The sequence below is a fragment of the Folsomia candida genome, unplaced genomic scaffold (assembly GCF_002217175.1).
Source record: "Folsomia candida strain VU population unplaced genomic scaffold, ASM221717v1 Fcan01_Sc049, whole genome shotgun sequence".
NCBI classification, from domain to species: Eukaryota; Metazoa; Arthropoda; class Collembola; order Entomobryomorpha; family Isotomidae; genus Folsomia; species Folsomia candida.
In genome coordinates, this window is record NW_019091241.1 from 7992 (window position 1) to 133205 (window position 125214).

The 125214-nt window shown below is 43.4% G+C and overlaps 34 protein-coding genes and 3 long non-coding RNA genes across 49 annotated transcripts in view; 15 read left to right on the plus strand and 22 right to left on the minus strand.

Annotated features, from left to right (window-relative positions):
• Positions 1 to 4810: 4810 nt before the first annotated feature.
• LOC118433378 (piggyBac transposable element-derived protein 4-like) lies at positions 4811 to 6872 on the plus strand. The gene is made up of 3 exons (XM_035845280.1): positions 4811 to 5388; positions 5460 to 6030; positions 6108 to 6872. Exons 1-2 carry the CDS (start codon positions 4811 to 4813, stop codon positions 5836 to 5838), a joined length of 957 nt encoding a protein of 318 aa, XP_035701173.1. The 3' UTR covers positions 5839 to 6030; positions 6108 to 6872.
• An 892-nt stretch (positions 6873 to 7764) lies between these two features.
• On the minus strand, positions 7765 to 10311 carry LOC110862079 (pancreatic alpha-amylase). The gene is made up of 11 exons (XM_022111234.2): positions 10059 to 10311; positions 9527 to 9987; positions 9308 to 9438; positions 9149 to 9239; positions 9044 to 9075; positions 8750 to 8979; positions 8580 to 8654; positions 8449 to 8509; positions 8272 to 8390; positions 8056 to 8211; positions 7765 to 7970 (listed from the first exon to the last, which is right to left on the minus strand). The coding sequence occupies exons 1-11, from the start codon at positions 10251 to 10253 to the stop codon at positions 7959 to 7961; spliced, it is 1563 nt and encodes a 520-aa protein (XP_021966926.2). The 5' UTR covers positions 10254 to 10311; the 3' UTR covers positions 7765 to 7958.
• A 635-nt stretch (positions 10312 to 10946) lies between these two features.
• LOC110862168 (alpha-amylase 1) lies at positions 10947 to 13434 on the minus strand. The gene is made up of 9 exons (XM_022111345.2): positions 13024 to 13434; positions 12607 to 12951; positions 12419 to 12534; positions 12100 to 12353; positions 11816 to 12027; positions 11672 to 11746; positions 11424 to 11600; positions 11179 to 11334; positions 10947 to 11108 (listed from the first exon to the last, which is right to left on the minus strand). Exons 1-9 carry the CDS (start codon positions 13201 to 13203, stop codon positions 11097 to 11099), a joined length of 1527 nt encoding a protein of 508 aa, XP_021967037.1. The 5' UTR covers positions 13204 to 13434; the 3' UTR covers positions 10947 to 11096.
• Positions 13196 to 14019, plus strand: LOC118433371. The gene is made up of 2 exons (XR_004833346.1): positions 13196 to 13316; positions 13434 to 14019. It is a non-coding gene; the product is annotated as an uncharacterized LOC118433371 (long non-coding RNA).
• LOC110862118 lies at positions 13695 to 19606 on the minus strand. The gene is made up of 7 exons (XM_022111273.2): positions 19132 to 19606; positions 15566 to 15686; positions 15353 to 15500; positions 15069 to 15276; positions 14921 to 14995; positions 14553 to 14844; positions 13695 to 14477 (listed from the first exon to the last, which is right to left on the minus strand). Exons 1-7 carry the CDS (start codon positions 19229 to 19231, stop codon positions 14348 to 14350), a joined length of 1074 nt encoding a protein of 357 aa, XP_021966965.1. The 5' UTR covers positions 19232 to 19606; the 3' UTR covers positions 13695 to 14347.
• Positions 19607 to 20493: 887 nt separating this feature from the next.
• LOC118433380 lies at positions 20494 to 21624 on the minus strand. The gene is made up of 2 exons (XM_035845281.1): positions 21159 to 21624; positions 20494 to 21089 (listed from the first exon to the last, which is right to left on the minus strand). Exons 1-2 carry the CDS (start codon positions 21431 to 21433, stop codon positions 20801 to 20803), a joined length of 564 nt encoding a protein of 187 aa, XP_035701174.1. The 5' UTR covers positions 21434 to 21624; the 3' UTR covers positions 20494 to 20800.
• A 158-nt stretch (positions 21625 to 21782) lies between these two features.
• On the minus strand, positions 21783 to 25606 carry LOC110862080. The gene is made up of 6 exons (XM_035845258.1): positions 25157 to 25606; positions 24708 to 25093; positions 23955 to 24165; positions 23494 to 23878; positions 22284 to 23421; positions 21783 to 22152 (listed from the first exon to the last, which is right to left on the minus strand). Exons 1-5 carry the CDS (start codon positions 25434 to 25436, stop codon positions 23109 to 23111), a joined length of 1575 nt encoding a protein of 524 aa, XP_035701151.1. The 5' UTR covers positions 25437 to 25606; the 3' UTR covers positions 21783 to 22152; positions 22284 to 23108.
• LOC110862142 (SEC14-like protein 4) lies at positions 24405 to 28937 on the plus strand. 2 transcript variants are annotated; one of them, XM_022111310.2, is made up of 6 exons: positions 24405 to 24605; positions 27715 to 27771; positions 27856 to 28078; positions 28140 to 28331; positions 28422 to 28502; positions 28591 to 28937. In XM_022111310.2, exons 1-6 carry the CDS (start codon positions 24420 to 24422, stop codon positions 28779 to 28781), a joined length of 930 nt encoding a protein of 309 aa, XP_021967002.2. In that variant the 5' UTR covers positions 24405 to 24419; the 3' UTR covers positions 28782 to 28937. The 2 variants fall into 2 exon arrangements, with proteins under 2 accessions (XP_021967002.2, XP_035701153.1); XM_035845260.1 differs by lacking the exon at positions 24405 to 24605 and having other exon boundaries at positions 27318 to 27771.
• On the minus strand, positions 28726 to 31323 carry LOC110862081 (growth hormone-inducible transmembrane protein). Its single transcript, XM_022111236.2, has 5 exons — positions 30198 to 31323; positions 29900 to 30116; positions 29486 to 29835; positions 29242 to 29398; positions 28726 to 29174 (listed from the first exon to the last, which is right to left on the minus strand). The coding sequence occupies exons 1-5, from the start codon at positions 30442 to 30444 to the stop codon at positions 29042 to 29044; spliced, it is 1104 nt and encodes a 367-aa protein (XP_021966928.1). The 5' UTR covers positions 30445 to 31323; the 3' UTR covers positions 28726 to 29041.
• Positions 31324 to 32873: 1550 nt separating this feature from the next.
• On the minus strand, positions 32874 to 34917 carry LOC118433370. Its single transcript, XM_035845261.1, has 3 exons — positions 34786 to 34917; positions 34181 to 34340; positions 32874 to 33971 (listed from the first exon to the last, which is right to left on the minus strand). Exons 2-3 carry the CDS (start codon positions 34338 to 34340, stop codon positions 33307 to 33309), a joined length of 825 nt encoding a protein of 274 aa, XP_035701154.1. The 5' UTR covers positions 34786 to 34917; the 3' UTR covers positions 32874 to 33306.
• On the minus strand, positions 34626 to 36673 carry LOC110862082 (protein starmaker). The gene is made up of 2 exons (XM_022111237.2): positions 36357 to 36673; positions 34626 to 36291 (listed from the first exon to the last, which is right to left on the minus strand). Exons 1-2 carry the CDS (start codon positions 36514 to 36516, stop codon positions 35336 to 35338), a joined length of 1116 nt encoding a protein of 371 aa, XP_021966929.1. The 5' UTR covers positions 36517 to 36673; the 3' UTR covers positions 34626 to 35335.
• Positions 36674 to 37105: 432 nt separating this feature from the next.
• On the minus strand, positions 37106 to 38397 carry LOC118433376 (integumentary mucin C.1-like). Its single transcript, XM_035845278.1, has 3 exons — positions 37723 to 38397; positions 37455 to 37646; positions 37106 to 37392 (listed from the first exon to the last, which is right to left on the minus strand). Exons 1-3 carry the CDS (start codon positions 37952 to 37954, stop codon positions 37187 to 37189), a joined length of 630 nt encoding a protein of 209 aa, XP_035701171.1. The 5' UTR covers positions 37955 to 38397; the 3' UTR covers positions 37106 to 37186.
• A 194-nt stretch (positions 38398 to 38591) lies between these two features.
• On the plus strand, positions 38592 to 40240 carry LOC110862153 (D-erythrulose reductase). Its single transcript, XM_022111326.2, has 4 exons — positions 38592 to 39184; positions 39243 to 39498; positions 39560 to 39908; positions 39998 to 40240. The coding sequence occupies exons 1-4, from the start codon at positions 39127 to 39129 to the stop codon at positions 40088 to 40090; spliced, it is 756 nt and encodes a 251-aa protein (XP_021967018.1). The 5' UTR covers positions 38592 to 39126; the 3' UTR covers positions 40091 to 40240.
• Positions 40241 to 40299: 59 nt separating this feature from the next.
• Positions 40300 to 41575, plus strand: LOC110862158. Its single transcript, XM_022111332.2, has 6 exons — positions 40300 to 40630; positions 40695 to 40779; positions 40847 to 40943; positions 41000 to 41171; positions 41225 to 41321; positions 41397 to 41575. The coding sequence occupies exons 1-6, from the start codon at positions 40439 to 40441 to the stop codon at positions 41459 to 41461; spliced, it is 708 nt and encodes a 235-aa protein (XP_021967024.2). The 5' UTR covers positions 40300 to 40438; the 3' UTR covers positions 41462 to 41575.
• LOC110862084 (caveolin-2) lies at positions 41476 to 43056 on the minus strand. The gene is made up of 3 exons (XM_022111238.2): positions 42538 to 43056; positions 42291 to 42470; positions 41476 to 42225 (listed from the first exon to the last, which is right to left on the minus strand). The coding sequence occupies exons 1-3, from the start codon at positions 42658 to 42660 to the stop codon at positions 42028 to 42030; spliced, it is 501 nt and encodes a 166-aa protein (XP_021966930.2). The 5' UTR covers positions 42661 to 43056; the 3' UTR covers positions 41476 to 42027.
• A 136-nt stretch (positions 43057 to 43192) lies between these two features.
• On the minus strand, positions 43193 to 45898 carry LOC110862117. The gene is made up of 7 exons (XM_022111272.2): positions 45442 to 45898; positions 45309 to 45378; positions 45035 to 45196; positions 44834 to 44968; positions 44443 to 44767; positions 43745 to 44351; positions 43193 to 43662 (listed from the first exon to the last, which is right to left on the minus strand). Exons 1-7 carry the CDS (start codon positions 45546 to 45548, stop codon positions 43416 to 43418), a joined length of 1653 nt encoding a protein of 550 aa, XP_021966964.1. The 5' UTR covers positions 45549 to 45898; the 3' UTR covers positions 43193 to 43415.
• An 870-nt stretch (positions 45899 to 46768) lies between these two features.
• On the minus strand, positions 46769 to 51260 carry LOC110862085 (probable ubiquitin carboxyl-terminal hydrolase MINDY-4). Of its 3 annotated transcripts, none has more exons than XM_035845272.1 (7): positions 50465 to 51260; positions 49795 to 50365; positions 48247 to 48917; positions 47731 to 48152; positions 47428 to 47638; positions 47166 to 47358; positions 46769 to 47102 (listed from the first exon to the last, which is right to left on the minus strand). In XM_035845272.1, exons 2-7 carry the CDS (start codon positions 49817 to 49819, stop codon positions 46912 to 46914), a joined length of 1713 nt encoding a protein of 570 aa, XP_035701165.1. In that variant the 5' UTR covers positions 49820 to 50365; positions 50465 to 51260; the 3' UTR covers positions 46769 to 46911. The 3 variants fall into 3 exon arrangements, with proteins under 3 accessions (XP_035701165.1, XP_035701164.1, XP_035701163.1); XM_035845271.1 differs by having other exon boundaries at positions 49795 to 50373; XM_035845270.1 differs by lacking the exons at positions 49795 to 50365; positions 50465 to 51260 and adding an exon at positions 48985 to 49692.
• A 128-nt stretch (positions 51261 to 51388) lies between these two features.
• LOC110862134 (39S ribosomal protein L12, mitochondrial) lies at positions 51389 to 52586 on the plus strand. The gene is made up of 4 exons (XM_022111297.2): positions 51389 to 51580; positions 51691 to 52030; positions 52121 to 52249; positions 52334 to 52586. Exons 1-4 carry the CDS (start codon positions 51519 to 51521, stop codon positions 52448 to 52450), a joined length of 648 nt encoding a protein of 215 aa, XP_021966989.1. The 5' UTR covers positions 51389 to 51518; the 3' UTR covers positions 52451 to 52586.
• On the minus strand, positions 52351 to 53308 carry LOC118433374. Its single transcript, XM_035845273.1, has 2 exons — positions 53066 to 53308; positions 52351 to 52982 (listed from the first exon to the last, which is right to left on the minus strand). The coding sequence occupies exons 1-2, from the start codon at positions 53188 to 53190 to the stop codon at positions 52613 to 52615; spliced, it is 495 nt and encodes a 164-aa protein (XP_035701166.1). The 5' UTR covers positions 53191 to 53308; the 3' UTR covers positions 52351 to 52612.
• An 812-nt stretch (positions 53309 to 54120) lies between these two features.
• LOC110862159 (matrilin-2) lies at positions 54121 to 56118 on the plus strand. Its single transcript, XM_022111333.2, has 4 exons — positions 54121 to 54237; positions 54313 to 55541; positions 55623 to 55718; positions 55801 to 56118. The coding sequence occupies exons 1-4, from the start codon at positions 54136 to 54138 to the stop codon at positions 55850 to 55852; spliced, it is 1479 nt and encodes a 492-aa protein (XP_021967025.2). The 5' UTR covers positions 54121 to 54135; the 3' UTR covers positions 55853 to 56118.
• A 274-nt stretch (positions 56119 to 56392) lies between these two features.
• Positions 56393 to 58760, plus strand: LOC110862141 (transmembrane matrix receptor MUP-4). The gene is made up of 9 exons (XM_022111309.2): positions 56393 to 56808; positions 56867 to 57093; positions 57161 to 57475; positions 57576 to 57640; positions 57730 to 57908; positions 57999 to 58050; positions 58134 to 58196; positions 58264 to 58360; positions 58442 to 58760. The coding sequence occupies exons 1-9, from the start codon at positions 56395 to 56397 to the stop codon at positions 58485 to 58487; spliced, it is 1458 nt and encodes a 485-aa protein (XP_021967001.2). The 5' UTR covers positions 56393 to 56394; the 3' UTR covers positions 58488 to 58760.
• Positions 58761 to 61516: 2756 nt separating this feature from the next.
• LOC110862113 (peroxiredoxin-1) lies at positions 61517 to 63015 on the plus strand. Its single transcript, XM_022111269.2, has 5 exons — positions 61517 to 61825; positions 61909 to 62026; positions 62107 to 62179; positions 62258 to 62424; positions 62499 to 63015. The coding sequence occupies exons 1-5, from the start codon at positions 61666 to 61668 to the stop codon at positions 62731 to 62733; spliced, it is 753 nt and encodes a 250-aa protein (XP_021966961.1). The 5' UTR covers positions 61517 to 61665; the 3' UTR covers positions 62734 to 63015.
• Positions 62923 to 65127, minus strand: LOC110862112 (proline-rich protein PRCC). Its single transcript, XM_022111268.2, has 6 exons — positions 64929 to 65127; positions 64338 to 64806; positions 64217 to 64279; positions 63547 to 64137; positions 63334 to 63459; positions 62923 to 63243 (listed from the first exon to the last, which is right to left on the minus strand). Exons 2-6 carry the CDS (start codon positions 64785 to 64787, stop codon positions 63076 to 63078), a joined length of 1398 nt encoding a protein of 465 aa, XP_021966960.1. The 5' UTR covers positions 64788 to 64806; positions 64929 to 65127; the 3' UTR covers positions 62923 to 63075.
• A 484-nt stretch (positions 65128 to 65611) lies between these two features.
• On the plus strand, positions 65612 to 66251 carry LOC118433372. Its single transcript, XR_004833347.1, has 3 exons — positions 65612 to 65626; positions 65697 to 66006; positions 66088 to 66251. It is a non-coding gene; the product is annotated as an uncharacterized LOC118433372 (long non-coding RNA).
• A 65-nt stretch (positions 66252 to 66316) lies between these two features.
• On the minus strand, positions 66317 to 67837 carry LOC110862086 (nucleolin). The gene has a single exon (XM_035845242.1). The coding sequence runs from the start codon at positions 67835 to 67837 to the stop codon at positions 66317 to 66319; it is 1521 nt and encodes a 506-aa protein (XP_035701135.1).
• A 5851-nt stretch (positions 67838 to 73688) lies between these two features.
• Positions 73689 to 84455, minus strand: LOC110862166. Of its 3 annotated transcripts, none has more exons than XM_035845277.1 (5): positions 83435 to 84455; positions 83229 to 83330; positions 76237 to 76421; positions 75977 to 76140; positions 73689 to 75303 (listed from the first exon to the last, which is right to left on the minus strand). In XM_035845277.1, exons 3-5 carry the CDS (start codon positions 76391 to 76393, stop codon positions 74842 to 74844), a joined length of 783 nt encoding a protein of 260 aa, XP_035701170.1. In that variant the 5' UTR covers positions 76394 to 76421; positions 83229 to 83330; positions 83435 to 84455; the 3' UTR covers positions 73689 to 74841. The 3 variants fall into 3 exon arrangements, with proteins under 3 accessions (XP_035701170.1, XP_035701169.1, XP_021967035.1); XM_035845276.1 differs by lacking the exons at positions 83229 to 83330; positions 83435 to 84455 and adding exons at positions 76869 to 77169; positions 78119 to 78261; XM_022111343.2 differs by having other exon boundaries at positions 83229 to 84455.
• Positions 84456 to 88444: 3989 nt separating this feature from the next.
• Positions 88445 to 96895, plus strand: LOC110862087. 2 transcript variants are annotated; one of them, XM_035845268.1, is made up of 8 exons: positions 88445 to 88684; positions 92796 to 93067; positions 93147 to 93336; positions 93427 to 93572; positions 93655 to 93846; positions 93905 to 94002; positions 95019 to 95192; positions 96480 to 96895. In XM_035845268.1, exons 2-8 carry the CDS (start codon positions 92980 to 92982, stop codon positions 96618 to 96620), a joined length of 1029 nt encoding a protein of 342 aa, XP_035701161.1. In that variant the 5' UTR covers positions 88445 to 88684; positions 92796 to 92979; the 3' UTR covers positions 96621 to 96895. The 2 variants fall into 2 exon arrangements, with proteins under 2 accessions (XP_035701161.1, XP_021966934.2); XM_022111242.2 differs by lacking the exon at positions 88445 to 88684 and having other exon boundaries at positions 92477 to 93067.
• Positions 96886 to 106113, minus strand: LOC110862171 (cyclin-dependent kinase 12). 4 transcript variants are annotated; one of them, XR_004833350.1, is made up of 13 exons: positions 105814 to 106113; positions 105067 to 105697; positions 104457 to 104960; positions 103841 to 104317; positions 103119 to 103750; positions 102634 to 102807; positions 102392 to 102555; positions 102127 to 102323; positions 101482 to 101862; positions 100689 to 101334; positions 99790 to 100083; positions 98138 to 98193; positions 96886 to 97313 (listed from the first exon to the last, which is right to left on the minus strand). XR_004833350.1 is itself a non-coding variant. In XM_035845266.1 (10 exons), exons 2-10 carry the CDS (start codon positions 105678 to 105680, stop codon positions 101022 to 101024), a joined length of 3456 nt encoding a protein of 1151 aa, XP_035701159.1. In that variant the 5' UTR covers positions 105681 to 105697; positions 105814 to 106113; the 3' UTR covers positions 100685 to 101021. The 4 variants fall into 4 exon arrangements, 1 of the variants encoding a protein (XP_035701159.1); XR_004833349.1 differs by having other exon boundaries at positions 98100 to 98193; XR_004833348.1 differs by lacking the exon at positions 96886 to 97313 and having other exon boundaries at positions 98099 to 98193.
• Positions 98384 to 99572, plus strand: LOC110862172. 2 transcript variants are annotated; one of them, XM_022111348.2, is made up of 3 exons: positions 98384 to 98520; positions 98593 to 98927; positions 99001 to 99572. In XM_022111348.2, the coding sequence occupies exons 2-3, from the start codon at positions 98646 to 98648 to the stop codon at positions 99427 to 99429; spliced, it is 711 nt and encodes a 236-aa protein (XP_021967040.1). In that variant the 5' UTR covers positions 98384 to 98520; positions 98593 to 98645; the 3' UTR covers positions 99430 to 99572. The 2 variants fall into 2 exon arrangements, with proteins under 2 accessions (XP_021967040.1, XP_035701162.1); XM_035845269.1 differs by having other exon boundaries at positions 98394 to 98520; positions 98598 to 98927.
• Positions 106114 to 106668: 555 nt separating the features above from the next.
• Positions 106669 to 108951, plus strand: LOC110862111 (putative SEC14-like protein 6). The gene is made up of 6 exons (XM_022111266.2): positions 106669 to 107253; positions 107329 to 107404; positions 107471 to 107514; positions 107641 to 107758; positions 107832 to 108065; positions 108163 to 108951. Exons 1-6 carry the CDS (start codon positions 107212 to 107214, stop codon positions 108432 to 108434), a joined length of 786 nt encoding a protein of 261 aa, XP_021966958.1. The 5' UTR covers positions 106669 to 107211; the 3' UTR covers positions 108435 to 108951.
• A 49-nt stretch (positions 108952 to 109000) lies between these two features.
• On the plus strand, positions 109001 to 111079 carry LOC110862088. Of its 2 annotated transcripts, none has more exons than XM_022111243.2 (7): positions 109001 to 109261; positions 109339 to 109527; positions 109591 to 109815; positions 109919 to 110172; positions 110261 to 110411; positions 110493 to 110776; positions 110859 to 111079. In XM_022111243.2, the coding sequence occupies exons 1-7, from the start codon at positions 109136 to 109138 to the stop codon at positions 110941 to 110943; spliced, it is 1314 nt and encodes a 437-aa protein (XP_021966935.1). In that variant the 5' UTR covers positions 109001 to 109135; the 3' UTR covers positions 110944 to 111079. The 2 variants fall into 2 exon arrangements, with proteins under 2 accessions (XP_021966935.1, XP_035701160.1); XM_035845267.1 differs by having other exon boundaries at positions 109001 to 109252.
• Positions 111080 to 111086: 7 nt separating this feature from the next.
• On the minus strand, positions 111087 to 113038 carry LOC110862114 (alternative oxidase, mitochondrial-like). The gene is made up of 4 exons (XM_022111270.2): positions 112897 to 113038; positions 112406 to 112811; positions 111827 to 112338; positions 111087 to 111722 (listed from the first exon to the last, which is right to left on the minus strand). Exons 3-4 carry the CDS (start codon positions 112327 to 112329, stop codon positions 111212 to 111214), a joined length of 1014 nt encoding a protein of 337 aa, XP_021966962.1. The 5' UTR covers positions 112330 to 112338; positions 112406 to 112811; positions 112897 to 113038; the 3' UTR covers positions 111087 to 111211.
• LOC118433373 lies at positions 112959 to 113664 on the plus strand. The gene is made up of 2 exons (XR_004833351.1): positions 112959 to 113098; positions 113166 to 113664. It is a non-coding gene; the product is annotated as an uncharacterized LOC118433373 (long non-coding RNA).
• LOC110862116 lies at positions 113524 to 114937 on the minus strand. Of its 2 annotated transcripts, none has more exons than XM_022111271.2 (4): positions 114531 to 114842; positions 114256 to 114448; positions 114115 to 114182; positions 113524 to 114042 (listed from the first exon to the last, which is right to left on the minus strand). In XM_022111271.2, the coding sequence occupies exons 1-4, from the start codon at positions 114591 to 114593 to the stop codon at positions 113719 to 113721; spliced, it is 648 nt and encodes a 215-aa protein (XP_021966963.1). In that variant the 5' UTR covers positions 114594 to 114842; the 3' UTR covers positions 113524 to 113718. The 2 variants fall into 2 exon arrangements, 1 of the variants encoding a protein (XP_021966963.1); XR_002549131.2 differs by having other exon boundaries at positions 113529 to 114042; positions 114527 to 114937.
• A 1160-nt stretch (positions 114938 to 116097) lies between these two features.
• Positions 116098 to 121185, minus strand: LOC110862143 (insulin-degrading enzyme). Its single transcript, XM_022111311.2, has 22 exons — positions 120836 to 121185; positions 120631 to 120765; positions 120467 to 120576; positions 120197 to 120404; positions 120019 to 120114; positions 119885 to 119958; positions 119492 to 119817; positions 119205 to 119405; positions 119030 to 119103; positions 118910 to 118973; positions 118738 to 118841; positions 118568 to 118670; positions 118385 to 118486; positions 118201 to 118310; positions 117985 to 118129; positions 117686 to 117917; positions 117518 to 117609; positions 117053 to 117454; positions 116913 to 116975; positions 116698 to 116844; positions 116503 to 116625; positions 116098 to 116428 (listed from the first exon to the last, which is right to left on the minus strand). Exons 1-22 carry the CDS (start codon positions 120877 to 120879, stop codon positions 116321 to 116323), a joined length of 3063 nt encoding a protein of 1020 aa, XP_021967003.1. The 5' UTR covers positions 120880 to 121185; the 3' UTR covers positions 116098 to 116320.
• Positions 121186 to 122882: 1697 nt separating this feature from the next.
• Positions 122883 to 125053, minus strand: LOC110862089. The gene is made up of 6 exons (XM_035845243.1): positions 124806 to 125053; positions 124649 to 124722; positions 124402 to 124579; positions 124266 to 124335; positions 123933 to 124202; positions 122883 to 123869 (listed from the first exon to the last, which is right to left on the minus strand). The coding sequence occupies exons 1-6, from the start codon at positions 124958 to 124960 to the stop codon at positions 122883 to 122885; spliced, it is 1734 nt and encodes a 577-aa protein (XP_035701136.1). The 5' UTR covers positions 124961 to 125053.
• Positions 125054 to 125142: 89 nt separating this feature from the next.
• The window catches only part of LOC118433357, a 2418-nt gene continuing 2346 nt past the window's right edge, over positions 125143 to 125214 (minus strand). Inside the window, exon 2 of the mRNA XM_035845227.1 lies at positions 125143 to 125214. This exon is cut by the window's right edge and continues 2173 nt beyond it. The gene's annotated coding sequence lies outside the window, so the exon portion shown is untranslated.

Genomic DNA, 125214 nt, shown 5'->3' on the forward strand with positions numbered 1-125214 from the left:
AAATCCAAACGGCGAATACAAAATTTCAACGGTTAGGAAGAAATCTAAACGGTGAAAACAAAATTTAAACGGTCAGGAAGAAATCTAAACGGTGAAAACAAAATTTAAACGGTCAGGAAGAAATCTAGACGGTTAGGAAGAAATCTAAACGGTGAAAACAAAATTTGAACGGTCAGGAAGAAATCTAGACGGTTAGGAAGAAATCCAAACGGCGAAAACAAAATTTAAATGGTCAGGAAGAAATCTAAACGGTGAAAACAAAATTTAAACGGTCAGGAAGAAATCTAGGCGGTTAGGAAGAAACCTAAACAGTGAAAACAAAATTTAAATGGTCAGGAAGAAATCCAGACGGTCAGGAAGAAACCCAAACGGTTAGGAAGAAATCGAAACGGTGAAAACAAAATTTAAACGGTCAGGAAGAAATCTAGACGGTTAAGAAGAAATCTAAACGGTGAAAACAAAATTTAAACGGTCAGGAAGAAATCTAGACGGTTAGGAAGAAATCTAAACGGTGAAAACAAAATTTAAACGGTCAGGAAGAAATCTAGACGGTTAGGAAGAAATCCAAACGGCGAATACAAAATTTCAACGGTTAGGAAGAAATCTAAACGGTGAAAACAAAATTTAAACGGTCAGGAAGAAATCTAGACGGTTAGGAAGAAATCTAAACGGTGAAAACAAAATTTAAACGGTCAGGAAGAAATCTAGACGGTTAGGAAGAAATCTAAACGGTGAAAACAAAATTTAAACGGTCAGGAAGAAATCTAGACGGTTAGGAAGAAATCTAAACGGTGAAAACAAAATTTAAACGGTCAGGAACAAATCAAGACGGTTAGGAAGAAATCTAAACGGTGAAAACAAACTGTAAACGGTCAGGAACAAATCTAGACGGTTAGGAAGAAATGTAAACGGTGAAAACAAAATTTCAAAGGTTAGGAAGAAATCTAAACGGTGAAAACAAAATTTAAACGGTCAGGAAGAAATCTAGACGGTTAGGATAAAATCCAAACGGCGAATACAAAATTTCAACGGTTAGGAAGAAATCTAAACGGTGAAAACAAAATTTAAACGGCCAGGAACAAATCTAAACGGTTAGGAAGAAATCTAAACGGTGAAACAAAATTTAAACGGTCAGGAAGAAATCTAGGCGGTTAGGAAGAAACCTAAACAGTGAAAACAAAATTTAAATGGTCAGGAAGAAATCCAGACGGTCAGGAAGAAACCCAAACGGTTAGGAAGAAATCGAAACGGTGAAAACAAAATTTAAACGGTCAGGAAGAAATCTAGACGGTTAGGAAGAAATCTAAACGGTGAAAACAAAATTTAAACGGTCAGGAAGAAATCTAGACGGTTAGGAAGAAATCTAAACGGTGAAAACAAAATTTAAACGGTCAGGAAGAAATCTAGACGGTTAGGAAGAAATCCAAACGGCGAATACAAAATTTCAACGGTTAGGAAGAAATCTAAACGGTGAAAACAAAATTTAAACGGTCAGGAACAAATCTAGACGGTTAGGAAGAAACCTAAACAGTGAAAACAAAATTTAAATGGTCAGGAAGAAATCTAGACGGTTAGGAAGAAATGTAAACGGTGAAAACAAAATTTAAACGGTCAGGAACAAATCTAGACGGTTAGGAAGAAATCTAAACGGTGAAAACAAAATTTAAACGGTCAGGAAGAAATCTAAACGGTTAGGAAGAAATCTAAACGGTTAGGAAGAAATCTAAACGGTGAAAACAAAATTTAAACGGTCAGGAAGAAATCTAGACGGTTAGGAAGAAATCTAAACGGTGAAAACAAAATTTAAACGGTCAGGAAGAAATCTAGACGGTTAGGAAGAAATCTAAACGGTGAAAACCAAATTTAAACGGTCAGGAAGAAATCTAGACGGTTAGGAAGAAATCTAATCGGTGAAAACCAAATTTAAACGGTCAGGAAGAAATCTAGACGGTTAGGAAGAAATCCAAACGGCGAATACAAAATTTCAACGGTTAGGAAGAAATCTAAACGGTGAAAACAAAATTTAAACGGTCAGGACGAAATCTAGACGGTTAGGAAGAAATCTAAACGGTGAAAACAAAATTTAAACGGCCAGGAAGAAATCTAAACGGTTAGGAAGAAATCTAAACGGTGAAAACAAAATTTAAACGGTCAGGAAGAAATCTAGGCGGTTAGGAAGAAACCTAAACAGTGAAAACAAAATTTAAATGGTCAGGAAGAAATCCAGACGGTCAGGAAGAAACCCAAACGGTTAGGAAGAAATCGAAACGGTGAAAACAAAATATAAACGGTCAGGAAGAAATCTAGACGGTTAGGAAGAAATCTAAACGGTGAAAACAAAATTTAAACGGTCAGGAAGAAATCTAGACGGTTAGGAAGAAATCTAAACGGTGAAAACAAAATTTAAACGGTCAGGAAGAAATCTAGACGGTTAGGAAGAAATCCAAACGGCGAATACAAAATTTCAACGGTTAGGAAGAAATCTAAACGGTGAAAACAAAATTTAAACGGTCAGGAACAAATCTAGACGGTTAGGAAGAAACCTAAACAGTGAAAACAAAATTTAAATGGTCAGGAAGAAATCTAGACGGTTAGGAAGAAATGTAAACGGTGAAAACAAAATTTAAACGGTCAGGAACAAATCTAGACGGTTAGGAAGAAATCTAAACGGTGAAAACAAAATTTAAACGGTCAGGAAGAAATCTAAACGGTTAGGAAGAAATCTAAACGGTTAGGAAGAAATCTAAACGGTGAAAACAAAATTTAAACGGTCAGGAAGAAATCTAGACGGTTAGGAAGAAATCTAAACGGTGAAAACAAAATTTAAACGGTCAGGAAGAAATCTAGACGGTTAGGAAGAAATCTAATCGGTGAAAACCAAATTTAAACGGTCAGGAAGAAATCTAGACGGTTAGGAAGAAATCTAATCGGTGAAAACCAAATTTAAACGGTCAGGAAGAAATCTAGACGGTTAGGAAGAAATCCAAACGGCGAATACAAAATTTCAACGGTTAGGAAGAAATCTAAACGGTGAAAACAAAATTTAAACGGTCAGGACGAAATCTAGACGGTTAGGAAGAAATCTAAACGGTGAAAACAAAATTTAAACGGTCAGGAACAAATCAAGACGGTTAGGAAGAAATCTAAACGGTGAAAACAAAATTTAAACGGTCAGGAAGAAATCTAGACGGTTAGGAAGAAATCTAAACGGTGAAAACAAAATTTAAACGGTCAGGAAGAAATCTAGACGGTTAGGAAGAAATCTAAACGGTGAAAACAAAATTTAAACGGTCAGGAAGAAATCTAGACGGTTAGGAAGAAATCTAAACGGTGAAAACAAAATTTAAACGGTCAGGAAGAAATCTAGACGGTTAGGAAGAAATCTAAACGGTGAAAACAAAATTTAAACGGTCAGGAAGAAATCTAGACGGTTAGGAAGAAATCTAAAATGTGAAAAGAAAATTTAAACGGTCAGGAAGAAATCTAGACGGTTAGGAAGAAATCTAAACGGTGAAAACAAAATTTAAACGGTCAGGAAGAAATCCAGACGGTTAGGAAGAAATCTAAACGGTGAAAACAAAATTTAAACGGTCAGGAAGACCGTCAACTAGGTCATTTATCGGCCGATTTCCATCAAATTGCGACAGACCTTTCTTATTGGTGTTGTCGACATGTCGCAATGTCCCATCCGCTGCCACTTAGTTGTTTTCGACCAATTTCGTCGCCATACCATAACTAGGTCATTTATCGGCCGATTTTCAACAAATTGCGAAAATCCCTGAGAGATGACATGCTACTATTGTCGACTTTTAAAATTGTCCCATGGAGACTAAAGGCGACTTTTGTCTCTAAATTAAAACATCCCCGTGAGACGACGGTCGACTATAGTCGATTCCTCAAAAAATGTCCTTAAGACGACGATCGACTTTTGTTGCATCACCATATTTTCAATCGCAAATTGAAAATAATATTTTTTTTCCTGCTTCTTACTTTGTTTTGGCGAAAATTCCAAACATATTGCTATTTCATCCTTAATCAGCGACCCAATTTAACGAATGTATAACCCATATTTGGACGCAAGTTGCATGTGAAAAACACATAATAACGTCGTCGTGTAATGGTTGCGTGAGGGAGAGCTCTCCAGCCCTCCAGTTATAACATGAGTTATTTAAGACGAGATGGTTTTGTGCTGAGGCAGCATTTTTAGTTATCTTTAAATGATCACCACTAGTACCTAAGTAGTGTGCATAATTAAATAACAGTGCTTCATTCAATGAGTGCTTAATTAAATGTCTTAATCTTAAAGTCCATTGAATTGTGTACAATCGTTTTGCCAAATTGGCACTTTAGGTTAATCATCATTTTTAGACTTACCCATCCTGTGTGGACAGGAATAGTTTAGTCGTTCTGTGGAGCGTGTGTGTGTGAGATCCTTTCAAATAAACCTTGATCAACCCCAAAACTTAAGAGGCAGTTTGCGACACTTTATTTTGCACAAGTCTCCTCGCCGTAAACTTACCGTGCATATTTTTAACATAACAATATTTTATTGTAAACAAAAGTTGGCAATACTTTTGGGAAATATTCAGTGAAATATCCCATCTCTTGCACTCGGGGACCGAAAAATTGTTGATCATGAGCAATATGGGTAAGTTGTACATCATATACACGTATGTATGTACATCTATAATTTATATTACTTATCCAAATCTGTTTGGATTTTATAATCCGCGAGTACTCTGACAAAAAGGAGGTCTCAGACGACGAGGAGGAGGAACTAGACCATGACGTAGTTGATCATAAAGCAGGAATGGCTGTGTTTACTGATGATGATGATGATGATGACCAGCGCTCAGGAGATAATGCTGCAAATGTATTTGAATATTTTAAATGTATTATTCTGATCATGCATAGCAAGCATTATATTTTACAGCAAGAGTCCCCAATCTCAAGAATTCGGCGACGCACAACATCGCGGTCACAAGTCGTTCCAACTCCAGTGGTTATCCATTCCACGATAAATTCGACGTGGGGAGATGGAACCAATTTCCACCCTAGACCAACGCAGTTTGTGCCCCCACTAGGGAGGTTTCATCGATCATTCAATGCTGACTCAGATTCTACACCATTTCAACTGCTTCGAATGTGTATCGACGACGACATGGTGGATACAATTTGTCTCGAATCGAACGATTATACGCCCGTCATCAAAGCCAAATTCCCAAAAGCATTGAAGAGGTGGACACCACTAAGCCGTCAGGAGTTTTGGAAATTCATGGGTCTATCAACACTGATGGGAATTGTGAAAAAAGGAGATGTGAAGGATTATTGGAGCACGGATGAACTAATATCAACCCCAATTTTTGGTAAAACCATGAGCAGAGATCGGTTAGTAGATGCATACATTTTATGCATACGTGGTGTCAGACAATGATAATTATTGCATTTGATAATTTTAGTTTCACAGATATAATGAGGGTACTTCACTTCCAAAACGATGGAAATATACCCACGGGAAATATTGATCGATTTATCAAGCTCGGCTCGTTCTTCCCATCGTTGATGTCGAAGTTCAAAAATTTTGTGATTCCGGGGGAATATCTCTGCATAGATGAGAGTTTGATGCCGTTCAAGGGACGACTGAGTTTCAAACAGTACGTACCCTCCAAGAGGGCAAGATTCGGCGTCAAGTTCTACATCTTGGTGGATTGTGCAACAAAGGCAGTCCTAGCTCTGCTTCCATATCAGGGCAAAAAAAACAATATTTGCTGCACCGAAGGATATCTTTGGAGTAGGTGGTGCTGTAGTGCTCACTTTGCTGCAGGATGGATATCTTAATAAATCCCACCGTGTTGTGGCTGACAATTGGTTTTCCACTCCCAAGCTAGTTGCAGAATTGTTGAAAAATGATACATATTACCTTGGGACTGTTCAGAAAAGGCGATGTGAAGATGCAAAGAAACAGATGCGAACGAAACTTAGGAAAGGAAATGTTGAGAGCTGGACTAACGGTGATATTCTTATTGAACGGTAATACAAACCTCCGTAAAGATTTATTTTTTATTTCTAATAAAGAAAAATTAGTAATAAAATAATTATATTTCTAGGTGGGAAGACAGACGAGAGGTTTGTATGATAAATTCATTCATGGGACATGCAATGACTGAGAAGCTTTCAACTAATCCATTCAACACACGGAATAAACCTAACACCGTTCTGCTCTACAATTCGAAAATGGGAGGAGTTGACGACGTGGACAAGGTGACGAAGCCGAACAAGTCCATTAGGAAGACCATTAAGTGGTACAAAAAAGTGTTCTTCCATCTCTGGGACCATGCGGTGTATAATAGTTTCAGAGCGTACAAAATTATTCACCCAAATTCCAAGCGAAGATACAAGCAATTTGTGGAGTCACTCGTAAAAGAAATTCTTCAACAGTTCCTAACTTATCCGTCTCATGTCGGACGACCCCTTTTACGCCTCTCCGAAGAGTTAAGACTTCAGGGTTCACACTTTTCGGAACAAACTCTAAAAGGTTCCAGGAAAATGTGCGTATTGTGCTGCTGAATGTGTTCAGAAGACAACATCGTATCGTTGTGAAACATGTGAAAATTGGCTGTGTGTTACAGGAAAGCTTTCTTGCTTCAAAAAATATCACACTGAACGACATCTTCCAAAGAAAAATTCACAAGCACGGGCTGATCCTCTATTGCCCTCCCTTCCGCCATACGAATTAGATACACCCGATTTTCTAACGTTGCATGATGTTGATTTGAATTCGTCTCAATTTCGCGTTAATCAAAATAATTAGATGTTTGCAATATTTGTTCATTTGTTTGCTGATTTGTGTTTGAAACAAAATTGTTAGTCAATTTGCGAGGAAAAAGGAAACTGAATAATTATAGAAATATTTAAACTCTTTAAGATTTTGCTCATTCATCACCACTGCATACATAAAAACACTGCATTTATGTTAATGTATTTTTTTTAAAAAAAACGTCGTCTCTTAGGACTTTATCATATTTTTAATTATGCCCCTCAAAATTATCAGCAATTATCACTGGCGCCCCCGTAGTAACGCCAATGAATAGCTTCGCAGTCTCTGGGAAAAGTTAGGGACAATAAATGTAGCCCTAAAGAGGTTAAGGTACCTTGAAAATTTTGGGGTAATTTGAGAATTTTGGGGGTACCGTGAAAATTTTGGGATAATTTGAGAATTTTGGGGTAATATGAAAATTTTGAGGGTGGACGGCTAAGGGTTGCCGACGGGACGGCTGGACGGCTAACTAAGTGATGCAATGGACGGCTGGACGGCTAAGTGATGCAATGGACGGCTGGACGGTTAGGGGTGGTCGGCTGGACGGCTAGGTGACACCTCATAATGAACTTCATACAGAAATCAGCGAAATACAACGAAATGTGCGACGTTGGACTAAAGTTATCCGCTAGATCCGAGGGGTGTGAGTGCGGCGTATCTGGAAGCAGGCTGAGCTGGAGCTCGTCGGAGGGGGCCGCAATATCGGCTCCGATTAGTGGGGGTGTCGGCAGGTGATCACTGCAACACAATAAAGACACATTTCACTTTGCCTGTTCTGGAGTGCATGCAGTTTAATCTCTGTGCAGAAATAGCCCTTCCTATTCTCAGGGGAACTTCCTCTCTTTCGGCGAAGACGAGTCTCACAAATGTGAGCAAATGTACCACCACTTTCCAGTCCAACCCGGTCCAATCTCGTTCGATTAATAGCAATAATTATATAACACACGTTCTGCTGAATTATTTATTCAGATTGAGCTCGAATCATATTCATGCGAGAATAGAAAAATGAATGGAACAACTTGTGTAATTTTTGCATATAGTAAAAGTGTGGTATAATATTCTTAACTAGTTAAAATATGTTGTAAACTGTCACGCTGATCTGTCGTCTTTGTCTCGTCCAGGTTTTGGCTGATGAAATCCTTTACAACTTGGACTAGAATAGAACAGAGAGTCGAATTGAAGTCCCATCGATAGTCATCATCACATTTGTGAGTCTAATAAGGGCAAAATCTACTCACCAGAGCATGGATTGCGATCACAGGGTCAGAGTCATAATTAGAAATGGCCACTCGCACTTTCCCGGCCGAGTCGACAGTGATTACTTTTCCAGTGCATTTGCCATTTTCCTTATTTCCAGAAATTACGTCGCAATACTGACCTGGTGCCATTCCAGTCTGATAGCAAGAGCAGAAAAACTAAGTAATTATATTTACTAAAGTGTGAGTTTGACTGACCATGATTTCGGCGTAGACTGAGAAGAAGGCTTCATTGCTGATGACGATGAAGCCCTTGTCTCCTCTGCTGAAGGCGATCGCATTGTTCCCATTGTCCCACCAATTGTTCAGACCAGTCCCTGAGATGCAGAAAATATTCAAATGACAATACAATGAACTGGATGTTATGACGCATACCAGCGACCACATTTCTGAATCTGGCCATGTTATAAATCTGTCTCCAACGATGTTCGCATATCTGCGATCGAAATGTAGACGTTACATATGAATTTCAATGGATGATCGACCAATGACGTTGACATACATACCCAGCCACCGCTGCAGGTCATGTCGGAATTGACCGTCACTGTGTTAATCGATCCATTCGTACTCGGTGGCCCAACCTGACATTTTACACGAATAATTTCGTTATTTCTCCTTAAATTCCCAATTCCATGCGATATTTTATGCAGGTAGAGTTAGCTTATTTATTGTGCACCCAATCGTTCTTGTCGGAGCCGAGGACAAAGTTCTGTTCCCAGAAGTAGGAGGACATCACTCTGGCGAACCCATACGGGTGAGCAAGTGTAAAAGCCTGAGCCATTTTGTACAGTTTAGCGTCTCTGAAAGTGAGAATGTTTCTTCCTCCGGCTCCGTGACCTCGCTGGTTGTCGTGGTTGTCCACGAAAACGAGGGCATTTTCCGACGGGTACATCCCCCAACCCGGTCCTGTAATTACCAATCGTTTCATCCCATGCAGGTCGCACTGGAAAGTTCACAGTTCTTAACTTACCCCAATTTACAAGCCATCTGAGCTGATTGAAACTGTTAACATACATTTAATTTTATGGTTAATTTGTTAATTTGCATAGGATTAGAGGTAAAACATGCGTGTTACCCTCGCAGAGCTTCTCCCAAATATTTTCCATATTTGAACTCTGTTACACAACCATTATCAAAGTATTCGGAACCTTTGATTGGCTCATTTCCTGTGCGATTCACATAAAAAGACATGATTCGACATGAAAGCATATGCGAATAATTGGTTTGCTCGTACCCAAATCGATTACTTCTTGGAAGATGAATGGTCTCGAATTTTCATCAAATCCGTGCGCGGTGGAGAGATTTTTTAGCAGTTTGACAATAACGTTCAAGTCTTGAGGCCACATGTGCTTAGATGCGTCAAACCTACGTGGACATGTCCGGAAGGCCAAATTATTTCAAAATAGTTATAATAACTGAGTGAGCGTCTTTTCGTTAAAAGTCGTATTCCTACCGAAATCCTGCGACACCATAGTCGATCAGTCTGTTGAGAAACTCGACGAGTTTATCTCGCACAAAGGCATTGTCTTGTTTCAAGTCTCTGAGGCCGGAGAGGGCGCAGTCTCGCACTTCGTAGGAGTCGACGTAGTTGACAATGCTGCCCGACGGATTGGGACAGTCCTCCGGGTACTTGTTAAAATGGCTGGAATTATACCCCACCCCCGGGTAGTAGTACGAGTCCCCACGAAATGGGCTGCCCCCAGTTCCCACCCCAGAATTCCCGCTCCCCGTGCAGTGATTGATAACGGCGTCCACATAGATTCTGACCCCCACCTTGTTGCACCTGCTGACCATGGACGCGAACTCGGCCTCGGTTCCCGAGCGAGTCTCCAGCTTGTAGGAAACTGGTTGATACCTTTCCCACCAGGGCCGATTGGGCGACGTGATCACCGCGTTCTCATTGGGTGGAGAAACCTGCAGGTTAAAGCAATGGATATTTCGATCAAGACAATTGTCGAGCGGAAAGAACTTTTCATGGAGTCAACCTGAACGCCTGCGTATCCAATCGGAGCCAGAAATCGTTCGCACTCGTCCGCAATGTCGTTCCACTTCCACTCGAAGAGATGAACCATGGTCTGTCTTCCGCCCACGTAGTTGGGGTCCCATTGTCCCTCCACCACCTCCGCCACTCCACCCCCACCAAACACCACCACGGCCAAGATCAAATTGTTGAGCAGCATTTCCCACTTTATTTGCTCCTTGAGTAAGACGGGTGCGGAGGCAGGCTGCAGCTTTATATATTCCGCAAATGCTAACAAAATTATGCTGATGCACATTTAGAATCATCGCAGTTTTATTAATATTTAAATTTGCACATGTGTCTATTGATTGTGGTCCCTTTCATGACTTGTTTGAAAATGGCAGCACATGGCAAATAATGGTAAAGTTTGCAGTGTTTGGCTATAGGTGTACAACGTACTGAGTAAAGTATTTGCGAGTGGAATGATGTCCACATTTTTGCAAGTTATATAACGAGAATATTTAATCGTTGATGGTGGGTGTATGATAATGAATGTAGGGTTGCCGTCCGATCTGATAGGATAAAAACTATTCATATCCACATTCACCACCCGGATTTGGATAAATTTAAGATGATTGGTCGAATAGGATCGGATAACAAGTTTATCCCAATTTTAAGGTGCTATACGATGACGCGTTGATGCGTCATACTTCAATACTCCAAAACTATTTGATCAATCCAATTTATTCTATCGGATTTTATCCGACGCTAATTTAACCTATCCAATCGGATAGGATACGACAGCCCTAAACGAATATGTGCATGTAGATACATACACATGTGGGTATAACAAATACTATGCTAATCCAACATAATAACCGGATTAGCACAGCACGAAACAAGCAAACATCAATGATAAATAAGACAACAATTTATTAAGGCCAAATAAGTAAAGAGGGCGAACAACTTTACTCGAGATCATAAATTAGTAAATCTTTTACACGTGAACATGTCAGGTTAACAAGGTTTTCTTATTTTTGTGCCGGTACACCCATTCACGTCTTCAAAGCTTGGACTGCGAAAGAAATCATGAAATGAAGCATTTTCCAAGTTCTCACGAATGAATGCCTTAATGGTGTGCATACCTCTGCGTGAATCGCCACCATGGGATCTTCGTCACTGTTGTTGATGCTGATACTCGCCATCCCATCGTTTCCCACAGTGATCGTCTTCCCAGTGCACTGACCACCCTCCACATTCCCCGAAATGACGTCACAGTATTGACCAGCAGGGAGACAAGTCTGCAATCAAGCTTACAATTAGTTCAGCCATGGACCTCGGTCGTTGTTTATAATACCCCCTCGCTCATGAAAAGTACGAATGCACTGACCTGAAGGCTGAGAATGAGGGGCGAGCTGTCGTTGTTAATCGCAATGAAGCCCTTGTCCCCACGACAAAAAGCGATCTGATTGTTCCCGTTGTCCACCCAGTTGTTGAGCGTGGTCCCAGAAACCACATTTCGGAATTTCACCATATTGTAAATCTGCCTCCACCTGTGTTCGCACACCTGCGCAAATCATAAGCTCATCATCAGGTACGTTGATTTCTAATACGCAATCAAGGCTGCGGTGTGCATACCCAGTCACCACCGCAGGACAAGTCGTCATTGATTGGAACGTCGTCAATATTTCCGTTCGTGTTGGGTGGACCCGTCTAAAGAAATCAGAGGTTGGGTCAGTTTAAAAAGTGTGAATTTGTCCACGAGTGGGGTAAATTTCTCACCCAGTCGTTCTCGTAGGGTGTCCAGTCGTAGGACGACATGACTCTGGTGACGCCATAGGGATGGGCGAGCATGAAGGCGACGGCCATTTTGTAGAGACGAGCCACGCGATAGGTCAGAATGTTCTCTCCGCCAGCTCCATGACCTCGCTGGTTGTCGTGGTTGTCGACGAAGACCAGGGCGTTGTTATTGGGATACATTCCCCACCCCTCGCCTGCCCAACATTGGTCATTTATATGTCAATTTACATTTAAGCAGCCATGCATGCGGATAGTGCAAGAAGTACCCCAATTGACGAGATTTTTTAGTTGACCAAATCCGCGGAAGGTTTCCCCCAGGAATTTCCCGTACTTGAATTCTGTGACTCGCCCCATGCCAAAGTATTCGTCGCCCTTGATGGGCTCACCACCCAAGTCGATGACCTCTTGGAAGAGGAATGCTCTCGAGTTTGGAGGGAAGCCGTGGTCCGTGGAAAGGTTGCTTAGTTGCGACAAAACGGCCTCCATGTCGCCTGGCCACATGTGCTTGCTCGCGTCCACCCTGAAGTCAAGGACAAAATACTCCAGTGGCCAAATATATTTGCGTGCAATTTTTAAAGATTATACCTGAAACCAGCTACACCGTAACCAATGAGTTTGTTGAGATAGGCCACAAGCATCCCTCGAACGTAGTCTGTCCCCAGTTTCAAGTCTCGAAGACCAACAAGCTCGCAATTTCGGACCTGAGAATAATTTGTGCAAAAATTGTAGCTGTTGGTCTGTTATGAGTAAAATTTGGAGATAATCTAGCATACCTCGATCGGGTTATTGTAGTCGCCAATGGATCCTGACGGGTTTGGGCACTCGTTGGGATAGCTGTTGAAGTCGTTGGGCCCGAATGGGACGCCTGGGTAGTCCTTCGTCCCCCCATTGTAAGAACTGCCCCCTGTCCCTGTCCCGGATGACCCGCCTCCCGTCATGTGATTCACCACAGCGTCGACGTAGATTCGAACACCCGCCGTATTGCACCTTCTGACCATGGACGCGAACTCGGCCTCCGTGCCAGAGCGCGTCTCCAGCTTGTACGAAACTGGTTGGTACCTCTCCCACCAAGGGCGGTAGGGCTCGCTGATGACTGCATTCTCATTGGGTGGAGAAACCTGCATGAGGCGCAGGACTTCGTAATTTCAACCAAATGCACAAAAGTGAAGCGCGCATTTCTGTGCAGTTACCTGAACTCCACCGTAGCCCATCGGTCCAAGAAATCGCTCACACTCGTCCGCAATGTTGTTCCATTTCCACTCGAAGAGATGAACGACGGTGGTGCGGCCAGGGGCGAAGTTTGGTTCCCATTGACCCCGCACTACTGCCAGCCAAGCAATTGCCAAAATTGAGAGCGTGGTAGAAAACATTTTTGAGAGAAAGTCAAGTACACGTCTGCACTCCGAAGTGGTCAACGGCAGCCTTGCTCTCACCACCACGTTGTCCGTCTGTTTTTATACCAAACGCCCGACTTGAAGTGAAGGTATGAACACAATGCAGCCGAACCCATGATCCGTGCATGGATTGCAATGTATAAACTGTTGATAAGTGCCAAGTTTTGATTGATGAGCCAACTTTTGATGCTATTTGATATTTTTAGCCTGCATGAGATGACCACGAGTTGTAAACCTGGACAACCACACATACGCATACCGAGGCATGCACATTATGTGTCCAGTCCGTCTTATCCCCCTGTTGAGATCACACTCATTTCAAGGATCGTGATTATTTGTGATATGCAAGCGCTGCTGCGTAAATACATGGTTATGACGCGCTTGCTCAACTTTCCTCTACGCAGGTGGTCATGATTTTACAAAACGTGACCACGAAGATCTGAACTTGAGAGTCGGTGAAACGAGGCTAAGATTTTTGAAATTTTAATTACGTTACATTGTGACCTCCAAACTTTACACCTCAACAAATGTACAAACAAGGATTGCTTAAATAGTAGATTAATACATAAATAAAACTGATTGGGTGGGAAGCGTACAAATGTACCAAGACAATTAAAATCTATAACAATCCTTAAATTTGATCATTGTAAATTTTAATTGTGTAATAATATATTTCAGCGGAATATTTTCATATATAAATTATTACCTCTCGAAAGCTCTACGACCTACATAAGTATTTCTACCTGCATATTTCCAAACAGTAACAAAAACAACAAAAAACGGTACAAACAGTAGTGAACAAGGGCGAAAAATGTGACTAAAAAACTCTACCGTCGACAACCCATAACTTTTGCGGAAGGTCGACTACACAGTTATACATACTTGTATCGCAGAAATAGCTATCTATTATTTCGCTAATTAATTGATTATCTCGTTTTGGCCAATCTCAACTCATGCGTATTACGCCTGAGGGCATAGTACTTGTCCAAAGTAGTCTTACACGGTATGTACAGAATTCGTAATCTTAATGCAAATCGATGGATGGGGAGTGTGAAGTAGGCACGTGTGGATAAGTTCGCGACGCTATGTAAATTTGTCTGTCGTCTTCGAATGGTTCCATTCAGTGCTTCGCGTTGGTCTTGGTTGTCGTTGGTTCTGAGCAGTGTGGGAACAGATCGTCATAAGCTGGGGGGCAATCTTCAGGCTTCTTTTCGTTGATTTCTGACGTTACCAAAGTTGACATGGGCGTTCTGAGAGGGAGAAATTCACGCAGTTTTGCATTATTTTGGATCATAGAGTATGAAATTGTAGGAATTAAACTGTACCCCGACGATCCCATGTGAAACTCGAGGTGATCCTGGAAGGGGGCCAAGTGGCCAAGATGGCTTGGAGGCTGGTGTCTCGTCCCATACTTTCGAACACAGCAACAGGCCAAGAACATGAGCAGAATGACCAACACGAGGGTCGCAATGCAGGTGACGGCAAACACGTACAGCGACGCAGGGCGATCTTTGCCTCCACTCCCGTGTCGCACGGAGCCATCACACTTTTGCTCGTCTGACCCGAAATCAGAGTCGTTGAAGCCACAGTTTATTTCCCCGTCACAAAATAAATCAGCTGCAAAAAACAAAGAGTAGAGTTTTATCCACCATTCATCATAAAATGTGTTTCGTTGCTGTGTCATATTTTGTACCTGGGATACAGGAATGGCTGCGAAGGGACGAACATCTTTTGGTCTTCCCTTGACTTATGCTCATGTCGGAACACTCTGGTAACGAAGAAAGCATTATTACGGCTCAGTTCCACGCGTATAAATTTACTACACAATTTTCCACAATTACCGTGATACGCTGTAAAAACCATCTTGAGGAAGACTGGCTTTTTCTCTTCGTCCGTGTCCTGGTCGTCGGTGGAGAAGGAGACGTCCATCTGCCCCTTGTTGTCGTAAAAGAATCGTGGACCAGTCACTTGCTGAGGAGCTTTCGAGTGATCATTCTCACTCAATTCACCGCAAATTTGCCCCGTTTTGAACCCATCGTCTTGCTCGAACTGGGCACAGTCAGTCAAACCATGTCAGTCAGTTTAAACTCAATCAGTTAAATAACGAGTATGAGGAAAAGTGTACCTTGATCCAATCCCGACATCCGACACCACTGCCCTTCTTTGTACGAAGATGCATCCCCTGAATAACTACCATCACGCCGAATTTCTTGGGGGCAGTGACTTGGAATTTGCAGCGAAAGTTGAGAAAACTTGGCCAAAACTCGTCCCAGCTACAAAAACGCATGGATTGGGTTAAAGGCATGTGCATAATGGAGGAAATTAGTCGTTCTGTTACCGCGTCATTTTGACCATGACCGTGTTGTTCGGATAGTTCTGAAGGCGAATCTTCTTTTTTGCCAGGTTGGAAAATGGTCCTACCGCAGCACTGGTGCACACCTCCACGCTTTCAAGAAATTCTGAAAATTCAACCATTTTTTTTACATTGCGTTCTTGTTGTGTAATTCAACATGTAACGGATTATTAAGGAGCGAGTATAGAAAGTAAAAGGGCAGCAGAAATTCGTAACAAATTGATTTGGGCTGCAACAAAGTGGGCGAAGTGGCAAAACGTGATATTTGCCACTAGTTCTTGTAATAGGAATCACACATTTTCTCAAAAGCATGTATTTTCCACATGTGCAACTTCAAGTGCAAAAAATGGAATCTGCCTTTCAAAATTTTCTGATTCATAAAAAAACATATTATGAACATGTTTCTAATGGATGTACAACATCTGCAAATTTTTTGAATTTGGATGGGTATTGAATTACGAATAAATACAATTTTTTATGAATTAGTATAGTGCAAGAATTGTGCATGTCGACCATGATCAGCATCTATCATCTGTTTCCAATCCCATGATGCGTGATCAAGTTGCATGAAAACCGAGAACGTTGACACTGAAAGATTTTAATATCACTGAACCGAGAATTGAGTTAACCGGTTATCTTTTCTACAACTTAATGAAATGAAGTGACGCTCCAGCATATTTTTCAGATTAAATTATTGTCAACATGCATATGCTAGCCGATTTGTTTTGTCGAGTTGAATTGTTTAGATTTGTCTGGTTTTTATGTAATTTGCAGAACTGAATAATGTTGACTAAATAATACACATGGTGCACAAAAGTCTTGGTGCAAACAGGTTTAGGAAGAAGATTCCAGATGAACCTGTTCCAAATACAGCAGCAAGATTCAAATTTCTGCATAAAAAATAGCCAGAGAGTTAGTTACACATGGAAATCGGCATGCTCAAGAAAAAGTCCGTCGGTGACAGACCGACTTTTCCAAACTCTCAGTCAGTCAAGATGCATGAAAAAATGGTGCAATCGATTATGCAGATTGGGTGACCTATGTAACGGGTAAAAATATTTAGCCAGGATGAGGTTCGTGGGATTTCTAATATTCTTGTCATGCGGTTTTTACTATGTCTGCAGGAATTTGTGGAGCATTTGAAACTGGGATGAAGGCAGGCACCTTCATTTTTATAAAGAAACTGACACCGTGACTAATTATATTTTTCCACTCTGTTACCCACACCCACCAACCACCACCTCCAACGAGACTGACTGCTCTCCAATTCGAAATCACAATTGGCGTCACTTTCATCTTCTCAGCATTCCAACGTTGTTATGCTTCAATGGATTCCTCATGCAAATCAATAACGAGTGCAACACATTGACACACTAAATATGTAAATATAGACTGGATTCAACAACAATGGTTCAGCCTCCGAAAAAGTGCGCATTTTACAATCCGGTCTAATTTGCTTTGCCCACATGATGTTAAGTTGGTGGCGGCGGATGGCTTACTCATTGTGAATTTCTGACCAAGATAAATATCCCGATATCCGCCAAGCAGTGATACAACAAACCACAAGAGCTGATAATTATGGAGTAACAGATGGTTACTTTATCTCTTGAAACAATGGCTGGGAACGGATTTGACATGCTCAAAAGTGGAGTAACAGCGCGTGCTTGAACTAATAATACTTAAGTGAGACGTGAGAAGTTATCGGGTTTTATTTGCGACTGCATAAACGAGTTGCATGAGCTGATTATGTATCAAGAGACGGTTGATTTTAAAAATAAACGTTCGGATGAATAACTTCCTGCAGGAAGTGGGAAAAGTAAAATATGAGCGCATTTCTAGGTGATGACTTTCATACATACGTAGAAAACATGTGGGGTATGTAAAATGAATGCGGATGCGTTCCTCGCAGGCATCCAGCATGACCTGCATCCCATCCTCAGTAAATGCATCTCATCTCCCCAATAAGTGGAATTTAGGAGTTTAGGTTGCATTGTTGGAGAGGTGAGCTGAAGGTGAAGGTCAAAAGTGGTGAAATTAGGTGCACCTGACTGAGGCTGAGGACCCTTTTACCTTAGCATCTTCCAGCAAACCATACATTTTCATTTCCATTTCTACCGTATCTAACGGAGCATTGTTCTTCGTTACCTGAGGTCAGGCTTCAGTGAGGAACCATACTTCATCATTGGGATAAAGGTGCCTTACTTACTGTTCTAACATTTGGTTAGCATCAACGAAATGGGCCTGCTTCGTAAATACAGCCAAGAAATAAAAATGTTGAGGAAATGCGATGAAACTTCTTCCTCTGCTCTCGTTTACTTTATTCCACTGCTCTACCTTTCCCAATACTTTCGTATGCACGTAGTATACGATGTGCGATGAGACAATAATCCCGTTATTCGTGCAAGGAAGAACCCACGACATGATTGAAAGTAAAGTAAACCGTTAATGGTCACGATTACGATTAGCTTAATGTCTCTCCTCGCCTGTGGGAAATATCATCAATCAATCGCGAGGAGGAGGGTTTATGGAAATTTTTCGTACTTTACATCATTAGAGGACAATTTATAGTCGTTGAGGAGACAATTATCGAACCATCGAACCAAGTCAAAATTATTCATTTACATGAACCTCGATTTTATGCCAAGTAAAGTTTGGGTTAAAATTCTGACACACATTTTACGTAAGATAATAATGGCGAGGTGGTGAAAAAGGTCACATCTGTGCGAACTATACACAAACGTTTCATGGGTCCATTTCTGTAATGTGAGCCCAAACCGAAATTCGTAACAGCTCCCTTGCCATCACACACTTGTCAATATGTACGTAGAATTTCTATCTGGAAATCTTTTCATGGTTTAAATTTGAACCAAATCAACAACAAAACTATAAAAGCATCAAATGAGCATTTTGACTCGCAGTGGTGGACAAAGGCATAATAATATGACATCATTTTCATTACGTTACGAGAGGCAGAGATCCGGGACGTATTAGAAGCGGAATAATGGTCGCTAATTTCGCATCCTAACCAAATAATGCCATCCACACACACCTGGTGCTGTCGTGGGGCTGGGGAACAGTATGAGTGAGACTAATTGGAAACTAACAAAGCAGAGACATTTTCACATTCGGCGACGACGACGACGATGAATCAATGGATGTGAATATGGCGAATGCAAAATGGTAATGAAAAGAGAAACTTCTATTCTCAGTTCCGTTTGTGCAAAGTGAAGGATGCGAATCATTCTCGTTTTCTACTCCCAGCCTTTCTCATCGGCGAGGAGGAGTAATAATTGCAAAAATCAACAGCACGTCGAATTGTTCTTAGCTAATGCGCATTACCAATAAAAATGTGTGACTCATATTTTATTTCAGAACGACTAAATTCACAGAATTAAAAAAAAATGTTTCCCTTAATTCACATTAGTTTGGTTAGCCATCATGGTTAAAGAAGAGCGTTATTGTTTGCTCTTTGGGCATAAAAATGTGCATCACAGCAAAACCCACGAGCGAGATGAGATAGCAGAAGAGGCGAGTAAATTTATGATACTTACGTTCTACATATTCCCCACTCGTAATTTGCAATAGGAAGACACACACACTGAGCAAATGGAGAACAAGAACTGGGAGCCACGGTCTCTTTGCTTTCGACATTTCGCTAAAGTATTCCTTCCCCCAGAATAAATTTCACTTTTTTTTTCGGGCAAAATTACTGGAAGACTTTGAGAGATCGCGGAATGACGCTGTTTCGCAGTTCTTACTTGGACGATAAAGATAACAACGTCCTCTTATGACTCATCCCAGTCGACACTCGTTTCGCAATCTTTCTCTTGCTTATCACGATTTACACTGAAAACTAAATGTCAGAATCACATCTTTTTTTTACATGTTTATTTATGAATTAGTGTCGATAAGACTGCAGGAATATTATAAAACCAACACGTCCAAGTCAGCCGTGCTCAAACTGTAAACTTTCCACAAGCAGCCTGGCAGCCTCTCTGTAGCTCGAATAATAATAATATGAAGCAAAAACTTTAAAACTCTCGACTATACCAGTCGTACCACCATCAACGCAATGTGATGCGAGTACATGCAAAAGGTTCTGGCTGTGTATTTATTATATGGGAGCTACATAGATAGTTGTTGTCAGAGGGAGAATCTCCTACGTATCCTCCTGATGATGGTTATGGTTGGGAACGAAGGGGATGAAAATTGGAGGACGCATCTTTGCTTCCTTTGACTGGTCGGAGGGTAGGGAAACAGGCAACGGATGGGACACGGATCAAATGGCACATGAAATGAAGCAGGGAGTTTGCAGTGCGTATACCCGTGCAACAAGTAGAAATGTGAATTATTGAATTATTGTGAATAGGGAGCGATAGTGAAACCTTGTAAAGTGCATAAAATTCAGATTTAATGTGCATGCAAATTGCCCAGCGAGCAAATCCTAACGATTTCCCATGTTGTTGTGTGCACGGCAGTGATGTCAGCACGGGAACAGTCGTTCAGTCGACGCGATTTGGAGTGAATTGACAATTTGAGACAATTGCCAATTCAGACTGGTTAACAATGTGCCTTTCGAATGAGCCAAGGAATAATTTGCGACCCGTGTTGTTTTCATTTCGTTTTCCTTCACTCGCAGAGGAGAGAAGGATGACAATGCATCCTGATGAAGATGAGAGTGATCTTGAGTGCGTATGCTTCTGGTGGCCAACCAACTGTTGCATTGTTAAAATTGGCGTTGCAATGTAGGCTACCGGGTTGTGTATACTTGCACTCGTTGTAAATGTGTACTCTCTTGTGCTGTTCTACATCAAAGAGATTCTCATGAGTAAATTTGACAGCTCTCAAGCAAGAGCAGAATTGAACTTTTATTATTCATTTATGTAAAAAAAAGAGTACCATTCTAAAATCCGCTCAACTTTTACTTTCTACATTTTCTTCGTCTAGAAACCTTCATTTGCGCAGGCAGGAAACGCATAATTTGTGGTGGACACACAAATAATAGGCACGAGATATACAGTAGAAAGGGAATTTTGTATGCATGCACAAGTCGCCGATGATGGTGAGAATAAATAACCCGTAAAATATTGCTGCTCTAAATTAGCAAAACCATTACTCGAAATTGACGCTAATTATTGGAGGATAATTAGTGAATAATAAACCATTTTAATATAATCACTGAGCGAGATTGTTGAGGTGGCTTTTGAACTTGGGAACGAATTAAGCTTTCACCTGGAAGCTTAACGGTTCTTCTTCATTCTGGTCTTCTTCTGGTTCTCGAATCGTTTCCAGCTCAATGAAGAGCGGTGTCCCGTCCGCCCTGGTCGTCACGTGCTGCTGCTGATGGTGCGGGTGAACGTAGTGCAAATTTAGGTGACTTCCCCCACACGACGACGACGAGGCCTGACCGACCTGAGTGGACGAGTTGTTCCGTGAGAGCACCGTCGTGGACACGGTGCTGAAAGTGCTCATACGTCTCGGACGAGAAGTCAGGTCACTGCGGCGTTGTCTGCGAAAATCCCACCTCTCTTGAACTTATGAATAGTTACTATATTCGTCTCTATCAAATAAAACTCACCCTGGGGGACAAACTCTGGCACAAATCTTGAAGGAGACGATGATGAGGATGAGGACGATGATGGGGACGGACGCCACGGCCAAAGCGATGACACTGCCATTGGTTGAGGGCGGTGGAGAGTCCGAGTCCGAGTACTCCTGAGCCTCCAATTCCGCCGCTCGGGTGGGGTTCTTGCTCGAGTAATTTGCAGGCGTCAACTCCATGACCAGATAAATTCGACTGTTGATAAATTCGAGTCCCAGGTTTATTGGTTTAGCGAATGTGTCGGCTTCCATGTAGTTTCGCACCTTACGACCAAGGTTCGAGCAGATGTGTGTATGTACGAAGCAGCAACAGCGTATGCACGTTTAAACTAATATCTTCCTGTCTTGGATGAAATTAGTGTCATTATCATCATCCATAATTTCATACTCTCCTATTCAGTGGGAGGTGATGTTTGCATTAGTGCAAATTATTACGTATTGTCTTTAATGTCTATTCTGGGCGCATGCAGGCGCTCTTGAGCCACGTATGAGATACGATATGCACGTTGCAGAATGACTGACGAAGACACGTTGAAAAAGCTGTTATATAATCGAAACTATTGAGATTATGACCAAATGGTGCAAAATAAAAATGTAAAGTGCTCTCAATGCTAATCTTATTGTATTGAGTACATAATAAAATATTGTGCATTTACAATCGTGCTTGGTTCTTGTAAGAAGAGTTTTTTTTTAAATTTTAGACTTCCAAATTTTCAAAGATCTCTTTACGTAGACTTGACAAAATTTAAGGAAGTAAGTCGTCGTTAAATTCGTCCGTGTTTTCGTCGTCCATTTCCACGGAATATATTTGACATTCGGCCATGAAGGAGCTGCTGATAAGTGGATGCTGGTTTTGTCCTCTGACCGAATTATTGGCCATTTTATTGTCATTCAGGGTTGGTCGAGTAGCGTAACAGCGTCGAATCATTCGTCTCCGGGTAAGCAGCAGTTTCGAGTGCGCCGAGTTTTTTCTGAAAATTTTACAAAGCTTAAGTTAAGATGCCCTTGGATGACGCGTTGATTTTTCATCTCGCGAGATGAAACCGGATTACAATTTATATGTAACGCCAAGTTAATAATCCAAAGTTGAAATGTCACTTACTTGAAGTATGGTTTGAATGACTGTCTCAAAACACAAATTCCCACATAAACCAATGTTACGAAGAACATAAAAAATATTCCCGTCTCGATAAGGTCCTTCCACTTGGGCAACCGGTGCTTATCCGCAGTGTGCGTCCCATTCTGTGAGACCAAAGAACTCGAATATGCATGGAAAACAGTCGAGTTGGAAATCTCTGGATAGTTTACTGCATTATTCTGCATAATAAAAAATAGAAAAGAAAGATGCCCCAAAAATTGGTGGCGACGACAAGTGCAGAATTTTGTGGGATTTGGATTTCACATGCTGAAATTGGGGTGAGATTTCGGATAGCAAGCAGATGACGACGACTGAATGCACCTGAATTCCTGAACGAGAGAGAGAGAAGTGTTTAGAAAATGTGGAGAGTCTGATTTTTTGCAGGATTTGGTTGTTTATGACTGAAACGTCAGCCTCCGTTTTCACTTCACTTCAATTATGTTTGTTTATACAACCTCATCCTCGGAAGGTTAATGGAATTCACCACAAATGTCAACACGAATTTGCTTCTCGCTGACGAACGGAACATTTGGTTGTTCTCCTGAAAGGAAAGCCAACAAATGCTCCAGCAGGAACTCAAAATCTCCCTTCCCATAATGATCCAATATTTGTGGAAACTAAAATTATGCCAGTGATATTTCTTTTCGACTTTTGAAATAATTTTTGGCCCAGTGAAAAGTAGTTGTAATAGTTTGAAATCTTTATTGCGAGTCTTTTGAATTAATGCTTGATTTGTATCGCTGAGGTAAAACGGATGAGTTATTTTGGAGACATGTTAGGGAGGTGTGGTTAGTGCTTCATGGCTTCGACGTAGGTGGGCGGGTATTCTCTCTCCATTTCGAAGAAGGACGCGGGTGGGGGTGGCAGATGTTCCGTCGACTTTTTGAGGGCAGACTTGAGCACGCGACGTGGCGTGGTGTTGGGATCGGGCAGCGGAGACTCCGACCCCACCGCCCGATTCGGGTCAATGTTGGTCGTCACGGGGGAGAAGGACACCGTTCTGGCTTCCGGCCGGTTGGGAATCGATTCCCACAAGTTGAGCGAGTTTTGGAGTATTTGTTGTGAGCGGGCGTCCCTTCCGGACTCGTTGGAACTGGAACGTCTGTCAGGTCGCGCAAATAATTAATTATGCATTGCAAAATGGTAGTGACCAAATATTTCTGATCCTCAATACCTCATGCAAGTAATGTAAATGATGATTTCCAGGGAAAAGACGAGCATTCCAAAGATGACGATGGGTAGGATTGTTAAGAAGACGACGAAGCGAACGTCGAGGCGTCCCTTGAAGTAGAAGAAGGACCTGGACTCGTTCCTCTCGACGTTGGTGGTGGTGCTGGGGTAGTCTGGCGGGTAGAGGAGCACCGGCTTCCCGTCCTCCCTCATCTCACCCGACTTCCAGATCAACTTGACCCGCTTCCCGTCCCCGTAGAAGGGGAAGATGAGGTCCTTGCAGCTGAACTCACCGCAAACATGCTCGATTCGTGGAGGTCGTCGCGAGTTACAGCCCAGACTGGACAGGTTCAGCTCGTACTGTTGCAAGGTACACTTCTTACTGTGACCTGACAGCCATGGAAAAGTGTTTACATATTGGTTCCTATTAAATCTTATGTGCAACGTAATGAGTAATTTATGTACCACTTTCGGAAGTAAAGTAAATTTGAAAGTAGAAATTTTTCCTAAATTTTTCCTCGTTTTTGAGAAATCTTTCCAGGTTTCTGAAAATGGAGAAGGATTTCTTCCTCCTCCGCTCATCTCTAGGCCAGTAGATATGGTTCGCGACGGTGTCCAGGTCGACCGAAGTTTCGTCGCAGGACAACTCCACACCCTCCTCCTCGTCAAATTGGAGCTAAATACAAGGGCAAACATTTTAACTCACGTTTTGCACTTGTTAGTAAAACGATAATTGGCTACAAAATTCAAGCAAATATTGATCAGATTGGGGGATTGACGTGTGTAATTAGCAAATCAACATAGCTCCAACTATGATGATGATGGTTTCACAAACATGACTTTTGGATACGCATATTTATTAGGCCTGCCGTAACCACAATGTCTCAACCTTCGCCTACTGCACACCATACATTGCACAACTCGTCAATAATGCCTAAACATTTTGTCAGGGCTGACTTATTACTCATATTTGGTTTTCGTATCAAGTTCCATTACAGTTTTATTAGGAGTCAGGATACGAAAAGCAGAACAACGTTCTCTGAATTATTCATTCCCAGTGTGTGCCACTCATCAGCAATTTTACTGGAAAATTTAGCAATTTTTTTGCAAACTCTCGTAAGAAAATATTTAATTTGCTTTACGTCAAAATTTCATGCATCCAACGCTGTTTGATTTTGTAACAAAATTCGAATTAAAGAAGCTTATGTGGAGTAGTACCTTGATAAATTTTGTGCAAATTTTGGCATTAGCAGCTTCAAAGTCAAGTGGAAGAAAGCTGAGATTCATGAAGAGTATTTTATTGACGACTCGCGAACTTGTAGCGTTTGTCCTCCCACCGCCCCCACCAGCGTGGTGCTGGTTACTGTTTGGGGGGAAGTTGATGGCGGAGGGTCTGAGGTCGCAGGGGAGAAAGGTCATGGGGGAGAAAGTCTTCAGCGCCCAAATGTCGTTCGGAACGGGCGTGTTTGGGTTGATCCCGTCCCCGCGGAGGATCAGCGCCCCTGAGGAAGAGTTGAACTTTGAGGAGGACGACGAGCTGATGATGCGATTCTCGTTCCCTCCAATCATCGGGTTTGGGCAGAGTTGGTCGCTGAATATGTCATCTGTGGGTGGAGACAAGATTGGAGATGAGTTGTTGCGTGGTCGGAAGAATTAAGTATACTCACCATTGCCAAGGAAGGACCAACGATTGAGTCCCTCTGTGTGCCGATTATTTGCATACACGTCTCGCACCATGAGCGACGACAATATTGCCAGCAGCACGGGCACCATTATCACAACTTGTGCAGATTTTGTATATACACCTCCACTACTACGACCGCTACAATTAACGGAAGAGCGCCTTATCACTATTGTCTTCTTTTTCACGACTCGTCCAGAAAAGTTGGTTGGTTTTAGTCGGGTTCGGATCGTCCACCTGGGACAAGACCCGTTCCTACTGGACATTAAAAACGAGATTGGAAATGAAAAGGGTGAATTATGGAGAACAATGGAGCCCAATATTTTTGGTGTCACATGACGATAAAGTGTTACGAGTGAGGAAGTGAGGGATGGACAATTGAGGTTTGGGCGAGAGTGAAAGTGGGATTATTTGTGGAGCGGAGGAGTCTATTGAACTCTCTTCCCTGCATCCCAAATAGCTCTGGGAGAGTGAAAGTGGGTGAAAGCAGAGGAGAGGAGAAAGCTGGCTACACCGAAATTGGGGTCTCCTCCGAATCCGGGTCGTTCTCCAACTCATTCACCCGCGGACGCTCTCCTCCTTTTCGTATACATATACAGTCGTACCTACGCAGAGAGGGCATAAAACTATAGGGCGGTTGGAACACTGGGTCGTCGTCGTAAGATGCAAAATGCATGACTTTTTCTCCTTCTTCCCCGCCCGCTATGCCCCTTCCTCTCCATTCACAATAACACACACGTTCGGACGGACGGACTTTCTCTCCCACTGCAGATTCGCCACCAGGATATTCCCAAGTCCTACTCTTTCTCCTCCATTGAAGGCAATGGGATTCATTTGCAGAGGAAACTGCCAGTCCCATTTCATTCCTGATGAAGCGTACGCCACTCTCTCTGACCGCTTTCTCCTTCCTGCATTAATGAAATACATAGCACACGGCGCGTGTACGGCTACGTAAATAAATTGCCTAATCAAAACACTGCCTCTCGCAGGACAGAACTATCTCGTGGCCAAATTAAATATACATGATTCTCACTTTTCTCGCAGCTTGGACGATGCCTTGCATCAGTTGTGAAGAGGATTAGACCGTTTCTTATGCTCATACGGCGTAAGAGATCTCCTGGGATTTTTCCCTTTCCTGGTCCTATGTACGTACGTACGTATGGGGACCGGTGGCTGGTGAACACGCGAGGTTCCGAGTTATTAGACGAAGAGAGGAGCAATAAATCTTATTCCGCCGGAAGCCACGACCTTAAGGGTTCGCATGCGGAGAAAATTATCCGCTCAACCTAGGTCACCGCATACACGCTTTCTTTCTGCCGTGCTCGTGAGAGGACGAGCTCATGAATTATATGAATAAAGAGAGAGTTAAAGAAACGTTAAAGAGAGAGTTGGTTCTGGTCGGTCGGATGTGTAGGCAGGCAGCAGGGTTTGGAATTGCACAAGATATTTGTGTCACTCTGTCCTAATCGTAATGGACGAAATACGACCCGTCCTTCCACCGGGAGCCATTATTCCGTCAACACTTCCGGATAACATGTCTAGTTGTGCACCATACCGCTAATAACGCCCTCATGGAATACGCAACCAAAAAAAATTACAACGAGACCGGGATGGGAACAAGCTTTTATTAAGAACGTAGCATGTCTGTCCCACGTAGAGTAACATTTTGATGACTTTTTACTCATGGTTCAGCGGATTATTTATGGTGACTGGTTATGCTCCCTCATGAAAAAAACGTCAAAAGAGCTACATAATTTAATTATGGTTCATCATTTTGCACATATTTATTTATTTATCGCGAGATATGGCGACCACTCGGAATGATCAGATCAGGTCGTATATGCATACATAAAATCAATAAAAATGTCCACAAATGTTGTACACATTAAAGAAGGGCCAATTACTGCGTGATTATTGTATGTTTTGCTATAAAACAACGATCAAGCTGGATATTATATGCATATTCCGCAATTTGGGTAACAAAGAGATCATCTTGCAGCACGCACGTGTGAAGAAATGTATCAAGAAATGCACAACAACTTATCGCTGTTGACATTGAACAACAAATGAACAGGTTTGTGTTTGTGTGTGAATGCACCAGAGTAGCGGATGTCCACTTTTTTGTGTGCGAATCCTCGAGTCTTGCGAACTATCATCCACATTGTGCAGTAATAGTTAGGATTATGTGTAAGTAAGATAATTTGTGTTGATGCGATTAGTGAGGGGTCAGCATTTCTGTTATTTGTATTGGGTCTGGTTAGTTCCATGCACGTCGGAAATGACATGAGGCACAAATGCAGGAACTCATTAAAGCGATTGGGATGGAGTAGAACAGTTAGTTGTGGCAATGGAATTGGTGGTTTGGCTAATAGGTCGTCTCAATCCGGAAGATCTTTTTTTGAGGAAAATGTGAACAAGTTAATAATAATTGGAATAAGAGAGAAGCCTTATCTCAAATTGCTTGCCATTCTCGCTCCTCAGAACGAAACGTCAACACTGTGCTCGTCGATTTGGTCCGAATTGATTGAATTTGCAAATTTGCAGATCTTGTCGACAATGACGTTGGTCCTGCTCGATGAGGAGGTCTCCGTTTTCGAAGAGGTAAATTTTTTCTCCTTCTGGTTGATCTCGTGAGTGAGTGGCATTTTGTCCGAAATGAGCAGCGAATAATTTGGCTGGTTCCAGTTCCGCACGCTCACCGTGGACCTCAACGTGGACGAAACGACGCGTCTCAGATTTTTGCGAGCTCGAGACCTGAACGTGAAAAGGGGGGAAGAAATGCTGCGTCGATCAGTCGAGTGGCGAGAATCCAATGAGATTGAGACAATCAGTAAATGGGAAATTCCGTCTGAAATTCTGAAAGAGTTCCGCATGTATTTCACGGGATTGGATGAGCAGGGTTATCCAGGTGAGACCTTATCAACCGCTGAGAGTAATAAGTAGCAACATGGTAATAATGAATGTGCTAGTTTACTTGATTCCACTGGGTCGATGGGATGGTCGGAAAATTCTGGGGAAGGGGTTGAAGGAGGAGAGCATCAAGTTCATGTACCGCACATTGGAAACAATCATGGCTGCGTGCAGGGACCTGGGCGTCACCAAGTTTTCCGTTATCGTGGACAACGACGGCCTCACCTTGTGGAAATGTGCTCACTGGGATTGTAAGACATTTGCCTACCATTTTCTCACTTGTTATGTGCCAATGACACGGATGACGAGGGCCTCATAATTGTTCTTCTTAATTCGTGCAGCTATTGAATCCAGCATCCGAGTTATTAAAGACTTTGAGTCGAATTATCCGGAAACTTTGGTGAACGCCTACTTGGTCAACAGTACGTGGCTACATAAATATTTCCTCTTTCGTCTGTTTGGCTAATTAGCAAGTCTGATTTTGTAAATTTCTAAATTGACTAAATTCAGCCCCCACTGTGTTTTGGCAAGCTTTCAAATTCATCAAACCAGTCCTGGCTGGGAACACGCTGGCGAAAATCAACATTTTTGACTCTGATAAGAAAAAGTGGAGTGCGGCTTTGCTGGAGAGAATTCCGAAGGATGCTCTTCCCAACGAGTACGGAGGTGACGCCAAGGCCTTCGACATCCATTTAGCATAAAGCAAATATACATACGCATCGACATATTTATTGCCCCACACTCTCCAAGGTTCCTAAGTATTCTCCTCTCTTCAGCTTAAATATATACGTAAATCGCGCATCTTATTTTTGTGTCAGAATAATTAATTTCGAAAAATAAAACAAAATCAGCTCAGATCGACTAGGAATTTAGGTTTATTTTTGATTGGATGTATTGCGTAAGTTAATATTTTGCACTATAAATTTTGTCCGGGGTAAAAATGTGGCGTGGGTTTTGCCAGTCACTTTTTGAACTCTTCTGGTCGAGTGGTGCAACCCATCTTTCCAGCGTCCCCTGAAATGAGGTAGTGTGGAGGCAGAAGAAATGCAAGTCTGCCGTAAATGTTCAGGACGTCCGTGTACAAGGACATGGACCTATTTGAAGATCACAAAAGTGCAATTAATTACACCCGCTGACATAATTCAGAGTCCAGTAACTTACGAATTAATGGGATCGAAATGAGGTGAGTAGGTGGCACTGCGCACCATGGCTTTGGTGTTGAAGAGGTAATAGGCTGGAAACACGACGAGTCCTCCGTGCATGGCCACCCTGTACAGCCAAGTGTACGAAAAGTGACGTCGGGGAAGGAACCAGAGTGCTGCAAACAGTAAAATATGTACGCGTTCTTAAAAATCTCCATCCACACAAGCCAATTCCGACAAGTACTTATCTATGTATTTATTACCCATGAATGACAACAAGACGGTGTACATTCCTATGCGAAGGGGGATTTCCCACTTGGCGAAAGCGTCGTGTGGGAGGATGGTGCTGACCCCGGTGAGACCTCCGACCAGCCCGGCCGTCACGAAGCCAGCGCGGATGATGGACTGCGCCCCGAGGAGATAGAGCGGAGCGGCGGAAAGGCCGACAAGTAGCGCCTGCGCGATCGAGCCAGCCTGCTTCGCACCAAATCCTTCCCGATACGGCAACGACCTCACCAACATGGTCACCGCGAACTGAGAAGCCATTGCTAGGCCGATGGCGAGCAAGGGCTGTGCCGAGATGGCGTTCAGAAAGATCGGATTCCGAAAAAAGCTACAAGATTTCAGCACGATTTTATTTCCGGCGTATGAAGAAATCAAGAGCTTGTTTGACCAACCGGAACGATGCGGCGGCGCCCAAGGTTGATATTCCTAAGGAGTTGAACATGTACATGTACGCCGTGTTGATTCGGTCGCTAATAAATTCGGGGGCGTAGAGACCTCCTCCACTTGACGACACGAGTGTCGACACTTCTCCATCATCTTGGTCAAAGAGGGTGTAGTACAAGAGGGAGCCTGACCCAAAGACGAGTCCCGCAGTGACAATTCCTTGGCCTGAAAAGGGTCACGTAGCAATTAAATCAAGTAATTGCTGTGCGTTGTGGTTCAACGAACTAGTTGGTGGATGAGACGAACCGATGCCCGCGACCGTCTTTCCCACCGGTCCTTGTTTCGCCTCGAGGACGAGAACGGTGTCCCGAAGTTTTTGATGCAGTCGAACCTTGTGCTGCTCGGGTTTGGATTTTTGCTTGGCCTGCTGAAAAAATGTTCTCACAAGTTTCCGAGATCTGTGCGGAAGGGGCGATGAGTGGCATAGCGTTCTACTCGTCAAGTCGGCAGCAATTCGGGACACATTTTTCAGCGAAGTCGGACCTAGAAGCATTTTACCCCGGCGACAAGACCATGAAATTATTGGTTGCTCTCGTTGAAGCAACGTGCATTATTACCTAATTGTTACTATTTCGTACATATTTCGTACTATTTCATCCACCTATTTCTGCTCCCTACGAAATCCGTGTTACATGGTTACGGCATTTATTCATCGCGAATGTACAAAACCAGTTTTCCAGAGGCGGACTGGCATAATTTTAGGAGAATGGAAATCGGCCTAATAATTGGCCTTATGCAATTCAAGCCAGGAGCATGTTCAAGGACGTTCACTTACTATCCTTATTCTCGCAAGAGATGACTTCTTTCTGATCTTCAATCACGACTCGCGAGAGAGAAATTGAGAATAATTTGGCGAGATAGTTATTCTTCAGACCTCTTCTGCTTTTGCCAGTTAAGATTAATCGCAAATTAATTAAATACAGATCTCCTAAAGGATTAAATAAAGTAGTTTTGGCTGAGTGTTTGTTCTTCTGAAGAGCATACACACAGAGATAAAATGAGCCATGTATGGGTTTAGGGTGGCAAATATTTGTGCGTGAATTGAGAAGAGTAGAATTCGCGAATGGAAGGAATGCTTGCAAAAAAGGGGGCAAGAAGTTGTGTGGTATTTGCTTAGCTTGGGAGCGATCTTTCAATCAATGCCAATCCAAGACGCCACTTAAGCATTGGTCGCACACCCGGATTTCTTGTTGTGCCATTATTCCTTTGTGGCTGGGAGAGAATGGATGGACCAGACCACCACGCCCAGCCACCACCACCACACAAAGCCATCCAGGCGTATTTACTTAGGCGTGTGTACCTCCACACCGTGTGTACTACTAACCTAGTGCAAAAATGCTTATTTAGCCAGCCAGCTCTTTCATGTAATGCAACACGTATCGAAGTGATGCAATCCCTACCTTTTAGAAGCCTGATTGTGAAATAAATTGTGTTTTAAAGTTTAAAAAAAACTAACTGCTGAGCGGAGCATGCATACATCGACTTGTTATTGACTGGATAATATCAGATTGCGAGATTTATTATGCAGCACTGATTGCACTGTCGTCTTCCGTATTAAGTAAGTGAGTAGGTAATAACCACTCGTGAAATGATTTAATGGATGCATGAACCATGTTCTAACGTGCTTATGACTTGGGTGGGTTCATTATAATGAGCACTATGAGGCAACTTAAGGGTTAGTGAGGCGTCTCTGGACAAAATCATGCGGGGTATAAAAGCCCAGGAAAGCATGGTTTGGGATCAGTAACGCCTTTGTAGCCAACTAATTCAATCACTTCATCCTCACCAAAAACCAAAACCTACTCCAAAATGTTCAAGTACTTGGTAAGTGGCTCACAACACAAAGCTAAATTAATTTCCTGTGGCCAGAGGAGTGATTTTTCTGGAATTTAATAAGTAATTTCAGTCTCAGATTTGAAATATGCCTAATTTTGTCTCAGGTTGTTCTTGCCCTCGCCTTGGCCTACGTTGCCGCCGCTCCCCAACTCCTCCTCCGATCTGCCGCCGTCCTCGACAACGAGGGTGCCAAGCAAATTGGACTCCCATTCTCAAACGGATGGACCGACGGACCCAACAACGGTATCGGCCCAGTCGTCCACGCCTATGCCGCCCCCGTCCTCCACTCTTCCGTCGTCCACACCCCATGGATCGGAGGAGCTCACCACGTCGTCCTGTAAATTAGTCCCCAAATTATTCCACCTTCAACTGTCTTCTTTTTTAGCGGCCCATCAAAATAAATTGGCAATCATCAGCAGAAAATAAATTGCAAAACTTTGCTTAAATTCCGAGTCTTTGTCACGATTTCATTTATTTCCTTCTGTGAAAATTCCGCGTTGGTTGAAACTTCCCAAGTTGTTCGGAAATATTTGCGGAGTTCCTTTCCCAAAAAGATCTTCAAACGTAAACAAGTTTTACAAGATGAGTTTTCAGGGGGATTCGTACCAGGGGAGCGTGGGATGGTTCGGGACGAACCGGTTCGGGAATCCCAAAGTGCTCGAGAGAATCCAACCCTTGGTCGAGTCAGGATTGTTCGACATGTGGAAAAGTCTTTGTCAGTTTGGAAATATTTACAAGAATCTGCAGTTTTCATCAGAAAATGAGTTCCAGCCTCAGAATATTGTCTCAAATATTGCAACGTTGTTCATACTTTTTTCAGGGGGGTATTATTCTTGAGATTTTATGTGATTTTGTGGTTCGCTATTTCGAAAAAGAAGGGAGAACCGACTCGGGGGTAGAAATATATGAAATAATAATAAATAGAAAGAAAAAATAAAAGACGAAATACCAAGAGGGATGCACTTGTTTGATGGATGAGTACATTATTACAAAAATAAGTATAAGTAATCTCAATATGGAGAAACAGTTTTCCAGAAACCAATCGACATTATTTTTACGAGAATGAAAATCGTTCTCGTTTTGTAAACTTCCCAAGGTCCTACAACTCTTTGCTTTGTTCTTGGACAGTGTCGTAATATTTGTACACATTTTCTTTCATTATGCGTACCTCTCTTATGGTGTATGCATAGCACTTACACTGACCAACAATGAATAGAATGACGTATTTACTATATATAGGATGTTGGATTAATATTTGCAATGTCAATAAATAATCATGTTCAATTGACTATTTAATCAGCCGTGTTTAATATTTAAATAAGGAGGATTGGACAAAAAATGGTTAACAAGAAATTTTGACAATGACTGAAAAATGACATTTTTCTATAAATAGATAAATATACTATAGACGACTTGAAGGAATATTTACTTAGTTGGAAGAAGTTAAACCGAAATGGATGCAAACTTTGGTTTGCTGATTGTTTTAATCGAACGAATCTTAATTTTAACCTTTAACTCATCAATCGAATTTAGCCTTTTTTGGGTTTTCCTCACTGTTGGTATCCAGCCACATTCGGTTCTTGAAATACTCTTTATTTCGTTGTGGCATTTCATCCAACGATGCTTCTATTGATGACAAGAATATTTCTTGGCATCCTTCTATTTGTCTTAGTGAATTTTTAGATTTATTATGACACGCTGCATCTGTCACCAGCCTTGTCGCATATTTGATTGTCACTGCGGTAGAAAAACCGACAGAGACGTGTCCTATTTTCTTGACTTCTTTGGGATTGAATGTCCAGCCCTTTAGAAACTGGCTTACGTAACTGCATCCAATGTAGGGAAGGCCTAATCTCGATTTTTCCGTTCCAGTAACGTTCATGTCGTAAATAAGTTGAGCTCCGTAAGTCAGGTCAACAGCGGAAGTAAAATCGACGCTCATATCCATGACCTTTCCTGATGCGATCTCGGTCCAGTTGAATATGTAGCACTGGTATCCTCTATCTAAATTTTCCTCCCGGGTATTCTTGGCATATTCTCCACATTTGATATTTTTGTTTTCATCCTCATCATAGAAAACCGAACCCTCAGATATTTCAATATGGTAATTGTTAAGGTGGCGCTTCAGACCATCAGCGTTGACAAAAGGAATTCTGCATTCATCGCATCTGTACTGACTCACAACTGAAATTTTATAAATATTTTGGCTTGTTTATATTTTACTCTCAAATTTTCACTAAAGAAGGATATAGTGACATTTTCGAAAGCTTGCATTAAATTTAAGAGAACATTTTTATAAAAATAACTTCCGCCCATTTGACTCCTTTTATCTCTGCTTGAGCAGTAATAAGATTTGTGTTGATAAACAATACTTAATTTTTAAAATATCTTACACATGTGCTTCGCTTTTATGTGGTCCGCCAATCGTGACGGACGCTGGGCTCTTGTTCCACATACTTTGCATTCGTATGAGTCAGCATTATGGCGAATGGTGGAATTTTCGACCGAGATAGCCTCATAAAGTGGACCCGGTGATTTTTCATAATATTCCATCTAATCAAATAAAGAACAATAAAAGGATAAATAAACAGACGACATGGATGATGATTGTTAAAACAGTTATCGGTTTTGTTATTGAGTCAAAAGCACCATAATAATAGAAATATGTACATAAATTAAATCAATACATTTGGTTTGATTAATTCCTGGATTACGGAATTTGTAGTCCTCTTATAAACGGTACTGGTGTCGGATGTCATGTCCAATACAGCGATTAAAATATTTTTATACATGTCCTTCAAAAAGTCATTTTTATTGGTGTATACGTCGGTTGGGGGGTCCATGTTTAGTTTTAACAATAGTTTTTAATTTTTCTAAACTATATCTTGTACAGCTTTATTAACTGAATTGATGTGTCTATGTGGTCATCACAATTATACACACAATTTGAATTATTTTGTGATATCGTCAATTAATATAAAATACTTTCAAACCTAACCTTATTTAATTGTGTAGCAGAGTTCCAGAATTAAGCACGGTGAGATATAGGAGCAGAGTAGAGATGTAAACAAAGGGCTAAACCGAGTTTTAACACGATATTGTGTGCACAAACAGCACACAACCAGATAGGACACAACCTGATTCTTTAATATGGTGTCTTAGTTAAAAGTGTTAAATGTTTTGGTCGGGTTGTTGATAATCTCGCCAACGGATGGACTGACGGACCCAACAACGGAATTGGACCAGTCGTCGCCTACTCCGCCCCAGTTGTCCACTCATCCGTCGTCCACGCCCCACTCGTCCATGGCGCTCACCACTTTGTCCTTTAAATTAGTCCCCAACTTATTCAAGTCCCTGTTTTTTCACTCTCCCAGAACAAGATAATTGGCAAATCATCATTCAAATGATCAGTAAAAAATAAAATGCACAACTCTGCTAAATTCTGATTCGTCCTTGTTACGCACGTTTTACTTATTTAATTGTCTAATAATTTGTATAAAAAGTACGTCATAAATTTCATGCATATTAATTAATCAGTTAATTAAATATTACACGGTGGATGAAATATACTTTGGACTTTTGTCCTTCCGATGGTCTCCAGCGTTCTCCTCGCCGAAGGGATCGCTCGCATTGAACTCAAAGTCAAAGTCCGAGTCGTCCGCGGGTCCACGTCTCTGCGAACTACTTTTCGGTCTCGTGGAACTCCCTCGTCTGTAGTTGTCCCCTTCGCCATCGTCGTCATTGTCACGTCGCTCAACCTCGTCGTCATCCCTGTTGGACCGTTCTCTGCTGTTCTTCTTACCTCGTTTTCCTCCCCTTTGGCGAGTCTGCCCGTACGAGTCCACTTCGTCATACCCTTTGTAAAAGTCCTCCTCATTGTCGTCACTGCTGCGACTTTTCCCGTTGTCACTGGAGGCATCGCTGTGTTGGTAATCGTCACTGTCACGGTCTCGGTTCGAGGAGCGGTATTTCTTCTGACCTCCTCCCCGACGACCTCCTCCTCTGTTGGAACCACTGCGACTCGTGCCATAGTCGTCGTCATTGTCCGTGTCGAAGTCAATCTCACCAGACTTTTTGTAGTCGTCGTTCTTCTCCCTGTTGTACTTGGAGCTTCTCTCGTAGCCCTTGGTGCCAGAGTCGTAGATGTCGGAGCTGTCGGCGTCGTCCTCGTCCTCCGACCTGTACCGTTTCTTCTTCTTCTCCGGCTCTCGCTCCCGGTGCGAGGCACGGTCGTCGTCGTAGTCGTAGTCGTCGTCGTTGTCGCGACTCTTTTGTCGCTCGTCACGCGTGTCTGTCCCATGTTTGCTGCGCTTGGTGTTGCTGTAAGCTTTGGTGGGTTGTTCGCTCGAGTGGTGGTAGGAGGTGGAGTAGCTCTGCGGCTCGGATTCGATGACTTGGAGGTACCCGTTCGGACCCGAGTAGTTCTTCACTTTGGGCTTTGAGGACTTGGATCCTCGACCACTTTGGCGCTTCGCTTTGCGGTTGGAGGACGAGCTGGACAAGTCTGATTGGAAAATATTCAAGGACATTTAGCATACAATCACCCAAACCTAGAGCAGAAGAACGAACCTTTGGGAGAATGGATCTCAGTGAAATTCTGAGTTAACGGTGCCCCAAGTGACGGCGTAGGCGACCCGCTGGTTTTGTGAACCCCACTTTGTCCATCTGCGGAATGAATGGGGACGGTCCCGTGCAGAATCCCGAGCACTATTAGCGAATAAATATTCATCTTTTCCCTGTTTCACTGCGAAATGCTTGGCAAACTTTGGATGCTGCTCTCCATTTATTTTTTACTGGGGTGTACTTCACAAGTGGCTGAGTGGGTTAATTACGAGAGGAAAGGATCGGAACGAGAGTGAGATGAGCGATGAACTGAACTCGAGTTTTGAGTGGTTTACTTGCTACAGAGGAAACTGATCAAGTGTGACCTCGCAGAGAGACGTACAGCTTCTTGGGTTGGAAATGAATGTGGGGCAAATTGGGCGAAAAATGAAAGCGTTCACAATCAATTTTTCCATGCGGTCGGCTTCCTCCTTTTGCTCATGCTCCTCAGTCTGCAGTTTGCCCAATATTTCTTACGTAACAAACTCATATTGCGTGCGAAATGGATGCTCTGATGGGTTTGAGTCCTATGTAACAAAATGAGCGTCCTTATAAAATTTCGACGCGAGTCACAACCAGGACAAGGAATTTATCACGAGCGACGATATTTATACATATCCGTGTAAATGTATTTACAATGTACAAATGGGTGCATATTATTTGCAGATCTCGTTCTCTCATGCATCAATTTGTCGTCAACCGACGTCGAGTTTTCGTAAAAAAAAATAATGAGAATAGTTTTTATTGACACGAAAATATACGATTTGACCTTGATACAATTTTGCTATAATTTGTATTTATTTAGTATTCGATGGAGTCTGCATCCCCGTGATCGTTTTCGTACTCATTGTCATAGTTGCTCGCACCGTACTCGTCGTCATTGGAGTCCCCGTAGCCGTCTCCCGTCGAGTCGCCGGAGTGGTACTCGTTCCCGTCCTGGTTGTTGTACGACGTCCGATGGGAACTCTGCTGTGGGGCGACTGGTGGCTGTAGCCTTGCGGACCTGCGTATGAATTGTGCATTACATGAAAGAGGAAAGCACTGAATGAATACTTGTTGACTTGCCAGTGTTGTAGGAGTGGCTGTAGCTCTGCGGAGGGGAGTTGTACTCACGGTAGTAGCGGACTGGTTTGGAGGTGGACTCGTAGTACTGGGGGCCGCTGTCGTACGAGTACGAGTACGACTTGGGCTTCGCATCCGTCTGAGAGTGGGACGAGCTTTGACGAGTATTCCGTCCGGAGGAGGCTGCCACTTGGTCTGCAAATGTGAAATGCACAAATTGAGTTCAAATTACGCGGCATGTGGTATAAAGCTAGTGTGGAAAGTGGCGTGCCTTTTCCCTTCGGTGTTTGCCTCTTCCGCTTGTTCGTCGAGGAAGCAGCAGCGACAATGTTCCCACCACCAGACGCCTTGTGGTACACGACACTGCTTTTCTTGGCAAGTTGTTGCGGTGGTGGGTGGGTTTTTGAAGAGGTTTCTGTCGTTTCTGCGGAGGACAGGCCATTCTGGTTCGTGGCAAGAAAGCAGAGGAGAACGAAAACCGCGGAGAAAATGCAAAACCGCATTTTCAATAAAACGACTGTAACAATTTGCTTAACGATGAGTTGAAGATGAGACTCTTGTAAATAATTGGTGCTTGTTTGGCAGTTGTGTCGAAACCAGAACAAACGACTGTTATCCTGTTGCGCACACTTTTTGTCAAGTGATCCTCAAAGAGACGTCGATATTGACTAAGCCCATTTTTCGACACAAAATGGTGCATAGATTAAATATTTAAACCTTTTGCATGGCACGAATTGGCCAAACCACAGAGTCAAATTGGAGCATACAGCAAGAAGGAATAAAGGCGACAAGGTGTGACGGAGTTGAGGATACGTCTCAATTTGCGAGAATGATGGATTTTTTATTTGATGGAAACAGCTAATAATTCAAAAAGACAGTTTTTACTCTTAAGCAGTTTATAAATATGCATGTAGAACATTTTGTCTCATTTGCTTGACTCATCCATTTGTAAAAAAGGACGGTGCGGCGTCAAGAATTTTGCACACCTGAAAAAGAAGAAGGCGAGCAGATGAGGATTGATGGGTGTGGTGACTCTTGATAATCGGGACCTCGCTTTTGCATAATTTGGTGACTGCATACGACTGACTGAGGCAGTTTCGCTAGAATAGCCATGCAGAATTACGTGCAAGCGTGGTGGCAGACGAGTCGTGCTCATTGATCCAATTGGAATTTGATACGTTCAAAGCTCACAATTGTCAGTCTCAATTCGACACTTTGGAGAAAATGAAGACGTCGCAATTTTGCATCCCTTGTCATACGCGTTACACTGCTCTTTGTACCTATTTGTGTATACCCATTAACCCAATATTAGTCCTTTGACATTGGTCAACATGCAATGCAATCATTAACATTATTAAAGTCTTTTGGTCAAAAAAAGTGGAATCGAGTAAACCGTTCAAACTTTTTGTGTACTTTTGCATAAGTTTTATTATAACCTTAATTTTTATTACCTAGCAAGAGATGGATGGATAGATGCAACATCATAAGTACGATATAGCGAGATTTCTTGTAAAAGTTGTCAACCTTGATCAAGGTTCCTTTCGCGACAAATGAAATGGGCACCCACTCCTGGATGAGCTCCATCAAGTAAATAGTCGTACTTTTAGTCAGCACAATTTCATCAGAAGAGTAAAACAGTTGTCACAATTTCACACCTGAGAAACTCGTTGGAACAATGTCCATGAAAGCATCTTTCGAAGGAAGGAGTGTTTTGGTCACGGGAGGTGCTCGAGGTACAAAATCCACTATATTGTCGTGTCGATCGATATTTATATGCACATATTATTACAGGGATCGGATTGGCCATCGCCAAAAAATTTTGCGAGGCCGGCGCCACAGTCACCGTTCTAGATCAGGACGAATCTCAACTGGAAATAGTGAGCAAAACTCTTGACGGAATCAGGACCATTTCGTGCAATCTTGGCGACTGGGAGGGCACTCGGAGCAAGATAGCGTCACTTGGACCGTTTCACCATCTCGTCAATAACGCTGGAGTTGCCAGACCCGCAGAAACGTTACTGAACATCAAGCCGGCATCTATTGACGAGTAGAAAACCTTAATTACAGGCCATCGTTGGACTCAAAATGAGACCTTTCTGTTTTTGCAGTGTTTTTGGCATAAATTTCAAGTCGATGGTGAACGTGACTCAAGTTGTGGCTGAAGGAATGATCGAGTCGAAGGTGGAGAATGGGACGATTGTGAACATGTCTTCCATTTCGGACTCTGTGGCGGTGCCTGGCATGGCGTTGTACTCCGCCTCCAAGGCTGCCGTGACCATGCTGACCAAATCCTGCGCCCTGGAACTTGCCCCCCACTCGATTCGGGTCAACTGCGTCCGACCTGCAATGGTTCGCACGGAGCAGGTGGGTCGGCTGGCTGGGAGCAATGCCGTTTTGGAACAGGCCATCAAAATCAACGAGCGACGCGTCATCCCGCGAATGGTGGAGATGGACGAGGTCAGCATATTAATTAAAGAGTTGCCAATTTATTTGCTACCATTTCATGTTGATGCACGCGGAATGATGACAAATGACTAAAATTGCAGGTGGCCGACTCCGTCCTTTTCCTTTCCTCCACGGCATCCAGCATGACGACTGGCTCAGACATTTTGCTGGACGGAGGAATCTTCACACGTTGACAAATGTGTCTTTTTTGACAGCGAGAATAATGGTTATTTGTCCAGTGAAAATCAGCGAATTTGTGTGACTAATCTACTTGTAGCGATGTAAAAGTTTTTAGAATCCGATATGATTACGTGATAAACGTCACCCAGTTTTCTCTCATGAAATGAGACTTTGATTTAATTATTACACTCATCGATTGCCTACATCTTTTCTAATTACTCATGCAGCTCGCTGGATGTGCAGACGTGAGGCATGTTGGAGTGGTAATTAGATGCATGTGGTGCGTGGCTGGGTTACTATTTAGAATCGCCTACTGATTGGTCAGAGTGGACGATTAATATGTATTGGTGACACCGGTTGAGATGGACGACTCTATAAATATCAGGATCAAAGCATCCCGTTATCTCGCCGTTCTGCACCCCGTTTCATTTGGTTTCTCAAAAACGCTACTCCTTTTCGCAAAGATGTACCATCCAGCGAAACTTGTGGCAATTTTCCTGTTTGTGCAAAAAATGGCGAGTGCACAGGTGGATTTAGGGTCGATGGAAAGTTGGGTTAGTGTGGCGATTTTAATTATCTCGAGTGACACCCCAGTCTCACATGTCGAATAAACTATAGGGATTCAACGGCGTCAGCTCCGACGATATTACTCTCATGAGTGAGAAGAAGATGATGATAAAGAACCTGGAGTACACTGGAGAAGGTGCGTGTACATATAAGCACAACCTGATAGATTCCATGCAGAGTAATTAATCGATTGGGGTGTGCAGGGCCCGCGGCGTGGTTCATGGTGGGCAAGGAGGAGGATGACTACACCAAGGAATTCACCGACTTGGACGGCGTCATCATTCCGGACGAGAATGGAGGGCAAGTTAAATTAATTACATTGCTGCTGTTACTCATGATTTGTTACGACGCCACAGGTGTGACCGTCTTGGGCGCTATCGAGGCGACGACATTGAGCTGACGCTGCCTGGAAATATGAAGTTCACCGACTACGACTACCTCTCGATTTACTGCATTCGGTTCAGCCACAATTTCGGCTACGTTCCCATCAAGAAGGGAATCACCTTCGCTCAACCCGTCGTTGCAAACGTGAGCACATCACTCTTTTCCTTGGTCGTTCTTTACGTTGACAATTTTTGTAGGCAACTGTACCTGCTGGCAATGCTGCTGCTGCTGTTGGAGCTGCGGTCACTGCCGCCCCACAAGCAGACAACGTGGAAGACGACGTTCCTGCAGAATGTGGGCAGCCATTTAGTTACTCAGCTTACGCTTATTCCATACAAAATATCTAATTGCGCATGATTATTTATGCAGGTGACCAAGAACCAGAACGACGCGGAGGAAGTCCCGGAGTGGAGGAGGAAGAGGAGGACGAATGATCAATCATGACTCAACAACATTGCTTAAACTTTTATTTATTTGAGATTGTAGCATTTTTACTCTAAACAAAAGTATTCCAATAAACAAAACTTGACAACTTGTTCCAAATGAGAGTGGAATTGAGGCTGAGAAGCCATCACGCAAAATAAATGAGACCCATGTGAACCAGTGTACGCATTGGAGGAGAGGAGCAGGACTGGATCGTATCGAATATGTGACACCAATTTTGATTGATGTAACAACCCGTGCCATCCCGACCTTTGCACGGAGGGAGAGAGTCACTCTCGCTCGCTCTCACCACCTCTCTCCTACCTAATGCAACGACACAATGTCCTCCTTGGCAAAACGGAATCAAGGACAACTTAAATAGAACCATTTATTCTCCGGGAGCTGCTCCCATTCTTTCACTCGCCCCATTCGTTATGGAAAATCCTACGTTTTACTCTTCAATGAAATCCAACATGCACATATTTAGTTGCTATTATTTTATCTGATCAATTAAAAAATAAAAATTTTGTCTGTTTGGAAAGTTTGTACTTTTTGACATGGAGGGATTTCCTCATGATTAAATGATGAATGGGTAGGCAGGCTCATCCTTGGCGTCGTACACGCGCTGATGTCGAACTCTGAATCTGGAGCAGAAGAGTCCGGCCGTTTCGACGAATGGACCCACCGTTCCGTTCAGAGTGATCTCGATGAAGGACCTCGTGAAGGCGAAGACCACGTGGAAAAACTTGAGGATCGGGCGCAGAAACCAGATTTGCTGGAAAATCAGAGAGAGCGTGGTCCAACAGTGGCCATGTCTAAAATACACGTTAGTTGTCTCACCAAGAAGTGGAGAATTCCGAAATGAATGGCTGCCAAGAAGGAGAGGAGTGGACCCAGGATGATGACGAAAAAACGATATGTCGCCGCTTGGATGAAGGAGAAAACTTCTCCGGAGAATTTCCAGGCCCACTCCGGAGAACGCAACCCCTCCGGCTCACCCACCACGCTGCTCCAAGTCGCCTAAGTACAAAGGCTTTTAATTAATTAATCTGGCTCGATCTGGGATTACGCCTTTGGGTAAACATACCTGGATGTGTCCATTAATTTGGAGAGGGTCTCTCGAGTCGGGGACAATGGTTGTTGGGAGGGTGGAGTGGTGGAGGCCTAGGGCGTCCGCAGGTATGCTCACCTTGTTCATTTGTATGACCATAATATGCAAATATTTGCACGAGCCGTGTGGCGATGGAATTTGAGGTGAGAGTCGTTGTGTCGGGAATCAAGACGCGACTGGCTGAGATTTCTGCCTCGACTGGAGACTTTGAGAGATGGAAATCCATTGCTTTGTGCTCCTGCCTGGTACGACAACCCAATTTTCCCCAATTTATGACACCCCATCATCCCAAGAAAGGACTTGTTGCCTCATGTTGAGACGTTGGACAAAAGTGTCATTGTGCTGTCCACCTCGTCGAAAATGTGGCGTGTTGCGTACGTACGTAATGCATAATCTATTCTTTCACCACCTCGTTATTTGATCGATACGATTTGCACAAGTTTTCCCGAGACTTTTTTGAAGGGCCTTGATCCATTATGTTTAGCAACTGGACAATGTGATAAAATTAATTTATGTAATAATACCCACGCCATGCTGCACATTCTCACGGTCAGCTCAGAACTCCTCGGGGGGAACTTCCAAGACAATGCAAAATGTAATTAATCATGCGATCGTAATTTCACGACTACGATTACTTTTACTATTTTACTCATTACGAGTGATTTATTAAGCAGATTGTCTGTACGATACAAAAACGCGTCAAGTCCAACCCATAGAATGATTACTGACGCTGGGCGCAGATGGAAATAAACTCAGTGCTTACAACTTACATTATTAAGAGTCATTATTTTAGAAGAGATTGATTAGTCGTCATACATAATTGCTAAGTCGTGTCCTTGGCGGACTGGTGCTCACTACAAAGTGTTGACTTCGTTCTCCCTGCTGCTCTCCCCACCACTCGCGGTCTTGGGGCCTCCGTCCACAGAGTCTGGTGCCGTGGTCCCTTCCAGCTCCCCGATCTCAGCGAAGGATTCCTTCAAGCTCACCAGCGCGTCGCCCAAGCCGCCCTTGATCATGTTGAACTCTTGCACGACGAGGGACATTCGGCCCAAGAGGTAGTTCAGGTTGTCGTCCACCCCCGCCATCTGACTCGTGATCTGCCTGAGGAATACAAAAACAAGTGACACAATTACACCAATTCACTGCATTTTCTGGGGAGAATAATTTCGAATGCGCGTCTTACCCCACTTTCCCATCCATCGAGGACATGGTGTCCAAACTGTTGTTCACGTATTGCGAGGTTTGGCTGTGAATTTCATCCAGCAAGTTGGCAGAGCGGCTCATTTGATGGTACAGGATTCCAATTTGTCGCCAAACCTGGCTGATCTCCTCTTCCATTCGGGACGTGAGGTTGGTGAGGGCGATGGATTGGTTCCCCAAAACGGCCGTCGCCAAACCATCGAAGCGTTGTTGGAGCGACGTGTTCAGGTTCCCCGTGTACGTGGACAACTGGTGATTAATTTCGCCCATGATTTGCTGGACGCCATATTCGAGGCGACGCTTGGTGTCCAACACGCTGTCGCCCGTGTCGAGGAGAACGCTCTCCACGTTGGCAATTCCCTTCAGCTCGCCAGAAAGGTGTTGATATTCCTGCTCCACTTTGTCCGAGAGGGAGTTGATGGCGGTCGAGGTGAAGAGGATTTTCTCGGACAGGGAGCTCTGTCCAGTGGCGATGGCTTGTTGAATGGCGGACAGAGTGTCGCCCAAACCGGAGGACGAGTTGGAGTCAAATTGAGATCCCAAGGATTGGAAACCTCGCTTCGTGTCTTCATCCAGAGTGGTCAACAAACCTTTTGACACAAAATATTTCATACTTATTTAGTGCTGATGCTCAAGAGAAAGAGACCTCACTGAGAACTCTGTATGTAAATCTGCACGCACCTGACATTGACGTGGCGGAAGTGGTCACGTTGCCCAAGAGTCCGATGGCTTTGCCGATCTCTTCCTCCAGCACGGCGAGCTGTCTTCGCTGAGAGTCGAGCGTCTCCACAATTTCCGTTTGCCAAGCCTGTCCACCAGTCTGGCCTTTGTTCTCCCCTGAGTCGAACGCTCGTCCGATCGACTCTTTGATCTCGGTCAGTTCGGCCATGATGGAGTCGCTCATGTCGCCTCCACCCCCGCCCGTCCCTCCCCCGCCTCTCCACAGCTCCATCAGACTGTCAAACTTGGCAGAGTTGCTTTCTCCCGTGAGCTTGAGTTGGTTCACCTGTTCGCAATAACGTGGAGCTAACAATTTGATTACAAACGCGTCTAACTTTGACCATTAGAATACCTTGTCCGTGAGCAGGTCCAACTTCTTCTCCAAATTGGGATTGCCACCACCACCACCACCTTGCGTAATTAGTGCCCGTAGTTGGTCCCAGTCGCCCTTGTTTCGTTCCACGTCCGTTCGTCTCTCCTCGTTGTTCTATGCAGGTGGAAGAAAGTCAGAGTTGTTGTTTCGTGGTAATTCCACACAATTGGGTTTACTTACTCTGTCGATCGTTTGCTGAGCAAATTTAATTTTCTCGTCAATGCGGGCGATGTAGGAAGCAATGTTTTCGATATTCTTCTCCTCCCCACGACCCCGCTTCTCCAAAGTGGCGAGGGAACGAGTCAGCTGCTCGCCCAGTTGTCGCTCCCGAACCTCGTGACGCTTTATTCAAGAGGAGTCAATGATCACCAGCTATTCTGATATTTTTTAGAGCACATCCCATGCCCAGTAAATAGAGCAGTAAAAGAGAATGGGAATGATAAACACGACTTGCCTCCAATTTGTCCATTTGGTCGCGAAGAACGCTGACCAAAGACAGGATGGCATCACGGATGTCTAAATGGCTGTAAGAAAGCGGAAATAATTAGGAACCATTTAGTCCAAATTAATTCCCCGTGATGGCTTACGTCACCGAGTAGTCGGGCGAATTTCGAGACGACGCTTGTGGGGCAGGCTGAACCAAAGTACACGACAAACTCACCAAGAGGACCACAAATAACCAAAAGTTTCCCATTTTTCGTGGAAATTTATTTTTTAGGATTTGAGTAAAAAGATGAGTCCAGCTTCCAGAGTGGAAGTGAGACTGGGACTGGGCGAGGAGGCGACGCTTGGTGGTCAGAGGAGACAAGGACCTCAGTCACGGAAGCAGAGTTGCGGATGGGGGAATGACTTTGAACGTTGAACTTGTGACGACGTGGTGCGAGTGAAGGAGTGTTGTTGAAAATGTGTACAATTTATTTATGTACTTTTGTGACGGCCTGTTCCCAATCCGAGGCCAAATTCGCAGAAAGTGTGGGCATTAATTCGATGCAAGCAAAGCAGAGAAAACACAAGTTTATGAGCAGTTGAAGGATGGATGGACTCGAGAGACGACGACGACGACGACGATGTTGTTGTTGAACTGATGGGAACCAGATCTTTTAAACTTTTCTATTTTTTCTAGATTATTTTTAACGTGTATCTCATTTCATTTCACACGCTAATGCTCCTGTCACTCATAAACTGGGGAGTTCGTTCGTTGCATAAGCCTCCTCGTTCCATGCTCTCTCCGCTCCTCCTTTGTGCCAGGGGAAAGACAAAGGACGGACAAATGGTGGCCAGAATTCGTGGAATAATGTGTTGACCTCGGAGCTCTTGGGGTTCTTGTCCTCCCGACTTTTGTGCATTTGAGGCTGGGTTGGATGGGAACTTGAAACTGGAGCAGCGAGCATCTTGGAGTTGTCAAGTGCCATGAGAGAGATGATTATGTAATCGATACTTGACTTTTCAAGCAGTAAAATGAAGACCACATGGGTCCATCCACCACCAGAAACTAACACTTGCTCGCTTTTTTACCCCTTCTCTTATTTAAGACGTACATATTCCTGCCTTTGTGCTGCAATGCAACTCCCAACTGCGCCTCACTCATCAGCAAACCGAGGACGACGACGACGAGACTAAAGGATCATCCCTTTTCTACAGAGGCATCAATAGCGTAATTCCGTTTCGTAGGCATACATAAGTGGCATGTCGTGCCAAAGAGCAAAGATGTGCATTCGCCTGAGTGACATGTGTTTATTGGGCGAAGAGAGATTTGGATGGGAACTGAAACGATGAAAAGTGAGACATTATTATTATTATGAGTATGAAATGTCTCACTCAAGTAGTGAAACCGTGGGTTAAATGCAGTCTTCTGAACCAAAACACATGTGGCTGGAAATCATGCAAGAGGCAAGAAACTCAATAATACTCCTCTCATTTCTCAAACTTTTGTATTCTTCGTCTTCTTCTTTTAGCAGTAACCACAACCAAATTATTAGAACTCATATTATTAGAGAACAAAGCCACTTTAGCACGAAGTTAAAAAATGCGTCGTCGAGATATGTAAATGTGTATGCTTAGAGGAGAGGTTCGGTCCCGTTCCAAAATACTTTTGCGTTTTTCCACTTGGTCCGGATGCACTTTTCCAAGGGAGGAACCAAGTGGTCAGACCCCACCCCGTCCATGGTGGACGTTGAGATTCGGCTAAAATTGGATGGCAGCGTCAGGTGGAGCGTCCCCCGCTCTTGGTCCGAGGCTGTTGGGAAACCTGGGGTGCAAGATGGACGAATGTTGTTAATAGTGAAACGAAATGGGAACAATTGTGTCTTACAAATGGTGAGGCGAATGACTTGTTGTTGTCGGGCGAGACCGTCGTAGTAAAAGATGTCGAAGCCGTTGCTCAAAATTCTGTGCTCCTCACTTCTGCTCACAATGTCCATGCTGGGCGAGAAGAAGATGGAGAAGTGAGACTCGCTGCACACGATCCACACGGGATACTTGGGACTCTTCATGAACGACCCCACCTGTTTCAAGCAGAAAAATGGGTCAAATGTTAGCAATTATGAAGGCAAATACAGGTGTGACAGGATTACCTCACAAGAACCGTAGTGCTCAAAGAGAGAGAGGAATCCGATGTCCGACTGGGTTTGCACACCTCGTAAGGTTTTCCCCTCCAGCGCCACTTCGTGGTCAAAGACGTTCGAAATGCATTTTCCAAAGAGGAGGAGGTTGATGAGTTCTAAGGAACAGTAGCCATGCTGCCCGATCAACGGGCTGTCCCCAAAGTCCATGTCCATCTGCAATCTTGAGTGATTTTCATAGAAATTTACACCTCAATTGACGAATGGCAAGTGCATATGTAGATTATACAGATTGATGGGCGTAAAAAAGCTTACCTGTCAGGGGAGCGTGTGAGGACGCAGGAGTAAACCAGTCCCAGACAATCAAATCGGTCCCAATTCTCCCTCACAAAACTCTCCAAGTCTTGAAAAGTATGAATTTCTGCTACTTCCGACCCCGGCTCGTTTCCCTTCAGGCAGATTTGGACACAGGGTTTCTCCACGTCTTTGACCCCCTCAGCCTCGTCTTCGTCGGGGAGGCATCGCCACAAGATTTCGACCAGCGTGGAACAAAGCGCATCGCATCGCTTGGTGATGAGGGAGGAATGTGTGTGGGTGGAATGCGTGGCGTTGTTGGCTTCAAGTGTGGACAACATTTCGTTCCTCGCGATGGGAACGTCCCTAGAAAACTTGGAACCAAACATCAAATTCCGGAGCAGAAGGGCCTGAACGACGGCAAGAACGCCGCATGGGCCACCCTGCAAGGAACCATTTTATGTAATTAGCAATTGAACTAGAGCTTGTTCATAAGTGACAGCGATATGGTTTTATTGTAGCGTTTTATGTGCGAACCTTATTTTGGACGAGGCCAAATGGGACGTCGTGGTTGAAGGAGAAGCCCTGTCCTATCCAGCCATCCTGCACGAAACCACCCACACCCACCGTGGCCACCTTCAACTTTCTCCACATCCCCAAATCCAACTGACTCCTCGTAGTTTGGCTCTGTGATTTTGGCACGTTGCGAATATGTATCAGACCACCATCGCTAAATCCCAAGTCTTCGTACTCAATGTCGCACAACTCCATCGTCTCCACTTTGGCCGAGTCCTGCTGCTGGGAGCCGCCAAGTCGGGGTGGACGTGTGACCCTGTGCATGAGGTGACTTTCCTCACTCAAGGAGCGTCTCTGAGCTCGGTTCTGCTTATGGATTTCCTCCCGAGAGAGACACCCCTGCGCCAAAATGTTTTGCTTCGACTGCAGCAAACTTTCCGCGAGACTCAGACCACCACTTGACCCCACGTTGTTCAGATTCGCATCTGCCTGGCTGCTGCTGCTGACGATGCGTTTGAGCTGAAATTCGTTGTCGAAGGATGCTTTCTGACCGGGTTGTTCCGGACTCATGTCGAAGGAAGGGTCGCCGTCGTCGTTACTGTCCTGCTCACCCCTGGACTCTCTGGTCGGAGACTTGCTGGCGGATAGACTCCTTCCCACGGGGGAGCGGGGACTCGTCGCCCGTCTTGGACCTGGGAAAGAACAGGGTAAAAAGTGAGACTCGATTTCACCTGCATGTAAAGTAAATGGTACCATCACCACTGGTTGAGGCAGCATTAGCCGCTTTGTACCGCCGTTGAAAAATTGGGTTCATGCTCGATTGGATTGGTTAAGAAAACTATTATTATTATTTGCTCGTCTGTCCAGTATCTACTGAATATCTATCTCGTCAATCGTTGCAGTCACGGGGAGGGAGGAAAAATGGTATGAATTACGGGGTGGACAACACCTTGAATAATTCAGGAGCAGCCAGGAGGTGAATAATTGCACCGATCAAACTCAGTCCTCGGGACAAGCTGCCTTTCTCTAGCTTCCTGTTGCCCATCGTCCTCGCCGTGTGTGCTGCTTGACATTCGTATAATAATCCAACCCAGTTTGTTAGTGGGACGTTCATAAAGCAAGCTTATGGGTTGGAAGAACACACACAAACCCACACACATGTCCCTCTGTCATATCTCTATATCCCGGTGAAAGTGCTCACTCTGGTTTCTCGGAATTTCCCCGATTTCTCCGACCGACATGGTCTCAAAAGCCAAAGAAAGTTGACAGAGTGGAATATATGCGATGAGGGTTTGAGTGCTGCATGAACATGATGCATACGTGCATGAGCTTGTTGTTGTTTCGTCCTGGCGTGGGTTTCATTGTTCTCAGGAACATGTTATTGTCATGCTTGGCCAAATAAATTAGGTATGTGTACAGTTGTATCTCGTCAACAAGCTCTCACCACCGTTTCCAATACCCAATAATAAGTGACGAGTGTGCTGTTTTATGTATGTGTGCACACGCCCACGTTGCGTGAAATGCCCTTTATTCGTTGAGAGTTAAGAACAATAAGAGAGCAATTAGAACCTGAATTGATATCCTGCTGTGCCATGACTATTATCTCGCCCGCTGCTGATGACTGCGTGAGGGAGCTGAGAGGTGGGCTGGCAACTTGTTCCGGGTCGATGAGGAAGTCTGAGGTTGCGTATGTGACATCCGTGAGGGGAGAGGAGGGCGAGGACACCTTGGCCGACGGACCGTCCTCCCCGTCGACCTCTTCTTGTCCTTCTTCGTCTGCTGCAGGTTCTGAAGGCTCGGTTTGGACTTCCACGCTCGACCTGAGTGACGCCTCTGTTTGGATAAGTCTGTGTTGCTTGGTATTTTCTTTTGGCGGCGGATCGACCTGAGTGCTCACGGATCTTGGGAACTTGTTTTTAGCTGGTCTGTCGAAATTGTCGTCCTTCTCGAGATACGCTTCACCAAGATTTCCAGCATGGAATTAAAGGTTGGGGTGCGTTCGCCATGACTCCGACCCGTCCTCTTCCGCTTGTTCTCCTTCAGGAGAGATTCTAATCGGAGTACTTCCGCCAGTGGACCACGCCGGTTGGAAAATCCTGCAAAGGAACCTGGCTCCACGTACAAACTTTTAAGCGTCGTTCTGAAATTCTCAAATATTCCAAATTTATTTGTATGGATTCGCTTTATACATAGTTTTGTACGCAGTTTGTGATTTCAAATATGGAAAAAGAGTGCGTACTTTTTTGAAGAGATATTCTCGAACGAGAGCAATTGACACTTTCTCCACAAAGTTTGGGTTTGGCTTCTTTGCGGAATCCGTGTTCTCGACACCTTTCTCCAAAGACGAGTAGACGAGGTCTTCACTCATCTCGTATGAATAAGTGAATTGCAAAAGTGCACGTAAGAAGAAACCCGTGAAATGTTCACACACGGTGCACAATGCAATATCATGAATGAGATTGGTGTGTGCAATCTATAAGTCGTGATGAAATAGGACTGGGAGCTTGTGTTGGTGGCACGGCTGTCAAGGTGACCACCCAAATGCATACATAACCACCACTACTGACTGACACTGACCAACTTGTGTCCATAGATCGACTATATTATTGCTGTGTGTCCCATTTTAAGTGTTCATGATTATGCGGGATGTTTATGCCCAAAAAAGCATGCATGTAGGACCTGATTTTTAATACCCGACGAAGGAAGGGGGGCGGCAACGATAACATGTCCATTGCCCGTTCCACTACCAGGAAAAAGCCAAATCTAGTTAATTTTTGCCGTTACAACTACTCAGGTCACTTCGTCTACCAATTTTGACATATTTTAAGTTTTTTTTTCTAACTCAAAACACCACGGTTAGAGTAGAATTTGACACCAGAATAATACGAAATAAAGTGTAATAAATCAAATCAAGATGTTGGGTTTCACGAAAAAATTCATTTGCATAAAAATGTAAAGTGTCGAGCCACAAAGCACATAGGTATTCAAAATATACGTAGCTATTCATAAAATAAAATTCACAACTTATCTCACATTTCTCACCTCAAGTGTATATCAAATGCAAATGTGTCTCAATTTTGTCTCACTTTTGGCCATTTCTGGCTTGGCCAATTTTGTCTCACTTGGGCACTGGTGGGACTGGTGGGGCACATTGAGCAGCCGCCCTTCTCAACTCTCCGGCTTTTACTCTTCACGAGGAAAGTTTTGCAAGAACGAGTTCCTCTTCTCTCGAACGGAGAAAGTGCTTTGAAATCCCAACTTCTGATTGTCCTATTAGTTGTCCTTCCGTCAAGATGAACTCCATCCGAGTCTGCTTATCCAAGGCCAGGGTCTTCTCCAACCATGCGCTCATCAGGTACGTTTTATCAGCAGCGAATCTTAATTCTAAAATTATGACTTTATATTACTTTATATGTCGGCAATAAAATTAAGTTTAAGTCGTGTAATGTTTAATTGTTTGATCAGATATTCGACCACGCCCAAGGTGGCGACAGATAGTGCTGCGAAGGAGGCTGCACCTTCTTCTCCGTCCACACCCGTGGTCGACACGATCCCCAAACCGATAAAGAAGCGACCATCCCCTCTGGAACCCCTGCAGGAAGCTCCCATGCAAATGTCAACCCCGATTGGACAAGAGAAAAGCTACGACCCAAGGATATCCAAGCTGGTGGATGACATTTCTCGCCTCACGCTCTTGGAGGTGGCTGATCTTAACGAGCTGCTCAAAAAAAGACTCAACATCCCCGACACTCCGATGATGGGACCCATGAGCTTTGCTGCCGCAGGACCAGCTGCACCGGCAGAGGTTCGCTTCGCCATTTATTAATCAACATTGTTATTACGGCGACACCAAGGTGTATAAACTTGTATTTTATGACTGTGTTTATAATTTTAGGAAGAAGTCGTCGCTCCGCAAAAAGTACAGACCAGTTTCACCCTCAAGTTGGTAAAGTTTGACGAAGGGAAAAAGGTGGCCTTAATTAAGGAATGTAAAAGTCAACTGGAGGGAATGAATCTCGTCCAGGTAATTATTAGCTCTCTAATTAATTAATTAATTCCATTGTCACCCCTTGCAATTTGTACTATAATTTTGCATTATATTGCACAGGCCAAAAAGTTTGTGGAGTCGTCCCCTTGCGTTATCAAAGCCGACATTGGTAAAGACGAGGCTGAGAAATTAAAAGCTGCATTGGAAGCAGCAGGTGCTACTTGTGAAATATCTTAACCATCTGCCAAACCACAACAATAACGATACTTTTATACTAAATTAACGACTGAACCTGTTCAACAATTTATTTATAGAACTGTAGTTGATGAAGAAGATATAGAACTTGTAATAAAATATTACCCAATCGTTATGATAAATGAGGGCAAGTTTTTTATCATATCAGATTTGTACGGGCTGGACCAGGAAAATTGACCGGTACGACGGAGGTCTCACTGATGGAGGTCTTATTTCTAAACCTGGGGTGGCTGCAAGCCGTTCCTTGTGAGGGGTGGGTGTATCGAAGGAGAGCGAAGCGTAGGATGGGGGCGGATCGTTCGTGTTGTATGGAAAGTAATGCATATTTCCAGTGTCGAAGGGGGAGTGATAGATGGGGTCGCCTTGAACCGTGGCTCGTCTCGTCCTCGTCATCATCATGGAACTGGAGATTTGCAGCGGTGGCTGGAGTTGGTTTCCGGCACCCGACGCTCTCAAATAGTGGTGATCACCCAGCTGTTGAAGAAGTTGTCCTGCCGTCGTTACTCGAGTTTCACTACAAGACAGGAACAAAAACACCATGAAATACCAGGTTAGTCCCGCAACATCGTGATCTCGTATTATTACGTGTACGGTTACTTTAGAATAAGGTTGCGGAATTTTGCCCTCAAATACCAGATTGTGCCAAATACCAGCAAGGCGAGTAAAATTAATGCCGTGTAGGACACCAAGTCTCGAATGAAGGTACGAGTGTCCGAATTCATGCCATGCAGTTTTTCTACATAAATATTCTACGCAATAAAGAAGTGAGAAACTGTATTACATTTCAGTCTTATGAATGATAATGAAAACAGCGTCGTCTTTGCAGCAGGATAACGCTTGTCAAACTGGCGTGAAAATGGTAAAAAATCCAAGAAATTAAAAATTCATAAGAAGCAAGAAATGTCAACTTAACATGGTTATTTTCTATACTGAAAGTACTTGCATGTCATTAGAGCAATTTCTCCACACTTGTCTTAAAAAGTAGGAGCGGTTGAAAGAAGAAGAGAACGCATTAAATAAATTGTCACGAACTATTTCTTGGAGCTTTCTATGAAATTGAACTCGTGTATCGATCCTTTCTTCCCCATCATTCGCCCTCCCAATTTTTGCCCCAAATTCTTTTGTTTTGTTGGCTCAACTGTCCGACGTGGCTTACTTATTTGTGTGTACTTGTTGTGGCATCAAACAAAATGGGAATATTCGTGGTGAAAATGTTTAATAAGCATATATATTCCGCATTTTCATAGTCGGTTGATACTTAAATTCACGACAATTCATACACCATTTTATACTACTATTTAACTCTATGTCATACACCGAGAAGTTTTTCAATCTCTTCTGGACGGTTGCTGTCCTCGTGCTTGTCTCACTTGGTGAGGTGCATGAGCTGCTAAATTAATAATGAAAGCTAAATAACTAAATACTGCTAATGACCATCCATCACTTGACATGTCGGAAATCAAATTATGCCACAATTATGTCTCACCAAACTCTCGCGTGTTTGATCTGCTCATAAAACAGGGCCATTTATATTGGTCTCAATTGCATAATGATATGGCAGCAGCACACATATTTAAACCCAAGCCTTGAAACCTTATTAAGATTAACAACCGTCGGGCGGAGCAGCTCCTCAGTTGATGCTTCTTCTGGGCACGAAATAATAATAAATGACAGTTTTTGGCTATGTGGTCCACTGTCTGACACAGACTGCCAAACTGGACGATTCCCATCCCATTTTCCTGGACAAGAAGCCTGCCAAGCGCAAAATGGTAGGTTGCAAACCTTTAAACAATTACTCGCACTCTGATCTCACCATTATTTGCTATGTTGTGTACACGGTGTAGGATCGCACCTTAATTCGTGCTCTGACGACGACGGCATTTTGCATCCCTTTGATGTGGGGGTCAGTGGCGTCGAGTGATCTTGGTCGGAACTACAAGGAGCCCTGCAGCGCGGACGATCCCTGCAACCCCATCAAGTTTTTGGAGTGCACAAAAGGCCTCTGCGAGTGCACGTCCCCCAAAGAAATCGTCTTCGACTCCTCGTCATCCTCCTGCGTCGCCAAGGTCGGGTTTTCCTGCCTCCGAGAAATTCCTGGCCAGAAGAAAGCCAAGCGCAGTTCCGACATCGGGCACAATGAGACGGAGAGAACGGAAATCACGCCGATCGGACCGTATCAAATAATTTGCGTCCCCAACGCCAAATGTCAATACCCTTCCGATATTTGCGAATGTGATTTTCGCCACTACAAATCCCCCACGGATGGGACCTGTCTCCGTCAGAAGGGTTTGGGCGAAAAGTGTTCGGGCCAAGATCAGTGTGATCAGTATGAATTTCTGACCTGCAGCGGAGGGACCTGCTCTTGCGACCGAGATCAGTGGTACGACCATAAGAACCGGAAATGTGTCGTGTCCGTCGGGTCTCGGTGCAAGACCATTGATTACCGCACCGTGAATGAGGAACACTACGTGCAGCACCAATGCCCAGAAATGTCACACTGCAACCCGGATCCTCTCCACGCCAACGACAACTTTGGGTTTGGCGTGTGTCAGTGTGACCCAGGGCTGAAGGTGACGTTGGACAGGAAGACGTGTGCGAAGGATTACGGGGACGCGTGCAGTGGACAACGGAAGTGCTCCGATGTGCAGTTCATCTGTCGGAGTGGAACCTGCCAATGCAAATACCCGCTCCATCAGTTCTACGACGAGGTGACCAAGAGCTGCATTTCTTTCTCGGGTGGTCCCTGCGATGTTCCCAACCACAACGCCAGCAGCAACAGGAACGGTTCCGCAGCAGCAACAACGACGACATCCATCGACGATCCAGGAATGGGTTGCACCGAGAACTCGGTGTGTGCTGAAAATCCGCCCTTCAATTACTGTCGGTGTTCACCTGGTTTCATTGAGGGGAATGATGGCAAGTGTGTGAAAGCGTTCGGATCCAGTTGTGAGGTGGACGAAGAATGTGACCCACTCCCACAATTGGCCTGCATCAACAACGTCTGCAATTGTCCAGATACACTCCAGGTTTACGAGGAGAAGCACCGGACCTGCGTCAGTCTGGCGGGGGGCAGGTGAGACTACAACTTTCTCCACGATGATCAAGTTCAGTACTTTGATTTAATTGAAATGTTATGGCACACGAAATGTGGCAGATGTCGGAAAGAGTTCAACGGAACGATCCCTTCCTGCACGAGCAACGCCTACTGCGTGAAGGCCAGTGGGCGCTTGGAATATGGGCGCTGCATTTGGTACGATTGGATTAGTTATCCAAGTGTTCTACTAGTTAGTTAATTACTGGTTAATTACTCAACGTATTATAATTTGACGCAGTGCTCGTGGGACGTATACCACGGCCAATCGCACGTGCTCCAAGGGACCTTGACTCGTCGTCACGACCTCATCGAAGCCTCACCAGGACGAGGTTTCGCTTCTACTGCCAGCGTCGATTGTGGCACTTTTTTTGGTGCTTCTTCTCGTTTCGTGTCCCTATATTTTTTGCTCTCATTTTAAGTCGTCTCTTTGTCGGCTTTGCAATTTTAATATTCGACCTGTTGACAGGACGTATGCAGACTTTTGTAATCCTACGAATGCTCAATCAGTTCATTATTAAGCTACAAAATAAAAGCTGAGTTTTGCCAAAAAATTCAATATTTTCGTCAGTCTCACATTTCTTCCTTGCATAAGTATGCATGGCACGTATGGTTTCATGGACTTGGTGCATGGCGTGTGTGTGAAAGTGGTTCATCCACAGGTGAAAGTGGAGAAAGTCTGTCCTCTTTCTCTCTCATCCTGTGTGCGTGTCTGTATTTTTTCCTCTCCGGGGAAAAGTCGTGGAGGAAATACAATTGGATGGATCGATAAACTGCAACGTGATCTGCGCCTGGATTGGATGCAGAATCCCACAAGTCCTTCCACTCGCTTCGTATGTATGAACATGGCCAGACTGACCTTACTCCTCCGTTTCAAGGAGACTTTCACCATTTTATTCTAGAACTCGGTCCGTCCTTGACTTCCGCGCAACCAAGACTCCACTCCAAACTTGCACTATTTCCAAACCATCAATTTGGCGAAATGTGCACCAAGAAAAGGTTGACTTGTCTCCTCCTGAGCATGGTGCTGGCTACCCTCGAAATCAACGCGGTTCAAGCCAACGGTCACAAACAGAAGTTTGGAGACGGTTGCTCCAAGAACAAAAAGTGCGACTTTACCAAATGGCTGCGTTGCGAAGATGGAAAATGCGTCTGCTTTCAGAACAACAAGGAAGGAAGGGTGAACTTGTACTATGACCCTGTTTCGGAACGTTGCGTGGGTCGAAGTGGGACTAACTGCTCGCAAAAGGTGAGAAATCAAGCCGAATTAAAAAAATGATAGTACGAATTAATAATTGGAATTCCAGTTTTATCCGTTCGACGATGAGGACACGCATCATTTCCACATGCGCGGGACGACGACGAACCACTGGAGGTACGGGAACGGGTCCTTGAGATGTGGGGCAAACGCCTTTTGCGACTATGACGGTTCCAGTTCCACGCACATTTGCAACTGTCGCAAAAACTACTATGAGACGGAAAATGGGCGATGTCACAAGCTCAAGGGACACGGCGACTCTTGCACCAGCAGCAAGTACGCAAAATCCGCATAAATTCACAACTTTTGTAATTATTACTCAGTAACATGTTTTGTTGAGCAGTGAATGCGACCCGGACGTGTTTCTCCACTGCGAGTCGGGGGAGTGCAAATGTGCGAAAGACGAGCACCTCTTCGACTCCAACTCCAACAAGTGCGTGGTGTCCGCAGGGCGTCCGTGTGACACGCGAGTGAACCGTTTGGATAAGCGCGTCGTGGATGACTGCACTTCAGAAGCATTTTGTGAGACGGTGGGACTCCCGAACGTTTGTCGGTGCAACATGGGGACGCAGATTCATTCGGACAGAACGTGCCAAAACGGGTTTGGACAACATTGTGATCATGACCATCCTTGTGGCGACTCGAAACTGAGCTGTAGGTGAGTACATTATGCAGCGGAATTGCATATTGCACAAGATTAAATTAATCTATTGAGTTACAATTGGGGATAATTTTGATGAATTAATAATGGGAAAAAGGTCAAAAGTGTGCCAGTGCAAATCTCCTCTGCACATGAAATATGATGAAGCGACGGGTCAGTGTGGTCAGTAGTCCATCAATTTAACCTCATTGAATACGTGTTTCTTTAATTGAATGCCACTCTGTCTCATTAACTCTTGTTCTCGACCACAGTTGGGATTGCATCTGGTCCTTGTGTTTTCAACGACACGTCCGAGCTGGCAATCCAGTGCACCAGAAATGCGGAGTGCATCACCTCCAAGCGCGGACTATTCAGCGAGTGCAGATGCAAGGATGGATTCTTGCAAACCATTGATGGAGATTGTGTCAAAGTTCACGGGTCGGATTGTGAGGTATTCCTTTCACGTGCTAAAATATGCTACTCTTAATTCAATGCAGTGCAAACTGTTGCAAATGACTTGTTGAATGATACGTATGCCTAGATTGACAGTGAATGCGACACAGTTGCACCATTGGCATGCATAAATGCCCATTGTGAGTGCCTTGATAATAAACATTGTCTGTATTTTGTGAGGATTGTCTCATGTGGTACGCACTAATTGTATGCATGCCATTAGGCGAGTGTCCAGATATCCTTCTACGCTACGACCCCAAAACAAGACGGTGCAGAGGAATCGTGGGTAAAGGGAACAATTCGCGATTCGAAAAGCCACGATTTTATGATAAATGAATTTGGGAATATTTTAGGTTCGCGATGCAACTTGCAGGAGGACTCGTGCGTCGAACACGCCACATGCAACAAATTTCAAGACGTGGTGGGAGGGAGCATTGGGAGGTGCCTCTGGTAAAGCCAAATATGTAGATGAGCATCGTCATTGTGCATGATTGCGAAGGATACGTTTCATTCCTGAATTTATTTGTGCAGCAATCGAGGTTATCAAGAAACTCTGAACCGTACCTGCTCCAACTGAGGTGTCGCAACTGTGGGTCGAACGTCGACGAAAGACAATTTACTACTGGCCGTGAATCTATTATTCATCGCCGCTCATTCTATTTAATTAACTCCTTGTGTAATCCTAAAACTATTCGTAATAAGGGACGAGAACTTTATCAGGAACTCCACGTCTAGAAATAGGTTGGCCAGGTAGAACTTGAGTACGATGAGATTGTGTAATGCGAAATAAATTGCTCTGTTACGCAACCAAACCGAGTTCTCAGAAATATAAGTGTATAGAAATTGATTACGTGTCTGTATTTTGTGCACAACTTTTATTCTTGTCCGCTAATTTCACTCTGATTTCCTCCTGCGACCAATTCTGTCGCCAGGGCTGAAGGGACGCTGCTGCTGGGGTGGAGGTTTTCTTGGGGCGAACTAAACTTGAATTGGAGCAGCACGATGAGATAAGTCGCGATTGTTCCCATCACCTGAATTCGCACAGTGCAAATTAAGACCTAATCAGGTGACTATATGCATGGTTTTAAAGATACCGTTGTAAAGAGACCCATCCGGATGGCGAAATACCCTTTGGCCGTGACCTCGTGGGGCTGCTCGATCAATGCCCACTCCTAAATGTCATGTAGAAATTGTCATAAATTTTAGACACCAACTTTTACTGCCTGATTTGATCATATTTATGATTTACCTGATTTCCGGAAACGTCTTTGCTGGCCAACCGCTTGACCACCAGGCAACACTGCTTTCCCTGAGCATACGCAAGAACACACAATATTATAAATATGCATAAGTTATTCATAAGCTGGGACGAGTAAATGATGAATGATCCACGCGCCTCGTTGAGTAAAGACTCGCCAATCCTGCAGACCCAATGAAACCAGACGACGTAGGTCACGATGATGGTCCCATAAATCAACGACTCGCTCACCCCGTTGAATTTCGAAACTAGAAAGAACGCATTCATCGTGGTGCAAATGATCATGATGACGACCTGGATGGCGACGTAGATCCCTTCGACACGCGAAACCTCGGTGATCAACTCATTAATTTCGCCATACAGCTTCGTGGCGTCGCCAAACTTGTCGTCAGCCAATGCCTCGCAGTGAGATCTGAGAGCTCTGAATGAGGCTCTGAGGACGGAGGAGAGCGTGGAGAAGATGACCGAGTGCAGAATATGGAAGCAGAGGAGGTAGGGGAACATGCAGAGCCCCATGTACATGAGCCAGTAGAGGACGGGATGCGAATCCTTCCCCATGTACAGGTCAAATCCAGAACCGTAGCTGATTCCAATTAGTCAGAGTTAAGTTCCCCTTATAATTTGGAAATATGTACTGTCGAACTGACCTGTAGACACAAAAGAGACTGAAACTGACGCTACAGACCACCCACATTTTGATGCTCCATCTCGCCCCCAAATAAACAGAGAGGAAGTCACGATTGGATGTCGAGCTCAGAACGGCCACCTTCCCAACCAAAGTTTGCGTCCTGTTCCAACATTGCACGAAATTGGGAGCATTCAAGATTGAGATGACGTAGGTGAGAGCAGCCCCCAGATACTGGCACGACACGAACATCATTTGTGCAATGTGGGTCACTTTCTGACCGCCAGTGCTGCTGCCCCCACCGCCGGAACTGAGGCGAACGAGGAAGAGGTACATTGGGAGGAGGAGGGAGCTGTCAAAGATGAAGGTCGCACAGGCCAGGCCAGTGTAGCACGAGGCCCAGCTGACCAGCTTGCAAGATGCGCTCCCAGCCTGTTTGGATATTTGGATGGGGAGAATCCCCACCAGGCGTGTGACCCAAAGGTAGGGCTGGAAAATCTTGGCCAGGATGAGATGAGGTGGGACCAAGTCAAACACGTGGGTCACGTCTTGGTAAATCTTGCGAGAAATAGAGTCGAATCGTTTATTCATCCTGATCTCAATTGGAGAAAAATATGTAAATCTGGAGGAGGTGAGAGTATGTTTTATGATGAGCACTCGTGTTTCAGGAGGAGAAAGTTGGAACTAGAAAGGCGGACAAGGGAACAAATAAACGATGTCATCATCACTCATCAGGCTAATGGTCCCTAATTATTCTGGAAAGTAGCAATTAGAAGAGCAATGCAGGGAGAGGCATGTATCTTGTGCAATTAATCAGCCACATTGCGAACAACTCCCAAACAATGGAAGGACAAAATCGCCTGGGTAGATGGCTTCATTTGACATTTGGAGTAATTGGAAATATGTGATGGTAAATCAGACGACTTTTAGACAAAAAGACTTAAATAAATATGTAAATAAATTGTTTCCCAAGGAAAGAAGGTACGTTGTCCAGAAAATGGAGGAAGTAAAAGATAATTACCAATCAATTGTGTAGAACAATAAATTGTGTGATTGGTATACTGCATAGTAGATAATATTTTATGGCATGCATGCATGTGGGGCATTAATTTCATCAATCTTGATATCTTTATTTAAGTGACAGCGACTTGTGTGTAAAACAACATTATCGCTATATGGTTTGGTTTATTCGTATCGAGGTCCATTTGTCCTATCGGACCCCAAGGTAACTTGGTCGCGGAATTGGAGGCAACACTTTTTGTGGACCCCCTTATTCCGTTACCTGAGGGTCACAAAACGTAACCAGCAATGTGACTACTCTGATCACAGAGCCTAATGTACAGAATATACATAGACCGTTATGCAGGCTGTTTATATTTATATGGTTTATTCTTCATGGCCTTGGAGCGATCCTCTGCTATTATTATGATAATCATAAGCTGCAAATTACAGTACAGCTATTCAGTAGGATTATCACGAACAGAAAGTTACGAATACTCAGATTCATCATTATTCGCTAAGCAGTGTCATAAAATGTGCATATGTCAAGACCTGCTCACTGCATAAGGGGTGCAAATATGCACCATAAAGATAATGCTTAATCCATTATGCATAATTTAAAGTCAATGCCAGAGCAAATTGTCCTTTTCGATTCCATGTATCCACATCCAGATCATGTGCGAGTATGCGTTCGCTGTCGCTCAATGCATTATGCAAGACTTTGAGGCGGCAGAGTTCGGTGTCTTCTTTCCAGCAGGCTGTCCACGTCCCCCGGCATTTGTTTTGATCTTTTTGTCCCTACTTACTTAATTTCCATATTGTCAATTCATGTTGGTTACCAGTCTTTAGTTCTCAAAAGTGATCATCTTAAAAATGGGGGTTGTTCTCAAGTTTAGCTTGGTCCTCATCTGTCCACTCCTCCTGCAAATCGCCATCACTTCGGGCGACCAATGTTACTCGTACGCCGGTGGTCATGTTTACCCACAGGAAAATACGGCCAAGGGACACAATCTGCAGTGGACAAAGGCATTGAGTACGTCCTCTGTTCTTTTTTAATGTTAACAATCTCGCAGACTTTTTACACCTTATTGATTATGTCATTTCATATTTATTTAGTCTCCAAACCAGCCCCGGCTTTTGAAGCAACTGCAGTTATCAATGGCTCCTTTAAATCGCTCAAGTTGTCAGATTATCTAGGAAAATATGTTGTCTTCTTCTTTTATCCATTGGATTTGTGAGTGCTGAATAAACAAGTAGCATACTCCTATGTAATGCGCATTAATTAGAATTACAATTTTGCTATATTTTTTGCAGCACTTTTGTATGTCCAACAGAGATTTTGGCGTTTAACGACCGAATTGACGAATTCAAAAAGATGAATACGGAGGTGATTTGAAGGAATTGCTTATTACAATTTTTAAAAAACATTGCCAGTGATTAATTGGTGTATTCAATTTTAATTAAGGTTATTGCAATCTCGGTGGATTCTCATTACACGCATCTTGCGTGGATGAACACTGCCAGAAAAGAAGGGGGACTTGGGTCCTTAAAAATTCCACTCGTTTCAGATCTTACTCACTCAATTTCTAAAGATTATGGTGTGTATTTGGAGGAAATGGGGCACACGCTGAGGTATATAATCTTAATTAAGCAACTCAGAGAACTGCACATTTTGCGTAAATAATTAATACGTACTTTACTTGCAGAGGATTGTTCATTATTGATGACAAGGGAGTTCTTCGCCAAATCACAATGAACGATTTGCCCGTCGGTAGAAGCGTTGACGAAACGCTTCGTCTCGTTCAAGCATTCCAATACACGGATGTCCACGGTGAAGTTTGTCCAGCAGGATGGAAACCGGGACAGGACACTATCATTCCAGATCCAGAAGCAAAGAAAAAGTATTTTGAAAAAAGTGCAAGCAAGTCAACCGAGCTTTGATTAATTCCGAAAAGTTTCTTCTTGTTATTTACATCTTCTTACAATTAGTATTGCATTCCTTCTCAAAATTTATTGCAAAACTCTTGTCTTTTAATGATCGTCCCGATTGATTCGTTTGGTTGACAAATTGGCAATACAACAATTTGTCAGTCAGTACAAAAACCAACTATGCAAAATACGTTGTTAAACTCTATGTAAAATGTGATTAATTTATTATTCAAGTTCATTATATATTATTTATAATAATATTTAACTTGGGAGTAAAATTTATTTATAAAAATAGCCAACACGACCAAAGTCCAGACTTTGCTAGAATATATGCGTGTATGTAGATAATTCTACTTAGAATCCATACTTCATTTTAGTTTGTCGTCTGTTTGCTCTATTCGAAGCCCATTGTTGTTGCAATTCTTGTTCACGAGCCTTTGCTTCAACGGCCAAATATGTGATTTGATGTTTTCTTTTTTGCATGCCTCCAAGACCTTTGCCTCGTCTCACAGGGATGGCGGACTGGAGAAGTGCAAAATTATTTTAGTAAAAAGGATAAAAATAATGCGCTTAATTTTCGATAAATTCTAGAATCTCGTAGAGCACACGTACCTCGTCTGTAAGATTTTTGACCCATTCCGTCGTATCTGGTCGGAGATCGTCAGCTTTGACATCAATGAAGTTGATTTCGGACTCCCCTTTGCCAGCTTTCCCCTTCTTTTTCGGGACATACTTCATCTATATTTTAGAATATCATTAGAGATTTAGTTATTAATAGTTATATATGTATAACGTAGCGTCATTCCTGTTATCCATTTGACTTACAAAATCTTGTTGGACTGTTGTGCTGCTGCTAGACGCCGTGGCTTCATTATCATAATCTTCGTCAGCTTCTTCAGCCTGGTTTGTTGACGATGTGGGAAACTGATTGAAATTTGGCATTGGCAGTTTTAATTTCTCAAGTGTTTCTTCGTCAATTCCGTTACTCGCACCGGATTCAAAAGAAAAGAAATTGGGAGTAGACGAGTCTTCGTCAGAGTCGTCGCTCTCCTCATTTACACCCTTCTTCACCTTTGAGCTTCCTCCAGCGAGGAGAGCTTTTTTATTCTCCACGGATCGACTAACGATAACAACGTTGGCTTCTTGCTTCATGTATTTTGCCTTTATTTCTTCCAATTTGCTGGGTGGTGGTCGCTTTCCTAAATTTTTGACAGAGTCTGGAATAAGGGACCTTGGCAATGGAGTCGACGCTGTTGACGAAGATGGTGCAGCAACAGAAGAAGAAGCAGACAACGATGCCTTGGTGTTTGGTGTCGTTGAATCTGAAGGAGCGGACTTTTTCAGAAATGAGATATCTTTGGGCAAACTAGTGAATCCTTTCGGTTGCGGAAGTATTGCAAACAAACCGGATCCTTTCTGAAATCCAAATGCGAACATGACTTGATTTGGCTATTAATAATAATGTGCATTGGCTGAAAATTGTCAATTTTAGTACCTTAATCATGGATTGGGTAAACTTGCTACTTCTGCCAATATCGGAAACCTCGTCATCTTCAAACTATAAAATAAACGTTTTAGCGGCACAAGGAACGAGTAGAATAATAATATGTCCATACATCTTTAAGAGATGGTGCCTGAATCCTGACGACGCCTTTAACTTTCTTGGTCATAATGTTGGGATACGAGTCGTTTCGTGGTGGTGGAGGTTTTTCTTCATCACCGTACGTCTTTTTGGGTGGAATTGGTCCTTCCTCATCCTCAACGGGTGGTGGAAAATCAGCCACAGTTTTTGGTTTAGGGAGGAACTGGCCGATACTCGTTGTTGTTAAGGATGCATCTTCATCATCGTCATCTGAAGAGTCTTGGAAGAACGGGTCTAAAGTTGGAGGACGTTTCGTTTGAGATGACGATGAAGACACGACTGCACTATTTGACGACGACGGTGATGTAGACGATTGAGCTGTTTGTAAAGAAATTGATGCTGTTGGAATTGAGGGAGGAACTGGAACGTCATCGTCGTCCGACGACATGTCTTCTCCGCTATCGTAGTTGGCGACCAGGGCCATTGTAGGATCACTGGGAAATCTAGTAAAAACGAACACATTAAATCATTAATGAACAACATTTACATTAATGCACATTTTAAGTAAATCTCTATAAATTCTAAATGCGCATATTGCTTATTATGATTAGAACAGAGGTCTAACCTTGTACGCTTTCTATAATAGCAGATAATTCGCCAACGATTTATTTGTAGTCTTCAATCTATAAACTATTAGTGTTTAATTGTTGTCAACTAATGTGAACAGATCACCTGATTTAATTAAAATATCCAATATATTTTGGGGAGGTTGTAAACACCAATATTTCGAGTTTGGGTGAAGAGAAACGATTGCTGGCGGTAAGAAGGCCAAATGTGACACACTCATGAGAAACAATGAATAGTTTAACAAAGCACGATATACATTTATGCATTTGGGCATTTTTTGCTACACATAATAATTATCGATTGTTATGTATTATTGTTCGCAGGTTTCAATGGGCGTCGTAATGTGAGTTGGATTTATTGACCAACAAGAATTTAATCCGTTTCCATTCCGCGGATTGATGGAAATTGCCGATTAATATGATTTGGGGGCGCGTGGTGGTGGCGTGGGCGACCATAAGTCATTTTGGCGACGGATTAGACAAATTAAATATTCATTTAGACGTAATTTTCAAGGGGTAATTATCCATTGACGTCAGCAATGTTATTGTGTAAACTTTTTATCTTCTAGACTTTTTGGCCCGATGATGATGATTTTACTAAAAGTACTTGGGGGTAGGTCATGCGGTGCATGATGTTGTTGTTGTCATTATACAGAAATTCAATTCGGCTGATAGTGAGTGTAATTTGTAATTTCGGGTAATGCAAATGCATTAATTTATTCCGTGACGCTCATTGCTGTATTATCGTGTCCACAATTTGTTTACAGGTCTTCTACACATGCACACACTGTATCCATCATCTGCTCCATAATTGCGATCATTAGGCACACAACTAAGCTCTTCGGATGTCAATTTTGTCCAAGTTTATCGTTTCTTAATTATGTATCTCATACATGCGCGATAAGAAAGAAATTCGTGCCCAACGGAATAAATAAAAGAAAATTTACCACGACTAGAATTAGAAAATCCAAATAGTCGTTAAGTCCTACCGTTCGTGATCCCAGTAAAAATACTTAAAAAAAGACGCTGAATAGCCAACTCTCATCGTGCAAAATGAAAGTATTTGTCTGGATTTTTGTAAGTATATATTTTTGGAAATATTTACAACTTTTGTTCTTATTTCTCACGTCAAATTACGGGAAAATGGTTTGATAATAGACTCTGCTCGCAATGGTGGGGCTGGTTTTGTCTGCAGACGCCTCATTTCGAGCTGGACGAGTGCCAGTGAGCACGAAGGAGTCGAACCGGAGGCGTCGTTAACACATAGTTAATTTTCATTTGAGAAAAATTTACAATTTTATTTTTATCACGCACAAAAATTATTCTTTTTTGCCTGTCATCAAAGTTGAAATATTAATAAAAGCAATGCAATGCAACTTACGTTTAATTATTTGTGTGGTTGGTCCTTGAGATGCATTGGAAGGTGTTCAACGATAGGTTCATGCTGAATTTGTTCAACGTCGAGGAGGGTGCCATGGCTCATTCGCTTGATCACTGTGCTTCGTCGTATCGTTTTCACGATCTCTTCGGACGACGTCGAGTCGTCGTCACTCTCTTCCTCTTCCTCCTTGTCCTTTTGGCCTACTGGTTTGACGGTACTGATCCGTTTCTTCACCTTCTTTATCATCTCCTCGCTGGAATCGGACGAAGATGATTCCTCCTCATCTTCCTCCTCCACCACAGCTTTCCCCTTTGTTGTTATACTCTTTCGCACCACTTTCTTGACCAGCTCCTCGTCGTCAGAGTCCTCATCCTCGTCTTCTTCTTCTCCTGCCCCTTCCATCCCTTCCACCCCTCCTGCTCCTGCTCCTCCACCTCCCCCTCCCGATGCCTTCTTTTCCTTTTTCTCTTTCTTCTCCTTTTTCTCCTTCTTCTCTTTCGTCTTCTCCTTCTCCTTCTCCTTCTCCTTCTCCTTCTTTTTCCGCTTCTTTTCCTTTTTCCGGAGGTGTTCCTCCTCCTCCTCAGGAGTGCGGACCTTGATTTTCTTCTCCTTCTTTGGCGCTGCTGCCTTTGAACTTTCCCCTTGCGGAACTTTTAGTTGGATTTTTCGGCTCGACTTCTCACGCCCATCGTCATCTGGAGCGCTGCTCTTAGGATCCTTGCTCTCTGTACCGGCGGCGGTGGGTTTCTTGGGCTGTAGAATGCTCATCCTACCACTTTTCACAGATGCAGGCGTGGGTTGACTTGCTGGTGGCGCAGCAGCAGGTGTCGATTTTGCTGGTGGCAGAGTAACATGCGTCGATTTTGCTGGTGGGGCAGCAGCAAGCGTCGATTTTGCTGGTGGCAGAGTAACATGCGTCGATTTTGCTGGTGGCGCAGCAATAGCCGTGGGTTTTACTTGTGGAGGACGAGCAGGCGTCGATCTTGCTGGTGGAGCAGCAGCAGGCTTGCATTTTTTTGGCGGAGCAGCAGCAGGCGTGGGTTGACTTGGATCGGAGGTCTTTTTGGTTTCACGAGGAACATAATGTCCACGTAACTCTGCTTTGGGCTTGTCATATGGATTGAGGTTGATTTTGTAGTGCGGCACGAGCTCAAAGTACTCCGAAGGTACGGAACTATCGCCCATGTTCTTGTTAACCTGTTCCCCAGTTCCTCGTGGCCATGGGGAGAAGTCAGGTTGAGGATGTTGCTTCGTCCCCTTGGGTTTCCTCCACAGGACGTCAGCATTGCTATCCTCGGGCTGGCACTGCTGCGTCGTCGGTGCTCGTTTCCGTTGTTGATATTTGTTATTTCTGCCGCCCAATTGTTCGTCATCCTCCCCTTCAGAGTCGCCCAGCCCGCCTCCGCCTCCTCCTCTCCCGTGTTTACCTGGCTTCCTTAGTTTAACAAAATTAAGGTTTTCTGGAGTGTTAAACACGTTGCTAAATGTTCCTCCAATTCCGTGGCCATCATAAGCTTCGAACTTCATGGTTTGTCTGGCATTTTTATACACATCGCAGCCAAAGAGTGGTCGCGAGAGGCGAGTCGTTGGACAGTTGTTCTCGACGAACCTGGAAATGTAGTTGGCATTGCTGGAGCAGTTTTTTGCAGGGCGTGGGCAACATGACCTGTTCATAATATTTTTGCAGTGCTCTTGACGTGGTGTGGTTTGGTGTGATTAGTGAGAAATTGTCGAATTCATTTTAAGGAGGAGGAAAAGTGTCCAAGTTCCCCATGTCCACGGACGTCGTGCCTGGATTGGGATCATAACTTGTCGTTGTCATTGGATTCACGTTTATTTAGACTCCATTTTGCCAGCATTTTATTAGATCATTGTCAACGTCCATACTGGGCGGGCCTACATCTATGTCATATGAAGTATTTTATCGCTAAAAAGTGGTGGTGCCTTGGCTTGATCTCTGCAGAGCTCATCATCCTCTCTCTCAATGAAGACGATAGGGGCATGAGTTGCTGCTCCGAATGGAGACTAATCTCTGGGGATTTGACTCTCTCATATTTTCTTTTTGGTTGGTCTTTCATCACACAAAATGTATCACGCGAGACTATTGTCACTCAATTCTTCGTAATAATCAGATCTGCAGCTAGTCCATCTCCTTTCTTTCTTTGTGGGAGGGAATGTGTGTCGATGTGAACCAGTTTGGCTCCAAAATTGTTTTTTTACTGTGGAGAAGGCGGAAATTAGGTTATTGATAAAACGATATTTCCTCTCAGACAGCTTATTTGATTTCTTCCTCCTCGGTCCTTTATTTCATTATCCCAACCCACCAACTCTGCTGCCATAAAATGTGGGTGAAAGCAGGCAGGGCTTCCTCCGTATCTCCTGCAGATATTCATCTCTCTCCCTGCAAAAGATTCCCCCGATAGCACTGCCATCCGTTAAGAAAAGGCACCGAGAGCCCAGCCGTTTCTGATTTTTACGATGAATAAATAAGTCGTCGTCGTGCACTTTGTCCTTTTGAAGTCAATTGTCCCACCAGAAAGGACGGCTTACAAACAAAGTGATCATGTCTGTGTGAAAGTGCATTAGTTTATTATTATTATGCGAGCTCTCGGAAGAAGGGAGCAAGGAGAGGAAAGTGGTGGCAAATTTATGGAGACATGACTTTGATCGAAAAATGGGGTGGAGACCTGTCCATCTCAATACACTCGGGTGTCTTCGAAATGAGAAATTACAGAGGAGGAAAACCGACAGGCTGGAAATTTCCTTTGACTTGGTAACGTTTATCATACACAGCGAGGCTCGTGTGGAGCACAGACTTCTTGATTCAATGGAAGTTACGTACAAATAAACGTACGTACGAACATATATCGTGACACTAAGCAAACAAAGCAAAACGACCCAACGCACTCGTAATGGGAAATTACTGGGATAATTTACTGTTGCTGTCGAATAATAGCGTTTGCCGCTGTTGCATGAAAAATAAGGCAAGAGGAAAAAATCTAATAACAAATCCAATTAGTGGCTCGAATGGTACATACGAAAAATCGGGAGCAATTATTTTCTCACTTGGCAAATATCTCCTCAGTCTTGTGTATATTTTTAGATCAATGGGCAGAAGGCGCAGATTGTTTTAATTGTCGGTGTGAGCTCGTGTGTGGTATTAAATTTCCAAATTGCGAAAGAGTGTGATAATCCTTTGAGAACGTATCTGGTGAAATATTGTGTGGGATGAAAGTCGAATTGCCACCACATCGGCGACAACTCGATCTCCTTTGTCTCTACCACAGGGCAGAAATGGGATCAGTTCTGCATACAGACAGAGGTCGAATTTGCCACCTGGAAGGAAATTGAGCTCCGAAGTTTGAAGGACAACTTTGGCTATGGATAAATGATCCAATTAGCAGAATAATGTTGATCAAAAGCGAATGTTGGGTGTCATTAAAACAACGTTTCTTCTGAAGGACGAGGAATGTGACGGAATTAAGAGAGTCGACCTCTCGACAAGGTCTCCATGAAAGCGGAAACCAAAGAGGCCGAACACCTGCTGCTTTACTGCTCGCATTTCTTCTGCATTCCTCTCTCGGCAATAATAGCAAATCAATTCAGTTGAGAGGCTGCTTGTACTTTGTTTTTGTGTTCGAGAGGAGTGAAGGCTGGGGAAAAACATGGTTGGCACTTGGTTATTCTGGAAAAGTTACTCACCACTTAATTAAATACCAGAGTTGGGAGAAAGTCTGAACGGTGGAACTGTTTTTGTTGTTGTTTGCTCCTTTCATCCATCATAACACTGACGATGGAAATGCATACGAAATCTGGGAAAATGAGAACCCAAACAAGTTGACATCAGTCCGCACGACACGACGCCGACTGGAGAAAGTTTGCTCAATTGAAATTGAAGTGGAGTAAACAAATGTCTTTCAAGTTTTATTTTGCGCTGTGGTGGATTTTTCGAGCAGACTTTTCTCCACTAATGGAAAAGTTTTTTGGGGGGCTTTTACATGGCTTTTAAATTTGTTTTTGGGGCAGTTGCTGGAAAAATGGAAAATTATTTGAGATTCGTGCAAGGCAGGCAGGTCCACAGGTGTTTCCGCTCCTCCTCTGAGAAACCAGGGTCAAGTTGAAAGCTTCAACATGAGCATATTTCCGTGATCTGAAATTGTAGCAAACTTTCACCAGCTCTGTCAATTATTTAGCTTTGCGACTGTGTAGGAGCGGTATTTGGAGGACATGCTGTTTGGATGGCTTTGCGAAACCAGAACAAATATCGAAGATAAAATATCCATCCATCGTCCTGTGTCAATGTTGACAGTACGAGGCTTCGTGTCGTTTTGATATTCTTGCAAACCAAAACCGGATATCTGAGTTTATCTGACGTGCTTTTTTACGGATGAGATGTTCTTTTCGTGATTTGATTTGTGTGTCTGTGAAGTCGGAAATATTGTTCCGAGTACATTCGTTAAATCAGTAGAGAAAGAAGTATGTCTCAAAATCCAAGTAGCATCGTACAGTCCGATGAACCGTGTTGCCTAGAATAATGAAATTATGCGTTCTCTCCCCTTATGCCAAAAGTTTGGATAAAGTTTTATTGGAAACGTGACACGTGTCTGGTCGCAAAGTCGCGTAATCCAGACGAACGAATTGGGAGCAATGTAAAAATATATGGCTACACAGGACGGAAGTAGGTTTCTTTCCTTCCTTCTCGATACGCAAGTACATTGGGAGCACGTGGCCATGGACGAAAGTGGAGAAAGTGCGTCCCTGCAGCAGTTGGTGCTTTCTCCGCCATTCTTTTTTGTTCCCTTTCTCTTCCGATGCATTTGTTTTCCTTTGTTCCGATATTATTGTCTTTCTTTCGATCCCAACAAGTCCGCCACTAATTCAGTCAACGAAGCGAAGCATCGGATTTGTGCTCGTCTCTGATTTATTTATTTCCTCCCCTCGGAGCAGACCCAGGAGAGAACAAAACTGTTCGTTTAACTAACGCAGACCGAGCTAAATAATCTCACTGCTGGAGCCAAGGAAAGCAATTTCTTCCCCACGTCTTGCCCATCTTCTTTCCAAGATGAGACGATTCGCTCACTCACGTCTAGCGTCGTACGTGCCTATCACGCACCCCTATCAAATCCGCGATATAAAGATGGAGAGGATTTGCTAAATGTAAATCCATAAATTAGGAATAAGCCCCCTTTCCCCATCACTTTGCTCCATCACTTTGGCTTTGGTGGCTGTACGCTGGATTTTATGTTTATTGCACGACCCATTTAATAGCTGCGGGTGGGGAATCGGAGGAAAAGGAGTGGTGCACTCTTTTTTAAGAAGGTCAAACCCCTCTAGTATTGGAACTACATTTGCGACTTTTCGAGTGAGTGTCGTCGTAGATGAAATGTGTGCAAAGATGATAAAGCAGTCTCGAAAAATGGCTAAAAATTTGCATTTTAGTGAAGTGAGTCTGCATGGGCATAAGTAAATGCACATGTACATGAGCCTGGTGCGTGCCTCGGTCTGGAAACCCCCACGAGAGCGTACGGACGTACATACGTGGATACGTAGAGAGTGGCGAATGTCGTGAACTGCGGAGCTAAATGTGCCACCATCCCGAGTAATTTTGTGTGTCTGCTGTCATTGTCATTCTGGGCAAAGCTGATCTTAGTCAGCAGGGGATTCCTGAAGCACTTAAGGAGAAAGCATGGAAAACTGTTCCGCGTCGTCATCGTCTCCCTCAAGAAATATCCAGAGCAAATCTCATTTTCATCTCCGACGTTCAACTCACTCAATTCGCATCACATGCCAAACTCGAACCAAGGTTTGTTCACTCCCTTTCTGACTGTGACCACCACTACGTCGCGGCTCCTCAGCTGGATGGCTGGCGTGCGTGTGGAGGGCACACAAGTCCAAGTTTGCATTCATTTCCTGTTCCGTTTCTGAAAGGATAGAATCTACTCCGACGTCTGAGGCGGATCTTCGTGGGTGATGGGATGCGGGGGAGGGCAGCTCGATAAAGCGAGGATTGGTGCGAAAATGACACTGTTATGAGCCAACAGTAACTGGAAAACATTGTGTTTATATAACTGGAAGCGGAGGAGATAAGGAGTTGCATCAGTTTGCGAACATAATTGGTTTCACGGGGAGGCGATGTGATGAAGAGCAATAAAAGAGACTTCTCATCCGCTCCCTTCGCAAAAGATTGCTTAATTTGAATAGGACTAAGATTAGTGGAGCGGATGGAGATGAATAATTTTCTACTCTTTCCATAAATCCCTGTTTGTTCATGCATCGAGCACTTTTTCTCATTAATCTTGATTCCGACCGTGATCAGGTTCCGGCAGCAGTTGAGAAAACGTATGGGAGAGAAATATAGCTCGAGAGGAGAGAGCAGACTGGAAATTGCAGGAGCAGCAAGCTCGACATTTACGATGACTAATCGCGCTTTCACTAAATGAGTGGATACGGACGTATCTTTGTTGTTGTGTGTTTGCACAATAAAAGATCAAGTGCCTAAAAGTTAGCATGGGCACATCAGACCTCACTTCTTCTCGACTTCGATAGATAGATTGATCATTCATCATTCACTCCCTCCTCGTTGATGAAAAAACGGGCTGCACCACCACCAAGGCCAAGCAAATCTACAAACTACGCATCGTAATATTCATGATGACTACTTTTTGAAAGCATCAAGTTTTATGATTCATCTTCATTTTGCGCTGTAAAGATAAACTAAAATGAGATCAGGCTACAAAACATCAAAGCATTTTCATTCGACAAACATTGAGATGATGATAATGATGATGATGATGGAGCCTTGTTTACCCAGAAAGAGAGAGAGAGAGAGAGATGAGAAGAAAGGAAGAAAGGCTGAAAATATGAAATGAAGCAAAGAAAAAACATTAAGGAAATTGCTTATTAATTTTTCCAAGAGCGAGAATCCTCTTGTGAACATAGTCCACACCGTTGCGCAATGGATTCGAGAGATGCTGATCATCTCATCATTGGTGCGATGACCTTGATTGGGAGTGAAATCGGATGAGGAGAGCGTTAAGTCGAATAATGAGCCGGAGGGCAGACGCCACCAAACAATAAGCTTTTCGAGCATAGGTCACCTGCTGCTGCTCCTCCTGCTTGAACGAGGCTAATGGCGCGGAGGAGACGACGACTTGTGTTTTGTTGTGTTGCAGCAATTTGCTTTTTAATGAGCTCCTCGCCATGAAAATTGAGACGCTCCATGTCATCCAAATCGAGCTCGTTAGGAGAAAGTAAACAACGCTGCTGCTGCTCTTGCTCCCACATCCACCGACTTGCGAGAGATTATGTGCACACGTCTTGGCACGAGACGTACGGGCCGCAGTGCAGGGAGGAGCAACAGTTCCCCCACCGAATCATGTCCAATTCAACAGTTTGTTTTTATTGAGTACAAGTATAATGATGACACACGGAGGTGTTGCATAATACTTATTTACATATTTGGATGGTTTGGCTAATTCGAACATTACTGATATACATATTTTGATGTAACGGTTCACAGATTTTTTTTCTACTTGTTCAAAATACAGACAGAGATTAGAGTAAATATTTGATAAGAATATAATATGGATATGAGGACTAGGCTACGTATTCAATGTTTCCGTGAATTTCCTCCAACTGTCAAAATATTGTGTAGTTGGGACTCGTAAAGCTTGTACATTTGCACCACAGATTTGAAGAAGAATCACCTCCTTGGGAGTAATACTAGACATGCACGCGAATGAATATGCATGAATTGATACCATGCATCCTCGCACTTTTACAAATTTTAGAAATTGTGAAATCCTGCTCAACAATTGCCTGTTTGGCCTACAATTCGAGTCGGAATGGGCCCGAGGGACCTGGGCATGGAGAGAGACTCCGCTACAGGGTCCTCCCAGAAGTACGTACGTACGACGAGGTAGAAAAATAAATAATGGAGATTTCCTACTCTACATAAAACAAAACCTCCGAGGGAAGTTTTACATAAGGATTGAAATAAATGACGTCTCTGTGTGTAACCTGACTTCTCGTGACATTTGGGAAAGTAAGTTTTCTTGAGTAATAATAATAATAAAGTCAGTTTTTCCCTTCCTTTCTCACGACGCAATTTTGAAATATGAGTTGTATGCAAATTTCACAATATGAAAAATGAATGGAATGATCTTTCATAAGTTTGCATACATGAGACGCTGGGACAAATTGCTCCTGCCTTTCCTTCCTTTCTACCTGTCCTGATTGCGAAATGAACTCATTTCTCTTATTCCCCGTCCGCTAAGGGGAGACCTATCTGACACACGTCGAAGTAATATTCTACAGCTACATTCTACTCCCTGCAACAACAAGTAAGTAGTCTAACAAGTAAGATGCTTGTGGAATGACGAGGAAAAGTCTTGTTGTAAAAAAGAGAGGTAAAAAGAAGATGGAAAATGGGTGCAAGGAGGGAGTCGTGCCACATGCATTGATGGAGAGTGGGTTGTGCAATCAAGTCTCTAAGGAATGTTCTCCTTCGAGGGTTGACACCACTCAGTCTCTCACAAATTGGTAATGGAATTCTTCGAGTTGCGTCTCACGTTGTCCATGATCTCTCCGCAGAGGACGAGGGTGGAAAGGTCCACGGCCGACTTGGTCTTCCTCCCCCCTGTCCCCTTCCCAAGCTGGCCAGACTCTCCGAAAATGGAGACTGGGAAGTTGGAGGGCGACGTCACAAACACAGAGTTTTGTCGCAGCCGGTTCTGGCTCCCACGCCCGCCTTGGCAAAGTCGTGGTGAGAGATTCGTGGTCGTCGTCCCTTGGAAGTTGAGAGTGGAGGGGACGCCCAAACCACCCATGGAAATGGACATGGACCGTGACCCACCCCCTCCGTTCATCAGCAGTGGCTCCGTCGTGCAGGTCGTCGTGGTCGTCGTGACTCCGTGGTAGTTGCACTTGCTGAAGTGCGGGCTTCCTCCGCCCGTCTCCGACGTCAGGTTGAACTTGGAGATGGAGAATGTTCGCTGCAATATAGGAAACGTGTCAGTCGTGAATTTCACACGCATACAAATTTTCATTAACAAAGTGGTGGGGCGATGGCCGGAGAAAGGTTGAATTCTGTTTGATTTATTTTCCCAGGAGGATTCGACCGCATTTAATCAGGGTCCCAATTACTCACCATTCCACTCGCAACGATTGAACCATCTGGATTGTGTCACACGAGGGAAAGGGACAGATTTCGCAATCCGTTTCTTTCTACAAAATTACTTTCTCTCTCCGCCGCGGCCGCCTCGAGACCACGCACTCGGTCAGCAATCAACTTGCTGTCAAGTGCAGTGAGGAGGACACCACTTGTCAAAGATATTCTGTCAGGAGGCGTTCAACTCTTGGGCTCCTCTTCTCCTCAGCGTTTAGTCTTTTTCTCATTAGCGGCTGAAATACCTTTGATATTTCAGCCGCTCCTCCAATGGAGTTTTAATTAAAAGTCAAAGTACATGGGCTGGGAGCGTCAGGAGTTTTTCCGAGTGAGTGAAATCTCAGCGGAGGAGGAGGCAGCCTCTTGGCAGCGGTGAGTGAAAGTGAGACAAGTGAAAATTTTACAGTTGGGACGTGTCTGAGGAAGTAACTGACAGAGCGGAAAAGTCGGCCGTCTCGCGAAAGGGGAACTTATCTCCTTCGTCTTTGATCTCGACTTACGGGGTAGTTGGTGTTGATTGGGGGGACGTCCGCCATGGGGCAGTTGGGATTGTGATGCTCACAAAACTTGGGTTGATATGGTTCCAGGAGGCGGATTTTAGACCAGCGGTTGAAGAAGAGGATGATTGCACCCATCCAGAGTATGAGGACCACGAGGACGATGGCTGAATGGAGAACAAGAAATTTGCATATAATTTACATGTGAGTATTAAATTACGGTCCTCAATAGGAAGTATTAATTTAAAGATGTGGTGACGCACCGATCTCCTCTCCTCTAACGACGACGCCTTGGGTGGACGTGCCGTTGCTGCCCTCTGGCCCTGTGGTGGGTCCGGCCATGTGGTCCATCTCCTGTTGCTGGTAGTGGTTCACTTGTTGGAGCAGAATTTCGCGGTGAATCAGCACGTCGTTCGACATCCTTCTAGTCCCGTGAAATGGTCACCACCTGGTCAAAATAGCGTACGCTCGTTACCACTTTCACTCGGGATATCTTTTGCTTTCACTTTGGGGGAGGTTTGCAGGATCAATTTTATGCTAATTCAGCTTGTTTAATCGATGTGGACACATGGACCACGAAGGTAACTTGGTCGCGGAATTCGAAAAATATAGATAAAAATCGCTACATGACGTGGGGTGGTATAAGGTTATCTTCCCATGCAAATTTATTTGCCATTTTTCATCCGATTTGGACGACGTTCGATAAAATCTACTCTCAGATGTGGTCGACATGTCTTTGTGCTCTCATCGCCATGACCTTACTAGAAATTTTTCGATTTGCATACTTGAAAGATTGTCAAAATGTGTATTTATTTCTCAAAAATTAGTCAAATCAGATGACAAATTCCGAAATTATGACATGGCGAATAACTGCACTGCGAGGACGAGGTCATACCGCGATACGGTCAGGAGATTCACGATCTCTGTTGTAAATATATGGAGAAGAGTTACGTCGTCTGGTTTTGTAACTTCAACTGCGTAGCCACGCTTTCTCCAGCTCCAAATTTTGTGTGTGGTTTTAGAGTGGCCGACTTTCCTCCTTGAACACCATGTTCCCAGTCGTGTGTGAAATTTTATGTTCTCTTGCGTAACTCGAGACGTAGATGGATCCGAGCCAGCCTAAAACATGGCTTTTATACGATGAAGAGGTTTAATTAGCTGACCTTTATCACAGCTCTGCCGATTTTGACATGCGACTGTAATTTGCCAGGGATGAGAGTAAACAGAGCGAATGCATGCACGATGCAGCGGCCTTATGGGGGCAATTCCGGAAAATCCCCAGACATTTTTTTGCAAAAATTTTTATATGCCCTGCCATCCTGAGGGTTGGAATGACCCTCAGTGAAATTTCGTTGGGCCACACCCCCTGGGGGGCGAAGTGGCCCCCCGCTTGACCTTTGACATTATAATGTGGCTGAGATTGTAGGTCTATGTGTGTGTAGCTTACATTCCAAATTTGGAAGCATTTGGTCAACCACAACGCCGGGCGCAGTATGGCGACACTCGCAAAACCCCCCTTTTCGGCCCTTTTCAACCGCTTATAACTTCGCTAGGTGGATCGATAGAGCTTAGATCCATCATCTTGTACATATGGATGCGATCACACATATTTTTGATCGTGTCGACACGGAAGTGTCGACAATGTGGGCATGTCGACATTGTTCAATTACGCCGAAATTCAAAACGTTATGTCTTTGAATGGGGGAAGAGTGGGTCTACCGTTTTAGCAGGGGATGAATCTTGAGAATGTGTGTCATCTTATCCCCCAAACAGCTAAGCTCTATCGATCCACCTAGCGAAGTTATAAGCGGTTGAAAAGGGCCGAAAAGGGGGGTTTTGCGAGTGTCGCCATACTGCGCCCGGCGTTGTGGTTGACCAAATGCTTCCAAATTTGGAATGTAAGCTACACACACATAGACCTACAATCTCAGCCACATTATAATGTCAAAGGTCAAGCGGGGGGCCACTTCGCCCCCCAGGGGGTGTGGCCCAACGAAATTTCACTGAGGGTCATTCCAACCCTCAGGATGGCAGGGCATATAAAAATTTTTGCAAAAAAAGGTCTGGGGATTTTCCGGAATTGCCCCCATAAGGCCGCCGCATCGTGGCATGGAACCACGAGAAAGAAAACGGTGTGTATGTGACAGGAGGAACGTTGTGCAGTTGACTAGTTGACATGGATTGCGGTGTAAAAGTGGACTCTCTCCCCTTTGTGCCTTGACTTCTGTTTAATAGCCCCATTGCCTCGTCGTCTAAAAACCACACAAAGTTGGCAGGGATTCAACACATCAATCCTCCTTCCAGGCAGAGGAGTCTAATGGGATTTCACTCCTCTCGGGGAGATGCTATTGTCCGCTTCAAACCACAAACCACATACGACGAACGATCAACACCTAGCTCCCGAACCTGTTAAACAAATGTGGGGAACGTGAAATGTGCGTCTAGTTTAAACCAGGTCGTAACCGCAACGATTTTGGCCCACGCATTGCATACCAAGGAACGAACCAAGTGACGACTTCACGCTCCAATAACCACGACCTCCTGCTTTCACCCGTTCCACTCACTGATCAAATTCACGAGCTGGTAAAATCATATTCAATCGGCGTTGAAGAAGAAGAGTTCAAACAGGAAATGGCTTTTAACTTTCGACTTTGAAAAGTAGTTTGACATTCAGTTCAGCAGGGTGAGGACAAAGTTACAAGTGTCAACTACACTGCCAAATCAAGTTTGCGTACGGCTGTGTTAAACGTATGTATGTACATACTACGACGTAATCTCGTAATAAGCATGAAATGAACTTAGTCAGTCGGAGGGTTAAAATCGGGAGAGCGTTGTATAATTCAGGGTTTTATTTCTCACGGATTCTCAACTTTTCTCTCATTTCCATCTTTGATTGTCTTTCGGGGCCGTCCATAAATTACGTAACGCAAAAATCATCATTTTTTGGACCCCCCCCCCTCCCCCCTCGTAACGGCATCGTAACGCTTCTCGACTACCCCCCTCCCCCTTCGTAACGTAACGTAAATTTGATTTCACCGCAGGTAATTTCTTTAACAGTAACTTGCAAAATTTTCATTTGCTCCAGGTTGTGTAGACAAATGTCGCTTTTATTGCTTCTATTTCTTTTAAATTGCTAGATAAATTAGAATTTTGTGAATTTCTTGTTCAAGAACAACCGAAATCATATTCGACAAGAAATGGAAATTGTAAATCTTACAGGTCTCTCAACGTTTACCAAGACTCACAATGGAACCTTTTGTCAAGTTGCACCCGGAAAACTATCGTACGACCATTAATACATATGTAGATGAGTACAATTCTTGATAACCATCATGCCTCCTAAGTGACCTCGTTGGGGCTCAGGTGACCGGCAAATTCCGATCAAATTCTCATCTTAAAGGTAAGGCTCAATTAATCGTGAAACTTACGTCACACCATCGCCCTCCGAGGTCACTGTGGAGGAATGATGGTTTACAAGTAGGCAAGAATTTTGCTCTTCTTTTAATGTGAGCACCATAATGAAAAACGTATTTACATGCGTAGACTGAAACCTTCTGGATGACATGAGTTCAATCCGATTTTTAATCGCGTTTATGAAATGCGTTACTTAACAAATTTGTTATACCCCCCTCCCCCTACATAACAATTCGTAACGCTCTTCCCATGACCCCCCTCCCCCCCTCTTGCGTTACGTAATTTATGGACGGCCCCTTCAGACTTTGATTCAAGATGGATTTGAATCGGATCCCTTTGGTTCTTTATTTCGTGTCCTATCTGGCTCAGACCGATCCAATTTTCACTCCTGGTCGACACAAAGGTAGCGCAGGACGAGTGTCAGTCGAAAGAGCGAAATGTCATTGTGCCCGAAGGTGTGTGCATGCAGAGCGAGATGAAATGCAAACAGGTTTATCGGAGCTGCAACCTCCGATTCCTCCATTCGACTGCAGGATTCAGTGTCAAATAATGACATGGTTTCGAACAGGGCTGTCATTCCTTATCCAATTTTCCCATTGTCAGGATAATTAGTTTTCTTTATGCTTCCCAAAAATGCCGAAGGTTTCCATTTCCGACCAGGCCCCAAATTAAGCAATCAGGCGAAATCCAGCTCGTGTAAATGTTTTTCATTAGGCTAATGCACCTGCAAAAGCCACCCTTCCTCAGCCTAGCTCCCTCCTGACATTTTAATTAAGCAAAATGACCACGTCGTCGATTTCTCCGATCCAGCCAGAGTTTACGCAACTCCGCATTTAGGCCCAATTTCTGACCGACGGCACAGAAATAATCTCCAGATAAGCCAAGAATACTGGACTGTGGACATGTGGCGGAGTGGATGATTGCTTGATTGATGTGCTTCTTCTCCAACGACTTAATGACGAGGCGAGTTCTGATGGGAAGCAGAGGGAATAATTCTCACCACACAATGGGGAAATTGGGTTTAATTGATTAATTGATTTTCATCGACTTGGTTGCTTACCGAACCTGTGAGGAAATACCTGCTCGAAAACACACACTTGCCCATGTTTTCTGTGTACCTACTTCTCATGTCATGCATACCCATGCATGCACACACGCTCAACTATCTTGTTGCCATTTCTATACATATTTATTTACGTCCAGAGTTAGCCACGGCTGCCCAACAGTAAAATGCCCAACAGTAAAATGCCCAACAGTAAAAACAAATAGTTCACTCCTCCATTTTATTCCCCATAAAAATGATTTAAAACACATAAAACAAACAACAATCATTGCTCACAAATGACTAAAAATGTGGGTCCCGACTCACTTGGTGCGAAGGAAAGTTATCTCGAAATTTTCAATGATTTCAAACCGAGTCGCACACAATGCTTGGGACATTTTCCAGTTAATAGTTCGGCTCCTAGGTTTAGCTTTGGAGGAACCATGAATTTGGCAGCATTAAAAATTTATGTGAGATAGAAAGAGAATGGTCTGAAGTGCCTCGAGTTAAATTATATGTTGGAGAGAGTGAAGTTTCCATTGCCCGCAGTTTATGGACAAAGTTAACGTAAACTTGGCCGCACTCGCAGTTATTACATGTGACGCGTCATACCTCGAATTGTGTGCCATTGTCGGGAAAAACAATTTAACTGAATTTTTGAATCAAGGTTGAAATGCTTTATGTAAAGGTCCAATTTTACGCCTTCCTTTTCAGAAAATGAGTACGGCACGTGTCCCACTTCCGGTGCTTTCACTTAGCTTCTGCTGAAATGTTGGGAATTGCATGGGATTCCAAAATGGGGGATTCTTGTGCACTATTACATAAGTGAGTCGTGTTTTGTTTGAGTTTTTCCCAAAAATGCCCACCTCACCTTTTCGCTTTTGTTTTCGTTCGCTGTCATTGTTTGGACTATTTACACTGTCACAATTGTTTGACATGGGTTGACACTATGAGGACGAGACCAGGCAGCAGAATGGCTCACTGTGTCAACACGTAAGGGAAGACAAGCCCGTTTGTTATGATGACAAAGCACCACTTGTTTCTGCATTAAATATCCACACCTTGTAGGCTTGAGTCATTAAGGAATCCGTGATAGTGGTGACAACAACTTGCTCGCATTGGTTGGTTGGTTGGCAAACATGTAGTGTCAACTATTTCTTAAATTAACAAAGGGCGCAGCAATTATGCGCCTTGTTGCGAAACCATTTATCCATTTTGCATGCACTTTCTCTCCAAATTGAGCTGTACACACTTGTACAATGATGCAAAGTGTTGACAACTGTGCCAAGATTGTCGCCACACTCATTACCAGATTTCAAGGCGGATATGTGTTCAAGTTATGCATGAATAAATGAGGAAATGCTGAGCAGCTATTATCCATCATTGATTGATGAAAGGGCAGTTATAAGTTTGTTGACAAGTTCGAGGAGTAGTAAATATGTTCTCATTCTGCAAAATTCCCCAGTTGGAACATGGCTAGATTTACACGGAGGATGATTGTGAGCTGTTGTAAATAATGGTTAAGCCGGTGGGCATATTTGGGTCGTGTTTCATCTCGATAATGTGAGTTGGCTGAGGAGTGCTTCCGTACTTGTCAGTAACCGATTTCGATGCCCTTTGGACATGTGGTAGTCTCCCATGAGTGGACTGAAACCCTCAAGTGTTTTGACTCCTTGCCCACATTTACGCCCGCCACACCCACGAAAAGGTGCCAAAAAACGGTGAAAGTAATGCTTTCCCCCATTCAAATCCACGCTAAAAATCCAATTTTACTCGGATTTTGATATTCCTGATTCCATTATACTCCCAGCTAGTTGTTTTCTTATATCCAAGATCAAAATAAACTTTTTTTATGATTATTTACAGGCAAAATTTACGTTGTTGATTACTACAACAATGCTCATTAATAATTTCAAACTTTTAAATAGTAAACACTTCAAAAAGTTTAGTTTGATGTTGTTTATAAGAAAGCAACTATCTGGGAGAATAATTGTGCACGGAATTTCAAAATCCGAGTAAAATTGGATTTTTGACGTGGATTTGAGTGAGTGAAATCTGGAGTGAAAGCGTTTTTTGGACACTTTTGAGTGGGTGTGGCGGGCGCAAATGTGGGCATGGAGTCAAAACACTTGAGGGTTTCAGTCCACTCATGGGAGACTGCCACATGTCCAAAGGGCATCGAAATCGGTTTCTGACAAGTGGGGAAGCACTCCTCCCGAGAGGACAAGAGGACACCAAGTGAGAGACACTGTCAACTGCGATGTCGAGATAGGGAAACAACAACTGCGAGTTACAACTGCGCCCGTTCTTCTTTTATTGCTTGTCCGAAGAAAGCGGTGGCTTATTTTTAATGACGGCCGGATGTCGGGCTTCCTTTATGTATCTATGCATGAGGTGGCTCAGTGCGTGGCAGTTGACACCCAAAGGCGTACGCGAAATCCTTTAATCTATTTATACGACCCAATATCCGAGATGCAAACACAAGAAAACACAAGCGCAAATCCACTCTCGCAACACAAAAGGTATTTCACATTTTACGACCCAAATCCTCGTGATTTCGCTCTCTTATTGTGGGAGCAAAACTCTGCTGGAATTAGGACCAAAATGTTGCGACATGAAATAATGAGGACAAAAACATAACTGGGAATGCTTTTATCTATGGACATGTATCCTTATTAATATGTGGTTGGGGCTTAAATTTTCAGAAAAATTGGTTGAAATTGCCTTTTGGTGTCATGTTCCGCATGGTTTGGGGCTTATTGGCTGTCAAATAGGGTTTGCGAATACAGATTGACTTACCAGTTGGACTACGACGCGGAAGATGAAGCAGGTTTGTGTGCAGCTGTCAGAATTTGCATCCAAGCCGACAGCGGTGGATGATGAGAAGTCAGTTGTTTTGTGCTTGGTGGGGAACAAAGAAGTTCATATTTTGAGTTGACAAAGTGACTCGGTTTGGACGGGGAGAGTGGAGAGTAATCAAATTACGGGCTTAATTGCTTCGCTACCTCGGGTCACAGATTGTCTCGAGTTTACAAGTTTAATGGGCTCAAAGCGCCTCTCACTCGGTCGACGAGGCCAATTTCCACTCGGTCCGCACAAGAAGAAGGATTGATTTGTCATGTAAATTGGATACGATTTCAAGAGTTCACTTTAGTTTGCAAAGTTGAAACCTTGTTGTTCAGCGGGGGCAAAGAAGGGGAAAACTTTTGCTCACTTGACGTGATGTCGTGACACGAATGGTAATGATGATGCTAACGATGATGAGTCAAAGAGTCGAGTGGCATTACTGCTCTCTTAATTGTTCCTAATTTCCCAGCCCGACAAAGAATACGTACGAGTCTGATAAACTCTTCCCCAACTGAAGTGGATATCGTGCCAGGCAACAATTTGCTCCCGCTCTTCGAAAAGGTCAACGATGGCACCCAATCCCACTACTTAATGGAAATGACCCTTCACTTGGACTGCCTGTCCTTGCTTATTGTTGGGCCCATTTACAAGAGCACCCACCACGCACTGACCTTTCCTCTGTGAACGGGAGAGACCCGAATTAAGAGACCCGAATTAAGAGTTTAAGCTGGTCGTGCAAAAAGTGAGCGAGCGTGTTTTGAGGTGGAGAAAGTTGTTGAGTGATGATGTTGCTCCGAGTTTGGAGTTGGAGAGGAAACTGAGAGGCAAGTGAGCACTTTCTCCGCTTTTACCACCACGAACCTGCCAACCAGCTTGCCAACCGACCAGGGCAACAGATTCACAGCGAAAATCACCCCCTTTGCTTATGTGGACACACTTGTTATTAGTTTTGCTGCTGCTGCCCCTTCTTCCTCGCTCTCTCATCTCATGCCCCGTTGGACTGATGCATTATTATGAAGCAATATCCGTTAAGTGTGCATTTATTACTAGTTATTTCCGATGTTGAGATATCTTCAGCCATAAATTGACGCTGCTCATGACTCCTCCTCAGGTTTGAGGAAAGCGGGGTGGAATAAATTGACAAAGAATTCGGCCTTCCAGTCCGCCTCCATGTGTGGAGAACGGAGATTTATGTGTGCACAGGTGTACTGGGCGAGGTACGTTCTTCCCATTTGACCATTGTTTTTATTGTTACGAGGGTAAACCGTTCGCATAAAAGCAGTGTTAACCTTCCGACTCCCGAATAAAAGTTGGCAAAAATAACGGCGTGTGTACTGCCACACGTCGCTGAGGGTGGAATGGAAGCACATTAAAGTTTGCAACGACGACGGTGGCATTCTTTTCACAAGCAGCGGTTTGATGATCCATTAGCGACCTGTTCACTCTCCTCCCGCCATGAGCTGTGCACTAATGGTGGACATAAGTGGCCATCTGGTTTTTATTTTGCATCTGCAACACCCCACTCAACATGTCGGCTTTTATGCTGATTAGTTTGCAACTTGTGGTATCGCTCAAGAGGGGAACGAATGACTTTCACCACTTTCACCAGCTCCGTGCACTTCACGTCAGTGGCAGCTATAACAGCACTCGCTCCGCATCCGCCTCCTGCTCCTGGCTATCAAAAGCTTTTAAAGTGTAAAACAGGGCGGACGGAACAAGTTTTTGTCGTAATGAAGGACGGGAGGACTCGAGTGGGAGCAGGAGAGCGGAAACACACAGCTCTCACTCAGCAAGCCTGTTAATAAGGGTTCTTATTAATTTGTGGTTGCACCACTCATGATTCTTTTTGCTCCATCTAAAATTCCATAACATTTGCATTGTCGAATAACTAAAATATGTTGCTGGCTGGTTAGTGTACAAATTTTGCTCGAAATCTGACTACTTTGACCCAGCTAAATACTTTGGAGGTTTGAAATTTTGAAAAATCGCGAAACGAAGTGATGTATTCCCTACGTTCCCAAATTATGGGTTATTAATTCGAATCTGATTTTGGGAAAAAACGATTGAATCCGTCGAATGCAGTGAAAACCACACGCAACAGATTGTCAGCAAGGGTTTCGATTGCGGATTGTCATGCGACAGAGAGACAGATGAGAAGGGGCTCAAGTTCGAATTTTGGGTTCGGACATACATATTTGTAATCGGCATCAATTTCATCGAACGGTGGATTTAGATACTTTCCTGTAATGAAGAGGTGAACGTACTTTACCGGTCTCCATCTACTAAGACGATAAGTAGTTGATTTGTGTTTGGGTCCTAAGCGGATCTTGTCCCGTTTTCTTCTCGTTCAATCCCGTTCTGTTCTCAATGAAAGTCCAAAAGCTATATTTACCAACGACTTTGGCATCTGTGGTAGTATATTACTCCGCTTTCTGATTTTCTAACTCAAACTTTTCTCCCATGGCTGGGGAAACAGGACAAATCCCCCTTTCCCAGTGCAGCCTTGTAAGTAACAAAGCATTTTTATGTGGTTTTTATGAGTTTTGTGGTTTGCTGCGTAGTCTTAAATCTCTGCCTTTCTTTTCTTGGTGTACAAAACCCATTCGCAAATCTCAAATATGTTTCATAACGAGATTAAAAGCCTGGAGCAACAACTGCAATCCGTCCGACGTCGCCACACACGGAAAGTGAGATGCCAGCCAAACTTGTCTGCTTCCGCGTGTGTGTGTACATAGTCCCTGCTCACGAGAGACGTTGGCCAGGTTATCAGCATTGCGAGGGACGCTTTATGGGAGGAGCGAGATGGTGGAAATCAAGTCGTATCAAGAGTCGCTAATAGTCTCGTTTCCTTTTATTCTCTGTTGACACCCTAAAGCTCGCCACATTTACTTTCTCCTCCACACATACACACCAAACTATCACACCAATCACATCGAAACCAAACAGGAGTGTCGGGACGATGCAGTTTTATGTATTTAGTACCCGGTGGGCATTGGCAGTATCATCACATTATTACAATCGCACGGGAGTCTGATCCCATTCCCGATGGTGACATGGAATATTTGCTCTCCTCCTGAATGCGTTTGCAGAATATGAGATATGAATATTCATAAAGTTGCTGCTACGCACACACGCTCTGGGCAAACTTTTGTATGTTTTTCACTCCGACCAAATCCTCCAGCCGCATAATAAAATTCGTGGTTTGGTGTCGTACGAACATTTCATAGCATTTTATGCCTAGCTTGCGTCTCTGTGTGCCAAGTCGCAGGAGGAATAATTTTCCTTTGATTTTGATTTTCACCACCACCACCACCACAAGAACCACAACAACAACAACCAACCGATCGACGAAGGATGGTGACGGACAGCACTTGCCTAAATTGCACACACGCCAATTGAGTGCACACGGATAAATTCAAAATGGGTTATTATTCCCCCAAGTGGTTGGTGGAATATGTCGCTAATATCCACTTTCTCTGTCCATTCACCTCCTAAATTATCAATTGGATCTGAGCAAACAAACACAACACGTCCTGGGCTGGCCTGGATGCATTTAGGGGCTGGGGACATATTGGTGCTGCGGTACTGGTCTATGTGCTCGCAGCACTTTGTTCTAAGGCAGCTTGATTGGCGAAATTGTAGACGACGTAATTAAATAATTAACTTTTGGTATGAAGATCCCCTGAATCATGCACGAGCGAGCAATGCAATTTCGAGTTAATTTGTAATTGTGTGGTTGTGGCCTGGTTGGCAGTCCTGGGCTTCGCATAGCTGTACGTACGGAGTCGTCATCGCCCATCGACCAGCGTGGTGACAGTGAAAGGTGCTGACACGACAGGTAGAATCAATCAATCGATGGGGATGGCGGTGAAGATGGAGGAATGCCCAGGACGACGGACGTGTTAAATGTTTTGATTGGGAAGTGTAAATTATGTAGGGAAGGATTATTTTGGTGACACGACAGAGAGTGAGGTGGGAATGCTAAATGTCAACCAGAGCTATTAACTTATGCATTATTACGCAATGACAAGTCGTAAAGATCTCTCAAGTTGTGCCATAATTTAAAAATTACAAAACGTATTGATTGGCTCTCTGAGAGGAGCGTGTGTGACACAGAATTACTACGTCAGGGGAACGTACAAGAGAGCTCATGAATGAATGAATGAATCCATGTTTTCAAGGCGTAGTACAGGGAATAATAATGAAAAGCATGATTAGCTGGCTGGTTCGTGTTGTTACTTTCTCTAATTCCTTTACACACATCGCTGCGTCGTTGAGCTCGCCAATATAGCATAACATACGTAGGATTGTAATACACCAGGGACCTGGAGACATTATGCATCGGGTCGTCGTGGAGTGGGTGACATGGTCAGTCAATCAGTCAGTTTTGAGCAGTAACAGCCATTATTTCCGACCGTGTGGCGTGGGGTTGGTTGGTGGCACACAAATAGCGTCCGAGAGTTGTCTGGTCGTGCTGAAAGGTGGTCTCCTCCACAGAAGAAGCAGCAGCAGCAGGAGTTCATGCAAATTGAATGAGACCATCAATTGGGCCGCCGTTATCACAAGTATCCAACAACAAGGCGAATGCATGCATGGAATGTTTGTCGAAACTAACCAACCAACCAACCACTTTACTCTGGCTCGTGGTGAGCATACGCCTATGTGAATTATGAGTCAGCATACCAAAGGGCGCACCGCATTGGCACTATCATCTCAAGTGTATTGACTATTTCGCTAACTTTCTCCGAGGAGGGTGGTTCACTTAGGATGGACGGGGACGATCCAATAATTGGCCACCATTCATAACCAGACTTGCAATTAATTCTTGGGGAAAGTGACATCTTATCGGCGAGACGGAGGATGATTTTGGAGTGATAAGTGACACAATGTCTGGAGTCTCATCGATGGTCATTTATTGACGTACCTACACATGTACCTGCACGCTAATGGGGGAAGAATAAGCGGAAAGTGCAGCACTGGTGGTGAGGCGGACGACTGACTCCTCATGTTGGTAGTTACGGACATCGTATCATTGGAAATGCTTCAGAATGTTTTCCTGGCCGATCCTCCTGTCACCCAATCGCCGTCCTGCTTTCGAAGCTAATCGTGTATGAGCCAAGTTAGGAAACAACTCCCAATTTAGGGGACACCAGTTAGTCGTTCGGCAGAGAACGGGTCGCATTGCAGCTCAGCGTCCACCACAAAACCCAGCCTAAATCATTGAGATAAAATACGTGAAGCACATTGCACATCGTTGGATGGGAGTGGATAACCAAGTCTTGGGGTGACCTGGGTGCTAAATTTTTGAGAAAGGACGCACTCTCCACAGTCTTCTTCATTCTCTCATTAATTAACTGCTTCGTGTGCGCGTGCATTTTTTGGGTGTCCACGGCACATGGGAATCACTGGTAAGACTCCAGATTCGCTCCTTTCCTCTCGCTAATCCACACTCGAGTTAGCTCAATTTAAATTCAATGTAAGGTTTTGCTGGGCGGTGAATAAGTTACACGATCTCGAGTTATGCACGTCTTAATTGACCAGTGACCGAGCGTGACCTTCGTCTCCTTCACCCCAATTTTAAAGATTAGCCCCGCCTTCCTTTCCTTCCTACTTATTCACAGTCTGTATAACAATTTGGCGTTATTTTAACTGGCATGATTCACTAATCGTCCTCAGGTACCTTTGAGAATAGTCCGCGAAAAATACGTGTGTGTATGGCCACGATAAAAGTAATGCAAAGTTGCAAAGCTGATTTCGACATTGGAGAATAATTTAAAAGGTCAGACACACTTCGGAGGTTCATGATATTTCAGCAACTTGTACAAAAAACGTGTTTTTCAATTCCCATTTCGAATTTACTCTTCTCTGGAGAATGTCAAAACATCAATGCAAATTGATTGGTTGACATCGTATGTCAGCCTCACCGTTATTTGGCTCGTGTCTCTGTCATTTGCAAATTCCATGCAAATAATGGCTCCCACTCTTCCACTGTAATCAACGACCCGGCACAAAAGTACCACTCGTTAAAAATTTAGCTGTTTTATAATCCATTTAGTAGTAGTAAAAAGGTGCATAAAAACATGGCTAAGATACACACTTTCATACATTATTCACGATTATGTACAGAATGCACAGAAACAATTCCTGAATGAAACGGTGACTAATCTGCCTGCCAATTGAGCATACGGCCAATGAAAATAGTAGTAAATAGTTGTCCACTTTGGTACATGATTCATCACGACTTGGTATAAATAGTCCCGACAATTAACATTGTTTTTCTGGGGCTGAACGGGACGGTGCCAAAACACGAGGAATAACAAAGTATAAAGTGAAAGTACGTTATTCATGATGTACACACACATTGCACCAATTCATGATTCAGTCTTCTCATGAATGAGTCCGTCATGTTTAATGTCTCGTCAATGTTTATGACAGGACGTCAATCTCGCCATGGTTCTAGTCATTGCACTCAAGGTTCCAAGATCCTCTGCACAGTGGCGACGGACGACTTTCACCTTCGCCTAAAAGTTAAGAAATACGCGGACGCAACCTTCGATTCACATTATTCTTTCAATCGGCTTAGCATACTTGCCCTTGAAATTCACAAGTAGCACCAATCGGAAATTCCATCATATGGCATTTGTCAATATTCCAAAAGTGCTAATTTCTCTGATACCTTGTTTCCGTGAGTTGTGAACAATTTCTGTGAATTTTTGCCCTGTTCTGCTCAAGGTTGAAGAAATGAGGGAACAAACAAAGTATTTGACCATGAATTGCACCAATTCTGTTAACCACCAGTGATAACCATCGATAATAAGACACATGGATACTCATATTCCATGAAATATTGATGCTGCATACATATGTACAGGATAGAGCTGGGGTGCGTTGAAGGCGGAAAAATAAGATAATTTAAGAGGTCAAATATTCATTCAGCTGAAAAATTGATTCCTCGTGGGATAATTACACTAATTTCCATTTTGGATTGATTCCCAAGGACGAAGTCCGATCTCTCATCGTTTCGATCCTTCACCTCAGCCTATGAATTCAAGCTGATAGCTCTCCTTGTCTATAATTTAGGTTATTGTTTTTCCAGCAGCTCTGTTTTCGTACCTCATGCAAATTCGTTCCACTTTTAGCCACATAGCTCCATCGACCCTCGTCATGTCGGTGGGCTTTTTTGTCTCTTGGTGGAATCGGATTATCGGAACAATGTTGTCCCCGTGGCATTCCTAGTCCCTCTCATACGTGCACTTGTACTGGTGTGTAGTGTACATGCATGCAAATAAGTATGCCTCCCTCCCATGCACGGTACGAGAATGGAGGAATATAAGATGGAAAATTGCGATAATAGTTGTTCACTTATTTAAACCTGCTCAATAATTCACGGGAGCCGCTCCCATCCACCACTTTCCAACAACACTGCTCCAAAACAATATCTCTTCCCACCATCCTTCCCTTCTTATCGGTTATTAAGACTCCGCGAACAAAAAATATAATCCATTCAACTCCTCCATGATAAGTAATTGCCAAGTACATGCATTTGTTGTCCACGATTGGATTATTTATGCTCTAGTTGTTGGAGCAATCAATTATTCAGCCGAGGAGGGTCCCATTACTCGAGCAGAATAATTTAATGAGAATGAGAAATTGGCTACGGATGCATAATCTCGTTAGCTAAATTCATTAGTGTACTCGTTCGCATTCTTTCGTCAAGTTGTTACCTTTGAATATTGTCCGTTATCATTGTTATCAATGCGTTTAAATCTCGCTTGAATGGGAGGAAAAAGCAGGGGCATCAATGAAGGCGTGGATTTTGCACAATGTATTTTTACGAATGGTTTATCTCACTGGATATCTGCATGCCCAAAACTTGGTTAGTTAGGGGACGAGCTGGTGGTGGTGATGTGGCAGGTGTGCAATTAATTAAATCTAATTGCTGCTGGCCTTTTCGGGTTTTCTTTTCTATAGTTTTGTTCTGTTTGCGGATAATTGGGAAAAGTCTCCTTCGTGTGTGCAGCCACTCGTCGTCGTCCTATGCTAATCCCCGCACAAAAGCCTCATGTAATTCCATATCCCTCTTGGGTGGCGTTCTTTCTCCATACTTTTATTCTAATTGCTCTTGTCGGACTTAATTTCGTGATCGAAATTGGTACCCCAGTGTTCTAAATATGCTCAATGTGACTCGGTGGGTCGTCCTCTCCTGTTCCAGCAGAATTGTATCCACTCCAAATCTACACAAGTGCCCGCTCTCCCGTATGCAATGTATTTTTACTTTTTCGTAAATTTTTCATTTCTTAGATTAAGCTTGTAACTGTGTTAAGGTTATTTCAAGTAATGTTCGATTCCTTTATGGTCCGCCATGTTTCGTGTGCTTGATAATCATGCAAACCGTGAGGTATACCCGTAAACTCAAATGTATTTTGTACGAGTCATGCAATGAGCTGTTAGCATTAAGCATTAATTAGAGTACTTTCGATTAGCAAATGAGACATGCTGCGCAAATTTCAGAGATCATTGCAAATAATTCACAACAGACGATCAAGCGTCGATGTGTGCAAAATTCTTGTCGGTTGGAAGCACATCGAATTCAATCGGATTATGGGACGGACTTATTTTTCCTCTCTGAAGGGAGCCGAATCAATTATTCTATTAGGCTGAACAAGGTAAATAGTTAATAACTCGTAAAAATTGGGAAAGTGTCACGCAAAGGAGGGGATTCGCATTATTGTTGTGCATGGCATTTGGTGAATGAGAACGCGTCGGGCCTTTTGTCCTAATTTGTGCCACTCAAGTATTTACTGGGTTTGCGTTGGACTTGAAATTCCAACTTGTTCTATTCCTGGCTGGGCCAAACACACCACCAATAATTCAAAGTTGAAGTAGTAAAATTGAGAACTGGAGCAGTGCGAATGTAAACATTGTACTTGGAGTTTAAAATGCCATCATCCATTTGGTGTGGCCGGTGTGGGGCTCTCTCCGCTGGTAAAAGCACAATTTGTAGCCGCAGAAGAAATAAAGTTTTCAGCCGAGGTGAGTGAAATGCATGGGCAAGAAATTGTGTGCATAATGTTGGGTAGGAGGTTGCCCATACGGAGGGACGACGACGGATGGATGAAGTGAGTGAGTAAAAAGGTCGGCGTGTTTATTTTGACAAGGGCCAGCCAGCGAGGAGGAGGTTGTTTGTTATTTAGCTAAATATTGGCAGTTTGCATGACATGACATGTGGCGAAACAAGCTGAAATGCAAACCAGACCTAGAAAAAACAGCAGCCTAATCCTACACATCGTGCATTGTGCGAAATAGTTTCGACCCGCTGCCCTTTCCAACCGCACGAGCAGGCTGGGGATTCCATGATATGGCTCAAATAATGAGTTGGCACACAAACCGTTAAATATAACCCATTGAGGAGAAAAATTAGCATCAGTCTGTCTTTGGAACTTGGGTGGTTAATTCGGTGATCATCCATTCTGGGGAAAAGGTCTTATTTACACGCATCCTGTTTTTGTGCATTCCCAGGAAGGAAGTGACGCAGCCTGACACACACTAAATGACAGCTTGTATATTCGGAATTAAAGTGGGCGATGCCGGAATAAAGTTCCAAATTCATGTGACCAAGCGATCGAGTTTGTTATTCAGAACCCATAAAAAGGAAAGAAGAGGAACTCGCGAAATATTGAGCAATAGTTAAGAAATTAGGACGATGACAAATCCTGGTCTGCCTCTGGGACACTGTCGACAGATAGCGGTGCTGATTTTGATCTCCTGCATTACTTACGTCTCACCTGATGGTAAGTCGCCCTTATAACTCAAATAGAAATAGGTTCAACCAAGATACTGATGAAATAATGCGAATATAATGTGTCGTAGTGTTACGACGCGACGTGGGGCACCCAACTTTCACTCCTGGTGGCGGTGGCGGTGGGGTCCAGATGGACCCTCCGCCCTACAACGTGAGCATACATCACCTGTCCCCCCATTCTGTCGAGGTCAGTTGGAACTGCAAAGGCCAAAACTCCCACGACAAATACGAAGTTACGCTTAAACCCCTCGAAGCCAGGTATGAAGCCATTTCTAGTGCATGGGGAAAGCGACAATGAAACAATGAAAGTTAACAATAAAAATTGCTATTGCTCAAATTGCTCCGCAGTTACAGAGTAATCGAGACCGTCCCCTTCAACACGTGCTTCATAAAATTGGAACGGCTCGATCCCAACACGAGCTACCAAGTTTCTGTGGCCTCCTTTGCTGGAAAGGTGCGGAAACGATCCAGCTCCGTCATCTTCAGAACTTTTGGTACATTTTTTGGTCCCTCTTGTTGTCGCACTACTGCGGATACTGACTTTTTATCTTGTTCCCTTGGTTTGGTTTCACGTAGCGGACGTGGATGTCGATTATGGGGACGTTGTTGAGGACGATACTTCACCCTCGACAGCCACCTCGCCCTCGTCCTCCCAGGGCGGCAAAGACCGGCTCCGACTTCCCAGGGTACGCCTCGTGGAAGTGAGTTTGGTGGGAATGGCGCTGATTTTGTGGGCAGGAGCCATCGTCCTCTTCTTCCACCGCTGGGGTAAGCGCCCTTTCGCCACTTGTAGAGCGATGCGATTTATAGAGAGGTTTCTGCTCAGGAAAAATAAGAATGCTCCTCCCCTTCACACCCGACTACAAGGAGATGAAGAGGACCACCTCCATTTGCGCCAACTGCTCCATGACGCCCCATCACCAGGTAGGTTTTCTAGCCCTAGAATGCATTGTAGCAACGAGATGGATCCGAACTGTGTGACGCTGTATGACGAAGCAGTCTTGGGCTTATCCAAGGGTCCTGCAATAGCCCATGTTAAATGTCAAGAAAGGGAGCTGACCAAAAACGTTTTTTTCTCGCAATTCTCAGTTTCACAAAAAAATAAAAACTTCTTGACTCGTGAATTACGTAGAAAGTAGAAAGAAATTTAAACTCGATTTGGATTCACGGTTGGTTTTTATTTGTTAGGTCCGAAATTACGACTTGTTTTCTATGGACTCAAGAATCACCATTTAGCTGTCCCACCCACGACTACCACCACACGATTAGCAAACAATCATATCTCAGCCACTGATTTTATAACGACCTCTCGAGTATATTTTTAGCTTAGCCGCGTCGGGTGTGTATTTTTTAGACAATGCTCCCTAAATTCGACTTCCAGCAGTTATTCCTCACCTCCAGTGTATGAACAGGACAATCAATTCCACGTGTCTGTATTTACATATCTGGGAGGTGAAGCTGGTTAGTTAGTTATCGGTGCTGTCTCAACTCAGACTGATTACAATGTCTACACTTCCATTTACTGTACTGAGATCGAAATTAGTGTGTGAGTGACTCCCGATAAGGGGAAACACATGTCAAACCCACTAAGAAATTGACGCCACAATCCAAAACCACAACTGTACGGACATTTTTTACAGGTTAGCTCCCTTTGGACTTGCATTCCAAACAATACTTAATGATGCCACTACCACTCGTTTTTGTCTAGTTTTGTAACTAGTTGAACACTTAGTCAGACCAGTCCTTCTCCTGAGAGCACCTTTCTTTCTCTTATGATACACACACTCTACTCTCTCTCTGCTAGCTCGGTAGATCATATAGGTCACACATTCTTGACCCTTCCCCCCACCACAGAAAAGTAGTCGTAAAGTACACTAAACCAATGGGTTCCGTTGTGTCAGAACAAGGCATTGCTAGTTTTTTTCTCTCCCTGTGTGCAGTGCTGCCGAGTGCATCAGTTGGCATACGCTGGTGCGGAGTTCGTGGGACCGCTCGTCGGAGGTCCGGTGACCATGTCGCTACCCACGAAGGCCGACCTCGTCACCGTCCCAGTCACCGACACGGGTTGCAGCCCAATCCGACCGAGATTAAACTCATTCATCGTCTACGACATCGTAAGTCCACCTCAGCTCTGTCTCAAAAATTCCCATAATGCTCAAATTCCTCCAAACGTATGCAATGACTCCCTTACTTTCGTGCGCGCCCTTCCCTTGTGCACCCCAATCCCTAATAGCGTTTAATCAGCTGAATACGTATAGTTTGATGGGCGAATAGAATGGATCGAGTATTTGTGTTCAGGCAGGTTTTGCTATCTGTCTTGTCGCTCGTGCCGTTGTTTTCGAGGAGTCAATTAATAAATTGCGAGGTCCGTCTTATGTAAATTCTTAAAATAGGATGCTCGTCATGCAAACGAGTGGGTGCACATATCCATGCGAAACGTACCAGACTGCATAATTAATTGGCTATCAGGATGGTAATGAATATAGACGCTGCCTACGCACATATCCCGGCACTAAAGCTGCATAATTAAATCCAGGTAAAATAAGAGATGGTTTGAGAAAGGAGCCAAAGGAGGGTGACATTTCAAAGAGCGAGAGACGTATTACACGTCACGCTAGGAACTATTTAAGTGGTCGAATCGTGGTATTGGCTGGCCAGCCATGCTTATTCTTGAGATGGGAACACTTGACGGATTTTCACCCATCGACCGACCACCACTCGTGCCCATCCAGCTTGCATTTGATAAGAGAGAACTAACAAGAATAAGAATGCGTAAGAGCAATCGATCAAGGATAAATTGCTAGGGAGGCAATTTAGTCGTGCACTCGATAGGTTTTCTCCTCTACAAATCTACCAATGCTCACGTAAGACATGAACAAACTCCTCATTCCTTGCAGCATATTTACGATACTATTAACCATATCTGCACACGAAGAAAGTGGACAAATTGCATAATCCGATGAGTCATTGAATTATATAGGCTGTCTTATTCCAAGGGTTTTCCACTCGGGGTCGTTTGGAGGATTACTTAATTTGAGGTTACTCCAGGTTGTGTCCCTAAGGTCGACTTTGCCAAATATGTAGACAAATAGACTAATAATCCTTCAAGAGGCCATCCCAAAGTTTCAAACCCCCCAAGTAAAACATGGCTTGATGTGGAAACAAAGGAATCGGGGTGGTCACATTTTGAAGCAAAACTGCATAATTCCACCCACTCATGACAGGATAGGTTTACTTAGGTGGCAAGTTTTCGAATCCTCCAAGATTTTTACAAATTTGCAAAAGTCGATTAAACTGACAGCCTGTGACAACATAAAATATCCCAAGTGGAAAATCCTTTCCCTTATTCCTAAAAAAACATTTTTGTTATCTAAACATGTATATTTTTGTATGTAATCCAGAACGACTGCAGAAAGGAACATCGTGCAGGAATGTATCGGAAATCAAAGAGTGCTGAGCACTTGGCACACTACGCCCCCTTCACGGAAGAGGAGCCTCATGGGGACATTATTTCTGTGGATGTGGCTGGAACAGAAATTTGATTCATTATTGTTCCCATATTTTACGACAAAGAGCTACAGAACACGGTTTTGGGCTACAATTCAATAACTCACTAATTTTATACAGCTTCATTTCCGGCAAGATAGATTTGGTCCAAGTATAAAGACGGGGAATTCTATCTTCTCAACTATTTGCAAGCCCCCTCACACAATAATATTCGTCTCAAAGTATTGGGAAGAATTAACTGTCTCTATTGCGCAATTCTAATAAATATGTAAATAAACCAATAAACGTTGATACTGCTACTGTTTCGTAATGCTGAATTTATTTGTTGAAAGTTATTATTCATAATAAATTGATCAGTATTGGTGAATATATAAAAATAGAAATATATAAAAATTCTAACATATTTTGTACTGGTCACGAGGGATAAAACGGAGAATTAATCACTATTTAGTTATCACAGTCAGTTCGGAAACTAATAATTAAGGTACGAAGATTTCCACATGAGTATTTCTTAATAAAGAGACAATTTCAGAAAGTCACTAAATCTTATACTTATACATATATATCACAGTACAGTCAGTACAACAAGGCAATGCAATTGCCAAATGCAACTACAAACAAGGTATACAAATAAATAATTGCTATTTCATAAATTTCATACGATCTGGACTAATTTTATAACAGTCTATGTTTTAGCGCGTGAGTTTTCATTTTGTTTCATATTCAGTCTAATGAGCAGAGATCCGTGATTAATTAATCGTGATTAACGGATTAAGGATTGGGATTAAGGATGAATAATCCTTAATGCTTAATCCCAACAAAAAAATGTGTGAAATCAATCCTTAATCCTTAATCCCGACGAAATATTTTTGCTCCATTAATCCTTAATGCTTAATCCCGACGAAGCATGCCCAAATTATTAATCCTTAATCGTGATTAGGATTAATTCTCACGAGAGATTAATACTGCGAATGAGCAAAGTAACAGTTATTCTCAACCATGTGATATTTTTCCATTCTTTCTACTTTCCTCTCCTGAAATTATCTAGCATGCATTATATTTTTTAACTTTATATTGTTGCTTCCATAAAAGTACTGATTCAATCGTTAATCATGGCGAACAGGAATCTAACTGAACTGAAAGGTTTGCCATTCGTTTTGACCGGCACATTTTTTGATGTCGAAGAACTTGACAAGTCTTGTGGCTCTGTAAAGGCCAGGGGCATAGCTTGTGCACCAAAACTTGCCGTAATTGGCGGGGATATTATTCCAACATTGATTTTTATTACGTACTTAACGCAATACTACTATATATTGCACGTTTTGTAAGTATTTGAGATTTGACACATTAATATCGCTGTGTCGATAATTCTGTGCAGGAAAATAAAAATTATATTAATCCTTAATCATGAATTAATCAGGATTAATTAATCCTTAATCCTTAATCCCGAATTCAAAAGCATTGTGAATTAATCCTTAATCCCAGCAAATTGAATTATTTAATTAATCCTGGACTAATCTAATCCCGGAATAACATTAATCCTTAATCCCACAAAAAAATTCATTAATCACGGATCTCTGCTAATGAGTGATCCAGTCTTTAGGAAATCTGTTGAAAAAAATAAAAATGCATTTCATTAAGGAAGGTTTACAACTAACAACAATTAAACAATTACATTTTGTAGTATAATTCGGGGGGATATTGGCACCTTAAAAATGCAATTCTAAAGGTTCTAATTCTAATTGAATGCAAAAGCCGGTTTGGAAGGAGACAAAGAAGAATCCTCAACTTTCCCAGAGCGAAATGGAAGAGCGGTGCTTGCAAGAGCCAACTACAGCTGCCTTTCACAAAGTCGTCATTTCGTTTTTTGACTACGGAATTTAATTCCCTCTACTTTAAATCTTCTCCTGAAGGAACATAACCAGGCCATTAAAGGTAAAATGGGTTAATTAATCTTTTGAAGCCTAATCGTATATGTGATGCCGATATTTTTTATTTTTATTTTAGAGCAGAAACAACTTTGAGTAGTACTACGCATATTATTAACATATCATCGTGAAATGGACGGTTCTGGAGAGGGATATTACAGGTCCCCTCAAAGGGGGTGGGGTCATAGACCACCTCGCTACAATAACTATAATTCTCCCGGGGGTGGTGGCGGCGGCGGCTGGCAACAACGGCCACCTTATCGGCCTCGCCAACAACAAGGCTATCGTCCAAACAGCCCATTTTGCTCCACTCCTATTAATCAACGGCCCTACCACCACCGACCCTACAGGCCCAATTTCTCTGGAGGACAAAACAGACGTGGTGGTGGCAGGTTCAACTCCCCTGGAGCATTTGTACTACATTTATCTTTATGATGCCCGTTAATTGTTATTTCAGATGTTTTTTTTATGCTTTGTTTTGAGGTAGAATGATAACCAGGAGGAACAACATCAAGGGATTGATGCGTGGGTGAGTCCAGCAATGTGGGATGACCCATGGAAGCCATTCACTGCTGCTATGCGTCAGGCAGGTGATGATGACACAGGAAATGAGCTCAGAATGGAGGATGATAACCTGTCAACAGCGAAAGTTGGCCATGATATGAGTACTTCAAGTGAAAATATTACGGCGACGTCAGAAGTGCTGGATGTGAGTGACATGATTTTACGATCATTTAACGAGTCCGCTGGAGGAGTGGATGAGAGTGCAAACCCTTTGCCTGATATCAGCCGCGAATTGTTCGACAACTCCACGACGCCATCCTCATCAGCTCCAACTCTCCCCCATACAAAGACTGATGAGGAAAAAGGGGAACCAATTAAGCTTGACAAGCAAGCTGCACAAGACTGTCCGTGATAAGGTCATGAATTTTCCATTCTCTGACCTGCCAACGCCAGCTAAGACTGATGCAAGTTATTATTTTTTGTAATGTAATATGGATTATGGATGCGAGTGAAATACATGATGAAATACACAATTTTTTGTGTTGCGAAGTATAATGTCCTAACAATTAAATTTGCCCATTCATTCGACCTCTCATCATGGGAATCAAATCGGAAAATGAAAATGCGTCCGTGTCGATTAATGGATTCAAGTTTCGTTTCATCGATGCAAAAATGCATGTTATACTTGTTTCATTTGATATAAAATACTTTTCACTACATTGATAATGTAAGTAAGAGAAGGTTTTCATCATATAAATAATTTGAAGCTAACCTTAGTTGTATTCTGTATTCGTCAGTTTGACAACCACCGGCTTTCTCCGTCTCATCATCATCGCAGATCATCACCAAACTCAATTAACTACTCATTTTTTTGTATCCACAATTCCAGAAAGAACAGAAAAGAAAATCACTCATTTTGTTGCAAAGGAAGATTTCTTGATAGATTAGCACGAGAAGAAGGAAGTGGGTGGGGAGGACCCCCTTTCATCTCTTTATATTTCGCATCATTAATACGCTGTGGCATCCATCGGGCACCGTGAAGACGAACTAGTGTTTCGCGTTAGATCTGGAAAGATAAAATATTTTTTTGGTTATTCATCAAATAAATATGTAGGATTATACATATGTGTACTATTGTGTACACGGTATGAATGCCAACTATTTTGGCAAGTGAATTTGTATTCCAAATGAACAACTTTCTTTACGTGAACGTGAATGAACGTAAGAATGTGCATTAAACTTTGCTACGATTGTCAAACTTGATATATTACGAAAAACCGTTTTCAAGACACTCGTCGACATTGGGCAGTTTGATGGAATGCGTGTTGGTTTAGGTTTAGACTGATATTGATGAATCTTGCTAAAAAGCTACGTTTAACAGTAGCTAATCTACGGTTAAGCGAATGAGTCAAAAACAATGTGTGAAAAATATTCCCTCTTTTTCAAAATATGTTTGATGCATAAGTGCCGAGGAATTGTATTATCATGAAGGCAGGCAAATGGTGCATTTTCATCGTCATTGGCTGACACCACACAAAAAGGATTTGATTTCAACGAAAACGATTCATTTCACAAAGTTGGTTATTTGTGTACATTTTAAACATCATGTTAAACAATGAAATTACTACTAAATTATAAAGAGAAAATACTTGTGAAATTCACTCCGAATACCTTCAGAAGAAAGCCGATGAGGAACTCCATTAGTGTCCAGCCAAGACAGAGGGATAGCAGCGAGAGATACAAAAAAGGTCTTCGTGTGATGTTGATGATGACGATGCGGTGATTTGTTTGTCTTGTCCAACAACTCTCTGAATTTGCGACGTGGTTCGATCTTTCATTCAGGACATAAATTGTGGAGCGGGTGACAATTTTATACACATAATTGGGGCGCACACACAAGAATAATTGTTCTAGAGCTTTAAAATTGATAAACCGTATGTAATACACTACTACCTATTTCATAACAAGAGGGTGAAGAGCTGTTATACAAAAGATCATGCTTGGCTAAGGAATAAAATCATTAGTGGATATTTCATGAGGATGAGGAGCAGATGTCGAAATCCCCGAATTATTCTGATCTGAAAACTTTCCAGAAACGAGTCCCGATTGACCAGATGAAGGTGGTGGCGGACCAGCCTGAGCAGCTTCTCGTTTTATTCGACGTTGTTTCTTTGACCAAAGCTCATGACAATCTTGCCAGGTGGGAAGGTTGGGAGGCTCCATCTCTTCCGGCACAACATTTTTCAACCATTTGCTCTCAAGGGCAGCTTCGGCAGAAATTCGCTTGTCCGGATCTAATTCCAGCATTTTGTCCAGCCTAGACATTTCCCAAACAGAGGGAGGATTGTTATTATTTTAATAACTTACCATTACGATACAAGTTCCAAAATGACACAAAATAAGCTTTCTCAACTAGGCGACGCAATAATTTGTACAAACGAAATTTGTCAATAGAGAAACTTACAAATCCAGAGCGGATCCTGGCATACAGCTCATTTCCTTGCGAAGACATCTATTATAGTTGCGTTTAAAACGAATTGTTGCCCAGAGTGGAAGGTTAATAACATTGGGCCAAACAGCCGGACTTGGTGTCCCACACAGCCTGGCAATAATTTCCAACTGTGCAATTTCTGCATTGGCTTGAAACATGGGTCGTTTCAGAAACAACTCGCCCAGAATGCAACCACAGCTCCAAACGTCGATTGCTGGGCCGTACCTTTCTTCGCCCAGGAGTAGCTCGGGGGGTCTGTACCATAGCGTGATCACTTTATTTGTGTAGGGACGAGACTTGTCTTTGGCCAAGTACAGACGGGCGAGTCCAAAATCGGCCAGTTTTATTTGTCCCCTAAAAATACGCACAAAAGAATTCTCACATTATAGAAATTTGTAAGAGCGCCACGTCAAGAGTCAACCCATCACAACAGCACTTTTGTATTTATTTATTTTATTTTTTGCTGTTTACTCGTGATCAGATTACGAATACGGAAAAGATATTTTTCATCGAATCGTCAAATTTAGCGTTTCATCATGTGTAATAAAGAAGAGCAATAGAATTGCTTAATGTGAAGAGAGAACCCCAACCTGCCTGCTCCACACCACATCATCATACCTGTTGTTCATTAGAATGTTGCTGCATTTAATATCACGATGAAGGAAATTCTTTTGGTGACAGTAGCAAAGGCCATCAAGGAGTTGACGCATTATGCTCGCATTATGCTCCTCGGTAAAACTGACCATGCCTGACTCTAAGAGACCCATCAGATCGTGGTCCATGTACTCAAATACCAGGTAGAAACTCCCACGATCCTTTATTTAACAAATTGAAATTGTTTTCATTTGTCGTTCATCAGTAGAGGACAAATGTGATATCTTACCTTGCGGAAATCAAGCGCATCTTGCTTATCGGTTACAATTTCCTTCAGATTCACAATATTTTTGTGATTCAGCTGTCGAAGAATTTTTATTTCTCGAACAGCTGTGATGGGAAAACCTTCCTTCTCGTTTTCTAAGCGAACTTTCTTCAATGCTACCAGCGTCGCTGTATTACAACACCAGGTTAGTTTTTACATAAATCAAAAATAGTTAATAATACTGAGGTAAGTAAATAAATGTTTACCAGATATGGAATCCTTTGCTTTATAAACCTGACCATACGTCCCCTCGCCGATTTGGGCGATCATTTCGAAGGAATCTATGCATCTATCTCCCCAATCAGGGAGCTCTTCGCGTTTGTCAATTATTTTTGGTCGTACGATCTTCCGTCTCACAGCCACAGGACCGTCAGGACCAACTGCACACAGAAAATCAAACATGACAATTTCATTAAGCCCGTTGCAACTCAAGGAAAAAGTGCATTGATCAATCACCAAACACTCTCAAACATGTAAGTATTTTTATAAAAGAGACAAACCGAGCTAAAAATCTTATTAGTATTAAGAAAAACTGCACGGAACTCTATTAATTAATTTACCTGGGCTTATCAAGATCAATGTATATAGTATATAAGGACTCAAGTGGCCCAGGACGGAGTAGTAGTCAGTATAAGCGCATACACATATAAGTCAGGAACGTAAATGATGATATAAAGAATGACTGTCTTACCCGGTGGCATGGGAAGATCTTTGGTTATGCTCACTTTCTGATTTTTCATCGAATTCTTTAAAGCTTCGCTGGCCCCAAGCAAGTTGTCGTATAGTTGGAGGTGAGGAGGAAGGGCGACTCCGCCGCTGGAGGTAATATTATTGTTAATGTTGTTGTTGTTACTGTGTCTGTTGATAGACTCCATTCCAGGTGGAAAAGGTAAACTCATAAGTCCGAGGGATGATGAATTGTTTGTTATCACAGGCTTGCTTTGTTTTTCGGTATCTGTAGCTTTGGATGCGCGACTGTTGGTTGATGTCGAATCCGTGTTTTTGGAGTGGTTAACTTTCGAGTCAGTATTATCGTCTGTTTCATTCGTTGTGGATCCTCGCGAATTAGAATGTTCATCACTACCATCCCCAATTGTTACTATTTCTGGATCAGTAGAGGTGACCGAAGGAACAATAACGGGAACGGGTGAGGGCGACCGCTCTCGTGGAATTGGACCATGCTTCCCTCTTCTTAACTGGGCAAAAAAACTTGTCGCTTCCATGTTCCCCATGGATGGAACTGTAGGCGTCAGCACCTTTTCGTTAGTAGCAGGAGCAGGTGGATAGATGGGGGGACCGGGCTGCCTTCTCTCTTTGGGTGGCCTTTCGTAGGAATAAATATTATAAAGATAAACTATAGCAAGCTAGAAAATGTACAAGGCAAAAGTGTTTTCTTAACAAAAATATACATACATTGGACTTTCCGACTCTTTCCTGGACCGCTTTTTCTGTCTTCTATGTCGACGCTCGTCATCGTCATCTTGAGCTTTTCTTTTACCAAAGTCAGATGGAATATATTTTTCATACGCTTTTGGTGGCAAGGGCGGCGTATGTGGGGACAGCAGAATGGAATCAGTTTCCATTCCTCCATTAAACTCTTGTCGAGAAGAACTTCTACTATCTGGGGAGATTGCTTCCGTGTTGTGAAGTAAATCGGGAGCTGATACATTGGACATTGGCGTGATTGGGCTACCAGAAGGAAGATCTGTGGGTGTTGTTGGAAGAGGAGCATCTGCCTCGGCTCCCGGAGGGCTGACGGGTTCAGCATCTGAGTGAACGGCAGTCAAGTTGTTCATTGCACTAGGTTTTGAAACATTCCCAGTGACCGTGTCATCCGCATCAGAGCTGATGGGACTTCCCAAATCGGACGAAGGCTTCCTTTCAAAATTCCTATACAGAATTTAGAGAAAATATTAATTATTAACGTGGACAATATGGACAATAATCTTATTAATAAGATCATTGTCCATAATTAGAACTTGTATTAATACAATATCTAATTAGATCAAAAGCAGAGGGAGCAACTTACTTTTGGTGTAGTTTAGCATTTGTTGAATCCGAAATGTTGGAATCATTCCCATCCTCGTTTTCGTCCTCTTCCTCATCGGACTCACTGGAAGAGTTAGAGCCAGAACTTGTTCGGTGTTGCTTCCGATGCTTCTTATCTTTCCCACCCTTCTTCTTCTTCCTTTTGTCCTTCTTCTTATCTTTAATCTTTTTCTTGCCCTTCTTGCTACTCCTCTTTCTCGCCTTCAGTGAGTCTCTATCTCCGTTTTCAGGAGTTTCTTCAGGAGACGACCCCTCTTTGGCTTCTCCCTCAACCTCCCCATGTTGTTGAGTTGGCGTTCCCTTTGCACTTGATTCGTTATCGGAGCTATGCGCGGTAGAAGGCACGACGACTAAGGGTCCCAAAGACGGTTTGCTACCAAAGTCCAAAGACAGCAAAGGCTTGGGGCGACTTCCAGGGGTGGCTAAAAGTGGGATTCTTCTTTCTCGCTCCGTATTGCTACCTCGTCGATGATCATTGTCCAATCTGTAAATAATTTACAAATTATTAGATCATAAGTCGGTTATATAAAAGATTTATCTAAAACAAAGTTTACTACAAAGTACTCTAAAAAAATGTATAATGTGTGTACCTATTTTTATCACCCCGATTTTCATCCCCTGCAGCCGCTTCATCTGAGGAAACCTCTCCTTCACTGACTGATCGAGAACTGGACCTTTTTCTATACGACCTGCTCTTTTTATTAGAATCTCCTCCCGTCGACGTTTGCCGTCTGTCACCACCACCAGTCTTTTGCTTCCCTCTATGCCCCTCAGAATCACTATTGATCTCTCCCGCTTCCGGTTCTGACAAGTTATCAGAAGAGACTTCAGAGTAGACTTCCCTTCCTCGACTACGACGAGAGCTGGACGAACTTGCAGAATCCCGATGATTGCGTCTATTTTCATGACCATACGGATCCCTGCTGCTGGGACGATATCGTCTTGCACTGTCATCTCTTTCTCTGGGAGGTGGAGGATATGGGGCTGAGCGGTGAGGGTGGTATCGATCTACATTTCCTCTGCCCCCACCTCCTCCATTGTTGTGACTATTTGGTTGGCCGTGTCGGTCATATCCCGATCCACCGCCATATCGGTCTGGTCCACCTCCACCCCTGCCGTGATAGGATGATGACGACGAGTGCCGATAGTTGTTGTAACGATTAGAAGGCCCATTATCTGGCCTTCCGCCGGAACCACCAGGCATTGTTGTACCCCTCAGGCCTACAAAGGAAGATAGAATAAAACATTTTGAAAACATTGCATCCGAAAGAATATCAAAATATAAGCTCATGTTTCGTTAATACGTGTATATTTTAATTAACTAATGATAGACTTACCTCAACTATAACAGGAATGGATGCCTGCCTGCGTTGTGCGAATTTCACTCTTGCATATTCACACTTTGATATGCACTGATTTTTGACACGATGACGATTAAATCTCTGTTTTTTTAACTAATTGTTTCCCACTTCAGTTATTGACTGTTCTTTGTACGACAACGTTGTGTGTGATGCTGAATGACTTTGAAATTATCGGAAATGTATTATATTTAACGAGTATTTAATTTAAAATCGGGGAACGATCAGTTTTCAGATTTGCTTCAATCCATCCAGTGCTTGCGCTTGCTGAGTGACTGGGCTGCTGCTGCTCCTCCTCCCGGTTCCACTCGCTTGCTGGCAGAGGGAGCAGAGGAGGTTTTCGACACCCAGCACTCGTCTCAACCTGCCCCGCGGAGGAGGAGGCAACTTGCGACAACCACTTCCGCCATGGACATTGAGTGAGACGGAATAGTAGACCAAGTAAGTAGTATCAGTATGAGACGCCATATAACTGAACTCGAGCGGAAGTTGCGTAAGAGGAACAATGGGAAAGTGATCTCTAACACGCGTGGAATTTCGAACAACGGGTTGATGGTCTTATTTATGCAAATCTGAAACGTCATGTGAATCGAGAGTCATAAGGAAAATATGGTTAAATCCATTTGTGCTAGATGTGTGTCAGTTTATCATCTGTAAATTTATAAGCAAACCTTTTATACGGCATTATTATCATTGGGCTTTATATCGTAATTTGTTTTATGACAACATTTCATAGGTTATAGGTCAATAGGTTGTGCTTCTCCTTGTGCAAAACAACCGACGTCATCTTGAGCAGTGAGATCATTTTACTTGGTGGTGAGACATATAAAAGAATTTCCAAGAAATCCTCCCATTCTTTGAGATCACTTCAATTTGAGAGGAAGCAGAAAAAGACGTCCACCACCAAGTAAAGTACCAGTCCCAAAGCGATGAAATAGTCGAGGGTGCACTAAAAACCAGTTCTAGCAATAAGAGTTTTCGCAGCATTTATACATATCGCAGCACTACATATATATTAGATTTGCATTGTTTTTATCAATGTCACTAGTTTAGGAAGCTTTTGCGTGGAAAAGTTGATGCAGGAGATCAATTAAATCATAATTATTATCGTTGCACGCAGGAACTTCGTTATTTGGAATTTTTTCTCATAGTGTCCCTGAAAGTGCTGGTAGGTTAGTATAAACTGGACAAAAAGCAAGCAATATTATAACAGCTTAAGTGTTGGACGCCACGCAATCTGAAAAGCTTAATTGTTACATGCACAGCGTCACTCTGCATACGTTGAAATTTGAGTTGGGGAAACAAAAATATATTTCAGCGTCTTCCAGTTTTAGCCTCACCAGCTAATAAAGTAATTCAGCGTCCAAGATAATAAATATGTCTCTGCCAACGGAAGAAGAAAAGGACGCGATCAAAGTGGTAAGAAGTATTGTTCATTTCTGCGTATCCATACCTTTCTACTCTGCACAGAGGTCATTTTGTCGTTGATTTCAGTTCCGTGAGAACTTGAAGGATGCCTTGACGGAGGATGAGCTGGGCGACGATTTTTTCCTTCTGAGATGGCTTCGAGGTAAATGATCCTTTCGTTCCTGGTAATCCATCCATGATCCAATTTCCTAACATTTTTTATGTGCAGCACGAGACCTGGACTTGGTCAAATCGGAACAAATGCTCCGCACGGTAATGAATACATAAATAATGAGATTTGCTTTCATATAAAAATAATGCATACTTTGTGCTAATTATGTGTACATATTGCTTCTCATGCAAAATAATTGTTTCTGAGAGTAAGCCTTTCTTTCACAGGCTATATCCTGGAGAATAGAGAACAATGTGGATGACGTGTTGAACAAGAAGATTGACCCCTTCTTCCCAGAAAATTATCCGCGGTGGATTGGAGGTGTGGATAAAGAGGGCAGACCAAGTATGCACATCATTACATCACTTTCGACTGATAACTAAGCTGTTATTGAAGGATATAAATAATTAATTGGCAGTATACTGCGCGGGCGTGGGACAATGGGATCTGAGGACTGTAGTTCGCAAAGGAGAGTCGAAGGGCTTCCAAGAGTACACCACCCACGGGTTCGAAAGTATGATGCAACTCCTGAAGGAGGCCAACGACGTGCGTGAAAGCCCTGCTGAGGATACCACCGCACCCCCAATCACGCAAATCATCGCCATTTTCGACTTTGCTGGCTTTGCCTGGTCGCAACTACTCAACTACAAAGGTGAGCAGCGTCTTGCTGTTTTCTGATTTACTTAACTGCTTGGAATTAGCTTTAAATAAAAGTAAAATCGAGTTTAAACGTACTTAATCAATTGCAGCGGTTGGGGAGCTGCTTCAATTGGGGTCGATTTACGAGGCGTACTATCCTGAAATCCTTCACTCCTGCTATTTCATTAACTGCCCCTCCCTCATTTCCAAAATTTTCATCCTTCTTAAGCCCATCCTCGCCCCCAAAACTATGGCAAAAATCAAATGCTTTGGAAACTCCAAGGATGAGTGGAGGGCGGAATTTCTGACCGTCATCGACGAGGATCAACTTGTCCCTGAAATAGGAGGGACCAGGGGGCTTATCTGCAATAATAGTATGTAAATATATAATTTGTTATATTACAACCATATTTATCTTGGCTGGATTAAAACTACCGAATTGTGAATGTATGGATAAATAAACCTTATTTATAAATAGCATAACGAAGTGACGCAAAGTTATCGTTTTATCCGTCTGTAAGCAGGATATCTCAAGAACTTCTCAATATAATTAACGCCATTTTCGCCATTGTCTTGTGCTAATAAGTTTTAGTTTCCGGTCGAATTCGATAATGGGGTCAATCGGACCACCCCCATAGCGTTGGGGGGTGGTCCAAAATTAAATTAACCTTCATTTTCGTATCAGATGTCACCAGGAATTCAACGCCGTCAATATTTTTGACCTCTAACCAGCCCATGGCCGTGTAAACAACGTCAAAGGTCATAAAATGTGGAAACGTCAAAAATATAAAATTCATCTCAATGTACTCCGTTTCCGCTCTTTAATTATATTTGTTGGTGGAGTTTACTTGTGTAATAAAGCACGATTGTTTATTTTAATAAAATATTTGAGACAGGCAGTTACATAGAGTTCATGTGGTGGAATAGAGGAATTGTTATTATTTACGTTTTATTATTCTCCACTTCTCGCTGCTTGTCCACTCATCAGTCATCGCACTTCGCAGTTCATCGCACATTCACACTTTATTGTCTCCTCATGTTATCAGTGGCTTATCATTTTCACAAATACACAGCAAAATCAACATGAACAGGATACCACCACCAAATGATTATCAGGAGCCTCGCAAAAAAATTGCGAGGACAACTCCAGTCAAGGAGACTTCATTGTTAAAGAAAAACACTACGAACCAAACATCAAAAGTAACTCGGGTTCGTGTTCTTGCATTCTCGGAGCGAACTGATGCGTGGATTTTTTTTGATAAGCTTATTTGATTTGTAACTCGTAGAAGGCTCCAATGGATCTCAAAGTGTACGGCTTTCTTGACCATACCAATATTAACATCATGACACAAAAGGCAGCTGGACGTGACTACCATTTCCCCGACGGGATTGACGACACTTGTGCAAGGGTCGTCCCTAGCAAAGTTTTTGACTTTCTAAAAGCCCATCACATGAAGCCCGAAAATGTACAACAAGTAAGTACTTGACATTTGGTAGCGTTTCTTATTTAAATACTTTGGAATTGTGTTGTCGTGCAGGGTCGAGGTGACCTGGAGCACTTGTACTGCTACACATCTGATTCAACCGTTGCTGGATACGACAACATTGGTGGTAGAAACATCAAGCCCAGAGTATTTCGCAGCAGTGGGTGGTCAAAAAGGGAGAAGATTGTGGACACCTACATGGTGGCTGATGCCATTGAAACCATGTTTCTGAAAAAACCATCTTCCATTGCTGAAATCAATTTGAATTCAAATCCTCAGGTGTTTCCGACATGTTTTATTTGCTCCCTCTAATGCTACTTAATAAGAAACATAATTTAATTTGCAAAATGTATGCATTAAATAAGTAACAGGTTGTTATTAGCCCGTAGGAATCATCAGTTTGTGGACTGGGGACAATGACATCCTATGTCCCGTCATTGACAAAGCGCTCGATCATAACTGGAAAGTAGAAATTTGGTCGTTCAAAGGTTCCATTAGTCCTGAAATTGTGGGAAAATATCCGAGCGTCTCAATTCGGGAATTGGACACCATTTTCAAAGATATCAGTGAGCGGAAGACTGGCTGGAAATCAATTGCGGATAAAATTCCCCCTAAAAATGGATCCTTCAAACTTCAGTAAGAATTCTATCCACCCTCTGCCCAACCAAAATAGCGAGTCTCAAGTTTTTATTTAGTGATATTGATTATTTCTGATACTATTTAGATTTGAATCAGAATCTCAAGAGTTAGAGTTTGCAAAAGACCATTGGAAAGAAATAGTAGAATGCCTCACACGTCGGGTTGACCTTCCACTGCAGGCTTGGTGTCAATGGAAGGAGGCGACCATGTTCTTGATCCTTGCCGTTCCAGGGAGGGTACCTACATCCAATTTATAAATGCAGTAGTTCGACTCTGGTTTCACTTTTCCCACGACTTTCTATTTTTCTTAAACAAAGGACCTCCACAATTACATGAAAGTCATCTGGGATCGGAAGCAAGGACTTGAATGTGAAGTTCACACCTACATGAGGAAGTTCAGATTGGATTCAACTTGTAGGGTTGTCATCGAGGGGAGCTACCCACAAGAATCAGAGAGCATGGTACGTCCTGCTGGTGGATTGCAACATGTTCCGGGATATCGAGGCGGGGGTAGTACCTATGTCCACAACAGTACTTATCAACCAAGGCAAAATGATGGTCGTGGTAGATATCGGGGTCGTGCTGGCTATCAAAACCCACGGTAGGTTGCTAATAAAATCTAAAATGAAAATGCTATTGTTCAAACCAGGTCTTGAACCATGTATTGTCCAACTTATTATTAGTGGTGCTCGTGGTGCTCAAGATCGTAGCCATCTTGGAAGTCGATTACCTGGAAGTTCCAATTCCGAACAGAACTCTGAATTATAATGGCTAGTTATTGTAGCAGAAATTGATTTTTTTAATTACATGCATGTAAATGAATTACAGGAGGGAAATAGTAATGAATTGTCATTTCTGTTCAGGTTGAAACTTTGAATAAATTATTTATAATTTGCATATTGTATACCATACCTTTGGACAATTTCTAGGAACGTGTAACTTTATTGATAATACTGGCATTTCTCTATATAATAATTTACTACCCATATACGCGGACATTTTTCAAAGGTAATTTCACTCTTATTTCTGGAGGAATTCACTTGTGTTTGTGGATGAAGGGATTGTTGTCCATGTCGGGGTCTAACTCTGCAAAGGTGTGATTCACGTCGCGATGGGTCGCTTCATCTGCTCGAATGCACCCAATGACATCGCGCACTTTGGCGTCGGCAGGTAATTTGTAGTAGCGAATGGCGATGGAGTGGGCTGGTTCAGAACCCCAGGACTCCAAGTGACCCTCGTCGTGACCAATATCCTTCAAGAGCCCGGTATAAGTCTTGACAGCCTCCTCCTCCAGGTATCCCACAAAGCGGTGACACGTCCTGGGTGAGATGAGGTAGGTGAGAAAAAAAGCGTTGAAGAAAACGCCTTGCCCAACAATGACCATAAATCGGAAAAAGAGTCCCGGGTCTTTCATCTTCATGAAGATGAGGAGATGCATTCGCTCGTTTTCCGCTTCTGCGAGGAGCGTGTGGATCCATCCGTGGTCTCGTTTCATGCTCCGAAGACTTTTGAGGTGACGAGCCATGCCAGCAACCATTCCGGGCACCCTGCACAAGGAAATTTGTTTCATTTGTGGAAATTAATTACTTTTTTGCTACGATTTTGTTTTTGAAATTCTAAATTAGAATGTGTAGTGAGTAATAATAATTACCCTGCCACCGTTTCCAGGAAGAGGCACCGATTCAACCAGGCCCTTTTAGTCATTTCACCTCCGGGGCCCTTGTATCGCGACACAATGTCAAATCCTGTCCGCATCAGTTTGACGGCAAAGAGGGCAACTTTGTCGTACATCGCACTTGGTTCCTTATGCACTATCTCCACACTTTTAAGCTCTTCCGAAGAGTAGATTTGATGCGGCGTTGGGTTGTCCCAATAAGTGGTGGCCTTGAGTCGGTGGTCTTGATCTTTCAGTCTCCCCTGCGTCTGTCCCATCAAAGGGTGACGATTCTTGTCCAGCTTGAAGTGCTCGTTGAATTCAGCGTCGTTACCGTCATCCTCGCCCTTGCTGCCGGAGGACGGCGCCTTGGTAGAAAAAAAATTGTTGCTTGTGACCATGGGGGGAACTCTGGCGTCCCATCGTCCTGCCAGGCACGGGGTCAAGTACGATGGTTGGCATTTCACTGAGGACACAAAAAGTGTGCTAATTCTCCTCATTGCTTCTTCCTATTCAAAATATAAACACCATGCTAAAAATTTTAACTCAACATTTTCTACAAATATTGAAGTGTACCTTTTTACAAAATCCAAATGGTGGGGCACTCGTAAGAATGTAATGTTGTTTTGATCTTCAACGCAGGTGGATCAGATCCAATTTCACGAGTTCAATGTTATGCGAATAATTTAGTTAAACTTATTTGCAGGTCTTGAACGTATGCACAACTTGTGCCAAATCCAGCATGTTCTGTTCTGCCGATTGCTCCTGGACGAGTTTAATCTCACCTTGACTTTAAATGACTCTGATGATGATGATACCGATAATAGTAGTATTCCCAACTTAGCGTTAAGCAGACTGACGATAACACGGCCAGTTTGTTCCTGAATGAAACGAGTAACTTTGTGTGTCGGCTTGAGTTCACGTTGCTATACAACAGCTCAGCTTGTGGCTTCTTTCTGAGAGTAATACGCGACTGGGCGACCTTTATAAGTATAAAAAAGAGGTGCATGCAATACTGGGCCAAATTGAGTCATGCCACACTGCGATCGTGGACGTATATCACTTACGATTGCAGTCAAGACCAATCCACTGGATGACCCCCAACCAAATTCATTGATTAATTGGTGGTGAACATTTAATAAAACCACCTCCGACGGAAACTATTGCTAATCGATACGACCGGCTAATCCGCTATGGCCGGCCAACAGTAAACACTCGCCAACTTCCTCAGCAAGCAACCAAGGTCCACTGGAATTCAAAGTCTAGTTGGTGTGCAATTGGTCTATCCTGATTCTTGGAACGGTTCCAAAAGTGCGAGATTTGTTTATTTTTGCAGAATCCGACTGCACAGCGACGTCCGTGGATAGTATGAGTTTGGGACAAGTTGATATAGGAATCTGCTGGTTCGCATCGCATTTCACATCGCCATTCGCCACACCAAAACTCTCGCGTTGAGCATGTGAGTCGACGAGAAAGGCAGGAGCACATTTGGTTCGGAAATGTCAATTTAACTCGACCCGAGACTGGTAAAAGGGAAAGGAGAGAAAGCCGTGCGTGACTTGTGACGCAATCTGCTCGGCCTGCTTCGTCTCATCTCATGCAACTCTGCACCACATTGCGAGTGTAGTGTATCCCGTGACTTTGTTTTCGTTGTGTTGCTGTTGTCTCAAGTGACATAGTGCACATGATGCAGGTTCAATGTAGAAACGATGTAAATATTTATTTGTTAATGTGCAGCATGAGTAAAAATAATACAGCATATACACATAAATATGTAAATATGTTACATAAATAAAAGCTCAAGAGATGCACACCCTGCATCTCTTAATCCACTGCATAGCCTTCGATAGATCGGTTTTATGGTATTGTACAACAAATCGAGGACTTAATTACTCGACAATGGTCACATGTTTTGCTGGCCTTTGCTTTTCCTTGATCTTCTTTTCCTCGTAAAAATTATCCTGCACGGTTATGGCTGCTGCTTGAGACACAGAGCTCCTTATGTCGCCCTCCTCACACTCTTCACACTTCAGTTCGCGAATAAATTTTTGCACGACAAAAATGCAGCACAAATCTACTACGATTTCCGCCAACACTACGCCCTGCAATTGTTGCATCCTGACTTTGTAAAATCCCGTAATGAAAATAATTATGGCGAACGTTAAGCGAATGCAACGCACTGTTCGCCAAATTCTACATTTTCCGACATTTCTCTGCAAATAATAAGCAGTGACTGGTCAAATATTGGTGGATCAGATTGTCACTGTCTCGTGGAACTGAAATACCTGGTTGGCCGCTTTGAGTAGTTCCCAGTCGATGAACAAGAAAATGACGAGGATGAATATGGCAATTCCTGCGAGATTTGAACCAACTCATTAATTTGTCTGTATCAAGACCTGGATAAATTTACATGCTGCACTAAATACCAATCACTTGTCCCAGTGAACTTCTTTGCTCATCGTGGTCAAAAAGTGAAGACAGGAACGTAGAATTTTGAAGGGCAGAATTTTCTTGGCTTTCCCACGAAGCGCGACGAGTCACGGGATTATTTTTCTCAAAAGAAATAATTTCGAGAACCAGGAGACAGCTCAGAATGAGAACGTACACCGAAGAACCGATCTATGCACAAATTATTATGACAATTATTTAATTCTTCCTCGGTATGCTACATTCCCGCAAATGGGGACAAGTTTTTACCAACAATTTGAAATATTGCCACGAATTTGACCCTGTTTTGCCATGTGCGACCAGATTTCCAATTCATCTTTGAAATTTGTTTTAGGAATTAGTAAAGGATGAATTATGATGGCCTCACGTTTGAATTGAAATCATTGTTTGAGTTTAACTGAAGCTGAACTGCAATCCGGTTCATTAGTAACCTTGTGCATGCACTGGAAACCAATGTAGTAGCTCGTCTGACTTGAATTATGTGGGACAGGTTTTGCAAATGTTGACGTTGCCCATTGTGGTTTAATGCATGTATCTCTTTGTACTAGTACTACTACAGGTCTGAGAAGTAAGTCGGCATTTAACAGTGAGTGACCATAGGTAGCTTATATAAGAAATAAATATGTATGCGTGATGACCAAGGCGAGTGAAATAGACGCCGTGGTAATGGGAAGTTTGTAGTTTGCTCTTGACATTCACCATGCAAAAGTGGTGTGTATCTTTGTGTAGGTTAGTTGCTTCTGCATACGTATGTACATTCTATCTACACTGTTGTCGCCGTGAATAATTTTACTTATTTGAATAACGATATAATTTTTAGCTGATAATTTTAAGGTTTTAACTGTATGTAAATTAATGATTTGAGATATTGGGCATGGGCAATGACACATTATGAAACAGTTTTATGAATATGAAATTCCCATATGTATGTATGTATGATGAAAAATGCTTGTGTAACAAAAAGTCAAGACAAAGTCGTATGTAAAACTCGGGCCACTATTTAGCCAGTGAATGTAAATGTAAGGATGATGTGGCATCAAGAAAAGAGGAGTTTTAGTCAGGGAAAAGAAGAAAGAAATTCAGACCCAATCGAGCCGAGGAGGAGGAAACTTACCTTCAAACTAACAGCCAGCTTTTAAAATATTTCTCGATATTTTTAAACAACTAAGGTCTCATGTCGATATAAGTCAATCTACGAGTAATCGCCCTATGTAAAATAAAGCTCCGTTTTGAGTTTGTAAGCCCAATTCAAGTAGTTTTCGCGTATCATTTCGCACGAGTGCATTTACGCCTACTTTCGAACTCGGCATAATAAGACGGAGCCACCCCCATCGCCATCAATAAGTTCCTGAGGTCAAGCTGAGATATCCCCCCAATGAGCAGACAGCTCACGCCCCAAAAACATACACATTTCTTAATTTGCTTTGCTCATCCCACTTTGTTTTGTCAGTCGCTATACAGTTATTACAGTTGCATGCAAAAACTAACACAACGACAGCAAGAAAACCCCAATTGTCCTGCCTTTTAATTTTTTCCAGAAATTGGCCACCAAAAGCTACAAGGTCACACCAACTGAAAGAAATATCAACACTGGTTGAGGGGTGTTTGATACCCAACTTTTGTCTGCGTCCGTCAGAAACATTTGATTAAAATGACACCCTCATAGAAAAATCGGTTCATATTCTGCCCTGTGATCACTTGATTGGTGACCCAATCATATTATTGGTCACGGCACCACGGTATTATGTCAGATTTTGTTGCTAATATGGTTTATTTTGTAAATAAAAACAAATTCTCGACCCAGGCCAAACACCATGATGTACCCTTTGAAGATTTGACGCTTCTATTATTTACATTATTTTATTACGACCGTCCGTTTGTCAAGCTAAATAAATGCGCTCAAAGTAGTTAAGTCTAATCAGTAAGCTTATAGCACAATATGTGTGTCAATAGTAGTAATTTGATGCACATGGTGTGAACGAGTCAGCAGCAAGTCTGGTAACAAATTAATGATTCCACTCCACACAATTGGGTCGAAATGGGCTAAACAGTGTTTGTCTTGAGGTGCATGAACAAATTGGGTTGGTTCAGCAACATGCAGGGGAAGAGGCCTCGCTGCTTCTTCCAGTCGGGAACGACGGTAATTTCCACCTGAAATTATTAGTGGGGATGCAAAAACATTACCAATCAGATTCCTAATAAGTAATAACGGATGAGCTGAATACCCGAGGTTTATCGTGGGCTGGGAGGTCCTTAAGGTCCACCGTGGACCCAGCCCCACTCTCCGCCATGGAAATAATGTGCACGGACATGCGTCTCCTCTTATCAGAGGCTGCTCCAATGTGACGCTGTGAGACCATGCAAAAAACGTGAGTACTTTAACTTTCTTTAAGAATACAATAGTATTTAGTTGTGCATACGTTGTAAAAGTCGACAAATTCGGCGAGAGCAATGCTATCAATTTCCTTCCCCTCCATCTCCTGACGTTGGAAGTTGTACTGCTCGAGCGAAATTTCCGACCAGAGGATCCCATTTCTCTCGGAGAGCGACTTCACCTTGTGCGCTTTCTGATCACATCAACAAAATTAAATGATAAGAACTGTTCACTTTAAATAAACGCTAAATCAAAACCTACCTGATCCGCAAATGCTTTCCTCTTCTTCACAAATTGTTCTTCCGTCATGTTCTGGAAGACGACCTGGAAACATTAATCGTTAATTTTGTAACGGCCTCAAACTAATCGTGCGGGCGGGTGGAAAAGGTAGATTTACTTACTCCCAAGTCGTTGAGGAAGTTGTCAATCCTGGTTTCGACGTAGGCTGGGTGTCTGTCTCCTTGTACGAGGATTTGGAATCCTTGCGTCCCTCGAGCTCGTCGGACCCCGGTGCCCACGACGTAGCCCAATTGTTCTTTTGTCCTCAGCTGATCGTACGAAGGTTCATAGGCCAACTGGTTGAGGAGTTCGATCAGGACGTTGTTCTTGGGGCTTTGCATCCCCGTTTGAAATAAGACACTGGCGCAGGAGGAAGAGTGGGTCGTGGTTTCCGCCTTGTACAACCAATTCGACCCTTCCGGGAGCTCCACTTCTCGGAGACGCATAATCTGCGTGGGCACCAACGACCGAGTCCCTTTCTTTACAAAGTGCTCTTGACACTCTCTCGCCATTCGCAGCGACTCCTGAAGAAAATGTGATTTCGAATGTACTTCAAATTTTGACCCTTATGTAAAAAAAGTGTTCACCTCAGGAGACAGGTTTCCAAAGAATAGCCACTGGAACCTGAGCCTAGAGATGAAATCTGTGGCGAAGGCTTGGACGCGTTCTACTGTGACTTCTGCAAAAATCATGATCCGAAATAACATAGAATGTGTCCTCTACTGAGCTCGTCACGTGGTAAAAGTGACACGTACCCTTGATAACGCTCAAAAGTTCTTCGGACGACCAGGTCCGTTCTCGCATGAGGTACTTGAAGTGGGTGTTGGCCTGTTTGGAAGGCTCCTCGTTCCTCCGACTCCTCCACAACCGCGTGTGCAAGTCCTTAGCTTGTTCCAGGCGTCCAGGCTCCACCTCGAAGTTCGCGATCGATTCAAACACCTTGTTGAGCAGGAGGTCCAACTTGTGGTTGTACCCGCTAACTCGAATCTACACATGTTTATGTTGGATTTAGACTTATTTATTTGACTGGCTGCATTGCATTGCGTGTGCTTACGTCCATCCCATAAACAGTGTTGACCACTCCGTACGAGAAGCCGGCGAGGTCCGCGTTGAACGAGTACTCGGACAAGGAGTCGAGAATCAAGTGGACAAAGACGTAGTTGAGCGCCGTCGTCATTGGATCAACGTAAGCGAGGGGGCTGTTCAAATTACGAAATTGTCCTTAACATTCAATTAATTATTAATGTTCAACACTTTGTTGGAGGTTCACCTGAATAATTCGACGTTTACGATGGCTTTCGGGACTGAAAACTCGTTATCTTGCAAATACCAGATTCTTGAGAGATCCGTGTCATTAATGATTTTGGGGACAATTCCAACCTGGAACAATGGAGAAATATGTATGTAGAATTGCATAACCCATTATAAAATTGTGCATTTCGTAATTTGGTTACATTGTCGTCCCGTGGCGCAAGGTCAAAGTTTGATGGGATGAATTCGTTGAGAGTTGGGAAGAGGAGTTCTTCGTGCGTCCCACACTCGCATTTCTTCCACGTCTGTGCAAAGGAGCGTGCAATTAATGCTAATGTGCACTTGGAATTTAAGTCACAGTTGTTAATGTGCTAAAATTAGCATACCTCGATACGCTTGGGGTCAATTTTCTCTACGTTGTATTTGGCCCCGTAATATTTCTCAACCAGGTGCGCCTTGGGCTCCAACTCTTTCGCCACGAACATGACTCTGTCAAATTGGTCAACTGATTCACTACGACTCGAGTTTATACGACGCAATAAATTGGGAAGCAAACCTCGAGTTCTCGGGAACCAGCGAGTCCAAAATGTCCTGAATGTACTTCTCATTGTAATCCGTCAAAATGTAGCCAGCCGAGAGAACGTCCTCCATCGGATATTTCTGCCACGTGAAAAACAAACGAGTATTTAAACGTACAGTAAATTAGCTTTAAACATGTGAGAAATTACAATCATATTTTGTGACAACAATGAGACCAAATTGACGACGGAGCTCTTATCCTTGAAGCGATAACTGCGGACAAAAAGAGTTAGTTAGCACTGGACAATTCAAATAAGGGAACGACTCACCTGATGGCATTGATACTCTTGATTTCCTCCCAGAACCACTGCTGGGGTCCTTTCTCTCTCAGGAGGCGAATGTACTGGAATTGAGAAACACCTCGCACGTTATTCGTGGTTTGCATGCAAAAATGTGTTGCGTAATCTGTGTATGTAAAATAATTGAAATTGCGAAATTGCACACCTCAAATACGTGACAAATGATTTGTTCCGTGTTGTTGAATCCTTCCTTGGTGAGACCCATGGACACTTGGAAAGTGGCGAATCCACGATACGGGATGTTGGGTCCGGCGGTGAGGGACGTCGCCCAGTTCTTGTTCTTGAGCAGGGACAACAAGCTCCCCTCTCCCTCGTGCCCGATGAGGACGGACAAGTACTCCGAGGACTGTTCTCAGAAAATGGAATTGTACACACAAATTGGCAAATGCATACGTCAAGTATCAAATCAGTGGTTCAGAGCTATGCACGCACCGAGGTTTTGTAGTCAATGGCTTCGTATGGGATGGGGAAGTTGATGGCGATGGATCGAATATCCTTGATGGGGACAATCTCAATCCTCGTCTGCATGTACTCCGGTCCGTACGGGGACTTTGGCCAGCTTGGCATCGTCGCGTTTCTATTGGGCACCTGGAGAAATACTTTCTCCGCCAAGGCCTGCAGTTCATCCAAACTTTCGCGACCCAGGATGGCGAGAGACATGATGTTGGAGGAGTAGTACTTGGCGTGGAACTCCATCACGGCCTTCCGAATGTCAATCCCCATCTCTCGAGGCTTGTTCCACAACGTGTCACGGTTCCCTGCGGAATTGCATCGCGATTATTTCCACTTGCGAAAACATTAGTATGCACACCCCCACACACGCACCTGTCCTAAAGTTTGAGTAAGCGTGGTCAGGATCGGATGTGACCGTTTCGATTCGATCTGCACGACGAGCATCGCTTGGAATTACAAACATAATTATTTATTGATTGTAAATATTTGAGAAATTTAGAAATTACCTGGGAATTCCCTTCTCGTGCTCAGAATTAACTGCGTTGACTTCCCTCTCAAGTGCAGACTCGGTGAACAAGGGAGAGATGAAGAGTTGCGAAAATCTTAAAATATTGGCAATTTTGCAATAATTAATACAGTACTTGCTTATTAATTAATGATATGTGCTTGTTTGTTGGCACCCACCTGTCCAGAGCACCTTCCAGCGCAGTTGGTGAGACGGTGAAGTAATAAACGGTGGAGTCATGATCCGTCGCCGCGTTCCTGTCGCCACCGTTGGCCGTCAAATATTTCAAGAAACCGTTTTCCTCCGCGTACTTTTGGTTTCCTAAAAACACGGTGTGTTCGCAAAAGTGGGCGAGTCCTGGGAGCTCCTTGGGGTCGTTCATGCTCCCTATTATGCAGCCAAACCGTTAGTTAACTCTTGGGGAAATTGAGATTTATAATCGTGCTTACCGGCCGGAATGGCGAGCGACGCGGCGGCTTTGGTCGCGGAAGGGTCGCTCACCAAGATCACTTTCATCTCGTTCTCCAGGGTCAAGCCGCGATACAGTCGCTTATCCGAACTGGGGGCAGGAAATCCCGTTAATTATTTCGAACAGTTATGACTTGAGATTTACCTGGGCTTTGAAATGGGTCGGGAGAGAATGCTGCTGCTGGCTTTCAACGCCTTGACGGGCTTATTGTTGGGGACAGGACTTCGCTGGGCGGAAGGCGACCCATGACTCGAGGGAACACTTAACACGGCTAAGGCACTACACAAAATGGGGAGCAAAGACCTCCAAAATTTTAAAAGATTCATCAAGATAAAGAATGTAGTCTCACCATATGCAAATGCAGCTCCGAGATATATGAAATTTCCACTTCATCTTTAATTGGCTTTATTTCAAAAAGGTCAACGTTTTTTTTACTCTGCTCTTTAATAGAACGCGTGATGACTAGTGAAGTGAGGTGCTAAGTTTCGAGGTAGAAGAGTTTTTATGAAATTGTCTGAGGTCTGAATGCCAATTTTCGACTGTGTTGGCAATTGGTTTCTGCAGGAGCGGACTATCTGCACACTTGCCACTGCCGTCGTCTCAGGTGAAGTGTCAAGATAGCGAATTCTTCAGCACCAGCAGCAATTAAATGGCATGTCTCTCTCTGTTCCGTCCGTTTTGCATGCAAACTTTGAGATTTGCTTGGTGATTGCGCTTGTACGTGTTGCCTTTGCTAAAAAATGGCCAGAAGAGTAAGTGAAGAATAAATAATGTGATTAAACAGCCTGCCAGGTAAAGAAATTCATCGCATTTGCCATCTCCTCCTCTCCGCATACGCAGCACAGTCCTCCGTCGTGTCATGATTATCTGCTGTATTTTTCGAGGTGGATACAGGTTTGTTGTTTGTTTGTTTGCAGAGCAGGGGATGTGAATGTATGTACATAAGATGTATGTAATTACGTAAATTGCTGGTTTATTGTGTTGTACTGACTACGGCCAGGCTAACCTTGCATGTATTTGGATAAAGGGAATTCTACCTCATTTTAGAATCTGCACTCTTTTTTCGCAATGTGAGATTTTGCATTTTCCTATTTTTATTGCTTTTACGGCATGCACGAGGAAAGTTCTCATGGGAGGTCGTTTGCAGGTCGACCCCACTCACACTTATCATCCGCACGATCCGTTTTCCACGGATGGAGGAGACGAGTCATCACCATGAGACGATAATTCCGATGTGGAGGAAATTCTCTCGCTTGTAACCAGCTAATTCCTAATATGCTGCCTTCTCGACGGGTGGATTGTGTGACGTGGAAGCCGCAAAAGCCTGCTTGTTGTGAATGTATGGCTTCGTGATTTGACTTCCTTGGTCATCAACAAGTCTGTGTCGGTCGGTGTGCAGATTCCCGTTTTATTTTAGACAAGGGGCGAGATTTACGAGGAAAGGAAAAGTGAACAAACTGGATTTATTTAGATTTCCGGTGACACAAAGTGAGCTGCCGACGCGGCCAGCATTATCTGAACCGAACCAGAAATAATGGAAATAATGATGATGATAGGATAAGTACATAAGCAACTCGAGTACATCTTTACTACCTCTGCTCCCATGATGCTTATTGTGGATGGCATAATGGTGGTTGAATATGTGGTAATAAAGTGATCCCCATTTCCCAATGGGATTAAATGCATGCGTGACATAACAGGATCGATATAATTATGGCGGATGCTGCACAAAAACTGATTGCTGTTTGAGATAGTTTTTATTGCGGAAGATAGATTAGTGCGGCGACTGCTGTGCTGTGGTGGCTGTGTGTTGCACGATTAGATGGGAAATTAGAGTGCATTGTTACACATTGTAGTTTTGCTGCTAGGATTATGCACATGAATGAACGTTGAATTAGTCAGCCCAAACCAATTCCAATTTGCAAATCGTTGATGCGTTCCTCATTGTTGGGTCGCACTTGGGAGGAGGAGAACGCAGTGAATTTTGACTGACGTGGATGGGAAATATGTCGCCTTAAGTTACAAAATTGCTCCTGCTGCTGATCGACCAGTAACTTTTTCCACTCTCGTGTTTACTTTAAAAAAGGATGAAATTGGTGCAAAATATTAAATGCTTAGTGCTAAAGTAGAAGTTATTTACTTGTAAATGTCATGTGGCACCCAACTGTTGCACTATTTTATTGAACCACCTCCAACCCCGCTCCTACTAATTTAGTGCTACTGCATAACGGTGGGTACAGTAATCGTGCGGGGAGCTATTATCATAAGAATGGGAGATTTGGATCTTTTAGAATAAATTCTACTCTGCATCAGCCGAGAATGACTTGCTAACTGTGATCCTGTAACTTCTTTCTTCTCTTCTTGGCACTCTGTCGCCTCGTCCCCATCCTTCGCCCCTACTTCCCTCCGTAGCTCCTTCTGCAAGCACAGTACGTCTTGTGCTCCTGACTGACGCACCAACTCTGCGTCCCATAATGATCCAACCGAATGGCTTGATCCGTCATGGTCCAACTCTCATTTCCACCCCTTTGCACCAACGTTGCAGAAAAATACGCGTCGGCCGGAGCGGTCTTAAAGTAGACGCGGAGAGCTTGAGAAATTCCGGGGTATTTATCCCCATGCTCAACAGCGTAGTCAATGTGATAGGCAGACCTGAGCCCATTGAGTTCTAAAGGCCGACATTTTTCCGCGACAGGCTTCAACTCATTGTTGATAAAGTCGATGGCAGCGGCTGTGGCGGCGATGGCGTCGGGCGTCGTGGTTGGAGCGGGACGTTGGTCTCGAGCCCCACGACAAACGCACCAATGGAGCGAGACCCCAGCCTCGAGGCAGGAACGGTCGGAGGGGATTTTGCGAAATAAACTGGTTGGTTTTCTTGTCGTGATTGCGCTCTCGCTTTTGGCGTCGTCGTCTTCGTCAGGGGTTTTTAATTTAGTCAAATTCATACAAACTTTGATGGTTTGGTAGACGTCGAACGGAGACGTGAGCATGTTGGCGTTGTCCTGAAGGTTCTTGTACGCTTGGGAATACTTGTTCTTGAACCAGTCGGGCAGCACGATGTACAGGACGGGCATTCGAACCTCAATTTTTCCAGCAGAGTTCAGCTGGACAGATTCGGGAGCTCGATTTCCGTGATCGCCGAGAAGGATGAGAGCGGAACGGTTGAGGTTCCCACTGGCAGCCATGAACTGGAGAAAGTCGAGGAGCGGTTGGTCACCCTGACGCAGTTTGTTGAAGTCATTGTGGGATAACTTTGTGGTCCAGGTGAAGTGAAAGAATGGCTTGCGACGCTGCTTTAGAGCAACTGCGATATTCTCGATATTGTCGAGCAGGACTTTAAAGGAGAGTCGAGTCCCGTAGCACATTTTGTCGTGACCATGGCCCTGAAAAAAATGACACTTTGCACGTCATTTCCACCTACTCTGACTAGTTTAGTTCGGACTTACGAGGTGTTTCTCCATGTGTGATGAGAATAGACTGATGTAGAAGTCAGTGGGACGGGCCGTGAAGGGTTTTTCCCAGTTGAGGTTGAAAATGGCGAGTCCAATCTCATCCTCGGAGAAGCCCGTCTTGTATCCCCGCTCTTGAAAGTCCTTCCAAACGAAGGGGCACTTGTCCAAGTGGGCTTTGGAATCCGGAGCGCAGCCCTTCGTGAACTCGGCGTAGCTTTGTCCCGTGAGGACGGGCAGGATGTTTGGCAGAGAGTTGTCCGCCACCTGCGCGTGCCATCACTTTAGTGCCCCGTGTTCTACGTAGTTATACATCAGAGAGGGATTTACCTTTGTGTAGCCCTTCATCACAATGGCGGAAAGATTGTTGACCAAGTACGAGTTCGACTTGGGGAGAGAACTAAAGTTGGAAATATAATTATATTTTTCATAATTTCCACGTTGTTTCTGAATTTACTGTACCGACCGGAGGAAATGCATCCTGGAAGTATTGTCGAGTCCGAGGACGATCACGTTAAGTTTGTGTTCATCCTCCTTCGTCGTCTCGCTCTCATCCTCGTCATCAGCACCGTCCACAAATGCAACTCCGTCCGCATACGTGGAATCTCCTTCTCTAGTGCACGTGATTTTTATGAACGTGTAGTCTGTGTTCGAAGAGACGGGGTGATGGCAATGGTGATGGGAAAATAAATAAATGGAAGATGTGGGTGTACCTGAGCTGTTGGGTATTTGCACCTCTGTCGCCCTTGCATCGATGGGGGTGCAGTCCGCATCGGCGTTGCCAGACCTTTGTCAAAAATCGGAATTAATACATACGATTAGTGCATTTGCATCTGAATGAAATTGTGGGCTTGGGTTGAAACGACGTACGTTGAAATTGGTTTATAGCAGCAATCATGGTCATTAATGGGTCGGATCCTTTTCAGCACACGTTCTCCGCGTTGCTGGACAAAGAGGATTTCTCCGATCGGATTGGATACCTTGGCGCAGTTGACGACCTTTCGAGCTCCAAGAAATTCCCGCATTGCAGGATCGAATGGGTCCGGGTCCGGGAATCCGCAGCTGCTTTGTACATTGTCCCTAGAAGAGTTTTAGTTATGATTTAGTCCGCGCTAAGTCTTCCGAAATGCAAGATGCAAATTAGTGACTAACCGGATGTCGTGAGTTATTATTAGGGGCAAAATAGTCCGCTCTTTGTTGATGATCACCTCCCGGAATGTATAAAAGGTTTGGAAAATGCAAATCAGAACGAGCACTGCCAGAATCATGCATCGCTTCC

What these genes read in the sequence shown, in the direction of transcription:
- LOC110862081 (XM_022111236.2), bottom strand. Translation starts at nt 30,444, where the DNA reads ATGCTTCTAGGTCCGACTTCGCTGAAAAATGTGTCCCGAATTGCTGCC. An exon ending in CGTCTTGTTGTCATTCATGG is followed by an intron (nt 29,399 to 29,485) that starts GTAATAAATACA and finishes TACTGTTTGCAG; the next exon opens with CACTCTGGTTCCTTCCCCGA. An exon ending in CATTTCGATCCCATTAATTC is followed by an intron (nt 29,175 to 29,241) that starts GTAAGTTACTGG and finishes ATCTTCAAATAG; the next exon opens with GTCCATGTCCTTGTACACGG.
- LOC110862142 (XM_035845260.1), top strand. Translation starts at nt 27,436, where the DNA reads ATGCACGTCGGAAATGACATGAGGCACAAATGCAGGAACTCATTAAAG. An exon ending in AGGTCTCCGTTTTCGAAGAG is followed by an intron (nt 27,772 to 27,855) that starts GTAAATTTTTTC and finishes GGCTGGTTCCAG; the next exon opens with TTCCGCACGCTCACCGTGGA. An exon ending in GAAATGTGCTCACTGGGATT is followed by an intron (nt 28,332 to 28,421) that starts GTAAGACATTTG and finishes TAATTCGTGCAG; the next exon opens with CTATTGAATCCAGCATCCGA.
- LOC110862084 (XM_022111238.2), bottom strand. Translation starts at nt 42,660, where the DNA reads ATGGTCATACAAATGAACAAGGTGAGCATACCTGCGGACGCCCTAGGC. An exon ending in AAATTAATGGACACATCCAG is followed by an intron (nt 42,471 to 42,537) that starts GTATGTTTACCC and finishes CTTTGTACTTAG; the next exon opens with GCGACTTGGAGCAGCGTGGT. An exon ending in TCGGAATTCTCCACTTCTTG is followed by an intron (nt 42,226 to 42,290) that starts GTGAGACAACTA and finishes CTGATTTTCCAG; the next exon opens with CAAATCTGGTTTCTGCGCCC.
- LOC110862085 (XM_035845270.1), bottom strand. Translation starts at nt 49,039, where the DNA reads ATGAACCCAATTTTTCAACGGCGGTACAAAGCGGCTAATGCTGCCTCA. An exon ending in TTGGCCTCGTCCAAAATAAG is followed by an intron (nt 48,153 to 48,246) that starts GTTCGCACATAA and finishes GGTTCCTTGCAG; the next exon opens with GGTGGCCCATGCGGCGTTCT. An exon ending in AGTCATTCGCCTCACCATTT is followed by an intron (nt 47,103 to 47,165) that starts GTAAGACACAAT and finishes CTTGCACCCCAG; the next exon opens with GTTTCCCAACAGCCTCGGAC.
- LOC110862158 (XM_022111332.2), top strand. Translation starts at nt 40,439, where the DNA reads ATGGACGACTCTATAAATATCAGGATCAAAGCATCCCGTTATCTCGCC. An exon ending in CCTGGAGTACACTGGAGAAG is followed by an intron (nt 40,780 to 40,846) that starts GTGCGTGTACAT and finishes TGGGGTGTGCAG; the next exon opens with GGCCCGCGGCGTGGTTCATG. An exon ending in AGACGACGTTCCTGCAGAAT is followed by an intron (nt 41,322 to 41,396) that starts GTGGGCAGCCAT and finishes TTATTTATGCAG; the next exon opens with GTGACCAAGAACCAGAACGA.
- LOC110862134 (XM_022111297.2), top strand. Translation starts at nt 51,519, where the DNA reads ATGAACTCCATCCGAGTCTGCTTATCCAAGGCCAGGGTCTTCTCCAAC. An exon ending in TCCAACCATGCGCTCATCAG is followed by an intron (nt 51,581 to 51,690) that starts GTACGTTTTATC and finishes TTGTTTGATCAG; the next exon opens with ATATTCGACCACGCCCAAGG. An exon ending in AGGGAATGAATCTCGTCCAG is followed by an intron (nt 52,250 to 52,333) that starts GTAATTATTAGC and finishes TATATTGCACAG; the next exon opens with GCCAAAAAGTTTGTGGAGTC.
- LOC110862166 (XM_035845277.1), bottom strand. Translation starts at nt 76,393, where the DNA reads ATGTCGAACGACGTGCTGATTCACCGCGAAATTCTGCTCCAACAAGTG. An exon ending in CGTTAGAGGAGAGGAGATCG is followed by an intron (nt 76,141 to 76,236) that starts GTGCGTCACCAC and finishes TTCTCCATTCAG; the next exon opens with CCATCGTCCTCGTGGTCCTC. An exon ending in CAATCAACACCAACTACCCC is followed by an intron (nt 75,304 to 75,976) that starts GTAAGTCGAGAT and finishes CCTATATTGCAG; the next exon opens with CGAACATTCTCCATCTCCAA.
- LOC110862118 (XM_022111273.2), bottom strand. Translation starts at nt 19,231, where the DNA reads ATGTCGAAAGCAAAGAGACCGTGGCTCCCAGTTCTTGTTCTCCATTTG. An exon ending in GAGTGGGGAATATGTAGAAC is followed by an intron (nt 15,687 to 19,131) that starts GTAAGTATCATA and finishes TTGAATTTTCAG; the next exon opens with AATTTCTTGAAAGCGTGGAG. An exon ending in GATGTCGGGATTGGATCAAG is followed by an intron (nt 15,277 to 15,352) that starts GTACACTTTTCC and finishes GACTGTGCCCAG; the next exon opens with TTCGAGCAAGACGATGGGTT.
- LOC110862086 (XM_035845242.1), bottom strand. Translation starts at nt 67,837, where the DNA reads ATGAAGTTCGAAGCTTATGATGGCCACGGAATTGGAGGAACATTTAGC.
- LOC110862143 (XM_022111311.2), bottom strand. Translation starts at nt 120,879, where the DNA reads ATGAAGTGGAAATTTCATATATCTCGGAGCTGCATTTGCATATG. An exon ending in AAGAGTATCAATGCCATCAG is followed by an intron (nt 118,974 to 119,029) that starts GTGAGTCGTTCC and finishes TTTTGTCCGCAG; the next exon opens with TTATCGCTTCAAGGATAAGA. An exon ending in GGAAAGCATTTGCGGATCAG is followed by an intron (nt 116,845 to 116,912) that starts GTAGGTTTTGAT and finishes TGATGTGATCAG; the next exon opens with AAAGCGCACAAGGTGAAGTC.
- LOC110862141 (XM_022111309.2), top strand. Translation starts at nt 56,395, where the DNA reads ATGTATGAACATGGCCAGACTGACCTTACTCCTCCGTTTCAAGGAGAC. An exon ending in GGACTAACTGCTCGCAAAAG is followed by an intron (nt 56,809 to 56,866) that starts GTGAGAAATCAA and finishes TTGGAATTCCAG; the next exon opens with TTTTATCCGTTCGACGATGA. An exon ending in ACGGTGCAGAGGAATCGTGG is followed by an intron (nt 58,197 to 58,263) that starts GTAAAGGGAACA and finishes GGAATATTTTAG; the next exon opens with GTTCGCGATGCAACTTGCAG.
- LOC110862111 (XM_022111266.2), top strand. Translation starts at nt 107,212, where the DNA reads ATGTCTCTGCCAACGGAAGAAGAAAAGGACGCGATCAAAGTG. An exon ending in CCTTCTGAGATGGCTTCGAG is followed by an intron (nt 107,405 to 107,470) that starts GTAAATGATCCT and finishes TTTTATGTGCAG; the next exon opens with CACGAGACCTGGACTTGGTC. An exon ending in GCAACTACTCAACTACAAAG is followed by an intron (nt 108,066 to 108,162) that starts GTGAGCAGCGTC and finishes AATCAATTGCAG; the next exon opens with CGGTTGGGGAGCTGCTTCAA.
- LOC110862159 (XM_022111333.2), top strand. Translation starts at nt 54,136, where the DNA reads ATGACAGTTTTTGGCTATGTGGTCCACTGTCTGACACAGACTGCCAAA. An exon ending in GTCAGTCTGGCGGGGGGCAG is followed by an intron (nt 55,542 to 55,622) that starts GTGAGACTACAA and finishes GAAATGTGGCAG; the next exon opens with ATGTCGGAAAGAGTTCAACG. An exon ending in GAATATGGGCGCTGCATTTG is followed by an intron (nt 55,719 to 55,800) that starts GTACGATTGGAT and finishes AATTTGACGCAG; the next exon opens with TGCTCGTGGGACGTATACCA.
- LOC118433376 (XM_035845278.1), bottom strand. Translation starts at nt 37,954, where the DNA reads ATGCGGTTTTGCATTTTCTCCGCGGTTTTCGTTCTCCTCTGCTTTCTT. An exon ending in GCAAACACCGAAGGGAAAAG is followed by an intron (nt 37,647 to 37,722) that starts GCACGCCACTTT and finishes TCACATTTGCAG; the next exon opens with ACCAAGTGGCAGCCTCCTCC. An exon ending in CAGCCACTCCTACAACACTG is followed by an intron (nt 37,393 to 37,454) that starts GCAAGTCAACAA and finishes ATTCATACGCAG; the next exon opens with GTCCGCAAGGCTACAGCCAC.
- LOC118433370 (XM_035845261.1), bottom strand. Translation starts at nt 34,340, where the DNA reads ATGGAATATTATGAAAAATCACCGGGTCCACTTTATGAGGCTATCTCG. An exon ending in CATAAAAGCGAAGCACATGT is followed by an intron (nt 33,972 to 34,180) that starts GTAAGATATTTT and finishes ATAAAATTTCAG; the next exon opens with TTGTGAGTCAGTACAGATGC.
- LOC110862080 (XM_035845258.1), bottom strand. Translation starts at nt 25,436, where the DNA reads ATGTCCAGTAGGAACGGGTCTTGTCCCAGGTGGACGATCCGAACCCGA. An exon ending in TTGGTCCTTCCTTGGCAATG is followed by an intron (nt 25,094 to 25,156) that starts GTGAGTATACTT and finishes CTCCACCCACAG; the next exon opens with ATGACATATTCAGCGACCAA. An exon ending in TTACTTTACTTCCGAAAGTG is followed by an intron (nt 23,879 to 23,954) that starts GTACATAAATTA and finishes CATGGCTGTCAG; the next exon opens with GTCACAGTAAGAAGTGTACC.
- LOC110862079 (XM_022111234.2), bottom strand. Translation starts at nt 10,253, where the DNA reads ATGCTGCTCAACAATTTGATCTTGGCCGTGGTGGTGTTTGGTGGGGGT. An exon ending in TTGGGAGAAGCTCTGCGAGG is followed by an intron (nt 9,076 to 9,148) that starts GTAACACGCATG and finishes GTATGTTAACAG; the next exon opens with TTTCAATCAGCTCAGATGGC. An exon ending in CAGTCTACGCCGAAATCATG is followed by an intron (nt 8,212 to 8,271) that starts GTCAGTCAAACT and finishes TCTTGCTATCAG; the next exon opens with ACTGGAATGGCACCAGGTCA.
- LOC118433380 (XM_035845281.1), bottom strand. Translation starts at nt 21,433, where the DNA reads ATGGAAGCCGACACATTCGCTAAACCAATAAACCTGGGACTCGAATTT. An exon ending in GCCAGAGTTTGTCCCCCAGG is followed by an intron (nt 21,090 to 21,158) that starts GTGAGTTTTATT and finishes GGATTTTCGCAG; the next exon opens with ACAACGCCGCAGTGACCTGA.
- LOC110862153 (XM_022111326.2), top strand. Translation starts at nt 39,127, where the DNA reads ATGTCCATGAAAGCATCTTTCGAAGGAAGGAGTGTTTTGGTCACGGGA. An exon ending in GGTCACGGGAGGTGCTCGAG is followed by an intron (nt 39,185 to 39,242) that starts GTACAAAATCCA and finishes ATATTATTACAG; the next exon opens with GGATCGGATTGGCCATCGCC. An exon ending in GAATGGTGGAGATGGACGAG is followed by an intron (nt 39,909 to 39,997) that starts GTCAGCATATTA and finishes CTAAAATTGCAG; the next exon opens with GTGGCCGACTCCGTCCTTTT.
- LOC118433378 (XM_035845280.1), top strand. Translation starts at nt 4,811, where the DNA reads ATGGCTGTGTTTACTGATGATGATGATGATGATGACCAGCGCTCAGGA. An exon ending in AAAACCATGAGCAGAGATCG is followed by an intron (nt 5,389 to 5,459) that starts GTTAGTAGATGC and finishes TGATAATTTTAG; the next exon opens with TTTCACAGATATAATGAGGG.
- LOC110862117 (XM_022111272.2), bottom strand. Translation starts at nt 45,548, where the DNA reads ATGGGAAACTTTTGGTTATTTGTGGTCCTCTTGGTGAGTTTGTCGTGT. An exon ending in TCGCCCGACTACTCGGTGAC is followed by an intron (nt 45,379 to 45,441) that starts GTAAGCCATCAC and finishes GCTTTCTTACAG; the next exon opens with CCATTTAGACATCCGTGATG. An exon ending in TGGACCTGCTCACGGACAAG is followed by an intron (nt 44,768 to 44,833) that starts GTATTCTAATGG and finishes TATTGCGAACAG; the next exon opens with GTGAACCAACTCAAGCTCAC.
- LOC110862087 (XM_035845268.1), top strand. Translation starts at nt 92,980, where the DNA reads ATGACAAATCCTGGTCTGCCTCTGGGACACTGTCGACAGATAGCGGTG. An exon ending in CGTCATCTTCAGAACTTTTG is followed by an intron (nt 93,573 to 93,654) that starts GTACATTTTTTG and finishes GGTTTCACGTAG; the next exon opens with CGGACGTGGATGTCGATTAT. An exon ending in CATTCATCGTCTACGACATC is followed by an intron (nt 95,193 to 96,479) that starts GTAAGTCCACCT and finishes TATGTAATCCAG; the next exon opens with AACGACTGCAGAAAGGAACA.
- LOC110862168 (XM_022111345.2), bottom strand. Translation starts at nt 13,203, where the DNA reads ATGTTTTCTACCACGCTCTCAATTTTGGCAATTGCTTGGCTGGCAGTA. An exon ending in TGGGCTACGGTGGAGTTCAG is followed by an intron (nt 12,952 to 13,023) that starts GTAACTGCACAG and finishes CGCCTCATGCAG; the next exon opens with GTTTCTCCACCCAATGAGAA. An exon ending in TACGGTGTAGCTGGTTTCAG is followed by an intron (nt 12,354 to 12,418) that starts GTATAATCTTTA and finishes CCTTGACTTCAG; the next exon opens with GGTGGACGCGAGCAAGCACA.
- LOC110862114 (XM_022111270.2), bottom strand. Translation starts at nt 112,329, where the DNA reads ATGAGGAGAATTAGCACACTTTTTGTGTCCTCAGTGAAATGCCAACCA. An exon ending in TTCCTGGAAACGGTGGCAGG is followed by an intron (nt 111,723 to 111,826) that starts GTAATTATTATT and finishes TTCCTTGTGCAG; the next exon opens with GGTGCCCGGAATGGTTGCTG.
- LOC110862116 (XM_022111271.2), bottom strand. Translation starts at nt 114,593, where the DNA reads ATGAATTGGAAATCTGGTCGCACATGGCAAAACAGGGTCAAATTCGTG. An exon ending in TCGTGGCAATATTTCAAATT is followed by an intron (nt 114,449 to 114,530) that starts GTTGGTAAAAAC and finishes ATTTGTGCATAG; the next exon opens with ATCGGTTCTTCGGTGTACGT. An exon ending in TACTCAAAGCGGCCAACCAG is followed by an intron (nt 114,043 to 114,114) that starts GTATTTCAGTTC and finishes TATTATTTGCAG; the next exon opens with AGAAATGTCGGAAAATGTAG.
- LOC118433374 (XM_035845273.1), bottom strand. Translation starts at nt 53,190, where the DNA reads ATGAATTCGGACACTCGTACCTTCATTCGAGACTTGGTGTCCTACACG. An exon ending in TTCCGCAACCTTATTCTAAA is followed by an intron (nt 52,983 to 53,065) that starts GTAACCGTACAC and finishes CCTGTCTTGTAG; the next exon opens with TGAAACTCGAGTAACGACGG.
- LOC110862089 (XM_035845243.1), bottom strand. Translation starts at nt 124,960, where the DNA reads ATGCGGGAATTTCTTGGAGCTCGAAAGGTCGTCAACTGCGCCAAGGTA. An exon ending in TGATGAAGGGCTACACAAAG is followed by an intron (nt 124,203 to 124,265) that starts GTAAATCCCTCT and finishes TGGCACGCGCAG; the next exon opens with GTGGCGGACAACTCTCTGCC. An exon ending in CACACATGGAGAAACACCTC is followed by an intron (nt 123,870 to 123,932) that starts GTAAGTCCGAAC and finishes CATTTTTTTCAG; the next exon opens with GGCCATGGTCACGACAAAAT.
- LOC110862088 (XM_022111243.2), top strand. Translation starts at nt 109,136, where the DNA reads ATGAACAGGATACCACCACCAAATGATTATCAGGAGCCTCGCAAAAAA. An exon ending in AAACATCAAAAGTAACTCGG is followed by an intron (nt 109,262 to 109,338) that starts GTTCGTGTTCTT and finishes TGTAACTCGTAG; the next exon opens with AAGGCTCCAATGGATCTCAA. An exon ending in TCCTTGCCGTTCCAGGGAGG is followed by an intron (nt 110,412 to 110,492) that starts GTACCTACATCC and finishes TCTTAAACAAAG; the next exon opens with GACCTCCACAATTACATGAA.
- LOC110862171 (XM_035845266.1), bottom strand. Translation starts at nt 105,680, where the DNA reads ATGCCTGGTGGTTCCGGCGGAAGGCCAGATAATGGGCCTTCTAATCGT. An exon ending in AGATCTTCCCATGCCACCGG is followed by an intron (nt 102,808 to 103,118) that starts GTAAGACAGTCA and finishes TTCTGTGTGCAG; the next exon opens with TTGGTCCTGACGGTCCTGTG. An exon ending in CCAGGATCCGCTCTGGATTT is followed by an intron (nt 101,335 to 101,481) that starts GTAAGTTTCTCT and finishes GGAAATGTCTAG; the next exon opens with GCTGGACAAAATGCTGGAAT.
- LOC110862082 (XM_022111237.2), bottom strand. Translation starts at nt 36,516, where the DNA reads ATGAATATTTATTCGCTAATAGTGCTCGGGATTCTGCACGGGACCGTC. An exon ending in TGAGATCCATTCTCCCAAAG is followed by an intron (nt 36,292 to 36,356) that starts GTTCGTTCTTCT and finishes TTTTCCAATCAG; the next exon opens with ACTTGTCCAGCTCGTCCTCC.
- LOC110862112 (XM_022111268.2), bottom strand. Translation starts at nt 64,787, where the DNA reads ATGGCCCTGGTCGCCAACTACGATAGCGGAGAAGACATGTCGTCGGAC. An exon ending in AGGCACCATCTCTTAAAGAT is followed by an intron (nt 64,280 to 64,337) that starts GTATGGACATAT and finishes TTTATTTTATAG; the next exon opens with TTTGAAGATGACGAGGTTTC. An exon ending in CAACAGTCCAACAAGATTTT is followed by an intron (nt 63,460 to 63,546) that starts GTAAGTCAAATG and finishes TCTAAAATATAG; the next exon opens with ATGAAGTATGTCCCGAAAAA.
- LOC110862172 (XM_022111348.2), top strand. Translation starts at nt 98,646, where the DNA reads ATGGACGGTTCTGGAGAGGGATATTACAGGTCCCCTCAAAGGGGGTGG. An exon ending in TCAACTCCCCTGGAGCATTT is followed by an intron (nt 98,928 to 99,000) that starts GTACTACATTTA and finishes GTTTTGAGGTAG; the next exon opens with AATGATAACCAGGAGGAACA.
- LOC110862113 (XM_022111269.2), top strand. Translation starts at nt 61,666, where the DNA reads ATGGGGGTTGTTCTCAAGTTTAGCTTGGTCCTCATCTGTCCACTCCTC. An exon ending in GCAGTGGACAAAGGCATTGA is followed by an intron (nt 61,826 to 61,908) that starts GTACGTCCTCTG and finishes ATATTTATTTAG; the next exon opens with TCTCCAAACCAGCCCCGGCT. An exon ending in TCAAAAAGATGAATACGGAG is followed by an intron (nt 62,180 to 62,257) that starts GTGATTTGAAGG and finishes ATTTTAATTAAG; the next exon opens with GTTATTGCAATCTCGGTGGA.